Here is a 144,179-nt window from a genome sequence, read left to right as displayed (position 1 = left end):
ATACTGTAACAAAAAACAACAAAGTCACCTCAATCTCAGTGTGAAAATGGTAAGTTTTTGAGGCAAAAATATAGATTTTTGAAAACAGCAGTGGCAAAGGTGACAGGGCAGGCTTTTGTGTGGCATCGGTTTCCTTTCCACTCTGTCCGCAAAAGCATAAACATTACTATTCACAGCTGTGCTCCAGCTATTCCCTGATTAAGCCCAGGACTCATCAATAGGCCTGACTGTCTGCTGGGACCTCTGGACAAGCAGCCCTTTCACCATGCCCTCGCTCTATACACACTGTTTTAATGGCTGCAACGCCTTGGAGAAGAGTTAATTATTGTGTAGCACATGGTTGGCATACATGCCTTTATCCACCAGTTCAAGGAGAGTGAGTGTGTCACAAGACCCCCATTGAGTTCAGCGTGTGTGTGTGTGTGTTTTATGGCATCCTGAAGGACATGTGGTATTGGGGGATCTTCAGCGTTGAAGCTTGTCCATTAGCTTTACGTTACTGTAATAGATTAAGTTGTATGATAACATTATACCATACACTAACGTGTAAACTAATGCCTTCCACAAACATAAAACAACACATTGGTCTGTATAGATAATCACTCATGCTGGTTTTTGATTCTGGTACAATGACTGATGAGAACATGATAGTGTGGTGTAACTAGATGGTAACTTTACCAGTAAAGTTGTGGGGTTATCTTTAGCTATTTAAAATTATTTTTTGTGGTAATGAAAGAAGTTTATAAAGTTTTACTTTACTATTTAAAGCAAAGCAGTTAATTCTAGTCAAGGTAAAATAATTGGTCTGAATACTTTGATAGACTATTGTTGTTGCTTATGAAAACTGAAAGAAGAAAGACATAGGACAAAGTGATCTTCTGTTGGAAGAGGGGAATAAAAGACAGGATAACGTGAACAAAGCAAAGCAACTCTGAATCATTCATGCTGTGGGTTTCAGATAATTAGATGCACAATTTACTAAAATGTTTAATGTAAATTAAGTTTGGTTTTAGTTGAATGATGATGTAATGATTATAGCATTTTAGGCTATTATTTTGGGAGAGAATTATGATTGTGCATCTAGTAATATACCCTGATGAAGACAGCTTGGCTGTCGAAACGTTGGTAATTACATTTTTGCATCTGAGCTCCTAGAGTGTGTGGCTCTCTTTTATTTTCAAGTGCATCTAGTAATGACAGCTCTGTAAAGGTATTTTTGTGGTAGTTGAAGAACTATGTAGAATAGGTTCATATGTAGATCTACTGATAGCTAGCTGTAGTTATATCTAAGAAATAACCTCTTTAGGCTAACAATGATCACTGCAAAGTACATTTCCTGAAAAAAATGGGGTGTGGTTGCTAGTTTTAAAGTATGTATGGTTTTGAAATAAGTTATAGTAGTGGTGGTAGTGTCTGTAGTAGTAATGGTGTTGACTGGTTATAGTTGAAAACGTAGTGATGAAAAAAATGATTGATTGGTTGTTTGATTGAATAGGAAAGCCTGAACATGTGAAAATTGGCTTGGTGTCTCTCTAGTTTGAACAGTTCAAGAGTTACAGTTATTGTTGGTGGGTATTATATACAAATCTTCTCGAACATGGAAACTTCCATGTGCCTTAATAACAAATGTTTATGCCATCTGTAAATACAAATAAAATTGTTAAATGATGGGCCTAGTTGGTTAAAACACAGAAAAGGCCAGCAACCTTCCCGCTAGCCATGATTGGCTGAGATAATGAGTGGGCTGGACATGCCAAGAAATGAATTTGGATTGGTTGGCCATATAGTTTGAGTCTGTCTATTTGATCTGGTCAGTATGTGTAGGTAATCCTGTCTAACACTGCTTTTTTTTATGTATCGCGTAGTAAAACTTCACTATGCAAGTATCCATTTCAATAGAATATCACTGCAACAACTGTTTCAGAGCACTCTCGTCTGAATGTGCCAGAGCGCAGAATAACTGATGAATTTATGAATGCTCAACACCAGTTGAATATTAGTAAACGTAGGCAAAAAATAGTAATGCAACTGTTGCCAGGTGCACAGTTACAGTCACCAAGGCTCAAGATAACATGAAAATAGCCTGTCTCTGCTAGGGGGAGTAAAATGGTCAGAGTTCGGGTGGAGGCTAAAGCTTAAGATGATTCTTATGGCTTTGCACACGGTCAGTGTGAACCAGAGTGACTTGACACAATGGGTCAAGCAAGCTGTACAAACAAAACGGAAACAACACAGGATGTCTTATTTAATGAAAGGGGTTGCAGTCTGCCGTGAAGCATTCATCCATGTATTCGGGTAAGAGTCTAGCTACAGTTTGATATTATACGTTTCTAATTTTGTCAGAAAGTTGTTTTCATTGCAAGTTAAAGCATACTGTTAGCTAGCTAGCTGATGTTAGATGGCTGGCTCGCTAGCTAACATTACGTTTATGATCTGTGTGTAGTAATGTTCTCAGAATGCCATTTCACATTGCTAGTTATAGCCTAATGTTAGCTAGCTAACTAGCTAACATTGAACCTATTTGGTTAACTTTAGCTAGCTATGACAATCGGTTTGTATTGCTAGTACTCTATGGATTGGGATTATGGTTAATTGGTTAATTGTTTAGCATTGGGCCGTTTCCGTCAACCGAAATTCAGCCAACCTTGCTGGCATCTGACCAGAATTCCCCCAGAAGCGGTCCGATGCAAATGTATTAAATGTATACAAAATGACCTGATTTAGTCACTTTAAATATTACTATTATACATTTTAGCCGTACAATTATACCCATCCACCCCCCCAAAAATTTTCAGAGAAAACACTTGGACAACGCTGGGCCAATTAATGGGTCTCACGGTGTCAGATCTCCCCAAGGAGATGTGGGTGTGGAGTCAGGCGCAGGAGAAACAAGTTCCAAGAAAAGGGTGTTTTATTAAACTAGCTCAAAAAACAACAGGACACAGTCCAGGGAAAAACACCTGTAAAACATGAGCTAATAAAACGAAACCCAAACTCACTGATAGTTCAAACGAAAACAATCCTGCACAAAAAAAACCCTAGGGAAATGTCTATGAAGTATCCCCCCTAATTAACCAAAATGAAACCAGGTGAAACACAAAACAGACATAACCAAAAGAAAAGGAAAAAATAATCGGTTGCAGCTAGTAGACCGGCGATGACGACCGCCGAGCGAACAGGGAGAAGAGCCACCTTCGATGGAAGTCGTGACACACGGTCGCTGCTGGCATGGGTATCGAACCAGCATCTGAAGTAACGCAGTGCGATTTAGTGTCTTGGACCGCAGCGCCACTCCACAAAGTGTTTAATGCTTATCAATTGCCTTGCACAAAGTATCAAAATACTACACTACTTAATCAGGTTAAAGAATTTAATTTAAATGTTAATTGTATTTTTTGATCACAGAAACATTGAGAAAATATGGAATAATAAATAAATAATGAAATGTTAATTATATAAAGCAGCCCGTGTAATCATCTGCCAGAAAGTAGCTTTAATCGGCCCGAGCCCCAAGTAAAACAGTTGGGACAGATAACTCACACCGGAATAGGCCCGAGCCCCAAGTAATACATTTGGGCCAGATAACTCTCACCGGAATCAGCCCGAGCTCAATCCCTGCATTTTAGCCATAAGTAATACTGCCTAAGACTTGGGCCACATGACATCAGCCGAATCTAACTCTCAGCCGAGTGCCCCAACTCTCAGCCGGAATCAGCCCAGATCCACTGTGCTAGCTGGAATGTCTAAACAATAGACCCCAAGTAAAGCTTACTGTTGGCTAACGAGCTGAAGTTAGATGGTTGGCTCGCTAGCTAACATTACGTTTATGATCTGTGTGTAGTAATGTCATCCTGCAATTTCACATTGCTAGTTATAGCCTAATGTTAGCTAGCTAACTTTGGTTAACTAACTATGACAATCGGTTTGTATTGCTAGTACTCTATGGATTGGGATTATGGTTCATTTTTTAGCTAGCTAGCTAGCTACATGTCTAAACAAAAGACCCCAAGTTAAAGCTTACTATTAGCTAGCTAGCTGACAACCCATCAAGTTAGCCAAGTGTGTCTGACGGTGATTACGGCTATCTTTTGTATAATAATGCTGAAATATTTGTGTCTGGAATTTGTCTTTCAGCATCAGCAGAACACACCTGACTCTCCTACACCAGTCATTCAAGGAGAATGGTCTAATGCCTCCCATCAAAAAGAGAGCTGGCCCAAGCAAGCACAGGTTACTCCTAAAGCATGAGGACCAGCAGAGAGTGGTGAACTTCATCAACAACTATGCAGAGGATAATGCAATAGTATTACCAGGACGCCACTCAGGACACAAACACTTTGGTGGAAAGCTGCTGTCATCCCATGTGACAAAAGCAGCAGTGTGGCGTCTCTACAAGGAATCGATGACAACACTTAGTATGTGGAGCATAAACAACACGTTTTGATTATTTCATTGACTTCCAACATGATTGTCACTTTGTCTGAGATTGCTGGTTTTGTGATGGACAGCACTGTAACAGGGGTCAACATCCCACAGCTGGTTGGACTGGAGGATGGTACGGTGCTGGTGGAAAGCTATGGCTGGCAACAACACCTGACTCCGTACTTCAGGCCGCTGCCACAGATCAACCAGTACCAGCACTTCAGGTGAATATCATCTTCATTGCATTGTATGAGATTTGTATTTATTTTTTAAACTTGGGGTGTGAATTGATGTTGTGCAAGGTTGTAACCTCTTCTCAATTTGTTTTTGTTATTTCCTGTTTTACAGCTTTGATGTTTTGGAGCCTGGTGTTGTTGTCGTCAAGGACCTGTCGGACTCAGTCGGGACCAGGTTTCAGCTGCTGCACAACGGTGACATCCTTCCTCCCATAGATGGTCTGCCTGTACAAGCACCACCTGGACTGGACACAGACAAACTTAACCTTTTGAGAAGATCAGGGAGTTTTGCGACAGAGGCTATGGACAAGCCACTGCTTAGCCACTTGACCCCTGATTGTATGCATAGAACTACCTCATCTATCACTGATATTGATATTGTTCTTGTACATACTGTATATTATTTTATTCATATTGACACTATCTATTTCTAATATTTCTACTGTGCAAGTAACCATTTCACTGTACTGTTCACACCTTCTGTAGAGACCATCCACTTAGCAAGATGTGGCGGGGGATTATAGCACTTCTTTCACATTACCTATCTATTTCTAATATTTCTACTATGCAAGTAACCATTTCACTGTACCGTTTACACCTTCTGTAGAGACCCATCCACTTAGCAAGATGTGGCTGGGGGTTATAGCATTTCTTTCACATGACTCATCAATTTAGTGTCTGGATAAGCGTCTAATATTTATGAAATGTATTTTTCTGGACATGTTCTGTTAACCTGGATTTTTTCCCTTATTGCAGGGTATTACTTTTACCACTTTTAGTCTTCATCTTTACTACACTACTCATTGTTTAGCACATGACCTCACATGTGAATCCTTAAAGAGATGGGTGTGGCTGGCTTAAGAGGGTGAGATCTCTCCTTTGGTACTACCAAAACATTCAAAGGACATTTTCTCAAAATTGAGGTTAGAAGTTCATCAACTTTCAAAGAAGAATTACTTTCCCATTTTCAAAAAAATGCGGTGTATGATATACCAGTGTATGATATACCAGTGTATGATATACCATTTTGTAGCTCTGTGTCTCAGCTTTAATCCACTGGGCGGTCACAAATGCAATGCAGACACATAATTATAATGATGTAGAACAACTTACATGCAGTTGTGGTCAGCAAAAGCCGAAAGGGAGATCCTCTGCCTCTGAAAGTCCTGGGTTACTGCCAGACTGCGCAAAACATAGACAGTGTTTAGACAGTCATAGACAGTCATGTAATGATTAACTAAGCTATTGAATCACCAAGACTTATTATACATAATTTATTATAAATCATTTATACATATAGTGAGCTCCAAAATTATTGGGACAGTGACAAATGTTTTCTGTTTTGGCTCGGTACTCCAGCTTTGGATTTCAAATGATACGATGTTGACTATGAGGTTAAAGTGTAGACTGTCAGCATTCATTTGAGGGTACTTTCAATCATTTCAAGTGAACCGTTTAGAAATTACAGAACTTTTTGTACATAGTCCCCGCATTTTAGGTGACCAAAAGTATTGGGACAAATTCACTTAGATGTGTATTAAAGTAGTAAAAGGTTAATTATTTGGTCCCATATTAATAGCACACAATGACTACATCAAGCTTGTGACTACACATTTGTTGAATGCATTTGCATGGTAATGGTAAATAATGAGAGGCTCAGATCTGAATGGTAAATAATGTAGTGTGTCATTTTGGAGTAAATTTTATTGTAAATAACAATACAATACATTTCTAAACACTTATACATTGTGGACGCTACCATGATTATGGATATCCTGAATGAATTGTGAATAATAATATCACATAGCATACTCCCAACACATGCTAACCTCTCACCATTACAATAACAGTGGAGGTTGGCAGTTTTGGGGGCGTATGATATTTGTGCTTCTGTAACTTTCTCACTCATCATTATTCACGATTCATTCAGGATTATCCGTAATCATGGTAGCATCCACATTCATGTATAATTTTTTAAAAAACATGATATTTTTATTTACAATAAAAGGTGACTCCAAATGACTAAACTAACCGTAAAACAGCTCTGCACATTTACATTTTTGAATGCCGTTTCTAGCTTTAACGGTGTAAGAGGATTTCAAGATTTAATGCTTCACAAGCCCCAATAATGAGTAACTTATAAGGGAAAAAATTATTGCAAGCCAATTATTGTCAGCCAACATCTTTTTAAGTGGGAGAACTTGCACAGTTGGTGGCTGAATAAATACTTTTTTTCCCCACAGTACCTAGCATCAAATCAAATCAAATCTAACATGGTTAGCAGATGTTAATGCGAGTGTAGCAAAATGCTTGTGCTTCTAGTTCCAACATTGCAGTAATATCTAACAAGTAATATAACAATTCCCCAACAACTACCTAACACACAAATCTAACAAGGTGCAGTATATGGTATAAAATATAGTATATACATGTGGAGCTTGGTGGAGACCCTAGGAACCTCATTCCTGTGAACGGGTTAGGCAACTCGGGTATCTAAACTTCAACACCAAAGTTAGATAAGACAGAAGTTTATGAAGTAGGGCCTTGTAAACAAAAAGTATCGAGATCTACAGGTCTTTAGTGAAGTCCAGCCAACTATTTGATACATGATGCAGTAATGTATCAAAACTGTCAGCTGTAACAAAATGAAGGGCACTGTGGTGGATGGAATCCAAAGGTTTAGGAGTAGCAGCAGCTGCACTTTGATAAATAATTTCAACATAATCAAGAACATTTTAAAAGGTTGACTGAATAATCTGGTACATACTGTTTAGGGAAAGGCACCATCTGTTTCTGTAGAAAAAGCCAACTTTACATCTTAGCTTCTTAACCAGCTCATTTATGTGTTTTAAACGTCAAATCCATATCAATCCAAATGCCTAAGTTTTTTTTATGTGGGCACACATTCGATTGGATAACTATCTAAAGAGTTAACGTGTAGTTCATCTGAAACATTCTTACGACAGTTTGAAAACATGTTTTGTCTGTATTAAACACAAGTTTTAAAATAGCAAGTGATTTCTGCATAGCCATAAATTCGGACTTTAGTTTTGACACAGGCAGATCAACAGTCATGGCAATAGCATACATAATAGTATCTTCTGCATACAGATGAAGATTACAATTTATAACAGACTGACCAATGTTGTTTCTATAAATAGGTTAGAGAATAGGTCCCAAAATCAGCCTTATGTACATCAACAAATGCAGACTTAACCCCATCAATCACGGTGGCCTAAGTTCTGTCAGTAAGATAATCATGAAACTATGAACAGGCGTCAGAGCTAAGGCCTATCCAGGACAACGTATTCAATAAAGTAGCATGATCAACTGTATCAAAAGCTTTTGACAGGTCCATAAACAAAGCGGTACTGTCATGGCCGTTGCTGGAAGAAGACCAAGGTGCAGCGTGGTGAGTGTACATTTCTTTATTTTTTATAAATGACACCAACAAACGAAAAACAACTTACAGTGAAGCTTACAGGGCATTAGTGCCACAAACAAAGTTAACTACCCACAAAGACGGGTGGGAAAAAGGGCTGCCTCAGTATGGTTCCCAATCAGAGACAACGATAGACAGCTGTCCCTGATTGAGAACCATACCCGGCCAAAACAAAGAAATACAAAACATAGAAAATAGAACATAGAATGCCCACCCCACATCACACCATGACCTAACCAAATAGAGAAATAAAACGGCTCTCTAAGGTCAGGGCGTGATAGGTACATTTAATTGTGGTGTCCAAAGCACTGACAAGATCATTAAAAACTAAAGTGATTGCTATAATAGTGCTTTGCCCAAGCCTAAACTGGTTTACATTCTAAATATATTTCTCAGATAAAAAATAGCAAAGTTGTACATTTACCAAGGATTCAAGATTTTTAGCTAGACAAGGAAGCCTTGAAATGGGGTAATAATTGAGCCAACACTTAAGGCCAGGGTCCAAAAGAGGCTCAGATCTGAATACATGTTTTATTTACCTTACAATAAAATAGTTGTTTTTCTGCACCTTGTAATTTTTTTTTAGAAAAAGTCCAACAAAGTGCACAATCAATCTATTTTACCTTATTTTTACCAGGTTAGTCTCATTGTGATATAATTGATATTTTACAAGAGTGGCCTGACTGAAAATAACAGCACACCCAGTGACCGACATAAAAACATCAAAATGTGGCAATGCTAAGGAAGGCCTGTTGTGGTTGTTTGGTGTTATCTGTCTTTGTGGTGTTATCTCTTAGGCCCTTTCATGACTAAGGGTGAGAGAGGCAATCCTCAAGGTTTTTACTGTTAACAGGGGACTTGGGAAACACAGACAGACAGACACAGACAGACACAGACAGACAGACACAGACAGACAGACACAGACAGACAGACACAGACAGACAGACAGACAGACAGACAGACAGACAGACAGACAGACAGACAGACAGACAGACAGACAGACAGACAGAAAACACTCTCTTGTCTGTCTCTCTCTTTCCCTCTTTCTCTCTATTACGCTAAGAGGGCTTGTCAGGACAAAGCCTACCCACCCTCACTGCCCTCTCTTTCCTCTTCTCTCTCTCCCTGTCTTTCTCTCTCTTCTCTCCTCTATCTCTATGTGTGTGTTTGCACACGTGTTGTGCGGATGGGGTCTGGGCTGGTGAATAGGCCCCTCTGTTCGACCTCTCCTTATCGTGTGAACTTTGCCTTGTTTGACTCTGTCAATCACCACATTCTTATCGGCAGACTCAACAGCCTTGGTTTCTCAAATGACTGCCATGCCAGGTTCAACAACTACTTCTCAGACAGAGTTGAGTGTGTCAAATCGGAGGGCCTGTTGTCCGGACCCCTGGCAGTCTCTATGGGGGTGCCACAGGGTTCAATTCTCGGGCCGACTCTTTTCTCTGTATACATCAATGATGTCGCTCTTGCTGCTGGTGATTCTCTGATCCACCTCTATGCAGACGACACCATTCTGTACACTTCTGGCCCTTCTTTGGACACTGTGTTAACTAACGTCCAGACGAGCTTCAATACCATACAACTCTCCTTATGTGGCCTCCAACTGCTCTTAAATACAAGTAAAACTAAATGCATGCTCTTCAACCAATCGCTACCAGCACCTGCCTGCCCGTCCAGCATCACTACTCTGGACTGTTCTGACTCAAAATATGTGGACATCTACAAATACCTAGGTGTCTGGTAAGGCTGTGAACTCTGCTTCCAGACTCACATTAAGCATCTCCAATTCAAAATTAAATCTAGAATGGGCTTCCTATTTCGCAACAAAGCATCCTTCACTCATGCTGCCAAACAAACCTTCGTAAAACGGACTATCCTACCGATCCTTGACATCGACGATGTCATCTACTCAGCAAATTGGATGCAGTCTATCACAGTGCCATCCGTTTTGTCACCAAAGCCCCATATACTACACTACCCACCACTGCGACCTGTATGCTCTCTTTGGCTGGCCCTCTCTTCATATTCGCCGCCAAACCCACTGGCTCCAGGTCATCTATAAGTCTTTGCTAGGTAAAGCCCCGCCTTATCTCAGCTCACTGGTCACCATAGCAGCACCCACCCGTAGCACGCGCTCCAGCAAGTATATTTCACTGGTCACTGGTGTAGTATCGACAGTTTTGAATTTATAACATGTTGTCTTAACATTTATCAATTAAATCAGATTATTAATGTTATTTTTGATTTTAAAAAATATGTTTTACGATAAAGGATGATAGGATGACTCATCAATTTAACAGATAGTCGCCAATGCAATGACAAAATCAAAACTCTACTTTCAACGGATTCCTTATATTAGCCAACAGGCAAAAAGATCCATTGTCTTTAGAATAGAGCTGTCATAGCTGATGACCAGGTCAGGACTTTCTCCTCTGCTCCCTATAGAGCAGCTTCAGTGAGAAACCAGCCGCAGAGAGACTCAAACTTAACCAGCCTACTTTTTTATTCATGTTATTTATTCACAAAACATGTTGTATCAGGTTATCTTTCAGCAATAAGGCCCGAGGGGGTGTGGTATATGGCCACATGTCACAAACCCCGTGGTACCTTAATTGCTATTATAAACTGGTTGCCAAAATAATTTGAGCAATGAAAAGGTATACATGGTATACAGTCTGATATACCACAACTTTCAGCCAATCACCATTCAGGGCTTGAACCACCCAGTTTATAATCTTACATAAAGTACAGTACATAAAGAGTTGGATGAGATAAAAATGAGACCAGCCGTGCAGTTCTCTTCTTGTCCTGCAGAGGGCTTGGGCGCTATTAAAGTAGCTAAGAACTTGAGCGAAGTTCATCTGTGTCCTCACAAGGCTGAACAGGTTGACATGCATCAATTTCTTGACCATGAAAGAAAAGTATTTTAGAGGCTGCTCTCTACACATCTTCTACTTTTAAAAAAGTGTCTCAGGCCCACATCAAACTAATCGTACATATTTTCATCACCAATGGAACAGTCCTGTCTTGCAACGTCCACAAAAATTACAAGTACCCCTGCCATCATCAAAATCCTGCCATGGTTGCCGTTGTCACGTGATGCATTCAGCTGCCCAGTTGTGGTGACTTGTGACTCGAGGGTAGACTGGTGAACGTGGCTGAAAAGGCAGGCTGCGCTGGGGCATTTGGGTTATCATCTGGCGTCTGAACAAAAGCCTTGGCTAGCAGGGGAGTAGGCCAGGAGATGGAGAGAGAGGGAGGGAGAAGGGCATAGAAGACAGAGCGGAGCGGAAGAGGGGTGAGAAAGAGAGAGAGTCCTTTTCTTCTTCCCTCTTCAGAAAGGGAGGGCCATTGACACTGTGCATCTCATTAGTGTGTGTGTGTGTGTGTGTGTGTCTCTCTCTCTCTCTCCTTCGTAAGGCAGCTGCCAGACCCTCTCTGTCCATTCACAAGCTTAATAAGTGTAGTCCAGAGGGCTGGAGAGAGAGAGGAAAAGGACAGGGTCACTGGACAAGTCACACGAATAGAAGGGATGTTGGATACTGTGTGTTGGGCCAATATTTTAATTGTAAAAATAAAAATTCAAGAGTACTCACCTACAGTATTTGTTAGGCTAACTGCTATTAGGGTGGCAGGTAGCCTAGCGGTTTGAGCGTTGGGACAGTAACCGAAAGGTTTCCTGTTTGAACCCCAAGGTGGATAAATCTGTCGTTCTGCCCTGGAACAAGGCAGTTAAACCCCACAACAACTGTTCCCTGGGCTCCGATGACTTGGCCGTAGATTATGGCTGTTCTCATTCAAAGGGGTTGGGTTAAATGCGGAAGACAGATTTCAAATCAAATCAAATTTTACTAGTCACATGCGCTGAATACAACAGGTGTAGTAGACCTTACAGTGAAATGCTTACATACGAGCCCCTAACCAACAGTGCAGTTTAAAAAAATACAGATAAGATTTTTTGTTTCTTTGTTTGATAGTGTTCAGTTTAAATAAATAACATGAACAAGTACCACGCTGCGCTTTGTTCCTCACCTTCTTCCACCGACGACCGTTACAGAATCTCCCACCAAGAAAGGACCAAGCAGCATGGTGACGAGAGGCAGCGATACCTGGAGAACTGGACTTGGGAGCAGATATTAGACGGCAAGAGACCTTGGGCACAGGCTGGGGAATATCGCCGCCCCAAGGCAGAGCTGGAGGCAGCGAAATAAAAATGTATTGGGGGGTGGGCACACGGGGAGTGTGGCTAAGTCAGGTAGGAGACCTGAGCCAACTCCCCGTGCTTACCGTTGAGAGAGGCAGGTACCGTGTTAGGCCGTGAGGCGCACGGTGTCCCCGGTGCTCAGGCATAGCCCGGTGCGTTACATCGCAGCGCCTCGTATCGGCCAGGCTAGAGAGGGCATCGAGCCAGGTGCCATGAAGCCGGCTCAGCGCATCTGGTCTCCAGTGAGACTCCTTGGGCCGGGGTACATGGCACCAGCCCTACGCACAGTGTCCCCGGTTCGCCATCACAGCCCAGTGCGGTCTGTTCCACCTCGCCGCACTGGCCTGGCGATGGGGAGTATCCAGCCAGGTAGGGTTGTGCAGGCTTGGTGCTCGAGACCTCCAGTGCGCCTCCACGGTCCGGTCTATCCGGTGCCTCCTCCACGCACCAGGCCTTCGGTGGCAGCCCCACGCACCAGGCTGTCTCTCCGTCTCCTTCCTCCAGGTGCTCCCTCCTGTCCTGAGCTGCCAGGGTCTCCCGTCTGTCCTGAGCTGCCAGGGTCTCCCGTCTGTCCTGAGCTGCCAGAGTCTCCCGTCTGTCCTGAGCTGCCAGAGTCTCCCGTCTGTCCTGAGCTGCCAGAGTCTCCCGTCTGTCCTGAGCTGCCAGAGTCTCCCGTCTGTGCTGAGCTGCCAGAGTCTCCCGTCTGTCCTGAGCTGCCAGAGTCTCCAGTCTGTCCTGAGCTGCCAGAGTCTCCCGTCTGTGCTGAGCTGCCAGAGTCTCCCATCTGCCGGAGTCTCCCGTCTGTCCTCCCGTCTGTCCTGAGCTACCAGAGTCTCCCATCTCCCGCCCGCCTGCCAGAGCTGCCCACCAGTCAGGAGCTGCCGGAGGGTCGCCGCTCTAAAGTCGCCACGGAGGCGGGTAAGGAAGCGGGCAAAGACTATGGTGGAGTGGGGTCCACGTCCCGCGCCAGGTCGGCCACCGCGGACAGACGCCCACCAGACCCTCCCCTATAGGTTCAGGTTTTGTGGCCGGAGTCCGCACCTTTGGGGGGGTTACTGTCAAGTTCTGACCTTAGTTCCTTTGTGATGTCTTTGTTTTAGTATGGTCAGGGCGTGAGTTGGGTGGGCAGTCTATGTTCTTGTTTCTATGATTTGGTATTTCTGTGTTTGGCCTGGTATGGTTCTCAATCAGAGGCAGCTGTCAATCGTTGTCCCTGATTGAGAACCATACTTAGGCAGCCTGTTTTCACCCTTGACTTGTGGTTGATTATTTTCTGTTTAGTGTGTTTTGCACCTGACGGAGCTGTTTCGGTTGTGCTTTATGTTTCTTTGTTTGATAGTGTTCAGTTGAAATAAATAACATGAACAAGTAGCACGCTGCGCTTTGGTCCTCACAATCCACCGACGCCGTTACACTGAGAAGTTGTCGATTGAGCTAATTTGACATACCGGTACGACCTAAAATGACCACCGATATGGGCGATATACAGTACCAGTCAAATGTTTGGACACACCTACTCATTCAAGGGTATTTCTTTATTTTTACTATTTTCTACATTGTAGAATAACAGTGAAGACATCAAAACTATGTTTCCCTAATGCTAGCAACCTTCAGGAACAACCACACAACCGTGATATAGGAAAGAAAGGTAAACTTATGATGTAATGGAAAAAATGCAAAAATATAAGGAAACTAACACTAAAGTCAGTGACAGTTATAAATGTGTGTGGGTATAACTGACGGCAGCTACCGATAGTGGCTAATATTTAACACAATACAAATTGTAAAAAATACAGTGCAAAGGCCGGGCTTATAATTAAAACATTCCAGAAATCATAAATCTACTTGGTAGGTTTGGTGCTATACTGTGTTTTGTTGATATGCTTTGTTGATATGCTTCAGCCATTTGGGGCTGCAGGTAGCCCAGTGGTTAGAGCATTGGGCCAGGAACCAAAAGGTTGCTAGATTGTATCCCTGAGCTGACAAGATAAAATCTGTTGTTCTGCCCCTGATCAAGGCAGTTAACCCAGTTAACGTAGGCCATCATTGTAAATAAGAATCTGTTCTTAACTGACTTGCCTAAAAAAGAAATATGACTGGTTTCACATTTGTGACTGACTGCCTCGATTCAGTCTTATGTAGCAACATTTTTAAGTGTGTTTTTAACATTGGATAAAAGTAGAGACTCAGAGCTATAGAATTGTGTGTTGTACACTGCAATTGAAAGTAATTCTGATTTGAAAGTTGATAAACCCACTTTTGAGAAATGGCCCTTGACAGTTTTGGGACACCTACTGGAGAGCTCTTTTTCTACACCCATTCTTGCATCGCTCACACGCTCTTAAGCCTTAGCCTCTTTAAGAATTCACATTTGAGGCCATGTGGTAAACACACACTATATCAAATAAAATGTATGTTTATTTGTCACATGCACAGAAGATGCAAAGAGAACACTGAAATGGTTACTTGCATAGTAGCTAGCTATATGTCTGAACAAAATCCTATTACATGACCCATCAAATTAGCCAGGTGTGTCTGGGAGTGATTATGACCAAATGTAAAAATATCAAAAGCAGGAAGTGTCCAGATAAAACTATTTTATAAATATTTATCATTTTTAGATGACGCTTACCTGACACTTGTCTAAATTGATGGGTCATGTGAAGGAAATTCCATAACCACCCCCAGACACATATAGCTAAGTGGATGGGTCATGTAGTAATCCGGCCGAAGTGGAATCTTTTGTTTAGACATCTAGCTAGCTAAACAATGAACCAGCATAATCCAAACTCATACTACCACCAAAACTTACATTGTCATAGCTGTAGTACAAATCTGCAGGTAGCTAAAAGCGAACAAACTAAACAAAAGCTAGCTAACATTAGGCTATAACTAGCAATGCAAATTGGATTTCTGATTCTAATAATATTACTACACAGATCATACATGTAATGTTAGCTAGCGAGCCAGCAAGTTAACATTCGCTAGCTAACTAACAGTACCCTTTAGCTTGTAATAAAAACAACTTTCTAACTAAATTTGAAACTTATATCTGAAAATGTAGCTAGACTCTTACTGTACACATGGATGAACGATTCACGGCAGACTGGACCCATTTAACTCTGTTTTGTTTGTAGCCAGCGTTGTGTCAAGTCACTCCGGTTAACACTGACCGTGGCGTGTGCAGAAAGTAGCCCACCATGTTGTTGAGAACAGTAGCAAATATTTTTTTGTTATTTTTACCCCCAATTTTCAATCTTGTCTCATTGCTGCAACTCCCCAACAGGCTCGGGAGAGGTGAAGGTGGAGTCATGTGTACTCCGAAACAAAAACCACACTCCTTCACACCCACCAGCTTAACCAATGTGTCAGAGGAAACAACGTACAACTGGCGACTGGGATCAGCCTGCAGGCACCTGGCCCACCACAAGGAGTTGCTAGAGCACGGTAAGCCAAGTAATGCCCCACCGGCCAAACCCTCCCCTAACCCGGATGACGCTGTGCCAATTGTGTGCAGTCATATTGGAATCCAGGCCATGGTTGCTGGGCCACTCGGGAGGCCCACTTTTGTAGTTCTCGAAGGCTAACGTTATATCTTTCAAAAACAGCACAGTATAAAAGGCAATGAACACATACTGAACAGCTCAAGTTACAGACAGAAGCATGCTACATGGCATACCAATACAAACTCATCTCCCTGCCATGTCCAGTCCATCCATTATCTCAGCCAATCATGGCTAGTGGGAAGGTTCCTTTATTTTTTCTGTAGCTAAACCAACTAGACTCATAATTTAACAATTTTATTCATATTTATGGATGGAATACAAGTTTGTTATTAAGGCACATGAAAGTTCACATGTTCCAGAAGGCATTTCTGCCCAAAAAATGCATTTTGATAAAAAAATAAATGTTTACGTTCAAATGCTTCTCCTGTAACGTAGTGACGTGAGACATACGCCTAGTTTCCTGAAACAATATAAATTCAACATGTAAAGTGCTGGTACCATGTTCCATGAACTGAAATAAAAGATCTCAGAAATGTTCCATACACACAAAAAGCTTATTTCCTTCAAATGATGTGCACAAATGTGTTTTCATCACTGTGAGCATACTGTGAGCATGCTGGGTGCTGAGGAGAATTTCTGTCAGTAATAAAACCTTTTTATGGGGAAAAACTCCTTCTGATTGGCTTGGCCTTGCTCCCCAGTGGGTGGGCCTGGCTCCCAAGTGGGTGGGCCTATGCCCTCCCATGGCTGCACCCCCTGAATTTATTTCAATTGACTGATTTCCCTATATGAACTGTAACTCAGCAAAATCTTTGAAATTGTTGCATGTTCGATTTATATTTCTGTTCAGTATACAACAATTGTAATTTATATTTACAATCCCCCTCATCCAAATGGCTTACTCATTTACCTAGCTCTTAACAATAGCTCTTATCAATTTGTAAATTACAGTGGAGAATGGTGATATTTCTACCAGAAAAATACAGTTTGTTCCAATTGGAACCAACGGGTTGCTTGACCTTATTAGACACACCTCCGCCATACCTTGATTTAAAAAAAATCTCCAACCCAAACGAAGAGCTTGTGAATATTCTTAAACTATTCTCATTCTTAAATTCATGGTCAGAATACACGTAGAGAGGAAAGTGCATAAATGAACTAAATGAATACATTTCTCTAACAAGGCTGATTTAGCATGATGCTATTCATTTAAAGGGTTGGAAGCTGGAATCAGTCAAAATAGGTGGTTCAGCGCTGATCAATGTCACAGGAGGATGGTGGCACCTTAATTGGGGAGGATGGGCTCGTGGTCATGGCTGGAGTAGAATGAGTGGGATGGTATCAAATACATCATTCCATTCGCTCCGTTCGAGCCATTATTATGAGCTAGAATGTGTTCCCCTCAGCAGCCTCCACTGATCGATGTCTGCAGCGAACAGTTTCCTATATTTTCAATTTCACTTTTTTAATACTTGCGCAAATAAAACAGTTGTGTAAATGGCGTTTACGTGCGTTGACCCTTTCCTACACACAACTCAACTTCACCAAAACCATATGATAAGCACATGGATAGTGTGTTTGTTTGCATGATTATTTATGTATGTCTATGCGCGTGTGTGGGGGGTGTTGATCTCTATGATGTCACAGAGGCTCCAGACACTCACCCGTCCCTGTATAGACAGGCAGCAGGATAAAACATGCTAACAGCTGCCGTGGTGGCAACACACATATGCACACACAACAAACAATACCACAACCCCACACTCCCTCCCTCAACACCCTTCTGTCCCCTTCAAATCATGCTGGTGCTGAGAATAGGGCTCTGTGTACATGTGTACATATGTGGACGTGTGTGGACATGTGTGTGAAAATTAGAGTCGTTGTCGGGACACAGCAGGACTCCTGTCACAACATAGAAAATCTGCAATGGGGGAGAGGGGTTGGAGGGGAGGAGAGGAGTAACAGGAGGGAATGGAGGTTGAAGGCATTACCGGTGGGGGGGGGGGGAGTGCATCCTAATCCAACTTGACATTGATTAATATCCACACACTCGTACACTCGTACACAAACATTCCCCCCATTACCCAACCCAAACACACCAACCATAACTAGATCCACTACTCTTTATTCCCAGAATCTAGCATACATAAAGACACATGAACAATACGAAGCCTATTAGTCTATGGGAATTACAGTATTTTTATGTATTAGAATTATTGTAGTTTAACTTAATCATTATTACAATAATTGAATGATTCCAAAACTCAAGGGTTTTGACACAAACCCCCAGATTGGCCCCTTCCCCTCTCTCTCTGTCATCTCTGTTGATGAATGTGTCCTCGCGTGTAGATTTTAATTACTGTTTGGTTGAGGGATCTTGTCAAAAATAGTGCACTACTTAGGGAATAGTGTGCCATTTGCCACGCAGATGCGTTCATCCTCTTGTCCTCTATCCTCCTCTCGATATCTTTACCCCTCCTCCTCTTGTTATCTTTACCCCCTTCTCTCTCCCTCTCTATTCTCTCTCCCTCTCTCTATTCTATTCTCTCTCTATTCTCTCTCCCTCTCTCTATTCTCTCTCCCTCTCTCTATTCTCTCTCCCTCTCTCTATTCTCTCTCCCTCTCTCTATTCTCTCTCCCTCTCTCTATTCTCTCTCCCTCTCTTTATTCTCTCTCCCTCTCTCTATTCTCCCTCTCTCTATTCTCTCTCCCTCTCTCTATTCTCCCTCTCTCTATTCTCTCTCCCTCTCTCTATTCTCTCTCTCTCCTTCTTCTTCTTCTTTATTCCTCTGTGTGAATGTGCTTTGTTTACCACACGCTGCACTATGAAATGATCTTAACAATCATACCTTTATTTTAATATCTAAAAAGTGAATAGTCACTCTATACTCCCTCCCATCCCAGTACTCCCCCCCCCCCATCACTCTCTCTCTTTCCCCACTCCCCTCCTCTCTGTTGGTATTTTAATGGAGTGTTGGCAGGGGGCCAGGGCTAGCCTTGCTCTTGGTCTCCTTGGCAGAGCTCCCAGAGCTCACACACACACAGTCATAAAAACAGAAGCATAGGCTACTGGACAATCCTCAAAAAAGGCTTTTGTTTTTGATATACCCTTACCCGAGGTATAACAAAGCACAAGAATGTTTTTCCATATCTCCAAGGTCTCCCATCTATGAAATGGATGGTTGTATCCAAATATTTTACAGCAAAAGTGGTTAAATTGAAAGATATTGTGACACACAAAATCACAATGAGCTCATGTAACCCAAAATGCCATTTTTTTTTTTTACAAGTAGTCAGTTGTCTGCCCTACGTACACAAACAAACATTAGGATATCTTAATGCATATTGGAAATACAGAACTATAAGCATACAGATACAATAGTTGGAAATATCAACTAGGAATATTTATAATGCATGTAAACTTTGGTAGCTGTTCAATAGACAACTTTCCAAGTCAAATTTCCTCTCATTCAGTACTGTAATAAAAAAAAATATATAATATATTTAACCTTTATTTAACAAGGCAAGTCAGTTAAGAACAAATTCTTATTTACAATGGCGGCCTACACAGGCCAAACCCGGACGACGCTGTGGGACCCGACACTGTGGGACCCTACGGGACTCCTAATCACGGCTTGTTGTCATGCAACCTGGATTCAAAACAGGGTGTCTGTAGTGACATCTCTAGCACTGAGATGCAGTGCGCCACTAAGGAGCCCCATGGCCCCATGGTCCTGCCTGACAAGTGCATACAGTTACACAAGCTTTCTTAATGTTTCTTTATTTTAATCGGCTATAAGGCAAGTGGGCTCAGACACTGAACTGGTTAGCAGTGGAGGCTCCTCAGAGGAGGAAGGGCAGGACCATCCTCCTCAGTGAATTCCATTTGTTTTTAAATAGTGAAACATTAAAAGAGCTATCCTTTTCATATAAAACTATACTAAAAATATTCACGTCACCAAATAATTGACTAAAACACAATGTTTTGCAATGAAGGTCAACAGTAGCCTCAGCAGCACTCTGTAGGGTAGCACCACAGTTTAGCCAGAGGACAGCTAGCTTCAATACAAAACCTAGGAGACTCACCCCCTTCCATAGACGTTAAACAGTAATTAAGACAACTTCTGGAAGACGTCCTCCAACCTATCAGAGCTCTTGCAGCATGAACTGACATGTTGTCCACAATATCAAAGGATCAGAGAATGAATATAGTACTGAAAGCATAAGCTACAGCTAGCTAGCACTGCAGTGCATAAAACATGGTGAGTAGTTGACTCAAAGAGAGAGAGACAATAGTTTAACAGTTTTGAACAAATTAATTTCTTCCAAATGAAAGAGATGCGAGAGAGAGAGAGAGAGAGCAATATTTGCAAATAAAAATGAAATATTACATTTAGCAGCGATTACAGCATCATACCCAACTCTTCTTGGGTATGACGATGCAAGCTTGGCACACCTGTATTTGGGGAGTTTCTCCCATTCTTCTCTGCAGATCCTCTCAAGCTCTGTCAGGTTGGAAGGAGAGCGTCGCTGCACAGCAATTTTCAGGTCTCTCCAGAGATGTTTGATTGGGTTCAAGTCCGGACTCTGGCTGGGACACTCAAGGACATTCAGAGACATGTCCCAAAGCCACTCTTGCATTGTCTTGGCTGTGTGCTTAGAGTCATTGTCCTTTCGGAAAGTGAACCTGAGTGCTCTGGAGCAGGTTTTCATCAAGTATCTCTGGGTACTTTGCTTAATTCATCTTTCACTTGGTCCTGACTAGCCTCCCAGTCCCTGCAGCTGAAAACATCTCCACAGCATGATGCTGACATAAGCATGCTTCCCTGTAGGTATTGGCCAGGTGATGAGCGGTGCCTGGTTTCCTCCAGACGAGACGCTTGGCATTCAGGCAAAAGAGTTCAATCTTGGTTTCAGCAGACCAGAGAATCTTGTTTGTCTCTTGTTCTTTAGGTCCCTTTTGGTAAGCTCCAAGCGGGATGTCATGTGCCATGTGGCCAATCTACCATAAAGGCCTGATTGGTGGACTGCTGCAAAGACAGTTGTCCTTCTGGAAGGCTCTCCCATCTCCACAAAAAAACTCTGGAGCTCTGTCAGAGTGACAATCGGGTTCTTGGTCACCACCCTGACCAAGGCCCTTCTCCCCCGATTACTCAGTTTGGCCAGGCAGCCAGCTCTGGGAAGAGTCTTGGTGCATCCAAACGTCTTCCATTTAAGAATGATGGAGGCCACTGTGTTCTTGAGGACCTTCAATGCTGCAGATCTTTTTTGGTACCCTTCCCCAGATCTGTGACTTAAAACAATCCTGTCTCAGAGCTCTATGACAATTATTTTGCCCTCATGGCTTGGTTTTTGCTCTGACATGCACTGTCAACTGTGGGACCTTATATTAACAGGTGTGTGCCTTTCCAAATCATGTCAAATCAATTGAATTTACCACAAGTGGACTCCAATCAAGTTGTAGAAACATCTCAAGGATGATCAATGGAAACAGGATGCAACAGCTCAATTTCGAGTTTCATAGCAAAGGTCTGAATACTTATGTAAATAAGGTATTTCTGTTTTTGCTTTATCATTATGGGGTATTGTGTGTATATTGATGAGGAAAACATTTTACTTAATCCATTTTAGAATAAATGTGGAACAAGTGAAGGGGTCTGTATTGCCACCGGGGCTCGCCGGTGTAACTGCTAAACTGCTTTCTGGCAGTACACTGTACTGCATCATTGTAGCGGGTTTACTAATGCGTTAGTTGTAGTATGTTGACTATGACGTGACAAGGATGTAGGCTGTGTCTAGTGGTTAGCGGTCATGATATGAAGGTTTGGCTTGGAAAGATTTTATCACCTGGTCACAGACAGCTGATGTGTTGTGCACTGAAGTCCCACAAGCAAAGGGAAAAGGAGAAAGCAGGAGAGCTCGTAGATAGATAGTTGCGAGACGGAATTATACATACAACGAGCACAGTGATTCTGGTGTTTTTATGTGGCTGCTATGACAGTGAACTGTGTTTGTATTTATTCCCCCAATTCTGTTGAAAAAAAATTCTTAAATGGAAGAAAAAGGAACAAAAAGGGGATAAACATACCTGAATTTGTCAAATAAAAACTCTCTTTTGCAAATGTTGGACTAATGACTACATCCTAGACCAGCTAGACGCAGGCAAGAGTGTGCAGGGCGGTATTGAATGTGTCACTGTCTGTCACCTTGATTAGTCAAAATTCGCTGGACCTGTGCTCTCATGCTGTAAACTTTCATTCATAGGCTAGGTTGTAGCAACGTCATGAGGGAATATGTGATTATCATGAAGTAGCCTGAACCTATTGATGATACATTGAAATATGAATGACAGTCATCTAAAATACTGTAACAGAAACAATGCCATCCTCATAAAAAAATGATCCTCCCTCATCTTAAACGGCACCGATCACCACTGTTGGTTAGGAATCCAATATGCCAACAATATACACTCAAACACCTTTGTCTAGCAGCGGTCTAAGGCACTGCATCTCAGTGCTTGAGGCGTCACTGCAGACCCGGGTTCGATCCCAGGCTGTGTCACAGTCGGCCGCGTCCGGGAGACCCATGAGGCGCCGCACAATTTGCCCAGCCAGGATTAGGGGAAAGTTTGGCCGGGGTGGTCTTTACTTAGCTCATTGCACTCTCGTGACTCCTTGTGGCGGAACGGGCGCCTGCAAACTGATTTCAGTCGCCAGGCCTACGGTTTTTCCTCTGACATATTGGTGAGACTGGCTTCCAGGTAAAGTGAGCAGTGTGTCAAGAAGCGGGAAGGGTTTTGACAAGTGATGGGTAGCAATGGGACAAGACTGTAACTACCAATTGCTTATGAAATTAGGGGTAAAAAAAAACAACACTGGTCTGGATATTTAAAAAGGCAGCAGGCAGCAGGCCTTAAGTATTCCAAGTCACAAGCCTCTATGAAGAACGATGGAAGAGAATCCAACCCTGTGCCCTGTCCCTAGCTCTACAACTTGCACCCACTGCTTTTTCTTTTGTTGATATTCTACACATACAGTGCCTTGCGAAAGTCGGCCCCCTTGAACTTTGCAACCTTTTGCCACATTTCAGGCCTCAAACATAAAGATATAAAACTGTTTTTTTTTGTGAAGAATCAACAACAAGTGGGACACAATCATGAAGTGGAACGACATTTATTGGATATTTCAAACTTTTTTAACAAATCAAAAACTGAAAAATTGGGCGTGCAAAATTAGTCAATTAGTATATTTGAATTTAGCCATATTATTTGTGGTGATATTTGTCTTTTCTGGAGTATGAAACTGGAATTGCAACGAGCTTTGTATGGCTTGTTTTAGAAACGCTGATATTTTGAACAGGCTTATATTTTCAATTAACTGAAAGTGAAAGGTTGTAATCTGGATGAATGGAAAAATACATTTTTTTTAACAAAGGATGATGAGCCATTCTTACTAATCTACTCGAGAACCAGTTCGGGTTTAAGTATAACTTGTATGAAATATGCTTTTATAGTGAGAGGTTCATTTTTGCCCCCGGAACTCACATTCCTTATATAAATTAGCACATTTATTTTGTCTGGCTTGCCATTCCAGAAAAGCTTTGCTGCATGAGGGACTGGTGCACTTCACAAAATAGTTGGCATCATGAGGAAGAAAAATGATTTGGATATATTGAAGCAACATCTCAAGACATCAGTCAATCGCTTGGTCGCAAATGGGTCTTCCAAATGGACATTGACCCCCAAGCATACTTCCAAAGTTGTGGCAAAATGGCTTAAGGACAAAGAAGTCAAGGTATTGGAGTGGCCTACACAAGCCCTGACCTCAATCCTATAGAAAATGTGTGTGCAGAACTGAAAAGGAGTGTGCGAGCAAGGAGGTCTACAAACCTGACTCAGTTACAGCAGCTCTGTCAGAAGGAATGGGCCAAAATACACCCAACTTATTGTGGGAAGCTTGTGGAATTCTTCTCGAAATGTTTGACACAAGTTAAACAATTTAAAGGCAAGTACTAACTGAGTGTATGTAAAATTCTGACCCACTGGGAATGTGATGAAAGAAATAAAAGCTGAAATAAAAAATGCTCTCTACTATTATTCTGACATTTCACATTCTTAAAATAAGGTGGTGATCCTAACTGACCTAAGACAGGACATTTTTACTATGATTGAATGTCAGGAATTGTGAAAAACTGAGTTTAAATGTATTTGGCTAAGATGTATGTAAACATCCAACTTCAACTGTAAGTGTGTATTGCAGGATTACTAAAAAGGCAAGGTGGAACTGTAGCATGTTCATCATATCCTCTCTCTCACACACACTCACAAACACACACACACAAACACTTACGATTCCTCTGCCCCATTTTCTCTCACCTGCATAAATACTTCACTGGACTGTCATGGCAACGGGCCAACCAGCTCTGCATGTTAAAGAGAGCGGAGGGAGAGAGGGAAAGAGTGGAATTAAAGCAAAGTAAATTGAGAGAAGGTTAGAGAGTAGCAGTTAGATGTCCCTGTCAAGAATATGCATAGTCGAGCATCTTTTCGTGACAAAATATCGCGCTTAAAACGGGAACGTTTTTTATCCAAAAATGAAATGGCGCCCCTAGAGATCTAACAGGTTAACAGTTTTCGAAACTTCAGAGTGTTTTCCATCCAATGTTACCAATTATATGCATGTCCTAGCACATGGGCCTGAGTAACAGGCAGTTTTCTTTGGGCACGTCATTTATCCGAACTTCCAAACACTGCCCCCTAGCCCTAAGAGGTTTTAAAAGGGCAGCTTCTGCCTCCAGACAGTTTAGGCTCTGTCCACTGTTACACAGGAGCATTGACCCTTTACACACGTTACCTACCACCGTAAGGATGCATTGTATAGTCCTCAAATTCCACAGTCCTTGAGATTATTCTCATTGGCTGACGAGAGTGCACACACCTGGTAAAAATCTGTCCCCAGCTAAAAGACAAAGATGAAAATCATCAGCACTGAACTATACACCCCTGCCTTAAATCCAATCTACCCAGTGCATGAAATGTGCAGTGCTAACTCTAGAAGGAGATAAAGAGAATTAGACAGAGATAATGTCAATAAACGTGACCAGGAACTACACACGGCCCACTGGGCTCCCAGTACAATCCCAGACACACTCTCTCAAGAATCTGGAGATGTGTGATGAGGCTTGTTTGTGCTGGGTTGGAATAAAGGTCTGCCCTCCCTGTATCGCTCCAGGAGCAGGGCTGGCAACCACCCCTCTCACACACACTAGCCTTCTGCTCCAATCTCATTGACTTCCATTTGATAATGTGCGATTCATGGAGAAACCCTGACGGTTTGTCCAAAATGCTGAACTGATCAGTCAGTTGATCACATCTGGTTACCTAGGTGATCAATTAATCAGTATCTGATTAGAAGACAAGGAAAACTAGCGAACATTGATTCCTTGAGAACCGGAGTTGGTCCACTGTGTTAGCACTGGGCTGGAGTTAAAGCCTACCCACCCTGTACTGTACCTCTCAGGGACTAGTGTTGTTGACCACTGCTGTAATCCCTCTTCATCTTATCCCAGGTCTAACCCAGCTCATGATTCGTCCCTGTGGTGGCGTAACCCAATCAATAGCAATATGCTTAAACCAACTGGGTCACTTGCAACTAACATGGAAACAACATCATCTACAAGTGATCCTAGTCTTCAGGCTTAGGAGTGACAATCCGCCACACTTTTGCTTCTCTTGTCTTCCTGTCTCCCACTTTCTCATTCACCACAAGCATATTTCCTCTCTTCTTTCCACGTCCTCCATCTCCTTCTATAACATCTACATTATATGCCTTTTCTCTTTTCCTCCTGCTCTCCCTATATCCCCAAAATCCCTACTCACCATTACGTCTCTCCCCTATTAATTGAAATAAATATACTCTGCAAATTTGCTCTTTCCCTCTTTTGTTTTCTATGCAGGACGGTAAATCACTCTTCTGTGAATGTACTGGCCTTAGGGCTACCTGGGTAACCTGCAGCCCTAACCCCCGAGTCCATGCCCCGACGAACTGAGGTTGTTCTGAGCACACCACACATGCACACACAACCACACACACTCACCCACCCCAGTACCCAAGCACTTGATCCTGATTATCAGTGATTATCCCCTTGGTATGTACAGAGGGCAACAGCACACGTACACATGCTGTACAGTGCCGTAAGAAAAGTATTCACACCCCTTAACTGTTTCCACATTGTATTTTTTTTGTCAATGATCTACACAAAATACTTTCATGTCAAAGTGTGATAAAAAATCTAACATTTGTATTAAAAAAAAAACATTTAAAAAAAACAATACTATATTTTGATTATATAAGTATTCAACTACCTGAGTTAATACATGTTAGAATCAACTTCGGCAGCGATTACAGCTGTGAGTCTTTCTGGGTAAGTCTCTACGAGCTTTACACACCTGGAGTGTACAATATTTACACATTATTCTTTTTAGAATTCTTCAAGCTTTGTCAAGTTGGTTGTTGATCATTTTCAAGTCTTGCCATAGATTATCAAGCCGATTTAAGTCATAATTGTAACTAGGCCACACAAGAACATTCAATGTCATCTTAGTAAGCAACTACAGTGTATATTCGGCCTTGTGTTTTAGGTTATTGTCCTGCTGAAAGGTGAATGTCTCCCAGTGTGTGTTGGAAAGCAGACTGAAATAGACTTTCCTATATAATTTTGCCTGTGCTCATTGGCCTCATGGTGAAATCCCTGAGCGGTTTCCTTCCTCTCTGGCCTGTATCATTGTAGTGACTGGGTGTATTGAAACACCATCCAAAGTGTAATTATAACTTCACCATGCTCAAAGGAATATTCAATGTCTGCTTTCTTTTTTACCCATCTGTCAATAGGTGCCCTTCTTTGAGAGGCGTTGGAAAGCCTCCCTGGTCTTTGTGGTTGAATCTGTGTTTGAATTTCACTGCTCGACTCAGGGACCTTACAGATATTTCTATATGTGGGGTACAGAGATGAGGTAGTCATTAAAAAATCATGTTAAACACTTGTATTGCACACAGTTTGTCCATGTAACTAATTATGTGACTTGTTAAGCACATATTTTCTCCTGAACTTATTTAGGTTTGCAAAGGGGTTCAAAACTTATTGACCCAAGACATTTCAGCTTCAATTTGTTTGTAAAAATGTCTAAAACATAATTCCACTTTGACATCATGGCCAGTGACACAAAATCTAAATGTAATCAATTTTAAATTCAGGCTGTAACAAAGCAAAATGTGGAAAAAGCTTCTCTAGGGTAGGGGGCACTATTCTCACCTCCGGATGAAAAGCGTTACCAAAGTAAACTGCCTGCTACTCAGGCCCAGAAGCTAAGATATGCATATAATGTGGATATATTTGGATAGAAAACACTCTAAAGTTTCCAGAACTGTTAAAATAATGTCTGTGAGTATAACAGAACTGATTTGGCAGGCGAAAACCTGAGAAAGATCCATCCAGGAAGTAGGATTTGTTTTATTTTTGTAGTTTTCTATTCAATGCCATTACAGTAACCATTGACTTAGGACTCAAATTGCAGTCCCTATGCCTTCCACTAGATGTCAACAGTCTTTAGAAATTGCATCAGGCTTGTATTCTGAAAAATTAGGGAGTAAGACCAGTCTGAATGACTGGACCCTGCCGTGTCACAAAGCTTTTTCATGTGCAAACCCGAGAGCGCACCTTTCTTGTTTACCTTTTATATTGACGACGTTATTGTCCGGTTGAAATATTATTGGTTATTTTTAGGCTAAAAACAACCTGAGGATTGAATATAAACATCGTTTGACATGTTTCTTTGAACTTTACCGATAAAATTTGGATTGTTTTGTCTGCCTGTTGTGACTGCATTTGAGCCTGTGGATTATTGAAGAAACCACGCAAACAAAATGGAGGTTTTTAGATATAATGAGAGACTTTATCGAACAAAACAAACATTTATTGAGTAAATTAATGTCTTCTGAGTGCAACCATATGAAGATCATCAAAGGTAAGTGATTCATTATATCTCTATTTCTGACTTGTGTAACTCTTCTACTTGGCTGGTTACTGTTTGTAATGATTTGACTGCTGGGCGATGTTCTCAAATAAACACATTGTATGCTTTCACCGTAAAGCCTTTTTGAAATCTGACATCGTGGTTGGATTCACAAGAAGTTAATCTTTAAACCTATGTATAACACTTGTATGTTTTCTGAATTTTTGTAATCAGTATTTCTGTTTTTGAATTTGGCGCTCTGCAATTTCACTGGATGTTAGTCAGGTGGGACGCTATCGTCCCACGTACCCTAGAGAGGTTTTAAAGGGGTGTGAATACTTTCTGAAGGCACTGTATGTACAGCCCTATGCATACTATAACAGCTAGACTATGGACTCTGTTCAATCTGTATCGTGTAAATTCAGCATTACAGCGTGATTGAAATTTAAAGGCAATGTTCCTGCGTTAGCGAAGACTACATTCACGGTAAAAGCTGCATGTGTGAATTGGAAAATACCTTAACATTTCTAGTGTGCAAACTAACACTTAAACACCCTTAAAAAACATGTATGCATTTTTCTTACTGAAACTGTGTGTTGGCATAAGATAGTAGTATATATTCAAATGTATATGTTTACATATGAATGTATGTATCCACTGATGTCGGTAAAAGTTATTTAACAGGAGAATCATTGTCAAAAACTTCCCCCGGGCCATTATTTCCTCAAAGCCCCCGCAATGGCCCATTTGTATCATCATAATATCTGTATCATCATCATAAATATAATCCTGCTCAAAACCTGGGATAAACCTGCATTTTAGAATGGCCCACTGAGCTAAAGTTGGACCAGCCAGAACTCCCCTATGGCCAGTCCATTTCTGCCTTCCAGTAGTGCAATGTGTCAGGTATGAATAAATCTAGTTGGGTTTAGAATGTAACGGCTAATGGCCCAATCATTTCTGGGTAACATTAAGCACCTTACAGTGATTGTTTTCAATGAAAATGGTCAAAAAAAGAAAAAAGAAAAGGTTCTTAGCAAATCATTTTTCTGTCCGGGAGTGGTCTGAGCCAGTGGCCTAATTGGACAAACCTAATGGGAGAAATATGTAACCTCAAAACTAGCTGATATTGGCAGATACATTTGAAACTCTATTTGTTATTGGTCTATTAATTTAGGGCTCTATATTCAATCAGATTCGCTTGACATCCGCATAGTGGTTGTTTTGGCGGTGTCGGGGTGGAACTGCGTTAGAGCTGTCAAATCCACAAATACCTAAAGTAGCCATTGCCATTGGCTGTACGGAGTCACATTAAGAGAAATCCCATGCAGCCTTGTTTGAACACTGGAATATGAGATGTAATCTGCACCTCAATTAAGCTGATAGATTCTACATTTGAGCATCATTATTTCTAAATAGCCTCCACTTTCTCATTCTGAACTCCTAACATGAGTGGGTGTGGCTTTGGGACAATGATCAAGAGCAGCTGCTCACTGATTTGACAGCTCCAGCGCAGTTACCACTCCGACACCATCAAAACATCAGCTATGCGAGTGTTGGCTATCGCCGGTTAACACTTCTGATTGAATCTAGGCCTTATGTTACCAGGCAGGCCAAAACTCCATCCCGTCAAAGACAGGCTAAAATGTCAGTCTTTTCAAACAGCTCATACACTGAAACAGCATTATCATAATTTTTTACAATTTCACAGTATTATTCCAACCAATATGTGGAAAGATATACATCACAGGAAAATCTAGTTTTGGACTTTGCTGGGCCTTTAGGTCCTGTTGCATTCTGTGCATCTAAAGCGGTGAGGTTTGTTATGACAACAGCTGCTTTTCACACACACACACACACACACACACACACACACACACACGCACACGGTGCATTTTCAAAACGTAGTACAAAACTCTAAGCTTGTATTACTTGCAATGCAGCAAGTCTTATATTCAAAACATTTTAACCTTTCAAAGATATTGGTTCCCATTTGGGACTCTACCCTCCCACGTTCAGCTGGAACGGTGGCGCATGGAACGCAAAAATGTTCTTAGAAATATTTAACCTCCACACATTAACAAGTCCAATAGCTCAAATGAAAGATAAACATCTTGTTCATCTAGCCAGCAAGTCAGATTTCTAAAATGTTTTACGGCGAAAACATAGCACATATATATGTCAAACCACCACCAGACACAGCTCATTTGAATAGCCAAAACATGCAATCAACAAACGCAGGATTAAAAAATAAATCGTTCACTAACCTTTTGAAAATCTTCATCAGATGACAGTAATAGGACATGTTACACAGTACATTTTTTGTTTTCAATAATATGCCATTTATATCCATAAATGTCCATTTACATTGAGTTCACGTTCAGAAATTACTCAAAAATGTCCGCAGGAAATCTAGGTAGCGCGGCAAGATAACGTAAATAGACATCATAAACTTTGACTAAATATACATGTTCTATATATAGTTAGAAAGATACACTGCTTCTTTATGCAACCGCTTTGTTAGATTTATTTTTAACGTTACAGAAATCGCACACTATTCAATATGCTGAGACGGCGCTCAGATACAAGCTACATTTCTCCGTAATGTTGGAGTCAACAGAAACACAGATTTCAGCATAAATATTCCCTTACCTTCGATGGTCTTCGTTTAGAATGTTCTGGAAGGCTTCATACTTACCCAATACATCGTTTGGTTTCAAGTCTTGCGTCTTTGTATTAGCTACTGCTAATAACATCAGCTGAAATGCACCCAAAATGTCCTCTGGTCCGGAAAAGTTGCGCATCAAAACTTCAAAATTACATATTATATGTCGACTAAACAGGTCAAACTAAGTGCAGAAGCAAGCTTTATGATGTTTTAATCACACAAAACAAACTTCAATTCAATCGGTCATCGTCTGTCCTTCTCTTGAGTGCTGGAACAAAGGAATGGCTGGGACCAATTCGCGCCACAACGCACAACATATTTTCTCATGGCACGCACTAATTTCACTCCCATAGGGCCAATTCTCGCGGGATTTGAACGATTGAAAGCTCTACTGAATGAGGACATCTAGTGGAAGACATAGAAAGTCTCCCCAGAATCATAACTGCTTGGGAAGGGTGGGGGCGATGACGTCAAAGTTGCTCCAACTTTCATGACCACAAAAACTAGTTTGGAAGAATGCCTGCCCTGTGAGTTCTGCTATACTTACAGACATAATTCCAACGGTTTTAGAAGCTTTAGAGTGTTTTCTATCCAATAATAATTATTATATGCATATATTAGCAATTTTGGACAGATTTTTTTTTCAGTTTACTAGGGGTACCCAATCTCTCCAAAGGGGGCATATGTCTGCCATATCCTTAACAGGTTTTAATGTGCATTCATTTTGTTTGGAGACATCTTTCACCACACAACCATTGATCCACGTTTGATGTGAAATACCATAAGAACATAGATTTAATCACCACAAAGAATAATACAGTTGAAGTCGAACGTTTTTACATACACTTTAGCCAAATACATTTAAACTCAGTTTTTCACAATTCCTGACATTTAATCCTAGTAAAAATTCCCTGTCTTAAGTCAGTTAGGATCACCACTTTATTTTAAGAATGTGAAATGTCAGAATAATAGTAGAGAGAATTATTTATTTCAGCTTGTATTTCTTTCATCACATTCCCAGTGGGTCAGAAGTTAACATACACTCAATTAGTATTTGGTAGCATTGCCTTTAAATTGTTTAACTTGTGTCAAACGTTTTGGGTAGCCTTCCACAAGCTTCCCACAATGAGTTGGGAGAATTTTGGCCCATTCCTGATGGCCACTCCAATACCTTGACTTTGTTGACCTTAAAACCTCTAGTGACACCCCATCCCGGATCCGGGAGCGTAATCATCGACTGACACTAATTAGCATAACGCAACGGACATAAATATTACTAGAAAATATTCCTATTCATGCAAATCACAAGTGAAATATATTGAGACGCAGCTTAGCCTTTTGTTAATCACCCTGTCATCTCAGATTTTCAAAATATGCTTTACAGCCAAAGCAAGACAAGCATTTGTGTAAGTTTATCGATAGCCTAGCATAGCATTATGTCCAGCTAGCAGCAGGTAACTTGGTCACGAAAATCAGAAAAGCAATCAATTTAAATTGTTTACCTTTGATGAGCTTCGGATGTTTTCTCTCACGAGACTCCCAGTTAGATAGCCAATGTTCCTTTTTTCCAAAAATATTATTTTTGTAAGCGAAATAGCTCCGTTTGTTCTTCACGTTTGGCTGAGAAATCGACAGGAAATTGTGGTCACGACAACGCCGAAAAATATTCCAAATTAGCTCCATAATATCGACAGAAACATGGCAAACGTTGTTTATAATCAATCCTCAAGGTGTTTTTCAAATATCTATTCGATAATATATCCACCGGGACAATTGGTTTTTCAGTAGGACCGATTGGAAAAATGGCTACCTCTGTATTTTACGCAAGAATCACTCTGAGAGCCATTAGGTGACCACTTACACAATGTAGCTGCTACGGGTATTCTTCAACATAAAGGCGTAAAACTACGTCACAATTCTGTAGACACCTTGGGGAATACGTAGAAAAAGTAATCTGGTTGATAGCCCATTCACTGCTCAATAGGGACGCATTGGAACGTAGAGCTTTCAAAACATGAGTCACTTCCGGATTGGATTTTTCTCAGGCTTTCGCCTGCAATATCAGTTCTGTTATAGTCACAGACAATATTTTTTCAGTTTTGGAAACTTTAGAGTGTTTTCTATCCTAAGCTAATTATATGCATATTCTAGCATCTTGTCCTGACAAAATATCCCATTTACTTGAAACAAATTTAAATGAAAAAAACTGCCCCCTAGTCACAACAGGTTTTAAGCCATTTTGCCACAACTTTGGAAGTATGCTTGGGGTCATTGTCCATTTGGAAGAGCCATTTGCGACGAAGCTTTAAGTTCCTGACTGATGTCTTGAGATGTTGCTTCAATATATCCAAATCACTTTTCTTTCCATGATGCCATCTATTTTGTGAAGTGCACCAGTCCCTCATGCAGAAAAGCACCCCACGACATGATGCTGCCACCCCCGTGCTTCGGAGTTGGGATGGTGTTCTTCGGCTTGCAAGCCTCCCCCTTTTTCCTCCAAACAAAACAATGGTCATTATGGCCAAACAGTTCTATTTTTGTTCCATCAGACCAGACAATATTTCTCCAAAAAGTACGATCTTTGTCCCCATGTGCAGTTGCAAACCGTAGTCTTGCTTTTTTATGGCGGTTTTGGAGCAGTGGCTTCTTCCTTGCTGAGCGGCCTTCCATGTTATGTTGATATAGGACTCCATTTTACTGTGGATACAGATACTTTTGCACCTGTTTCCTCCAGTTTCCTCCAGCATCGTCACACACTTTGCTGTTGTTCTGGGATTGATGTGTACTTTTCGCAACAAAGTACGTTCATCTCTAGGAGACAGAACGCGTCTCCTTCCTGAGCGGTATGATGGCTGCATGCTCCCATGGTGTTATACTTGTGTACTATTGTTTGTACAGATGAACGTGATACCTTTAGGAGTTTGGAAATTGTTCTCAAGGATGAACCAGACTTGTGGAGGTAATGAAAAAAAATGGTGAGGTCATGGCTGATTTCTTTAGATTTTCCCATGATGTCAAGCAGAGGCATTGAGTTTGAAGGTAGGCCTTGAAATACATGCACAGGTACACCTCCAATTGACTCAACTTATGTCAATTAGCCTTTTAGAAGCTTCTAAAGCCATGACATAATTTTCTGGAATTTTCCAAGCTGTTAGTCAACTTAGTGTATGTACACTTCTGACCCACTGGAATTGTGATACAGTGAATTATAAGATAAATAATCTTTCTGTAAACAATTGTTGTAAATAATACTTTCGTCATGCACAAAGTAGATCTCCTAACCGACTTACCAAAACTATAGTTTGTTAACAAGAAACTCATGGAGTGGTTTAAAAACAAGTTTTAATGACTCCAACCTAAGTGTATGTAAACTTCCTACTTCAACTGTATATTGTTACGATGTATTTACAACATACATGTTGGTGTACAGTAATCAAATTAAAGAAGTTAAATTATTGAAAGAAACATACATTTTAGCAGGCACTAGTTTGCATCAAGCCTGTCTTGAGTATTTGGCCATAGATTCTTATAGGCATCGCAGTCAATGACATCATTGTTATGCACCTGGGGAAAAACCTTTTGGCATTGCTAATACAATCCTGACATAGGCATCCATGCAATGACATACACCTTCCACCTGTATTGCAATCATGTATTGTACTTTAAGGTATTGTATTGTGACTATGTATTATAGTGGTCATGTGTGGCTAAGTTAGTAATAGCATGGCACTAGCATCACCAGAGTGGTGGATTCAATTCCAACTGGGGTCACATACAAAAATGTGTGGACTCACCAGCCCCGTTTACACCTGGTTCTAACTTCCGTCCTTTTTCCTGATCGTGTCCACATTCTGATTGTGCCCACATTTTTAGACAGGTGTAGACAACCAAAATACCTGTTTTTGCTTGGAAATGTTGATACTGGAGGCTGTTTTCAGAAGAAACTGTGTAACCATAGCATTTACAGCAGCTAAGAAATGCATTGGCGTTAATTGAGAGGTTGTTTATCATCCCACAATGTCACAATGGATGGCAGAAATGTCAAGTTATGTATCACTAGATGTGATTTATTACAATATGAAGGGTATACTGTGCAACTTTCATAAGGTCTGGGTGCCTTATATGGAATACTATATGACAAAAGGAGTCTGTATTGAAAATATTTTTTTATTTTTTATTCCGTTAATCCACATAATTTCTAATCTGCAATGTTTATTTGGTTACGGGACTTTCTGTTAATGCATTCAATTATTATTATTACATTAATTTACTGTTCTCATTGTCAGAGTGAACATGTGTTTTACAGAACCCCTAACCTATGCTACACTTGTGAGTAACACGTTTTTTTGTTTATTTCATTTCATTTACGAGTTCTGTCAATTTATCCATCGTCTTTTGTTTGAAATGCTCCTATCAATGTTGAGTAAGGGTGCACACCTGATTACACATATAGAAGTAGGACTAGTCTACCTGGCCTGAACGCAAATGTTGGCATATAAATGTGCCCATTTGGGGATGTCTGATACTATATCTGATTGTCTTAACTCACCACAACTAATGAGCTGTGGAGCTTCTCAAAGTATTCTTTCTTCACTTCAAACAGCAAGTGAACAAAGTCTGTTTTTAGAATATATTCAGAGTGATAATAGATAATTGGAAAGTTCTCCTTCAACAGGGTGATCAAATTAAGATCCTCTATTAATACACACACATGCAAACATACAGGGGCCACTTTCAGTCAAAAGGCCTGTGGTCCCTCAGGGCCAGTAGTGGTCTCACGGTCCCGATGGTGCTGTGCTGGTGGTAGGGAGGTAATCTATATTCATTGGTCAGATTTGGAGGGGGCCTGCTGTCATGACCTCCCCACCCCCATGACAGGCCAGACCAGGGGACCACTGTGAGTGTGTCTGTGCACGTGTGTGTGCGGACTGGTGCATGTGTGCGCACGTGTGTGTGTGTGTGTGTGTGCACCAGTGGTAATGCCAGCTGACAAAGATTAATGGTTGTGGGCCGCTAGGCTACAGAGACCATGGCTCACAGTGCAACGACAGGAGGAGGGTGGTCATCTCCATTATAGAGGGGGGAGAGATGGAAGAGAGAGAGAGAGGACAGGGGAGAGAGGACAGGGGAGAGAGAGAGAGAGAGAGAGAGAGAGAGGGGATGGGAAAAGAGAGAGATGGAGAAAGAGGGGGGTGGAGAGAGGATGGAGAGATACTAGGATAAATCAATGAAGGTTCACGCTGAAGGAACCAGAGCCCATGAAGGACAGATGGGAAGGATGCACACTGGGGAAGAGAGAGAAGAATAGTGGGGTATTGGGGGAAATTATAGATAAAGAAAGGGGGTTAGAGATATGAAAGTGGGAGAAAGGGGGAGGGTTATAAAGACGGGTGAGCGAGCATGGAGAGAGCTGGAGAGAGATAGTGGGAGCGAGGGAACCAGAGGAGGGATGGATAGAGAAAGGGGGAAGGTACCATTAATATTAATCAAACATTGGTGACAGGTTCTAATGAAAGTTTCATCTGGAGGGTTCGTCATGGTTATTCATGACTGAAAGCTGCCAGAGTGCGTGGGGACATTGCTTACATCCGCTATGACAGGCTCATTGTCCAGCCTCCCTCCCAAAAGCCAAGCCTATGGGTTCGTAGCGTCAACCCCACAACACACACACACACACACACACACACACACACACACACACACACACACACACACACACACACCAACTGATTAATGGACTGCTGAATTATAATATATTTCCTGCTTTGTTTGTTCTTTTCCATGTTATGTCTATCTCTGAGAAGCTACCCAGAAAATGTTCGAGAATAGCCCATATTAATATATGTAGCAGGTAAAAAAAATATTTTATATATATTTTTTTTTAATCCAAAACATTGTCAAACCTGAAAATACACATCTAAATGTGTTGATAACGCCAGAAATAACATTCATGAAATCAATAACTTGCTAATATCAGATAACACTCATATGTTAGCCATCTCTGAGACTCACTAAGCTACTGTAATTCCTTTGATGATACAGCAGTAGCAATGCACGGATAAAGCATTTATAGAAGAGACAGGAAAGTTCATGGGGAAGGCGTTATCCCTGTAATGCATAGAAAAGATCTCATGTCAAGTGTTATTGAAGTGCTGTGGTTGCAGGTTCACCTTCCAGATTATAAAAGCCCATAATTTTGGGTTGTTTCCAAATGCCACCAAGTGCTAGTAGTCAGAATCTAAATAATTCCTGTGAAATGTTTGATGGTGTATGTGATGTAAACAGAGAGGTCTACTTTCTCGGGGGCCTGAATATTGACTGGTTTTCATCAAGCTGTCCACTCTAGAGTAAGCTTTTCACTGTAACGAGTGCCTGTAATCTGGTTTCGGTTATTAATCAACCTACCAGGGTGTTTACAACTACAACAGTCACAAGATCATGTATTGATCGCATTTTTACTAATACTATAGAACTCTGTTCTAAAGCTGTATCCGTATCCATTGGATACAGTGAACATAATATAGTGGCCATTTCCAGGAAAGCCGAAGTTCCAAAAGCTGTGCCTAAAACAGTGTATAAGAGATCATACAAAATATTTTGTTGTGACTCTGATGTGATTAAAAAGGAGATTCTGACGCTGCACTTGATGAATTTATAAAATGTTTTTTTCCAATTATTGATACACATGCACCGTTTGAGAAACAGACCGTTAGAACTGTTAAAGGCTCCATGGAATGACGAGGAATTGAAAATCTGTACGGTTGAAAGTGACGGAGCAAAAGGAGTGGCTAATAAGTCTGGATGCCTGACTTGCTGCAAATTGAGAAATGATGTGACTAAACTCAACAAGAAGAAGAAACTGTATTATGAAGCCAAGATAAATGGCATAAAGAATGATGGCATATGTTGGGGGGGTACTTTAAATGAAATGATGGCCAGAAAAACAAATTCAACTCCATCGTTCATCGAATCAGATGGCTTATTCATCACAATACCATTTGATGTTGTCAATTATTTTAATGATTACTTACTTCATTTGCAAACGTAGGCAGGAAATGCCAACAATGAACAGTTAGTAATCTTTTTCATGCATAAAAAAATACAAATATTGAAAGAAAAGCATTGTAAATTAGAAGTTTGTAAAGTTAGAGGTGGGAAAATGATTGTTATCGATCAATAATGACAAACCTCCTGGCATTGACAACTTAGATCGAAAGCTACTGAGGATTGTTGGTGAATATAAGGCCAATTGAATCTGTCATATCTTTAATCTGAGTCTAGAGGAAGATGTTTGTCCTCAGGCCTGGAGGGTAAGTAATTCTGCTACCCAAGAGTGGAAAAGCAACCTTTACTGGTGCTAACAGCAGACTTCTCAGCTTGTTGCTAGTGCTTAGCAAACATGTTGGGAAAAAAATGATTTGTCCAAAATAAAGAGATGCTCTGCTGTTTTGACACCACACTCCAAAAAGCCTGCAGGTCTTCATCAGACCAGATGATATTGTTTATCATGGTCTGAGAATCTTTACGTGCTTTTTGGCAAACTCCAAGCATTTGTCATGTGCCTTTTACTGAGGAGTGGCTTTTATCTGGCCATTCTACGTTAAAAGGCCTGATTGGTGGAGTCCTGCAGAGATGGTTGTCCTTCTGGAAGGTTCTCCCATCTCCACAGCAGAACTCTAGAGCTCTGTTAGTGATCATCGGGGCCTCCTCCCTGACCAAGGCCCTTCTCCCCCGATTGCTCAGTTTGGCCAGGCGGCCACTCTAGGAAGAGTGATTATGCTTCCAAACTTCTTCCATTTAAGAATGATGGAGGACACTGTGTTCTTGGGAACCTTCAATGCTGCAGACATTTTTTGGTACCCTTCCCCAGATCTGTACCTTGACACAAACCTGTCTTGGAGCTCTACAGACAATTCCTTCAACCTCATGGCTTGGTTTTTGCTCTGACATGCACTGTCAACTGTGTGACCTTACATAGACAGGTGTGTGCCTTTTCCAAATCATGTCCAATCAATTGAATCTACCACAGGTGGACTCCAATCAAGCTGTAGAAACATCTCAAGGATGATCAATGGAAACAGGATGCACCTGAGCTCAATTTGGAGTCTCATAGCAAAAAGTCTGAATACTTATGTAAATAATGGATTTGTTTTTTAACCCAACCACTACCACCCTTAAACTACTTCCATTACCATTACCTCTACTACCCTTATGACAACCATTTCAAATAATAATCACGGCAATAACAACAACAACAACAATAATAATAGTAGCAAGTGTTACTGCTTATTGATATTTCATTAGTTACTCAATGACCCTCAGGCTATTGCAGGCAAATACAGTATACAAATACATAGTTGCTCCTTCACCTCTGGGTTTAATAATTTAAAATGTTTAATAAATGTAGCAATTTCTTCGAAGAAAGACTCTCTTGCTGAATAATATTTTTGCAAAGGAGGAGGAAGTGCATCTCTGTCGTGCAGTGACCACACACACACTCTTCTTTGTGTAGCAATGTCTTTTTTAAAGTCTCCCTTTTCTATAGCCAATTGGTGGTCACAGAGCCTGTATTTGGGCAGGATCAGTCTCTGTTTTGTATCTCTGACAGAGTAGAAGAGTTTTGTTTATTTTGTGTTTTTTTTCTTAATTTTCCCAATTTGTCAAATAGGAGGTTTTAATTGTAATCTCTCTCTCTCAGCCAACGCCACCACACACATACACACACTAACATCCACATGGTAGCTCTGGCGGTGGTTCTAGTGTGTTCATGCAGCATATGCACCATGCTGTTTCCCATTACAGCCATGCGGTTCCCTCTGTCTCCTCCAGTCATCGCGATTACCACTAACATGTCACACTAATGGACAGGGACAGATAGAGAGGAAAGGGATGGAAAGTGGGAGAGAAGGGAGAGAAGGGAGGAAAGAGAGAGGGAGAAAGAAGGAGAGAGAGGGAGAGACGGGAGAGAAAGGAAAGACAGAGGGGTAGCGAAGGAACGAGAGAGAGAAGAGAGAGCGAGGGTTACGGGAGAGGCAGAGAGAGAGAGAGTGAAGGAGAGAAGGAGGTAAAGAGATAGGGCTTTTATGGAGGCTGGAGGTGTGTCAGGGTTCAGTTAGTTCCCCTGGTCTCCCAGTTGGTAGCGGTTACGATAGTGGCAGGGGGGGCTCACCCCTGTGTTGTGAGGAGCATCCATGTTTCCAAACCTGCATGTCAAAAGGCCAGGGGGGGACAGGGAGGGAAGAGAGGAGAACCATACTGTATATACAGTAGATAACAAATATAAATATCCTCCATGGTTGGTTACAAATTCCACAACAATGACATTACACAAGAATGTGATTTAGAATTAAATCTACTGTACACATTTTGATACATACACTGCAAGCATTTTGCTACACCTGCAATAAAATCTGATAAACACATGTATGTGACCAATACAATTTGATTTGCATGCTAAGATTCTAAATGGAATTCCGTGTTCTTCGATGAAAGATAGAAACCCATCACTTGAAATATGCCTGTGTGTTTAAACAGCAAATTAATGCATGTACAATGTCAAATTTGACCACATCATGCATTTATGTTTGTGAATGATGATCAGTAATAATTCCATCAGCCATTTATAAATAATTTACTCCCGCTCATCGCTCTCCAGCCAAGATTACTAGATTCAATTGGTGAGATGGGGGCAGGGGGGATGGCAAATGATCACCATGGTAACACTAGCCGTGGCACTCAGTAAGACAGTATATCATTGCAGTGGGGCTGCCTAGGTTAGCTGTGCCAACATTTATACATTATTTTACCCCAAGAAATTAGGCGGTGTGTGTGTGATGCACACTTGAATAATGACAATGACTATCAAGCATATAGAAGTAGAACACTGACTTTTCTTTTCTGAAATCACAAGACAAACACGGGACATCAGACATGCTGTCTATCACTAGTCCTCGTTCTGCTGACGGTAAATCATCTCTATTTCACAAATATGGACATTCTCACAAATGAAATAAACTTGTACAAAACACTTCCCTTACATGAACAAACACTTATTTTAGCTGTTCCAGACACATGTGCAGTGATTTCTCATTCACCCCATCTTGGCACTGTTCCAGCTCCATACTCTGTGTGCATGCTCCCCCTCTTCCTGCGGAGATCACACGACCGCTGTCAATCAAGATCTGGTTACATTTGTAGCTGCTACTGGCTAGCTAACACATTTTTTTACACACTTGAATAACACTTTTACCTGTATTTTCTGAAATCACAAGACATACACACAGGAGTGAAAGTAAGCTGGTCCAATACGGAGTACTGCAGAATAATTAGTGAGGGTACACTTTACCAGTATTACATGAATTAAAACATAGATTACCATTAAACGTTTTATCATTACCGCATGTCGGTCACATACAAATGTGTGAATAGACTTGAAAACTTGTTGGATACTCTGCAAAATGGGGTGGTGTTCAATGATAACACGGAGATGAGTGTTGGAAACAGAAAAGCATGTGGACAGCAGTTTACGCATCAATTCAGGATGCAAGACTTGTGAGGCCTAATGAATGACAATCACTGAATGTCATTCATAACACTTGTTGGTGTTCTGTAAGTGATGTCTCTTTAAATGTATTAAATGGCACTGTATGGATGCTGGAATTATTTTAGAGGGGAGTAGCCTAAGAGTTGGAATAGTAACTGAAGTCTGGACACTGACTGTAGGTCTCACGTGTAGCCCATTATAATATTAACTCCTGCATAATTAAGTGTTCCTCACTGTAAAATGATAGACCAATTGTTATTTTTGTCTCTGGAACAGGAGTGGAAAAAGAGAAAGAAATCCTATCAGCATCTTGACAGAATGCGGACCCGAGTTTAGGGACTGTATTGTAGCCTAAATGTGCAATTTCTTTCAGGGACATGAAAGCTGACAGTACTTAATTTTCAGCCACATAAAATATGCATCAAAGACTAACTAAAATACTATCAGAAACATGGACCTCTTTCACAGCTTTTAATTTCCTTAAAACTGGTGCAACTGCATGGAAAATCTCCCTGGTACAAAAACTTCAACTCTCTGTGAGAGACGCAGAAATGAAAGAGAGATCTCTACTGATGTAAACTAGATTGTTGATGATGCATCATTTCATCGATTTTTTACATTATTCTGGTGAGCAAGGCTTTATTTTGTATACTACAGTATACTACACAGTGGCGAACTGTGTACAGTTGAAGTTGGAAGTTTTTCAACAACTCAACAACTCAAATTTCTTGTTAACAACAATAGTTTTGGCAAGTCGGTTAGGACATCTACTTTGTGCATGACACAAGACATTATTCCAACAATTATTTACAGACAGATTATTTCACTTATAATTCACAATTCCAGTAGGTCAGAAGTTTACATACACTAAGTTGACTGTGCCTTTAAACAGCTTGGAAAAAAACAGAAAATGATGTCATGGCTTTAGAAGCTTCTAAAAGGCTAATTGACATCATTTGAGTCAATTGGAGGTGTACCTGTTGATGTATTTCAAGGCCTAACTTCAAATGCAGTGCCTCTACTTGACATCATGGGAAAATTAAAAGAAATCAGCCATGACCTCAAAAAAATGTATACCTCCACAAGTCTGGTTCATCCTTGGGAGCATTTTCCAAACTCCTGAAGGTATCACTTTCATCTGTACAAACAATAGTGCGCAAGTATAAACACCATGGGACCACGCAGCCATCATACCGCTTAGGAAGGAGACGTGTTCTGTCTGCTAGAGATGAATGTACTTTGTTGCGAAAAGTACAAATCAATCCCAGAACAACAGCAAAGGACCTCGTGAAGATGCTGGAGGAAACAGGTACAAAAGTATCTATATCCACAGTAAAACGAGACCTATATCAACATAACCTGAAAGGTCGCTCAGCAAGGAAGAAGCCACTGCTCCAAACCCGCCATAAAAAATACAGACCACGGTTTGCAACTGCAAATGGGGACAAAGATCATACTTTTTGGAGAACAATTGTCTGGTCTGATGGAACAAAAATCAAACTGTTTGGCCATAATGACCATCGTTATGTTTGGAGGAAAAAGTGGGAGGCTTGCAAGCCGAAAAACACCACCCCAACCGCGAAGCACGGGGGTGGCAGCATCATGTCGTGGGGGTGCTTTGCTGAATGAGGGACTAGTGCACTTCACAAAATAGATGGCATCATGAGGAAATAAAATTATGTGGATATACTGAAGCAACATCTCAAGATATCAGTCAGGAAGATAAAGCTTGGTCGCAAATGGGTCTTCCAAATGGACAATGACCCCAAGCATACAGTGGGGCAAAAAAGTATTTAGTCAGCCACCAATTGTGCAAGTTCTCCCACTTAAAAAGATGAGAGAGGCCTGTAATTTTCATCATAGGTACACTTTAACCATGACAGACAAAATGAGAAAAAAAATCCAGAAAATCACATTGTAGGATTTTTTATCAATTTATTTGCAAATTATGGTGGAAAATAAGTATTTGGTCACCTACAAACAAGCAAGAATTCTGGCTCTCACAGACCTGTAACTCCTTCTTTAAGAGAGGCTCCTCTGTCCTCCACTCGTTACCTGTATTAATGGCACCTGTTAGAACTTGTTATCAGTATAAAATACACCTGTCCACAACCTCAAACAGTCACACTCCAAACTCCACTATGGCCAAGCTCAAAGAGCTGTCAAAGGACACCAGAAACAAAATTGTAGACCTGCACCAGGCTGAAAAGACTGAATCTGCAATAGGTAAGCAGCTTGGTTTGAAGAAATCAACTGTGGGAGCAATTATTAGGAAATGGAAGATGAGACCACTGATAATCTCCCTCGATCTGGGGCTCCACGCAAGATCTCACCCCGTGGGGTCAAAATGATCACAAGAACGGTGAGCAAAAATCCCAGAACCACACGGGGGGACCTAGTGAACGACCTGCAGAGAGCTGGGACCAAAGTAACAAAGCCTACCATCAGTAACACACTACACCGCCAGGGACTCAAATCCTGCAGTGCCAGACGTGTCCCCCTGCTTAAGCCAGTACATGTCCAGGCCCGTCTGAAGTCTGCTAGAGAGCATTTGGATGATCCAGAAGAAGATTGGGAGAATGTGATATGGTCAGATGAAACCAAAATATAACTTTTTGGTAAAAACTCATCTGGTCTTGTTTGGAGGACAAAGAATGCTGAGTTGCATCCAAAGAACACCATACCTACTGTGAAGCATGGGGGTGGAAACATCATGCTTTGGGGCTGTTTTTCTGCAAAGGGACCAGGATGACTGATCCGTTTATAATGAATGAATGAATGAATGGGGCCATGTATCGTGAGATTTTGAGTGAAAACCTACCATCAGCAAGGGCATTGAAGATGAAACGTGACTGGATCTTTCAGCATGACAATGATCCCAAACACACCGCCCGGGCAACGAAGGAGTGGCTTCGTAAGAAGCATTTCACAGTCCTGGAGTGGCCTAGCCAGTCTCCAGATCTCAACCCCATAGAAAATCTTTGGAGGGAGTTGAAAGTCTGTGTTGCCCAGCAACAGCCCCAAAACATTACTGCTCTAGAGGAGATCTGCATGGAGGAATGGGCCAAAATACCAGCAACAGTGTGTGAAAACCTTGTGAAGACTTACAGAAAACATTTGACCTCTGTCATTGCCAACAAAGGGTATATAACAAAGTATTGAGATACCAAACACCAAATACTTATTTTCCACCATAATTTGCAAATAAATTCATTAAACGTCCTACAATGTGATTTTCTGGATTTTTATTCTCATTTTGTCTGTCATAGTTGAAGTGTACCTCTGATGAAAATTACAGGCCTCTCTCATCTTTTTAAGTGGGAGAACTTGCACAATTGGTGGCTGACTAAATACTTTTTTGCCCCACTGTACTTCCGAAGTTGTGGCAAAATGTCTTAAGAACAAATGATTATTTTCACTGACGGCCTAGGAACAGTGGGTTAACTGCCTTGTTCTGGGGCAGAACGACAGATTCTTACCTTGTCAGCTCGGGGATTTGATCTTGCAATGGTTCGGTTACTAGTCCAACACTCGTGATATACACTCAAACCACTAGGCTACCTGCCGCCCCAGTTGGCTGACGAAAAGTAATTGTGGAAAGTTCTTCCAACATTATCTTAAATATGCACCTCGAAATTGGATAAGGACATGTGCAGTTGTGTCCGAGATGTGTCTGTATTCACTTGTAGCCTGTGAGAAAGACCAGTTCATGTGATGGAGCATGTAGCACTCAGTGAGAAGGACTGGCTGCAAAAGGCAAGGATTTTTTTGGTTAATTGTTGTGTGTTTAGAATCGTATGAGTTATGTAATCTCCCACTTCCAGCCACTACTGCCTTAAGTTATGTAAGTATGATAGCCGGCAATGCTATGGTAGCCGGCAATGCTGATTACTAATCAACCCCTTGTCCCTAAACCCTAGCCACCTCAACAACCACCTTGCCTTTGGATAAACTGGGACGACCTTTTACCCTATTACTTTAAACGGATCCTTTCAAATCTACTGAAATCATGTGTCAGTGCCACTAAGAAGCAAAAGGCTAAAACGCCCCAAGTGGCTTGCAGTGAGGAGGACACTTCACGACATAACCTAACCCGTTATTCTCATTCTTGATTGATGTATATAGGTAAGGTATTATAATTGTACCAATAATTGCTGTGATGTTGTCCATTGTATGCTGTAGCGCAAAGATTTCTCTTCACTGGAACGGGCCTAGCCCGAACCATGAAAAACAGCCCCAGACCATTATTCCTCCTCCACCAAACTTTACATGCGGCAGGTAGCATTCTCCTGGCATCCGCCAAACCTAGATTATTCCGTCAGACTGCCAGATGGTGAAGAATGAGTCCAATGGCGGCAAGCTTTACACCACTGTAGACAACGACGCTTGGCATCACGCATGGTGATCTTAGGCTTGTGTGCAGCTGCTCGGCCATGGAAACCCATTTCATGAAGCTTCTGACTAACAGTTACTGTGCTGACTTTGCTTGCAGAGGTAGTTTGGAACTCGGTTGTGAGAGTTGCAACCGAGGGACAGATGATTTTTACGTGCTACACTCTTCAGCACTTGACAGTCAATTTCTGTGAGTCATTGTTGCTCCTAGATGTTTCCACTTCACAATAACAGAACGTACAGTTGACCGGTTTAACTCTAGCAGGATAACTAACTTGTTGGAATGGTGGCATTTATATGACGTTGCCATGCTGAAAGTCACTGAGCTCTTCAGTAAGGACATTCTACTGCCAATGTTTGTCTATCGAGATTGCATGGCTGTGTGCTCAGTTTGATACAACTGTCAGAAAATGGATGTGGCTGAAACAGCCGAATCCACAAATTTGAAGGCGTGTCCACATACTTGTGTATATATAGTGTTTATCCGCTCCCGTGGGTTTTTCCCATGACTTGTTTGAGTTTTTGCTAGAAGCTAATAAATCAGTTGGTTGCCCCAGGCAAACCACAGGGTAAGGCTCCAGCTAAGAAAACTGGGTGTTCCAATGCCGACAAGCAGGCGAAGAAAGTAAAAAATTCTGAGCCTCAGGCAGCACCTGGGCCCAGTCAACCTTCCGACCCGGTTCTTTCAGCTGTCTTAGACATTAAAATGTATATTGGGTGCATGAATGATAGGATTACAACACTGGAGAAATACACAGCTTCTGGTTCTGGTCAGTCTGTCGGCGCATCGGCTTCCCACAGCGCAGCTCTGCACGTGCCAGTACCTGACGTCATGAGCTGGCATACCCTGGGAAGTGCAGTCCCCACTGTGCTTAATGGTGTCCCGTTAATCTCCCTTGCAGCGGCTATCCACGAGCACCTTTGGAATCAGATCATAGCAGGTAATATAGTATTATGTAGCTACATGCATGCCTTGCGGCATATTATCAGTTCTGCCCACATTATATGATGGCTTAGTAGCCTAATTAAGTTCATTTCGTGAGCTTCATTTCCAATCTCTCCAAAAGAATGTGGTGATCGATAGTATCAAAAGCAGCACAAAGGTCTAGGAGCACGAGGACAGATGCAGAGCCTCGGTCTGACGCCATTAAAAGGTAATTTACCACCTACACAAGTGCAGTCTCAGTGCTATGATGGGGTCTAAAACCAGACTGAAGCATTTCATATACATTGTTTGTCTTCAGGAAGGCAGTAAGTTACTGCGCAAATTCTAAGACACTGTGTTGCTGCAGGTGCTGGTTTGCTGGCTGTGACCAGTAGAACCATGAGGTAACGGTAAGCTTTTGGTTTCTCTCCCTCTAGAAACAGATATAAATCATTCTAAAAAACAAACTGGCTTTATTTACAATTTAGTGACAATTTCTCACCCATGTTCAAGCAAGGCCATTTTCTCCAAAAGGCAGAGTTGCAAAGAAAAAGCCATATCTCAGACTGGCCAGTAAAAAAAAGATTAAGATGGACAAAATAACAGACACAGGACAGAGGAACTCTGCCTAGAAGGCCAGCATCCCAGAGTTGCCACTTCACGGGTGACATTGAGGATGGTGTTTTGTGGGTACTATTTTTAATGAAGCTGCCAGTTGTGGACTTGTGAGGTGTCTGTTTCTCAAACTAGACACTAATGTACTTGTCCTCTTGTTCAGTTGTGCACCGGAGCCTCCCACTCCTCTTTCTATTCTGGTCAGACACAGTTTGCCCTAATATGTGAAGGGAGTAGTACACACCATTGTACCAGATCTTCAGTTTCTTGGCAATTTCTCACAAGGAATAGCCTTCATTTCTCAGAACAAGAATAGACTGACGAGTTTCAGAAGAAAGTACTTTGTTTCTGGCCATTTTGAGCCTGTAATCGAACCCACAGGCTCCAGATACTCAACTAGTCTAAAGAAGGACTTAATAAGAACAGTTTTCAGCTGTGCTAACCTAATTGCAAAAGGGTTTTCTAATGATCAATTAGCCTTTTAAAATGATAAACTTGGATTAGCTAACAACGTGCCATTGGAACACAGGAGTGACGGTTGGCGATAACGGGTCTCTGTATGCCTATGTGCAGTTGAAGTCAGTGGTTTACAATACACCTTAGCCAAATACATTTAAACTCAGGTTTTCACAATTCCTGACATTTAATCCAAGTAAAAATGCCCTGTCTTAGGTCAGTTAGGTTTCACCACTTGATTTTAAGAATGTGAAATGTCAGAATAATAGAGAGAATGATTTATTTCAACTTTTATTTCTTTCATCACATTCCCAGCATTGCCTTTAAATTGTTTAACTTGGGTCAATCATTTCGAGTAGCCTTCCACAAGCTTCCCACAATAAATTGGGTGAATTTTGGCCCATTCATCCTGACAGAGCTGGTGTATCTGAGTCAGGTTTGTAGGCCTCCTTGCTCACACACACGCGTTTTCAGTTCTGCCCACAAATTTTCTATAGGATTGAGGTCAGGGCTTTGTGATGGCCACTCCAATACCTTGACTTTGTTGACCTTAAGCCATTTTGCCACAACTCTGGAAGTATGCTTGGGGTCATTGTCCATTTGGAAGACCCATTTGCGACCAAACTTTATCTTCCTGACTGATGTCTTGAGATGTTGCTTCAATATAACCACATAATTTTCCTTCCTCACAATGCTATCTATTTTGTAAAGTGCACCAGTCCCTCATACAGCAAAACACCCCACGACATGATGCTGCCACCCCCGTGCTTCACAGTTGGGATTGTGTTCTTTGGCTTGCAAGCCTCCCCCTTTTTCCTCCAAACAAAACAATGGTCATTATGGCCAAACAGTTCTATTTTTGTTCCATCAGACCAGACAATATTTCTAAAAAAAATACGATCTTTGTCCCCGTGTGCAATTGCAAACCATAGTCTAGCGTTTTATGGCGGTTTTGGAGCAGTGGCTTCTTCCTTGCTGAGCAAGGACTAGATCAGGTTATGTTGATATAGGACTCGTTTTACTGTGGATATAGATACTTTTGTACCGGTTTCCTCCAGCATCTTCACAAGGTCCTTTGATCTTGTTCTGGGATTGATTTGTACTTTTCGCAACAAAGTACGTTCATCTCTAGGAGACAGAACGCGTCTCCTTCCTGAGCGGTGCGACGGCTGCTTGGACCCATGGTGTTTATACTTGCGTACTATTGTTTGTACAGATGGAACGTGGTACCTTCAGGCGTTTGGAAATTGCTTCCAAGGATGAACCAGACTTGTGGAGGTCTACAATTTTTTTCTGAGGTCTTGGCTGATTTCTTTTGATTTTACCATGTCATGTCAAGCAGAGGCACTGAGTTTGAATGTAGGCCTTGAAATACATCCACAGGTACACCTCCAATTGACTCAAATTATGTCAATTAGCCTATCAGAAGCTTCTAAAGCCATGACATCATTTTCTGGAATTTTCTTAAGCTGTATAAAAGCTCAGTCAACCTAGTGTATATAAACTTCCGACCCACTGGAATTGTGCTACAGTGAATTATAAGTGAAATAATCTGTCTGTAAACAATTCTTGGAAAAATGTCTTGTCATGCACAAAGTAGATGTCCTAACCGACTTGCCAAAACTATAATTTATTAACAAGAAATTTGTGGAGTGGTTTAAAAACTAGTTTTAATGACTCCACTTTAAGTGTATGTTAACTTCCAACTTCAACTGTATGTAAAGGCAAGATTAAATTAAGAAACTGATGGGTTACAATATTAGCTTATCACATGTGAATTATATATTATCACTTGCCCAGTTTAAGGCAAGAAACAAGGACTTTAATAAAAACCTTTTTCTAATCATAGTTGCACACCTCATGTAGCCTCGACCATAGGCCTTTTGATAAGGGTGTTCCCACTAATGGAACATTCGCATTTATAGCCTACTGCCATGTGCGCATTACTGCGCTTATAATGTGAAGAAATAGCCTAGTTTATCAACATTTTAAATGAAACATTCTGATCCGTTGCAACAGCCTCAATGGGTAAACATTTTTGGGGGGATGCTAGTGGTTGTATTCATTTGCAATCTATTGCATTCCAAAACTGTCCCAAACCAAGTTTGGAATATGTATTTATTTGACAGAATATAGTAGGTCAACTTTCGAATTATGAGAAATAGTAGATTGACGTAGGCTAGTGCTTTTGCTGTTCGTTAGGCCTACTCATCTTGATGGCTGATGAAAAGTAAATGTGGACAGTTCTTCCAATATTTTCAATAAGTACACGGTGCAGTTGCACCCCCGGTGTGTCCGTCTTCACCTGTGAGAAATACCTAATGACCTGATAGAGAGCTGTATGAGTGAGAAGTGCTGCAAAAGGCATTATCTTTTTTGGGGAGGCGGGGGAGTGCATTATAGCCACAATAAAAAGGTGATGCTGCCAGGAAATCCAAAGCATTATCAAGTGCTTCTCAAATTGGGAATGAGAGACTGACAAAGTGTGTATAGCCGGCGCAAAATAAAAACATGCCTTTCAAGTGACCTTTTTTCAAATTGTCATTAGAGTCGCATCATGCAGCCTTACAATTTATTAGAAATAAAAACATATAGCCCATTGTTTGTAGAACAACTAAAGTTACATTAATAATATAGGACTACCCATTTCTTTGTTAAACACTCAACACAGAATAGCCTCATGTGCTTTCGATTTTATTCAGCTTTGTGCTCTTTGTATTCTTCATACTATAAAATAATGCCACAGAATTTTAAGCAAATGTTGTCTGCTAAATGAACTAGCGTAGCCCACAGCCATAAGGCATACCAGATCGGGAACAAACATAAGGACAACTCAGAGGATGCTATTCTGTTCTTCTGAAATAGACTACATGTTCTTACTATGATGTTTCTTTAGACCTGTCTAAAATAAATAATGGATGTATTGTACTTTTTAAAATGTAGATGTTCCAAAGGTCTGCATTAGTGGCTTGTAGGCTATGTGTGGAAGCCAGGAGATGCTAAATGTGTTTATGTTAATTAACAGTCAATTAGAGTGAGACCAACAGTTACTTGCTTGAGAATCACCAGCAGATGAAATTTCCTGACTGCCACAGCCCTAATCTGGTGTAACCACAATTAGCCTCATGCAGTGAGACACACCTCCTTTGCATAGAGTTGATCAGGCTGTTAATTGTGGAATGTTGTCCCACTCTCCTTCAATGGCTGTGTGAAGTTGCTGGATATTGGCAGGAATTGGAGCACGTTGTCAAACACGTTGTTTGAGAGCATCCCAACATACTCAGTGGGTGACATGTCTGATGAGTATGCAGGCCATGGAAGAACTGGGACATTTTCAGCTTCTAGGAATTGTGTACAGATCCATGCAACATGAGGCCGTGCAGTATCATGCTAAAACATGAGGTGATGGTGGTGGATGAATGGCACAACAACGGGCCTCAGGATCTCGTCACGGTATCTCTGTACATTCAAATTGACATCAATAAAATGCAATTGTGTTCATTGTCAGTAGCCTATGCCTGCCTTTACCATAACTACTGACTACAAAACTACTGACCACAACCACACAACTATTGACCACTCAACTACTAACCACAACTGCTGACCACAACTGCACAACTATTGACCACAACCACACAACTACTGACCACTCAATTACTGACTGTAACAACTAACCACACAACGTGTTACCTCAACCACACGACCAATGACCACACAATTAGTGACCACAACTACTGAACCACAACTACCGACCACAAAACTACTGATCGCTACAGATCACAAAAACACAACTACTGACCAAAATGACTGACCACAACCACAGAACTTCTGTCCATAACCACACATCTACTGGCCAAAACCACAACTTTTGACTACACTACTGACCACTCAACTTCTGACCAGAACCACACAACTGTTGACCACATCTAGTGACCACAACCACTGACCACAACCACACAAGATCTGACCACACAACTACTGGCCACACTTCTAATCACCTTATCTATTGACCACCAAAACTACTGACCACAACCACCTGGCCACAACTACTGATCACAATTACAAACCACAAACAAATATTGGTCACACAACAACTGAACCACACAACTACAGACCACAACCACACAACGTCTGACTACAACCACACAACTGCTGACAACATCTAGTAACAGCTACTGACCACAACCACACAACTTCTGACCATAACCACACAGCTACAGGCCACACATATAATTACCATAACTACTGACCACAACCACCTGGCCACAACTACTGACCACAATTACTGACCACAACCACAAAATGACTGACCACAACTACACAAATACTGACCACAACCACACAACTACTGACCACAATTACTGACCACAACCACAAAACGACTGACCACAACTACACAACTACTGACCATAACCAGACAACTACTGACCACAATTATTGACCACAACCACTGCACCACAACTACCGACTACAAAACAACTGACCACAACCACACAACTACTGACCACAACTACTGAATCACCAGCCCACTTACCAAAACTACTGACCACTACTAAGCAACTACTGACCACAACCACTAAACCATGCAACTACGGATCGCAACCACACCACTACTGACCATAAGCTTAAAACTACTCACCACAACTACAGTGTCTTGCAAAAGTATTCGGCCCCCTATAACTTTGCGACCTTTTGCCACATTTCAGGCTTCAAAAATAAAGATATAAAACTGTATTTTTTTGTGAAGAATCAACAACAAGTGGGACACAATCATGAAGTGGAACGACATTTATTGGATATTTCAAACTTTTTTAACAAATCAAAAACTGAAAAATTGGGCGTGCAAAATTATTCAGCCCCCTTAAGTTAATACTTTGTAGCGCCACCTTTTGCTGCGATTACAGCTGTAAGTCACTTGGGGTATGTCTCTATCAGTTTTGCACATCGAGAGACTGAATTTTTTTCCCATTCCTCCTTGCAAAACAGCTCAAGCTCAGTGAGGTTGGATGGAGAGCGTTTGTGAACAGCAGTTTTCAGTTCTTTCCACAGATTCTCGATTGGATTCAGGTCTGGACTTTGACTTGGCCATTCTAACACCTGGATATGATTATTTTTGAACCATTCCATTGTAGATTTTGCTTTATGTTTTGGATCATTGTCTTGTTGGAAGACAAATCTCTGTCCCAGTCTCAGGTCTTTTGCAGACTCCATCAGGTTTTCTTCCAGAATGGTCGTGTATTTGGCTCCATCCATCTTCCCATCAATTTTAACCATCTTCCCTGTCCCTGCTGAAGAAAAGCAGGCCCAAACCATGATGCTGCCACCACCATGTTTGACAGTGGGGATGGTGTGTTCAGGGTGATGAGCTGTGTTGCTTTTACGCCAAACATAATGTTTTGCATTGTTGCCAAAAAGTTCAATTTTGGTTTCATCTGACCAGAGCACCTTCTTCCACATGTTTGGTGTGTCTCCCAGGTGGCTTGTGGCAAACTTTAAACAACACTTTTTATGGATATCTTTAAGAAATGGCTTTCTTCTTGCCACTCTTATATAAAGGCCCGATTTGTGCAATATACGACTGATTGTTGTCCTATGGACAGAGTCTCCCACCTCAGCTGTAGATCTCTGCAGTTCATCCAGAGTGATCATGGGCCTCTTGGCTGCATCTCTGATCAGTCTTCTCCTTGTATGAGCTGAAAGTTTAGAGGGACGGCCAGGTCTTGGTAGATTTGCAGTGGTCTGATACTCCTTCCATTTCAATATTATCGCTTTCACAGTGCTCCTTGGGATGTTTAAAGCTTGGGAAATCTTTTTGTATCCAAATCCGGCTTTAAACTTCTTCACAACAGTATCTCGGACCTGCCTGGTGTGTTCCTTGTTCTTCATGATGCTCTCTGCGCTTTTAACGGACCTCTGAGACTATCACAGTGCAGGTGCATTTATACGGAGACTTGATTACACACAGGTGGATTGTATTTATCATCATTAGTCATTTCGGTCAACATTGGATCATTCAGAGATCCTCACTGAACTTCTGGAGAGAGTTTGCTGCACTGAAAGTAAAGGGGCTGAATAATTTTGCACGCCCAATTCTTCAGTTTTTGATTTGTTAAAAAAGTTTGAAATATCCAATAAATGTCGTTCCACTTCATGATTGTGTCCCACTTGTTGTTAATTCTTCACAAAAAAATACAGTTTTATATCTTTATGTTTGAAGCCTGAAATGTGGCAAAAGGTCGCAAAGTTCAAGGGGGCCGAATACTTTCGCAAGGCACTGTATATAATACCATATGGGTGTGAATTTTGTCAAGGGTAGTACAAGCCAAATTAAGCAAGGTAAAGCCTGGCCATTTTTGTTTTTTTCCAAATGGTTTACCACACACACACACCAGCACACACACACACACACAATTTATGCGATAGCGGTGGTGACACTGGAGTGTGGGATTTATTTTGGATGGGGTTTTTTCAATTCAGTTTTATATTGGGTATGCAGAAGTATGGAAATGCTTTGATAGGTATTTAAATGGTTTCCAAAGGTCAGGGAACGGAAGGGGAGAGGAAATATTTGAATGGTGTCGAATGCCATGTATACTGCCTTTTTCAGTGAGGCCTGATCAATCTCACTGGAAATGACAGTAAGAGGTGGGATTTAATTATAAAATGACTGAGAAACACCAGTCTCTATTCAAAGTGTACCATTACTTTGAAATTCTATTATTTCCTTAGGAAATTATAAATAGTTGTAATCTAAGTTGATTAGTTATTAGAATTGCTGAATTTTTTTTAACACGATTTTTTTTAAATCACGTGTTCTAAGGGAAAATGACAAGTTCCCTGGGGGTCATGGTCTTTGGGTAAATATACAGAGGTACTTTGTCCAATCTGCATTTAGATGGGAAAATATATGTTATTGAGGGATGACAGTTACTTTGAATGGATTGTGGTATATGTATTGATGATTTCATTTTCTGTTTTTGTTTCAATACAAAATTCACCAGATTGGGATACTGGAGGGGTTAGGGTGACAACTTCCTGTTCTGGTAACTCATTTGATAGGTCGCCAGTACTGTAGACTACGGAAGTTATCATGGAAGGTGACGTCAGCTCGTGTTTTAATGCATGGTAGGGATAATTTCACCACAAACAGTGTGTGTGAACCTCAAACCCTCCCTAATCGGCTGAAGAGAGAGGGACAAATGTGTGTGAACCTCAAACCCTCCCTAATCGGCTGAAGAGAGAGGTACAAATGTGTGTGAACCTCAAACCCTCCCTAATCGGCTGAAGAGAGAGGGACAAATGTGTGTGAACCTCAAACCCTCCCTAATCGGCTGAAGAGAGAGGGACAAATGTGTGTGAACCTCAAACCCTCCCTAATCGGCTGAAGAGAGAGGGACAAATGTGTGTGAACCTCAAACCCTCTGATCTTTCATTACTAGGCCACTTGTGACAGGAAGCCAGGGACTAAGGGAGGTTGTAATGTGAAGAGTTATTAACGACAATAGAAGGTTCCGTTTACAAATGTACATTCTAACCGGGATGATGTGCTAAGTTTAAGAAGCAGGAATTTGAGTCATAGTCTCAAATGGGTGGGATCATTGCTAATATGTTGTGGTTATGATTCAGATACAATGAGAGAGAGTTGCTTTTGAACGGGAGCAACTCAAATAGATCAGGCTGGGGGAGGCTCTAGAAACATGATTTCTAAGTGTCCTCCGACTAGGAGGTTGTTAGAGTCACTGGATGATAGTTCTGGTTAACCATGAGGTTGTTTCTTCTCCTTCTGCTTTACAATGTATTCAGACTTTCAACGTTGGTCACATCCATGGGTGATGTGCAGCTATTGACATTTTTGTTTTCTCTCTTTCTTATTTAGTCAATTTGTTTTTAGTTTTGTCAGTGTGATCATTGTTCCAGAGGAGGGACTGATGTATATTGACTAAATTGATTTGAGAATGTTTGAGAATCTTTTAGTATGTTTCTAACTGTGGTTGTAAATTAGGAGCAATGACTAATGTGTTATGGGTTAGATGGAAAGTGACTGCATTGGAGATCTGAGGGGGGCTCTTAAATTAAGGTCGTGGTGATAGAGACTATGTATATTGTTACAGGAGATTGTCACACACCGATCTGTTTCACCTGTCCTTGTTATTGTCTCCACCCCCTCCAGGTGTTGCTTGTTTTCCCCAGTGTATTTATCCCTGCGTTTCCTGGCTATCTGTGCCAGTTCGTCTTGTATGTTTCCAAGTCAACCAGCGTTTTTCCCCGTTCTCCTGCGTTTTGCATTCTCCTTTTTCTAGTCCTCCTGGTTTTGACCCTTGACTGTTTCTGGACTTTGTACCCGCCTGCCTGACCATTCTGCCTGCCTTGACCACGAGCCTGTCTGCCACTCTGTACCTCCTGGACTCTGATCTGGTTTTGACCTTTTTGCCTGTCCACGACCATTCTCTTGCCTGCCCCTTTGGATTAATAACAATCCTGAGTCTGCATCTAGGTCTTGCCTTGTGTATTGATAAGGATAGCTCATAGGAGAGGGAGGACAGCTAGCTGTGTAAAATATAGGGACAAATCTAAGTAAATTGAACATGACACATACCTAGATTATGGTGAGAATAAAAGTGATAGTGGTGGCATTTTAGACACTATGGTAAACGTTTAACATTTTGGGATAGGGGGCAGCATTTCACTTTTGGATGAATAGCGTGCCCAGAGTGAACTCCTATTCTGTCGCGGATGCTAATATATGCATATTATTATTAGTATTGGATAGGAAACACTCTGAAGTTTCTAAAACTGTTTGAATGATGTCTGTGAGTATAACATAACTAATATGGCAGGCGAAAACCTGAGACAAAACCAACCAGGAAGTAGGACATCTGAGGTTTGTAGTTTTTCAAAGCTTGGCCTACCGGGAATACACATTGAGATATGGATAAAGTTGCACTTCCTACGGCTTCCACTAGATGTCAACCGTCTTTAAAAACGTGAATGAGGATTCTACTGTAAAGGAGGGGCTCATGAGACCTCTTTGAGTCAGTGGTCTGGCATAGTGCCTTGGTCTCATGATGTGCGCTCCCGACAGAGTTACCTCTCGTTCCAGTGCTTTACTGAAGACAAAGGAATTCTCCGGTTGGAACATTATTAATGTTTTATGTTAAAAACATCCTAAAGATTGATTCCAGACATCGTTTGTCATGTTTCTAAAGGACTGTAACGGAACTTTTCGAGTTTCTGTCTGGATGAAGTGCCTGCGCCTCATGAAGATGGATTACTGGGCTGAACACGCTAACAGTAAGTGGCTATTTGGACATAAATGCTGGAACTTTATGGAACAAATCAGTCATTTATTGTCGAACTGGGATTCCTGGGAGTGCCTTCTGATGAAGATCATCAAAGGTAAGTGAATATTTATGGTGTTGTTTCTAACTTTGTTGATTCCAAAATGGCAGATATTCCTCTGGCTGTTTTGGGTTCTGAGCGCCGTTCTCAGATTATGCTTTTTCCGTAAAGTGTTTTTGAAGTCTGACACAGCGGTTGCATTAAGAGGAGTTACTAATGGGTGTGGTGTAAGGAGGAAACATGTATAAGAAGTCTGTGCCTAGATTGGAAAGTTAGTTATATTAATGAACCAGCTCGACTTTTATTATGTTGTAATTAAAGTCTATTTGAACTCACAGGCTCCGGTATTTGTGAAATATGATTGACCGAATATTTCCACGACTGGGGCTGCCCTTAATCAACATCCACGTTTCGGAACAGTGGGTTAATTGCCTTGCTCAGGGGCAGAACGACATATTTCTTGTCAGCTTGTCAGCTCGGGGATTCGATCCAGCATCCTTCCGGTTACTGGCCCAATGCTCTAACCACATGTAGACACACCTTGTCAGCTCGGGGATTCGATCCAGCATCCTTCCGGTTACTGGCCCAATGCTCTAACCACATGTAGACACTGGTTTGGTGCTGGAGATAATGAATATGATGTTGAAAAGTGGTGGAGTTGCCCTTCAAGTAAAACATTTTAATCTTCTTCCACTGCCACAAAAATACTTTTAAAGAGTTAAAGCAAGTCGAACAATTTAATGGACAATACCATCTAGTTTTTATATTTGTATTTATCCTTTATTTATCCAGGTAAGTCACTTAGGTATTGCAGTTTTTCTCATATGCTAAAACACTAAAACCCATTGGCTGAACAAAGTTCTCAGTTGCCTGGACTCATGTAGCTAATTATGCAGTCTGTTGTCAATACCTTAAACCATTTCACATGATAAAACACAATTTGCAGATCTCACTTAGACTTTTCAGCAAAACTCTAAACACATTCTCATTCTCAAAACACATTCTGCACTCTAATGCACATGTCATCCATACTGGTAAACACAAGTGGCAACAATCAAATACAAATAGAGAACATATGTCATTGATTGAACACAACCACTCAAAATTGATTTAACCTGTTTCAAATGATGCGACACAACCAATATAAGCCAGTTCTAAGAGCAAACAGGTTGTTGAAGGTGGGAAGGAGAAAGTCTCAGAATGGATACTGTAGTACAGTGCATTGTAGGCTGTATACTGTACAATGGATGAATTGTATGGCCCTGAACATTGTGCTTTCCATTTATTAACAGTACTGACTGCTCAATAGATTTTGACTGGTTGCAGGTTCATATCAACAAAGAACAAGAATTACAGTATCACAGAGACAAAGGACAAGTTTGTGAGATGCAGGGTACAGTACTGTAAAAAATAGGGGTACAAGGAGGAGGAAGAACAAAATTGCAAAGAGCAAAGCAGAGTAGTAATTTCTGATCAATTTTGAGCTACTATGATAGAACCTGTTTTCGTTCATAAAAAGACAATGACGGAAAAATATGAATATTTTTTTAGATTAAAAATGTACTTCTCCCTGAGAATTGTATGTTTTGAACAATGTGTTTTCTATTTTTCGGTGTATTGTTTACTGACTGCTTGAGAGTGTATATCATTTTGATCAATTTGTTTATGATTTGAGAGCAGTGTTTGATTTTGAACACAGGTAAAACTGTTTTGAGGCAAATGTTTCATTTGCAAAAGGAGTCAGAGGATATGTAAATAGGGCTTGAAGATGAGGTTTTGTGTTTAATTTTTTCTGGAAATGGAGCAAGGTTTCAGAAATTGTGTTTTAGCAATTGAGAAAAACTGTAACATCTCTTTCTCAAGTGAGCCCTGGAGACCTGAAGCAAACAATAAGGTGCCTTTTCAATTGAGTGAAAGAAACACTGTGTCCCAAATGGCATCCTATCCCCTATATAGTGCATTAGGTCCTGGTCAAAAGTAGTGCACTATATAGAGAATAAGGTGCTATTTGGGACAGTCAACCAGCTGAAAGACTTCTGTAGCCAGCATCCAAATAGGTTAATGATGATAACCACAACAATTACTGAGATGGATGACGAACTATAGCCTCCACTGTCTTTCACTAAGAGCAGAAGGTCTTCTGTGCAATTTCATTTAGTGTGTGTGTGTGTGTGTGTGTGTGTGTGTGTGTGTGTGTGTATGAGAGAGAGAGAGAGAGAGAGAGAGCATATGTCATACAGTACCTTTTGGTAAATTAGCTGGCATTAGCATCCTCTGAAAGACACAGATAGCTGGGGAGAAGGAGAGCAGGTGAAAAAGCTCCCTTTGAATCATTTTGCCTCCATTGTTGCCGTTTTCACCCCCGGCAGCAGAGAGAGAGAAAAGATCCCATTATCCCAGCCCAAGCCTGTTCCCTCCGTTTAGCGTTTAAAGAAGGGGGAAATGAAGGGGTAATATTCTGATGGAAAGCAGGGCCTCTCTGTGGCAGCCTAGCGGTTTTGTGCCCACTGAAAGGAGTCTGCAGGCTGAAGATTCGTGGCGGTGCCCACCACCTGCTGAGCCTTTTCTCTCCCTCCTCTCTTTCTCTCCCTTTCACCGTCAAGCGCCGTGAGTCAGCAGACTATGGGTTCAATTCAGCCAGAGTCCTCAGGCAACAACAGAAAACAAGTGTATGACAAAAGAAGAAAGAGGAGAGAGGGAGAGAGAGAGAGATGGAGACATAGGTACTGTATTTTATTTTGCATTGAATGAAAGGGGCTACCGGGGGGGGGGGGGGGGGGGGGTAAGCTGCACCTGGTTGTGTCTTAGAGGGGGTGCTTTGGGGGTTCAGTAAACATATACCCCGTCGACAGTGTTGTGTAAAGTGTCACATTTCATCTAACTTCTATGTGTAACACAATGCCTTATTCGTGCGTTGTGTAAAGCCAGGAGAGGCATGTTGATAATTAATGTGTGTGCCTGTGTGTGTAAAATATGTGTATTTAAATATGTGTTGTGTAGAGGGAGTATGTTTTGACCTTGTTTGTGGTGTATAGAGAGAAAAGTTGGCCAACACGGGTATGTGTGTGTATCGGCCTTGTAGCCCCCTCTGCCTGAAGAAAGACCTTGAGCCATCATCCGCCCTCAGCTCCGGACTGAGAACCCAGTGAATTTTTGTGACCGCCCATCCTTACCTCTGGTTTATTGATGAGGGACTCAACTTTTATATAATAATCTCTCAGGATCAGGCCTGTATGAGGAGACTCAACTGCTACATAATTAACACTGTGCAATGCCACAACAGACACACAGACACAATCAATGAAATATCATCCAGCTAGAGATAAACACACTGCCTGCAGTGCTTCATCTTTGTGCCCAGGAAAGTGCCTCCCTGGGGCATGCTCCACTCTCCCTCTAGGAGCACCAAGAGGGGAGAGAGAGATAGTTGGATGGATGTAGAGCAGTGTTTCCCAACTGCGGTCCTTGAGTACCCCCAACAGCACACATGTTTGTTGTAGCCCTGGATAAAAACACCTGACTCAACTTGTCCAATATAATCATGTGTGCTTGTCCGGGGCCACAACAAAAATATGTACTGTTGTAGAGGGATGATTGCATTGATAGAGCAGAGCATGTGTCAGAAGGAATGGCCCCAAGAGCTCCATGCAGGAGAGCTGAGGGATGGAGGGAAGGAGGGAGGAAGAGAGGAGAGATGAGCTACAGCTGGGTCTACATTTCTACTTCAGTCTGCCCTACCAGGGGTGGGATCTGACTCACACCATCACGGAGAAAGCTGCTTCAGGTCTTATGCATTAATTAAACACCGCAATCAATAATTCATGGAGAGTACAACATAAAATATGTACTCTATACACAAGAGCAGAATATCAAACATCTACTTGCGAATGATTGGTGCTGTCAAGCAGTTATCCTTCAGTTATAAAGGCAACTGGCTCAAACTGACTCAGCCTGTGTTGACCAATAGTGAACCATCTTACTGACAGCTCAGTCTGTTAACCAATAGTGAACCATCTTACTGACCACTCAGCCTGTGTTGACCATAGAGATGTACAGAGGACTCTAGTGCCCGAAAGACCATTTCAGCATGGGCAGCGCCATTGAGGACCTTCACCATTTTGAAGTAGTCATCCGGGTGGGACTTCCTATGGGTTAAGGAATGATCACATAACTCCATCCAGGTCATCAGGAGGGATCAGCCAATGAATGATAGCCTACTCGTGAGCAAACATTCCATAACTGCAAGTGGCAGTTAACAACCTTGGCTTTTTACCTGTACAAACAACATACTACAGGTGGCAGTATGCACCCTTTTAGTTGGTTTACCAACTCGTAGAAGAAGAACTACTTCAAAATGGAAATGTCCTCAATGGCGCTGTCCGTGTGGTCACAGACGCCATAATGGGACAGATAAAACTTTGCGATCTCTATACACTGAGTGTACAAAACATTATATGCTCTTTGCATGATTTAGATTAATCCAGATGAAAGCCATGGTCCCTTATTGATGTCACTTGTTAAATCCACTTCAATCAGTGTAGATGAAGGGGAGGAGACTGGTTAAAGAAGGATTTTTAAGCCTTGAGACAATTGAGACATGGATTGTGTATGTGTGCCATTCAGTGGGTGAATGGGCAAGACATACGATTTTAAGTGCACTTGAACAGCGTATGGTAGTAGGTGCCAGGCGCACCGGTTTGTGTCAAGAACTGTGTCAAGAACCTGCTGGGTTTTTCACGCTCAATAGTTTCCTGTGTGTATCAAGAATGGTTCAGAATGGGCCAGCATCCTGTGGAACACTTTCAGCACCTTGTAGAGTCCATGTCCCAACGAATTGAGGCTGTTCTTGTCCACAAAAACAAACTGTACTTGGGAAAATGTAAGGGATTTAAATATTATCAGACACTTCTATACAAAGCCTACAGTTCCACTACCCTACATACGTATATATAGTACCAGTCAAAAGTTTGGACACACCTACTCATTCAAGAGTGTTTCTTTATTTTTACTATTTTCTACATTGTAGAATAATAGTGAAGACATCAAAACTATAAAATAACACCTAACACCTGTAGTAACCAAAAAAGTGCTTAACAATTCAAAATGTATTTTATATTTGAGATTCTTCAAAGTAGCCACCCTTTGCCTTGATGACAGCTTTGCACATTCTTGGCACCAGATGGGATGGCGTATCTCTGCAGAATGCTGTGGTAGCCATGCTGGTTAAGTGTGCCTTGAATTCTAAATAAATCACAGACAGTGTCACCAGCAATGCACACCATCACAAATCATCCTCCTGGGAACCACACACGTGGAGATGATCCATTCACCTACTCTGCATCTCACAAAGACACGAGGGATGGAACCAGAAATCTCAAATTTGGACTCATCAGACCAAAGGACAGATTTTCACTGGTTTAATATCCATTGCTTGTGTTTCTTGACCAAAGCAAGTGTCTTTTTCTTATTGGTGTCCTTTAGTAGTGGTTTCTTTGCAGCAATTTGACCATGAAGGCCTTATTAATGCAGTCTCCTCTGAACAGTTGATGTTGAGATGTGTCTGTTACTTGAACTCTGTGAAGAATGAATTTGGACTGCAATTTCTTAGGCTGGTAACTCGAATGAACTTGTCCTCTGCAGCAGAGTTAACTCTGGGTCTTCCATTCCTGTGGCGATTTCATCATAGCGCTTGGTGGTCTTTGCGACTGCACTTGAAAAAAATATCAAAGTTCTTGAAATTTTCCGGATTGACTGACCTTCATGTCTTAAAGTAATGATGGAATGTCATTTCTCTTTGCTTATTTGAGCTGTTCTTGCCATTATATGGACTTGGTCTTTAACCAAATAGGGCCATCTTCTGTATGCCACCCCTACCTTGTCACAACACAACTGATTGGCTCAAACGCCTCAAGAAGGAAATTAAATTTTAATGCATTCTAGGTGGCTCATGAAGCTGGTTGAGAGAATGCCAAGAAGGTGATACCGCCCCACAGTATGCTTTCAACGGTGCATCTGTAAAAATGTTGGAGGGTCTTAGGGGCCAAGCCAAATTTCTTCGCCCTCCCGAGGTTGAAGAGGCATTGTTGCACCTTCTTCACCACACTGTGGATGAGGGTGTGCCCCCTCTGCTGTCTCCTGAAGTCCACAATCAGCTCCTTCGTTTTGTTGACTTTCAGGGAGAGGTTATTTTCCTGGCACCACTCTGCCAGGGCCCTCACCTCCTCCCTATAGGCTGTCTCGTCCTTGTTGATAGTCAGGCTGTTGTGCCATCCGCAAACTTGATGATTGAGTTGTAGGGGTGCGTGGCCATGTAGTCATGGGTGAGCAGGGAGTACAGGAGGGGGCTTGTCCGGGAACAAGATATCGGTGTGACTGGTTTTCCCTTTGAAATCCGTTATTGTCTGGAGTCCCTGTCACCTGAGCCATTGAATTGTGACTCCACTTCCTCTCTGTACTGATGTTTTGCCTGTTTGATTGCCTTACAGAGGGCATAAATTGACTGTTTGTATGCAGCCATATTCTCAGTCACCTTACTGTGGTAAATGCCGTGGCTGAATTGAGGCTGTTCTGATGCAGGGACATCACCTGAGTTTCATAACATTTGAGTCTCAGCCCTGAAGACCTGAAATGCCTTTTGTAACATAATTTCCTGCAATTGTAAGTCATTTTACATGACTGGAGACATTACAAGAATTTCATTAGGCCCATTATCCAAGATGGCGTTGCAGTAGGATGTGTGTATTTGTCTTTGTCTTATTCTGTGTCTTATCCCGTGTAATAGCCAGTCTTTTTCATAAATATCTTAATCTCACTTTCTATCTATGAACTAAATATTCTTTCCTACAACCAGCCTCACCCAATGTGGTACAGATCTGCTATTTTTATTCCTTAAAACTGGAACTTCCATCAGTAGATAGCCAGCTAGCTAGCTACTAGTCTTTTTTAACCACGGCTAGCGGTCTTCGCCTTTTTCCCGGTCATCAGCCAGTCTTAGCTCGGACAACACCTGCCAGTCTGCACAGCACGATATCAACCCAGAGCATATCGGACTGCTTCTCTCTACCACATCACCGGATTCCTGCCTCTCTGGATCATTACACCGGATCATCACAGCTAGCTAGCTGCGAACGAGTGGCTACTGTTAGCTAACGCATCTGTCCCGAAGCAAGCACCAGCTAACCTTGAGCTAGCCTCGAGCTAGGCCCATATACCAGCTAATTCTAGGGCTACAATACCTCCTTTGCCAATTGGCCTGGACCCTTCATTGTCGACATGGAGCCTAGCCGATCCATCACAACTGGACTGCCGACGTGATCGCCCGATGTGGTCTCAACAAGCTATTCTGTTACAATGTCAACAAAGAACCATCAACTAGCCCCGGCCAGCTAGCTTTTCTGAACGATGTGTCCCCTGCTCGTCTAGCAGTAACTACCGAACGGCACCCTGACTCATCTATTACTGCTTTTCTGACCCTATGATCACTCGGCTACACAGCTGATGCCCCTGGACAGTTTCAATAACATGGTACATCATTTTGTTTACAGTGCCTTGCGAAAGTACTCGGCCCCCTTGAACTTTGCGACCTTTTGCCACATTTCAGGCTTCAAACATAAAGATATAAAACTGTATTTTTTTGTGAAGAATCAACAACAAGTGGGACACAATCGTGAAGTGGAACGACATTTATTAGATATTTCAAACTTTTTTAACAAATCAAAAACTGAAAAATTGGGCGTGCAAAATTATTCAGCCCCCTTAAGTTAATACTTTGTAGCGCCACCTTTTGCTGCGATTACAGCTGTAAGTCGCTTGGGGTATGTCTCTATCAGTTTTGCACATCGAGAGACTGAATTTTTTTCCCATTCCTCCTTGCAAAACAGCTCGAGCTCAGTGAGGTTGGATGGAGGGCATTTGTGAACAGCAGTTTTCAGTTCTTTCCACAGATTCTCAATTGGATTCAGGTCTGGACTTTGACTTGGCCATTCTAACACCTGGTTATGTTTATTTTTGAACCATTCCATTGTAGATTTTGCTTTATGTTTTGGATCATTGTCTTGTTGGAAGACAAATCTCCGTCCCAGTCTCAGGTCTTTTGCAGAATCCATCAGGTTTTCTTCCAGAATGGTCCTGTATTTGTCTCCATCCATCTTCCCATCAATTTTAACCATCTTCCCTGTCCCTGCTGAAGAAAAGCAGGCCCAAACCATGATGCTGCCACCACCATGTTTGACAGTGGGGATGGTGAGTTCAGGGTGATGAGCTGTGTTGCTTTTACGCCAAACATAACGTTTTGCATTGTTGCCAAAAAGTTCAATTTTGGTTTCATCTGACCAGATCACCTTCTTCCACATGTTTGGTGTGTCTCCCAGGTGGCTTGTGGCAAACTTTAAACAACACTTTTTATGGATATCTTTAAGAAATGGCTTTCTTCTTGCCACTCTTCCATAAAGGCCAGATTTGTGCAATATACGACTGATTGTTGTCCTATGGACAGAGTCTCCCACCTCAGCTGTAGATCTCTGCAGTTCATCCAGAGTGATCATGGGCCTCTTGGCTGCATCTCTGATCAGTCTTCTCCTTGTATGAGCTAAAAGTTTAGAGGGACAGCCAGGTCTTGGTAGATTTGCAGTGGTCTGATACTCCTTCCATTTCAATATTATCGCTTGCACAGTGCTCCTTGGGATGTTTAAAGCTTGGGAAATCTTTTTGTATCCAAATCCGGCTTTAAACTTCTTCACAACAGTATCTCGGACCTGCCTGGTGTGTTCCTTGTTCTTCATGATGCTCTCTGCGCTTTTAACGGACCTCTGAGACTATCACAGTGCAGGTGCATTTATACGGAGACTTGATTACACACAGGTGGATTGTATTTATCATCATTAGTCATTTAGGTCAACATTGGATCATTCAGAGATCCTCACTGAACTTCTGGAGAGAGTTTGCTGCACTGAAAGTAAAGGGGCTGAATAATTTTGCACGCCCAATTTTTCAGTTTTTGATTTGTTAAAAAAGTTTGAAATATCCAATAAATGTCGTTCCACTTCATGATTGTGTCCCACTTGTTGTTGATTCTTTACAAAAAATACAGTTTTATATCTTTATGTTTGAAGCCTGAAATGTGGCAAAAGGTCGCAAAGTTCAAAGGGGCCGAATACTTTCGCAAGGCACTGTACCTGTCGGCCCCAGCCTCGAACTCAGGTCATGTATGTACCTAACTGACCCGCTCTGCCCATTAATCTCAATTTACCGGTTGTTGTCTTAGCTCGCCTGATCAACACCTGTGATTGCTTAAGCATCAGCTGTCAGAGCAGCTTACCGATCAATGCATCTGTACACAGCCCATCTGTAAATAGCCAACCCAACTACCTCCTCCCCATATTGTTATTTATTTTTTGCTCCTTTGCACCCCAGTATCGCTACTTCACATTCATCTTCTTCACATCTATCACTCCGGTGTTTAATTGCTAAATTGTAATCATTGCGCAACTATGGCCTATTTATTGCCTTACCTCCCTAATCTTACTACATTTGCACACACTGTATTCAGACTTTTCCAATGTGTTATTTACTGTATGTTTGTTTATCCCATGTGTAACTCTGTGTTGTTTGTGTCGCACTGCTTTGCTTTATCTTGGCCAGGTCGCAGTTGTAAATGAGAAATTGTTCTCAACTGGCCTACCTGGTTAAATAAAGGTGATTTTTTAAAATCTATCGATTTCACATGGTCTGGGAGGGAGCCAGGCCCAGCCAATCAGTATGAGTTTTCCCCCACAAAGGGCTTTATCACAGACGGAAATACTTCTCAGCACGCCACTTTCCTGCTCCTGAGACGATCCCGCAGGTGAAGAAGCCGGATGTGGACTGGGCTGGAGTGGCTACACGTGGTCTGCAGTTGTGAGGCCCATTGGATGTACTGCCAAATTCTCTAAAACAACGTTGGAGGTGGCTTATGGTAGAGAAATTAACATTCAATTATCTGGCAACAGCTCTGTTGGTCATTACTGCAGTCAGCATGCTAACTGCACGCTCCCTCAAAACTTCAGACATCTGTGGCATTGTGTTGTGTGACAACAGCTAATTTTAGACTGGCCTTTTTTAGGTGCACCTGTGTAATGATCATGCTGTTTAATCAGCGTATTGATATGTCACACCTGTCAGATGGATGGATTATCTTGGCAAATGAGAAATAATCACTAACAGGGATGTAAACAAATTTGTGCCCCCCAAAAAATGAGAAATATGCATTTTGTGCATATGGAACATTTATGGGATCTTTTACTTCAGGAAGTCCGCAGATGCAGGTTGCATACAAAATACACCTATTGACTAACTGGAATGTTATTGCAGTCTGAATTATGCTTGGGATGCTCCAGTAGTGGAATGGTTGTTTTTCTGGTCGTGAAGGAGTCTGTGAAAGGGCTATCACAAACAGACCTGCCTTTAGATCTTTCCAATACCTCATTGGACTGTGGGCAGAGTTTCTTATGTTGAATGTGTCAAAAAGTAATGCAGGTCACACACCACATACTTCTTTTTATTCCTTTGTAAATCAAGTAGGATGATAATTTGGCCAATGCCCAGCAAGAGATGTGGATAATGATCTCAGGTTACAGTAGAGGTTATTTAGAGTGTAGCTAGGTCATAGACTATGACTAAGAAGTGTTGGTTGTGAGGGACATAGCACAGCTCCACACACATATACATTTGAAGATGATCCCTAGGCTTTGATGGACAGTAAAAGGGTTGCAGAGACCACTATCAAAGACCACTTGCAAAGACCACTATCTCACAATCAATCCCCAACCACCACAAACAATTGCGTACAGCAAGTTGTACCATCCTAAGGTGCCTCTTGTTTGCCATAAATGGCATATGTCCATATATGGATGTTGGGATTACTGCGTAGACGAATGCATGAGTCACCCCAGCATGAAAGCTCATTCCTCACATGCAAGTCCTTTTTAGGTGTCACATATGCTGGCCAGCCAATAGGTATATATGAGGGCAATGCACACAAGCAACTTCCAGACTGCATTTTGGATGTTAATTGGCCTCCTGACATGTGGCAGTCCAGTTCTATGGTGTCTCTGTCTCTAGTAACTGCCCGAGGGAAGGACTGACGGCTTAGTGAGTTTATCAAGGACAGTTCTGGGAGATTCCGGATGGCATTGACATTGGAGAGGTACAATTCCTCTGACATGTGAAGGCCCACTAAGTTGATGGCATTTATTGTCAATGAGTGTCAAGTTGCCTTGGTTCATTGTAGTGAACACCTGCCTTATGCACTTGTCATGTGTGGTTGCATCCTACTCATACACCATAACTGTCTCCAAGTCAACATATACAGCAACTTCAGGGCAGATAGCCAGGATAGTGGACATTATTGTCTGGAAGAAGCAATGTGCCAGCTCAACCCAAGCAGGATAAGAATGTTCATCCCAAATGAAGGTCATGTTGGATTCAGGCAGACATATTGTACTAGCAATGAATCAAAGCTCACTTCTAAATGATAAGGAGGTTACTTAAGAGCTCAACCCTGGAGAGGCAAGTTGTAGAGCTAGTGAGAGGGTGTCAGAGCCGAGGATTGGATTCTCTTTCCATTCTTTTGAGCCTCCCAGTTGCCTCATTGATCCTCAAGCAGTATGCTGAGTTTTTATACGGGCTATTCAAAGGTGTTTGAGTGTATATGGTAGGCATATTGGATTCCAAAAATCTGAGAAAAAAAATGTCTAAGTTAAAACATGTACATATACAGGTGAATAAACCACCATTTAATGGTAATGTGGCAGACATATTGGATTTGGAGTCAAACCTGAGGGAGGACCTAACATAATTGCAAGGGGGGCTAAACATATAAAATCCACTGGAGAAAATAAGTTTTAGTGCCGATTTCAACAACAAAACAAGTGTAACTGTATGCCGGACCAATGAGAGCTTATTTGACTTGCGAAGTTGCCTATTGAACAGCTACCGAAAAGTGACGTTTGCATAACAGTGAACTTTAACACTTTTTCTCAAAGCAACTGTTTTGATTATGCAAAGGTTGTTGCTTCTGCTCTCTACATGTCCTCAATATCAGCCCTAGCTATGGAAACACAATTACCCTAGTATAACACAAGGGTGAAAACACTAGTGTAGCACTGGTGCTATAGTCGAAAAGCAGCATAAGTGTAGTGTTGAACAGCCATCCATCTCCTTACCCACCCAGGGCAGCCATCTCTCTCACATTCCCCAGTCTGGCAGCTCCTCTGTAGGCCTTCCCAGACGAGCACAGGCAAGCCCTGACCCACCTGGGCAGGACATGGAAATTCCACTAATTCCCACAGCTTCCTCCTAATGGGAACACTGGTGAGACACGTTGAAAATTAGGTTGCCCCCAAACACTGATACTGAGTCAGTTATACTGAGTCAGTTATACTGATACTGAGTCTCCAAAGCCAAGAGAGGAAGGCATGGAAGTCAGGAGGGGACAGAAAGAGTAGAAGCGAAGAGAGTTTGATTTCAGTGAATGGCCTGAGATACATACGTGGACACATAATTACACATTTCTTTCAACATGCAGGCAGCCAAGAGCATGTGCCACACCTTTTCCATCAACCTACCACTGGCTTTATCTGATAGACCAGCCAATAGCCCTCAGCTATGACAGCCACACCCTGCCTGGGAAGTATAATGTGTGTGTGTGTGTGTACGGAGATAGGCCAGGTATACATACTGCAGCAGCTTCCATTGGAAGCTAAAGATCTAGCTTCCATCTAGGTTTTTATGTGCCACTTCTTCTTAGCTGACATGGAGAGGTCATAACTGTCATAGATGTAGGCCATTTCAACATTCTCTCCATGTCAGATAGACAAAAGCTATAATGGGGCTTTCAGAAATGGCTCCTAGTGAACACACACAGGTCCTTGGACTGCACACAAACCTCAAACCCTGAGGCAACGATAATTTTCAAGGTAGACAGAAAGACTTACATATACTCTAAAGGACATATCCATCACTTGTTGAGTCCATATGCATAAGTACATACTTCCCAGACATGTGCGTGCATACACACGCACAAAAACACACAGACACACACACTTTTAAATAGACAAGCCCACAGACAACAACAGTTAAAGACAGACGACAACAACAGGGTTGGCTTTTCGATCAAGCTTTTAATGAAAAGATCATAAAATAACAGTTTATTTTTCTCACCACTGTATATTAAGACTGCAAGGTTGTGAGTGCTGAGGTCAGCTGTATTACACTTTTATGACACTGAGTTAGCGAGCCCCATCACCGTAGCGACAGCTCTGACCTGAATACGAGCTCTCAGAGGAGTGGAGAGAAGGGCTCAGCCTGGGTGCTGCCGCTAGCAAGAGGTGATCATGGCATTAGGCCGTGTGTGTGTGTGTGTGTGTGTGTGTGTGTGTAAGGGGGGAGGGAATGTTAGCCCTCAATTATTCATAGTCAAAGACCCTACATGTCCATTCCAGAACCTCTGAGCCCCTGGATCCTGATACATTATTGAACAGCGGCTGTTCATGGATCCGAGAGAAGCTTGATATACCTGCTTCACGGACAACTTCTTTAATCAAGTTTTCAAGTACTAGTTTAGCAGCTAATAACGTCTTTCCATCAACATGGAGTCATTTGACAAGACTAACAAACACTATTTCAAAAATAAGTGATATTTTGGTTACAACTGGACGGTAAAAAATAAAAAATAAACGAGTAAAAAATTCATTTGCATCTGCAAAAATGCTGAGATGTAAATCGCAAGTAAACACAGAGTTGAGGTAATCATTTTTTTGTCCCTGGAGGTAAATACTGATGTCGAATATGTGGAACACACTGAAGTCACAGATATATGGGGAGAAATCACGATCACTAGCTTCGTTAGCCGCAGAGTCACGGAAGCTAAGGATGGGGTCAAAGGGCGGTTGGTGTAGGGTTAGCTACATTGTGGGTATAGCGAGTGGTAGTAAAGCTTAGCGGTTAAAGATACACCTTGGCTTTAGAACACACTGTGGTGTGCCAGACGCCATTTTCAAAACTAGCTTTGGTTTAGTTTGATTAGGTAAATTGGAGCTACTCCGTAGACACAGCGCAGACTGGACCTGGTGAATTGACAGGGGACAACAACAACAGGGAGAAAAAAGGTGAAACTAGACAATCGCATGGGTGAAACTACAGTAATACAAAGAGAGGTAACTCAGACAAGCTTTGAGTAGGGAAAACATCATGGTTTGAATTCCCAGAACTTTGTATAGTGTTTCTTAAAGCTTTGTAACACTGCATAATGATACTATATTTTTGAAACGCACAGAAACACTACAATGATGAGGTAAGAGAAACAGTAAACTGCAATTAATGTGAACTGATATGAGCGCGCCTGGACCTTCCGAGAGGCTAAAAAAAAAACACTCTATAGACACAAACAAATCAAAAAGTCCAAGAGAAATGATAAGCGGTGAGTGGTTTAAGACAAAAAAAATGTACATCATAGAGACGACTCTATCGTTTGGAGAAAGAAAGGGGTGAGGTTGGTGAGGAGGAATAGGTTTTCTAAATGGCAGTGGCTTGGCAACACCCAGGCAGAGGATGTTTGTGAAGAGATACAATATATGGCCCACAGATGAGCCACGATGCCCGATAGACATCGACAGAGGTACACAGGGGGTTAAAGTTAATTGTTTAAACCCCTATGTCCAACCAAACAGTGAGTAACTCCTCTTGACACCCAAAACATGTTGTTTGTTTTAGCTGAGAGAGAAGATACAAAAATGCCATAAAACGTTGTCGTCATTTTGACATAAAAATGAATCTGTTCACCCCAAAAAAAGTCTACAACTTCACAGATTGTGGTTGATGGCTATGTTTTGTGTCTCATTTTTGTTTCTCCGCTTGAAATCCTCAAAATAAAATACAACCAAAAAGGGTCCTGCCTGAACCTCAGTCTCACACACTGAGAAAAGTCTTAGCGGAGGCAAGTGCAGGACCAGAGAAATAAATACATTCATCACTGACAACAATAGACATTTGATTAAAAAAAGAACACTGTCAATAAGTGTTTGCACCAACTTTGTATGAGGCAAGGCCAGCCATAAGATTGTGTCGCTTTTACAAATAGGCAGAACACAGGCAGCTAAGAAATCATCATCATCCTTTCCAAACATCAAATAAGCAGAAACATCAAGAACATTCACAGTTAAAGGAAAGATTCACTCATTCTGAATGTTATATCGTATATGTGCATCTCTGAGAAATGTTCTATGTCATTTAATATGTATTGGACCTATTCGCCGTTCCAGTTTTGCGTCATATGATGAAAAACTATCCATACCGGGCAGGATTTCTGCCTGCTTGAACAGTGAATAGCTCAGATACACATTAAATGACCTCGGGAATCCATAGAATATCGGTCAGAGATACACAAATACGATATAACATTCAAAATGGATTCATCTTTCCTTTAAGACCCTAGCAAATAGACCTGCTCACATGCAATTAACAAATCCCAGTCACTATAGTTTTCAATAATGTTTTTAAAGTCCCGAGGTACAGTAAGGCTGCATTTACACAGGCACCCCAATTCTGATAATTTTCCCACTAATTTGTCTTTTGACCAATCAGATCAGCTCTTTTGCCAATAATTGGGCAAAAAAACCTGAATTGTGCTCCCTGTGTAAACGCAGCCTAAGTGAGTTCTAACGTCATCCCAGCCCTTCGCGCAAAAGCAACACCACCCCACCCCCCTAACCCCCGTCCCATCCCCCCCAATCCCATCTTCTGAAGACGGTTCATAGGGCAGAGGGACAAGGTCACCCCAAAGCCAGCTGGCAGAGGGGGGCGATGCACCCCTAAAACTGCAACCCCCTCCCCAATTTAAATATGAAGTAGTCTGCCGCAGGGTTGACGCTGACGCTGAAGCTTTTGTTTTGGCAGCAAAACCTCTGTGGAAAAAGCAAAAAACACATACAACCACACCTCTGACTGGCCGAGCCTCAACTGAGGTCTGTAAAACTGTAAAAGTTTATGTAAACAATGAGATAAATACATATGTATCATTTTTTTTTGCCACACACTGTTCCATAATCATTCAAATGTGCTTTGGTTTAAAAAATAGTTTGTGGATTTGGGTATGAGCTTTTTTTTTAGGTCTTAGTTCTTTGTACAACTTTGCGACTATTTCGGAACATATTATGATACTAACTAAAACGTCGACTTTTGTATTGAGCTGCCCCGCCTTTTGTTAAGGCTCTTTGTGTTAGTTGAAAAAGTACCCCCCATATTTTAAAATCTTTTAAATATGAAACTAGTGTTTTGGTTTTCCCATGAGTAAAATACAGAGAAATTGATACAATACTATGTCTTACAAATGTAGCTGAGAGTCCTACATTCATAGACGCAGAACAATCCCTGAAGTATTTGAGTATTAGTAGTAGTAGTAGTAGTAGTAGTAGTAGTAGTATTATCGCAGTTTTAGTTCATATTTTTTTTGTTTTCGCCAAACTAATAAACGCTAGTTCGGCTGCAGCTGCAAAGACTTTGCAGAGATGGCTAGAGATCTTGCTGTACAAAAAGACCTTTTGAGCGTCACAGACATTACGCTGTACTGCTTAAGTGCTGACAAGAACAATAGCGTCTGAAGGCAATGCATCGTGGACTCCCGAATAAGTAAGAAGAGGTCACAGGAAAACAATTAATTACATGATGGATTTCAGGTTGGAGGGTGGGTGGTGGTGGTGAGGGGGTGGGCGTTACAAATACACACGTACCATGCAATCACTCAGCAGTAACTGCTTTTACCTCGGCGAGAACAGCAAAACATTTTTTTTTTTAAAGTAACATCTCAGAGTCCAAGACGCAGTTACCTTGAAACGATAACGATGCTTGTATGACTGCAGCTGCATCCCTATATGATGACATAACATTTCACAGACCAACCATGAGGATGAAGGAGGAATAGAAATGTAAAAAAAGATAGGTAAAACCAAAATAATGGAGGAATGCCTATACCAAAAACTTGCACTGAATGTTTCTCTCCCCCATAGTTTACCATAAGAGTCGGGACACACCGGACAAGCTAAGACAGACAGCTTGGGTTTCAGTGGAGAATGATTACAGTAGAGTTTGTAATTTGTAGTACTATGCTAATAAATAAATATTCAATAAGAATGGCCCATATGGGAGGCAACTGGGAGTACAAAAAAAGTACTAAAATGTATGCACTCACTACTGTAATTGGCTCTGGATAAGAATTGAGCTGTCCAGTGCATCCTTACCTCTCCCTTTCCAATACAAGATTTCATAAGTCTGGCTCAATAAACTAACAAGCAAACTTAGAACTTCACATAAAAAATGTCATTATCATTTTTTCTTCTTTTTTTTTGGTCTGAACAGAACACATAAAATGTAATCAAGTCCTGCTTTTAGGTCAGGGAATATAAAGTGATGAGAAGGACCCTTGTTACAAATAAAAATAAAGTTCAGGGAACATTGTAAACTCTACAGTTACTTTACATGTAAAGTTGATGTTAACACCAGCCCACCAATCAGCACAGGCTTTCCTCGCAAACCACACAGAAACTCAAGAGTCTCAAGAGTCATTGGTCAATAGTCCAACACAACTGTGGGTTTCAATTGTCTGGACCTAGAATACAATTCTTAAATTGTTTTTTCATACAGTAAAAAGACAAATCAAAGGTGAAATAATTAAGTATGCTATATATCTTATATCTTTTTTTTTTTTTTTTTTACTTTGGTTATGAACTTGTCGAGCAAAATGTGTTAGTCAGCTCCGTTCGCCTTAACATTCATTAGATCTTTGGAACACTGTGCATCTAAACTCACTAACCACTATTTGCAAGAAAATACAGTACATTGTGAGGTGGGGGCCTGTTCATTGAGAAGAGCACCCGGAAAGCTATCTTTATGACAAGAAGTAAAAAAAAAGACAGAGTTGTTAACATAATGTTATGTTAACATGTACAAATCTAAAAAGCATGAAAAACCTGTGTTGAGAGATGGGCAGGTTAAAGCAGGTTAAAGCATTAGGGGAAAAGTTACTATCTACACACTTTATACAATTAATTACATTTAGTAACTTTCAACTAATCAACGTAGAGTTCATAAGAGTAATCAGAGGTAGCGAGTTCACAAGCCTATCGAAATAAGCTTTTCTTTTTTGTAAGGGGAGGAAAGCTATACTGACAAAAAATAAACGTACCCACCAAACGAGAAGTTCAGCCTACACCGACCCCCCCCCCCCTCCCCCCGTCTCTTCCCTGTTCAACTAACTGCCCCACCCTCACCCCATTTCCCCCTCCCCCAAGAAGACACATCCGAAGACCTTCCAGTTTAAACATTCACAGAAACATTACAGGTTCTTTGAGTAAAACAAGTACCTCCATTTTGTTTTTTTGTTATGCCAGGATGAGCTTTCATGGGCAAAATGACTAACCCCACCTCCCCTCTTTCTCTTACTCAGAGACCAGCTGTAGAGTGGAGACTTTAAGGTGAGTGTGTGTCTGGAGTAAATTAAATTGAGCCCCTCATCTGGAAACTCAGACATCAAACTTTTAGGTAAAGCATGGATATGACCAACAACATCCCTCCACCCGAATGCAGACATCCCCACTATCTTCAGGTTCACTCACATTAGCATTGGACATATACAGTAGCTTACAACAAAAACACATTCTTTGAAATTATTGCCTGTAGTGTACATCATTGACAGAGTGAATAATATTAGACCTGTCTAAATTAAAAGGAGGAATGGCGTAGTTGTTTGACTAATGAGGTTGGAGTATAGAGGGAACCCTGAATACCCCCAGAAGGGATCAGTTTGAAAAAGTCAAAGGCCTAAATACTCCCAAGTAAAGGTGTTGAGGGTGTATGAGAGGCATGAGGTGGGCCTGAGGTTACAACAGTACCCCATTCACATTTACAAGATATAAGAGAGACAACCACCGGTCCATGCCCTCACATCCACCATAGGTAACTTCAGAGAGAGGGAGGGAAGGGGAGGTACACTGCCCGTCTAGACTTCCAGAGGTGGTGGACATGCTGTGGTTGTTTTCCATGACCATCCTGCCACATGCTGACTCTGGACAACCACTACACACACTAAGCCAGGTGGTTGTGTATAGAAATCTATGTTTACGTGTGTGTGTGTGTGAGAGAGAGAGTGTGTACCTGTGTTTCTGCATGAGTGTACATGTGCATTTGTTTAGTTGTGAGGTGGGGAAAAAAATGAAAAAGCATTCTTTGGCTTGATGTTGTGTTTTAGGAGGGTGAGGTGTGCATTCTGAGGTGGCTGATGAGGTTGCGTTGCTGGGTGAACTTTCCACCGCACAACTGGCATTCGTACGGCTTCTCTCCCGAGTGGACGCGCATGTGCTCCGTCAGGCGGTACTGGCGTGTGAAGCGCATGCCACACTCATCGCAAGCAAACGGTTTCAGGCCCAGGTGGCTCCGCATGTGGCGCGTCATAGTGCCTCTCTGGGTGAACATCTTCCCGCAGATGTTACATGGGAAGGGTCGGGTCAGCCAGTGGCTCTTCTCGTGCTGTCTCAGGGTCGCCGGGTCTTTATAGCTCTTACTGCATACGGTGCACTTGAAGGGCCGTGGCTCGGAGATGCCGAATGTGGTGGGAGCCACGGGGGTCGAGAGGTCCTCAGCCTCTTCCTCTTTCACAAAGGCCCCTCCCTCCTCTTTGATGTAGAGCTCGTCCTCTGTGTGCGTCTCCACATGGGCGTTAAGCTGCTCCGAGCTGGGAAAGCCCTTCCCACAGGGGATGCACACATACAAGTTGTCCCCAAACGCTGGCTCAAACCCTTCCTGCCGGTACACATAGTTGGCGCTGTGGTGCCCTCCTCCTCCACTCTCTCCATCACTATGCCCGCTCTGGTCACTGTGCTCCTGCCCATTCTCCCCTCCTTCCTCCTCCTCTTTACACTGGAAGGACTGGTCTGAGGGAAAGCTGCACCTGCTGTCCCCGCCTACACCCCTGGATGAACGGCCCTCTTTAGGTCCCACGATCACACCATTGACCAGGGGCGGGTCACGATCCTCAGCCTTCAGGCCAGAGGCCTCTCTCTTGGGCCACTCCTTTTTGCGGGCTACCTGGCGGGAGCTCTTGCGAGGCAGGGGAGCGTCTGGATGGGCCTGACTGTCTTCAGGGGCTTTGGGGGTGGGTATGAGCTCCATGGGCTCTGGGCCGGTGGTGTCCAGACCGGGCAGAGTGATGGTGGAATCATCCAGTGAGGCACTGTTGGTTGTGGATACTGAGGCAGATTGAGGGGAACCCTGTGAGTTGCTGTGAGGGCTGAGTGCGTCTGATGTGGTACACGCCGATGGAGGGCTCTTCTTGGACAGGTCCAGCCCCAGATCTGTCTCCCTGCCGCTCAAACCGTTACTGAGGTTTCCATTACTACCACTCCCGCAGGTCCCATTCTTCCCGGCGGTGCTCCCGATGAACATCTCATCATCCGAGAGCTTGTCCTGGAGGCCGTCATCGGGCTGTGGCTGGTCTGCTTCAGAGGGGGCGAGGACGTAGTGGTTGTGGGAGGCGGTGAGGGCGGAGGACGAGAGGCGCTCGTTGTTGTGGCGCAGTCGGCTGAGCGGACCCGAGGAGGAGAGTTTACCCGGCAAAGGCTTGCCGCCGCTTCGCTTGAGCTTCTTCCTGCACAGCGCGGCGAGGTCATGGAGCTGGAGGTAGCTGGCTGCGGTCAAGAGGGCACTGTAGTTCTGCTCATTACTCTGGTCCAATGAGGACAGGAGCTTCCCTGTGTAGATGAAGTCCAGGACTTGTCGGAAAACAGAGGGATTCACCATCTCTGTGTCCAGGTTGATGAGGTTGTCGTGGAGAACCAGGGACTTGAAGTAGATACTGCTGGCTGCTAGGATGTTCTTGTGGGCTCGGAACAGAGCGTTCTCCACCACGATGATGACGTCACACAGGAAGCCCTTAGCCCTCTGCTGGTTGAGTTGCAGTAGTATTTGTTTGGCATGATTTGGCAGTTCCATTTCCCTTCCTTTTCTCTCTCTTCCTACACAAGCAACACCTGAAGGTGAGAGAGAGAAAGAGAGAGAGAGGCGTGTTAGTGTTTTCAAAAAAAGGCCTAAGACCAGGGAGGTTTTCCAATGCCAAAAAAACAGAACAAAAGAAGCACACATGGAATATCCGTTTGAGCATGGTAAAGTTATCAATTACACTTTGGATGGTGTATAAATAGACCCAGTCACTACAAAGATACAGGCGTCCTTCATAACTCAGTTGCCGGAGAAGAATGGTGACTTTAAAATAGTTAAGAGTTTAATGGCGGTAATAGGAGATGGATCAACAACATTGTAGTTACTCAACAATAATAGCCTAAATGACAGAGTGAAAAGAAGGAAGCCTGTACAGAATAAAACAATTCCAAAACGCATCCTGTTTGCAACAAGGCACTAAATACTGAAAAAAATGTGGCAAATGAATTAACTTTTTATCCTGAATACAAAGTGTTATGTTTAGGGCAAATCTAATACAACACATCACTGAGTACCACTCAATATTTTCATAGTGGTGGATGCATCATGTTATGGGTATGCTTGTAATCTTTAAGGACTGGGGATTTTTTCATGATAAAAAATAAAAGGAATGAAGCTAAGCACAGGCAAAATCCTAGAGGAAAACCTGGTTGAGTTTGCTTTCCACCAGACACTGGGAGATGAATTTGCCTTTCAGCAGGACTATAACCATAAAGACAAGGCCAAATCTACACTGGAGTTACTTACCAAGAATACTGTGAATGTCCCTGTAAGTTTTGACTTAAATCTACTTGAAAATTGCAAGACCTGAAAATGATGGTCAAACAACCAGTTTGACAGAGCTGGAAGAATGTTTTAAAGAATATCGTGTAAATGTTGCACAATCCAGGTGTGGAAAGCTCTTATAGACTTAACCAGAAAAGGCGCTTCTAAGCATGTTCTGATTTAACCGTTTGAAGCGTACAAGAACATGAGTGTGATCATTCCACAGTGGTCCCTGCAGCGTCTACTCAAATGGCTGTGATTAGATTACTTTATTACACCAATAGAAAATACACTTAGCAACAGAATTTGGAGAATGAACAGAGTGCATTTTCTGGACCCAAAATGTATTAAATACGTAAATGAAACAATAAAAACCTTTACCATTACAAATGTAGACAGAGGACAGAAAAAAAGCTGACACCTGATATAATTTCGGATGCCATTAAGGCGTACATTATAAAAATATACTACATTATAAAATCCATGTACACTAACAACAAAATGGCAGTGCAGAATGCCTCGTGAAAAAGGGTAGACATTTATGTCCCTAAAACATGACCAAATAATAGCACATTTACGCTGATCTGCTCACTCGTGGGCAACAACATTCAAACTGGATAATAACTAATTTTATAGATAACCACTACCAATGCAGTAAAAAAACATGGCAGAGAATAAACACAGAAAGAATGAAGAACCAAACTCTAAAAGAAAACTAAGACTTTTTGACTGACACGGATTACCTATTCTCTCCACCCTGTACAGTAAGCGTGGAAACCAAACTGCTAAAATCTATAAATTATAAATGAGGCGTGCTTGAGTTAGACCTTAAAGATAAAATGAAGGCAAGCCTTGCAATGAGTGATGAGAAAGCTGCGACACAGGAAAAATCAACTGTAAAAGCTGAAGAGTACAGTCAATATAACAGATGTTAATGAACATAAAAGAGAGAACCAGTTGTTAAGAGAATACATACTTGATATACAAACTGGAACAATGCGAAAAAAAATCTGGTGCATTCCGGAATTAAATAGGACGAAGATTCAGAGAGTGTGGTGAAAGAATTCATGGTTAAAGCATTACATATTCCAGGCGACACTGTCGACCAAATTAAACTCGAATGCGTACATCGTTTTGGATAGAGAGGACAGCGATACGAGCACCCAATCATTGCCAAATTTGCATCCTTTAAAGATGAAATAATGGTTAAAAGCCTGGGCAAAAGACTCTTAAAATAGGCATGAACGATCAGTTCCCAAAGGAAATCGCAGAGCGACGCAAAGTACTGTATCCATTATTCAAATACAATAGACTGAAAGGGAGACGTGTAGCTCTCGTTATTGACAAGCTATACATTGATAACCAACTGTTTTGAAACACCAAAACCACTCCATTGCTATTCTAAATAAAATGGAACATTCAATACTATTAATGGCAGGGATTGTAATAAAAAAAACATAATATTAATAAATAATAAAGAAACTATAAATACACTATATTATTCAAGTTAGGGAATGTTGTAAAATAATTAGTATTATATGTTTTATGTATAGTACTTATAAATAGATAAACGATAGGACAATTCATGAAATAATAAATCCCCAAATACAAGGAACTGCAACACAAAATATCCCAAAGCCCAAAATTAGGCAGGAATCAACAAGGTAGAAATAAAAACACAACAAACAGAGGACATAAAAGACACAGTATGTGGGTATGTACTTTGGGCTTCGGGTACTTTTGTGTTCCAGTTCCTTGTATATGTGAGGGAGTAAGGGGTGTAGTAAGATGGGGTACCTGTGTGTTTTGTATGACTGGAAAAGTGTGATGAGTTGAGTGAGTAGGTAAGGAAAATGGTTGCAAATGCCAGAGCCCATGTGTGTCTGCGAGCAGGAGTTGTGACAGACTGAGAGTCTTCATATTTGTGCAGATAAGGGACATACATTTTCAAATTAAAATACAAATATATAGTTTGTTTACTTTTGTCCTATCATGATGGAACGGTGCCAACCCCATATCCTAGATACCGATCTGAGCGACCTACCTATTAAGGAGAAGTCCTTATCCATTTTATAGGTCTACTGCAAGTAGCCTACGCAGCCATGACAGAAAGGTGAACGTGGTCAGGACTCACAAAGCAGCACCGCCCCCTCAAGAGTCTGAGCCTGCCTGGCAAGGTTGGTCCAAAAGCCAAAGCCCCCGGATGGTTGAGCATAATGTACAAGGGTTTTCTCAAAGCTGCTAATGAGAACCTCGATGACCTCGTACCTAGCCGGTGGGAATTCCAGTGGAGTACTCCACCCAGGTCGTGGCAGTGCTGGTAACACTGGCTGCAGTAACCCATGGGGAGGGAGTGACACTCTGACAATCAGAGAGGGGGCATATCTTATTGTGGCCCTGGCGGCAAAGAATAATCAAACGGTCTGACTGCACAGAGGTGCTTGGGAAGATGGGTCTCAACGGGGGACCAGCGTGTGTGGGTGAAGAGGGTTATCTGAGCTCCATCAGCTAGCACTAGACATTGGTTAATCAAATCTTCACATTCCTGCTCAATTTGGTAATTTGGCATGCCTTCTTAAACAGACCGACTATAGAGCATTCACACAACAAGTATTTTCTTGAGTTGGGCTCGGGGACGGAACAACTGTTGAACATTTAAGCTTGTGCTTGTGCGCGCATGTGTGTGTGTCAGGGGAGGGGTGAGTGAGTGTATGCATCCCACATATGTTGACAAAAATGTAGAATTCCTACTACCGGCCGTTGTTATGGGTAACAATCCTTCGTAGAAGTGCATATATTATTACGCATATTATCTGTCAATTCTAGGAGTAAATTAAGATATGCAAGAGTTTTTATGTATATACAGTGTCTTTGTTACTTTACAGCCTTATTTTGAAATACATATATTTTTTTAAAATCCTCAATCAATCTACACACAATAACCCATAATGAAAAAGCAAAAACAGCTTTTAGATATTTTTGCTAGTTTATTCAAACTTAAACTGAAAAATCACATTTACATACAGTACCAGTCAAAAGTTTGGACATACCAACTCATTCAAGGGTTTTACTTTATTTTTACTATCTTCTACAATACAGTGCCTTGCAAAAGTATTCGGCCCCCTTGAACTTTGCGACCTTTTGCCACATTTCAGGCTTCAAACATAAAGATATAAAACTGTATTTTTTTGTGAAGAATCAACAACAAGTGGGACACAATCATGAAGTGGAACGACATTTATTGGATATTTCAAACTTTTTTAACAAATCAAAAACTGAAAAATTGGGCGTGCAAAATTATTCAGCCCCCTTAAGTTAATACTTTGTAGCACCACCTTTTGCTGCGATTACAGCTGTAAGTCGCTTGGGGTATGTCTCTATCCGTTTTGCACATCGAGAGACTGACATTTTTTCCCATTCCTCCTTGCAAAACAGCTCGAGCTCAGTGAGGTTGGATGGAGAGCATTTGTGAACAGCAGTTTTCAGTTCTTTCCACAGATTCTCGATTGGATTCAGGTCTGGACTTTGACTTGGCCATTCTAACACCTGGATATGTTTATTTTTGAACCATTTCATTGTAGATTTTGCTTTATGTTTTGGATCATTGTCTTGTTGGAAGACAAATCTCCGTCCCAGTCTCAGGTCTTTTGCAGACTCCATCAGGTTTTCTTCCAGAATTGTCCTGTATTTGGCTCCATCCATCTTCCCATCAATTTTAACCATCTTCCCTGTCCCTGCTGAAGAAAACCAGGCCCAAACCATGATGCTGCCACCACCATGTTTGACAGTGGGCATGGTGTGTTCAGGGTGATGAGCTGTGTTGCTTTTACGCCAAACATAATGTTTTGCATTGTTGCCAAAAAGTTCAATTTTGGTTTCATCTGACCAGAGCACCTTCTTCCACATGTTTGGTGTGTCTCCCAGGTGGCTTGTGGCAAACTTTAAACAACACTTTTAATGGATATCTTTAAGAAATGGCTTTCTTCTTACCACTCTTCCATAAAGGCCAGATTTGTGCAATATACGACTGATTGTTGTCCTATGGACAGAGTCTCCCACCTCAGCTGTAGATCTCTGCAGTTCATCCAGAGTGATCATGGGCCTCTTGGCTGCATCTCTGATCAGTCTTCTCCTTGTATGAGCTGAAAGTTTAGAGGGACGGCCAGGTCTTGGTAGATTTGCAGTGGTCTGATACTCCTTCCATTTCAATATTATCGCTTGCACAGTGCTCCTTGGGATGTTTAAAGCTTGGGAAATCTTTTTGTATCCAAATCTGGCTTTAAACTTCTTCACAACAGTATCTCGGACCTGCCTGGTGTGTTCCTTGTTCTTCATGATGCTCTCTGCGCTTTTGACGGACCTCTGAGACTATCACAGTGCAGGTGCATTTATACGGAGACTTGATTACACACAAGTGGATTGTATTTATCATCATTAGTCATTTAGGTCAACATTGGATCATTCAGAGATCCTCACTGAACTTCTGGAGAGAGTTTGCTGCACTGAAAGTAAAGGGGCTGAATAATTTTGCACGCCCAATTTTTCAGTTTTTGATTTGTTAAAAAAGTTTGTAATATCCAATAAATGTTGTTCCACTTCATGATTGTGTCCCACTTGTTGTTGATTCTTCACAAAAAAATACAGTTTTATATCTTTATGTTTGAAGCCTGAAATGTGGCAAAAGGTCGCAAAGTTCAAGGGGGCCGAATACTTTCGCAAGGCACTGTAATTGTGAAGACATCAAAACTATGAAATAACACACATGGAATCATGTAGTAACCAAAAAAGTGTTAAACAAATCAAAATATATTTTACATTTGAGATTCTATAAATTAGCCACCCTTTGCCTTGATGACAGCTGTTCAAAATGTTGTATCAAGACTGCCCCAATGTGCCTTATTGGTTTATTAATACATTTTCAAGTTCATAATTGTGCACTCTTCTCAAACAATAGCATGGTATTTTTTCACTGTAATAGCTACTGTAAACTGGACAGTGCATTTAGATTAATAAAAATGTAAGCTTTCTGCCCATATCAGATATGTCTATGTCCTGGGAAATGTTCTTGTTACTTACAACCTCATGCTTGTCACATTAGCCAACATTAGATTAATCGCTCCGTGGGCGGGAGACCGATTCTGTAGAGTTTAAAGTAATGATGGACTGCCGTTTCTCTTTGCTTATTTGAGCTGTTCTTGCCATAGTATGGACTTGGTCACAACACAACTGATTGGCTCAAATGCATTAAGAAGGACATCTGTTAATGGAAATGCATTCCAGGTGACTATCTCATGCTTGTTGAGAGAATGCCAAGTGTGTGCAAAGCTGTCATCAAAGCTGTGGTTACTTTGAAGAATCTCAATGATAAAATAAAATGTATATTTGTTTAACACTGTTTTGGTTACTACATGATTCCATATGTGTTATTTCATTGTGTTCATGTCTTCCCTATTATTCTACAATGAGGAAAATAGTAAAAAATTAAGAAAAAACCTGGAATGAGTAGGTGTGTCCAAACATTTGACTGGTACTGTATGTAGATAGTGGACATGCAGAAAAATCTGGAGATTTTTGTCAATTCTGAATGAGTCTCAATAAGAAAGTGAGGAATCCGATTCTGAAAGTGACAGTGTGGAGCTGCCCCTTGCCCACCGACGAAGTCCCAGGACCCTCTGAAGATGCTGGTGGGGGCAGTGGATAAGGCGGACATGATTAACAGCTTTATGGTACAGTTGAAGTCGGAAGTTTACCAACAATTAGGTTGGAGTCATTAAAACTCATTTTTCAACCACTCCACAAATTTCTTGTTAACAAACTATAATTTTGGCAAGTCGGTTAGGACATCTACTTTGTGCATGACACATGTCATTTTTCTAACAATTGTTTACAGACAGATTATTTCACTTATAATTCACTGTACCACTATTCCAGTGGGTCAGAAGTTTACATACACTTAGTTGACTGTGGAGAAGAAACAGCTTGGAAAAATGGCTTTAGAAGCTTCTGATAGGCTAACTGACATCATTTGAGTCAATTGGAGGTGTACCTGTGGATGTATTTCAAGGCCTACCTTCAAACTCAGTGCCTCTTTGCTTGACATCATGGGAAAATCAAAAGAAATAAGCCAAGACCTCAGATTTTTTTTTTAGACCTCCACAAGTCTGGTTCATCCTTGGGAGTAATTTCCAAACCCTGAAGGTACCAAGTTCATCTGTACAAACAATAGTACGCATGTATAAACACCATGGGACCACGCAGCTGTCATTCTGCTCAGGAAGGAGACACGTTCTGTCTCCTAGACCAAACGTACTTTGGTGCGAACGTACTTTGGTGTGAAAAATGCAAATCACTCCCAGAAAAACAACAAACGTATCCATATCCACAGTAAAATGAGTCCTATATCGACATAACCTGAAAGGCCGCTCAGCAAGGAAGAAGCCACTGCTCCAAAATCTCCATAAAAAAGACAGACTACGGCTTGCAATTGCACATGGGGATGATGAAACAAAAATAGAACTGTTTGGTCATAATGACCATCATTATGTTTGGAGGAAAAAGGGGGAGGCTTGCAAGCTGAAGAACACCATCCCAACCGTGAAGCACAGGGGTGGCAGCATCATGTTGTGGGAGTGCTTTGCTGCAGGAGGGACTGGTGCACTTCACAAAATAGATGGCATCATGAGGGAGGAAAATGATGTGGATATATTGAAGCAACATCTCAAGACATCAGTCAGGAAGATAAAGCTTGATCGCAAATGGGTCTTTCAAATGGACATGACCCCAAGCATACTACCAAAGTTGTGGCAAAATGGCTTAATGGCAACAAAGTGAAGGTATTGGAGTGGCTGTACTTGTGGGCAGAATTGAAAAGGCGTGTGCAAGCAAGGAGGCCTACAAACCTGACTCAGTTACACCAGCTCTGTCAGGAGGAATGGGCCAAAATTCACCCAACTTATTGTGGGAAGCTTGTGGAATGCTACCCAAAACGTTTGACCCAAGTGAAACAATTTAAAGGCAATGCTACCAAATACTTATTGAGTGTATGTAAACTTCTGACCCACTGGTAATGTGAACAAGCTGAAATAAATCATTCTCTCTACTATTATTCTGACATTTCACATTCTTAGGATCACCACTTTATTTTAACTGGATTAAATGTCAGGAATTGTGAAAAACTGAGTTTAAATGTATTTGGATAAGGTGTATGTAAACTTCTTACTTCAACTGTATGTGCTCGGAAAACCACCAAGTGGTATAAGAAAATATTTGTCTATCTGATCAATGCTGCTACCCTCAATGGCCACATAGTTCACCACCAGCTAACAAGTGAGACGATTACTGAACTAGTTTTTTTGCAATTGGACATACAGTTCACATACAAATCAAATACAGCTCCAATTTGCAATTATATTGACAATATCACCCACCTCCGCACTGCCTCATCCTCCCCAATCCCTCATCCTCCCCAATACCTCTCCAAACAGTATGTTGCTAGCATACAAAACATGGCTTCAATCTTCGGCAAGAAAGGTGTCCAGTTCCAATTCTGATATGGTTAAGTTACATATTGTTTGTGTATGTGGTATCTGAAAGTACAGAATTAAAAGGAACTATTAGTAATTCAAATACAATCAGTATACAGCAATAAAACAATAGTATAAGGAAGTAACATAAAATGTATACAAATAATACGTTGCATTGACAATATGACACTTATGAATGATAATTGAAGAGCTCCACAAGGGGGCAGAAGTATGCTAAACAGGCCAAATGATTACACAGGCTAATGCAATGATAACGATAAGGCCAGGGCAGCTTCAAAAGATATAACACAAGCTAACACCATTAGCATTGTTTTACAGAACTAATAGAAGAATGTAGCTACATAAGAACAATTGTGTATAACAACACAAAGGTTATTAAATTAGTACCTACGTGTCCGTGGTTGTAAAGGCATCCACACAAAATACATTAGGCTCCATAAATACGGTGTGCTACAGTAGAAATTACATTACACGATATACAGAAACTGTATTATGATAAGGTAATAAAGCACTTACTTCGATAGGAACGCACACATGTACAAAGTAATTGTTAGTCATCTGTTCTGTTCTGACTGGAGATGGGCAAATGTCTCCATACTTGACCTTGGGAAACACTCGGGGAGTGCTTGGGCTCTCATCTAATATTTTCCTGCTCATCTAGCTAATCGACGCCATACTGGCTGGCTAGTAAGCTAGTAGTTTGACCCAGTGTAACAGAGTTCCCCATAGCATGCCTCAAACGTAAATTGTCCGCCACAGTGATATGGACTACTTCGATGTGAATTAAGGAGCCAGAAACGCACATCATTTCAAACTGTTCTATGAAAAAAATTATAATAATAAATAAAGGTGGAACATAGCCTATAGATAATTAGAATGGTTTGATAAGGTAAGATAACAATGTATACAGTAAGTCTAATGTCTGAACATCTAATGTTTGTTGTACATTTACATGTTTTGCACTCCATCTGAATGTACAGAGCTAGCTAGCTAACTTTTGGCTAGCTACTGATTTATTTAACGTTAGCTAATATCAGCTAACCAGCAGGGATGAATAAAAGGTATTTATAGCTAGCAGGAGTTTAGGGTTGTTGCTAGCTAGTTAACTAGTGTTTGTCTGGGAGTTCCATTTGTTGATGAAGCTAGCTAGCTAGATGGCTGGCTAGTAAGCTAGTAGTTACCAACCCCAGCTAGCTAGCTAGCTAGTAATGAATAACCCCAGCCAGCTAGCTAGTTAACTAGCTATCTAGCTAACTAGTTAACTAGCTAGCTAACATTCATCAGGCAACTGTGTCGTAGACAACTAGGAGTAGGCAAACTCATAGGCAATCCACTACCAGCAGAAAGGAGCCCTTATTTCCACAGCCAATATCGGTTGCTACCAAGCTACATTAATCACATTTCTCTACTCCACTTATTTGGTACAGGGCTCCTGTCTTTTGACCCATTGTAACAGAGTTCCCCAAGGTGGATTTCATAGCTACATAGCTAGCTATTGAAATTATGTATTGCACCCCTTGACAGTATTGCACCCCTTGACTTTTCTCCTCAGACTGTTTTATGTTGCTGGAGACAATGTGAGGAGTGAGAAAATCCTTCAAGTCAACTAACACTACTGCTATGTTATGTGCTCATCACCCACCGAATAAAACAAATTGAATAAGCTACATCATCACGTGCTTTCTTTCCTGTTGCCTTCAGAGGGAAAAACTAGGCAGTTACAACGTTTTTACCATTTTAAATGTTACCTTTAATTTAACTGGGCAAGTCAGTTAAGAAAAGAGTATTATTTACAATGACGGCCTACCGGGGAACAGTGGGTTAACTGCCTTGTTCAGGGGCAGAACGACAGATTCTTTTTACCTTGTCAGCCTGGCCCAACGCTCTAACCACTAGGCTACCTGCCGCCAGCAGAAATCTAATTAGCATAATAATACAACAATCCCCACAAAAAGATGCTAGTTTAGCTACTGTAGCAGATACCGTATCTGTTTAGTTTTTTGCATTGGATGTGTCTCAATCCACCGCATAAACTTATGTCGCCCTTCCGCATCTGCAGTGAAAGGTGACAGAGCTAGAGCAGAGTTTGTCAGACCATGAGACATCCCGAAAATTGGTCTTCTCACAAAATCGTCTGTAGAGACCGAACGATTTTGCCTACAAACTATTATGAACAACCCCTCTATGGAAAGATGAGATGCTCACAAACACGGTCGTTTTTCTCTACGACGCTAGACGCGTCTTGGGACTCTTCTGACGTCGGTACAGCCGATCTGCCAACTACTGTCTTGTAGCGTCCGAACAGTTTGGGCTATACACTAATATGACCCCTCCGTGTACAGGTGAGACTCTCACAAACATCTAAATTCTTATTAACCAATGCCAGTCACGTGATTGGGTCCTTCTCACAGGCCTCACAATGCCAAGTACAAGTGAAGACAGACACATTGTAGATGCAACGCCGACATTGTAGATGCTACTAGCTTATGTCAATCTACTACCCCCCAAAGTAGAAACGTTGACCTATTCTATTACCTTATTGAATTCCGAGGCGCTCTTCAAAGATGTGGGGCTCCTGAGTGGCGCAGTGCATCTCAGTGCTCGAGGCATCACTACAGTTGAGACTCTAAAGGTCTCACCTGTAGTGATGTAACCAGTGCCTGCAACCTGGCTCAGGTTATCAGTCAACCTAACAGGGTAGTTACAAACAGCACAGGAATGAAATCATCGGAGCTGACAAGGTATATATCTGTCGTTCTGCCCCTGACCCACTGTTCCTAGGCCGTCATTGAAAATAAGAATTTGTTCTTAACTGACTTGCCTAGTAAAATAAAGGTAAAATTAAACATTTTAAAAAATCAACACATTTTTACTAACGCTGCAGATATTTGCTTTAAAGCAGTATCCAAATCCATAGGATGTAGTGATCACAATATATTAGCCATATCTAGGAAAACCAAAGTTCCAAAGGCTGGGCCTATGACAAGAGGTCATACAATAAGATTTGTAGTGATTCATATGTTGACGATATAAAGAATATTTGCTGGTCTGTGGTGCGTAATGAGAAGCAACCAGACGCTGCACTTGACACATTTATGAAACTACTTATTCCAGTTACTAATAAAAATGTAAGGTGCCCCAAAGCTTTGGTGAAATGGTGTGAAATGGTGAAATGGCTATAAAAAAGGTTAAATCCCCTTGGATTGATGAGGAATTGAAAAAGGGTATGGTTGAGAGGGATGTGGCAAAGGGTATGGCAATTAAGTCTGGCAGCCCAACTGATTGCAACCCTAACCCTAACCCTAACCCCGCAAATTAAGAAACCACGTGACTTAACTAAATACAAATTAAAATAAACTACACTATGAAACAAAGATAAATTGTATAAAGAATGATAGTAAAAAGCTTTGGGGCACCTTACATTTTTGGGGAAAAAAGCCGACTCGGTTCCTTCATTCATTGAATCAGATGGCTAATTCATCACAAAGCCCACTGATATTGCAAACTACCTTAATGACATTTTCATTGGCAAGATAAGCAAACTTAGGGTTAACATGCCAACAACAAACGCTGACACTACACATCAAAGTATATCGGACCAAATTATGAAAGACAAGAATTGTACTTTTGAATTTCGCAAAGTCGGTGTGGAAGAGGGGAAAAAAATTATCTATCAACAATGACAAGCCACCGGGGTCTGACAATCTAGATGGAAAATGACTGAGGATAATAGCAGAAGATATTGCCACTCCTATTTGCCACATCTTCAATTTAAGCCTACTAGAGAGTGAGTGCCCTCAGGCCTGGAGGGAAGCTAAAGTCATTCCGCTCCCCAAGAATAGTAAAGCCCCCTTTACTGGCTCAAATAGCCGACCAATCAGCCTGTTACCAACGCTTAGTCAACTTCTGGAAAAAAATGTGTGACCAGATACAATGCTATTTTACAGTAAACAAATTGACAACAGAATTTCAGTATGCTTATAGGGAAGGACACTCAACAAGCACTTACACAAATGACTGATGATTGGCTAAGATAAATTGATGATAAATGATTGTGGGGGCTGTCTTGTTAGACTTCAGTGCAGCTCTTGACATTATTGATCATAGTCTGCTACTGGAGGAAAAAACATATGTGTTATGGCTTTAATGCTATAATGTGGATAAAGTTACTTGTCTAACAGAACACAGAGGGTGATCTTTACTGGAAGCCTTTCAAATATAATCCAGTTAGAATGAGGAATTCCCCAGCGTAGCTGTTTAGGCTAGAGGTCGACCGATTAAGCGGAATGGCCGATTAATTAGGGCCGATTTCAAGTTTTCGTAACAATCGGAAATTGGTATTTTTGGACACCTCCAGTTTAGGCCCCTTGCTTTTTCAATTTCTACAAACGACACGTCACTGACTTTGAGTAAAGCCAGAGTTTCTATGTATGCGGATGACTCAACACTATACACGCCAGGTACTACATCGACTGAAATAACTGCAACACTCAACAAAGAGCTGCACTTAGTTTCAGAGTGGGTGGCAAGGAATACGTTTGCCTTAAATATTTCTAAAACTAAACGCACTGTATATTTTAAATTTTTAAAATGTTTATTTCACCTTTATTTAACCAGGTAGGCTAGTTGAGAACAAGTTCTCATTTGCAACGACCTGGCCAAGATAAAGCAAAGCAGTGTGACGCAGACAACAAAACAGAGTTACACATGGAGTAAACAATAAACAAGCCAATAACACAATAAACAAATCAATGACACAGTAGAAAAAATAAAGTCCATATACAGTGTGTGCAAAAGGCATGAGGAGGTAGGCAATAAATAGGCCATAGGAGCGAATACTTACAATTTAGCAGATTAACACTGGAGATATACATGAGCAGATGATGATGTGCAAGTAGAGATACTGGTGTGCAAAAGACCAGAAAAGTAAATTAAATAAAAACAGAATGGGGAGTATGAGGTAGATAGATTGGGTGGGCTATTTACAGATGGACTATGTACAGCTGCAGCGATCGGTAAGCAGACAGTTGATGTTTAAAGTTGTTGAGGGAAATAAAAGTCTCCAACTTCATCGATTTTTGCAAATCGTTCCAGTCACTTGCAGCAGAGAACTGGAAGGAAAGGCGGCCAAATGAGGTGTTGGCTTTGGGGATGATCAGTGAGATTTACCTGCTGGAACGTGTGCTACGGGTGGGTGTTGTTATCGTGACTAGTGAACTGAGATAAGGCGGAGCTTTACCTTGCATAGACTTATAGATGACCTGGAGCCATTCGTCTGGCGACGAATATGTAGCGAGGGCCAGCCGACTAGAGCATACAGGTCGCAGTGGTGGGTGGTATAAGGTGATTTGGTAACAAAACGGATGGCACTGTGATAGACCGCATCCAGTTTGCTGAGTAGAGTGTTGGAAGCTATTTTGTAGATGACATCGCCGTAGTCCAGGATCGGTAGGATAGTCAGTTTTACTAGGGTAAGTTTGGTGGCGAGAGTGAAGGAGGTTTTGTTGTGAAATAGAAAGCCGATTCTAAATTTGATTTTTGATTGGAGATGTTTAATATGATTCTGGGAGGAGAGTTTATAGTCTAGCCAGACACCAAGGTATTTATAGTGGTCCACATATTCTAGGTCGGAACCGTCCAGGGTGGTGATGTTAGTCGGGCGGGCTGGTGCGGGCAGCGAACGGTTGAAAAGCATGCATTTGCTTTTACTAGCGTTTAAGAGCAGTTGGAGGCCACGGAAGGGGTGTTGTATGGCATTGAAGCTCGTTTGGAGGTTAGTTAGCACAGTGTCCAAGGAAGGGCCAGAAGTATACAGAATGGTGTCTGTGTAGAGGTGGATCAGGGAATCGCCTGCAGCAAGAGCGACATCATTGATATATACAGAGAAAAGAGTCGGCCCGAGAATTGAACCCTGTGGCACCCCCATGGAGACTGACAGATATCCGGACACAGGCCCTCCGATTTGACACACTGAACTCTGTCTGCAAAGTAGTTGGTGAACCAGGTGAGGCAGTCATTAGAAAAACCAAGGCTATTGAGTCTGTCAATAAGAATACAGTGATTGACAGAGTCGAAAGCATTGGCCAGGTCGATGAAGACGGCTGCACAGTACTGTCTTTTATCGATGGCGGTTATGATATCGTTTAGTACCTTGAGTGTGGCTGAGGTGCACCCGTGACCGGCTCGGAAGCCGGATTGCACAGCGGAGAAGGTACGGTGGGGATTTGAAATGGTCGGTGATCTGTTTATTAACTTGGCTTTCAAAGACTTTAGATAGGCAGGGCAGGATGGATTTAGGTCTGTAACAGTTTGGGTCTAGGGTGTCACCCCCTTTGAAGAGGGGGATGACTGCGGCAGCTTTCCAATCTTTAGGGATCTCGGACGATACGAAAGAGAGGTTGAACAGGCTGGTAATAGGGGTTGCAACAATGGCGGCAAATAGTTTTAGAAAGAGATGGTCCAGATTGTCTAGCCCAGCTGATTTGTAAGGGTCCAGGTTTTGCAGCTCTTTCAGAACATCTGCTGTCTGGATTTGGGTGAAGGAGAAGCTGGGGAGGCTTGGGCGAGTAGCTGCGGGGGGGATTGAGGGGGGCGGAGCTGTTGGCCGGGGTTGGAGTAGCCAGGAGGAAGGCATGGCCAGCCATTGAGAAATGCTTATTGAAATGTTCGATTATCATGGATTATCAGTGGTGACCGTGTTACCTAGCCTCAGTGCAGTGGGCAGCTGGGAGGAGGTGCTCTTGATCTCCATGGACTTTACAGTGTCCCAAAACTTTTTGGAGTTAGAGCTACAGGATGCGAATTTCTGCTTGAAAAGGCTAGCCTTTGCTGACTGTGTGTATTGGTTCCTGTCTTCCCTGAACAGTTGGATATCGTGGGGACAATTCGATGCTATTGCAGTCCGCCACAGGATGTTTTTGTGCTGTTCAAGGGCAGTCAGGTCTGGAGTGAACCAACTGCTATATCTGTTCTTAGTTCTGCATTTTTTGAACGGGGCATGCTTATCTAAGATGGTGAGGAAATTACTTTTAAAGAATGACCAGGCATCCTCGACTGACGGGATGAGGTCAATATGCTTACAGGATACCCGGGCAAGGTCGATTATAAAGGCCTGCTCGCAGAAGTGTTTTAGGGAGTGTTTGACAGTGATGAGGGGTGGTCGTTTGACCACGGACCCATAGCGGATATAGGCAATGAGGCAGTGATCGCTGAGATCCTGATTGAAAACAGTGGCGGTGTATTTGGAGGGCAAGTTGGTCAGGATAATGTCAATGAGGGTGTCCATGTTAACGGATTTAGGGTTGTACCTGGTGGGTTCCTTGATGATTTGTGTGAGATTGAGGGCATCTAGCTTAGATTGTAGGACTGCCCGGGGTGTTAAGCATATCCCAGTTTAGGTCACCTAAATCAATTCAATTCACAAATGGTGTCCAGGGCACAGCTGGGAGCGGAGGGGGATCACGGGTAACTGTTGCTAGCTTCGGGGCAGGGGCGTCAGCCACTATAGCCACTCGGTAGCAGCGGTGATCCGGTGCCAAGGTCCAGAGCTTACGGCAAGGATCCGGTGGAGTAGCGTGTTCTAGCCGTGTTTGAGTGGAGTCCGGGTGAACAACTGAGTTCACCGGGAGGTGGGCCTTAGGGATAGCTTCGGTACTGGGTAACTTGGTGGGTGCTAGCTAGCTGTGAAGATCAGGAGAATGGTCCAGGGATTATGGCAGGAATCCGGCGTTGTAGTGGAGAGACAGTCCGTTACTGGTAAGCTGGCGAATATTATCCAAGCTAAAAAAAGGGTTGGTACCTGTGCAGAAGGTAAAGGCCGCTAGCAGTGGCTAAATAGTTTGTAGCTAATTGGCTGGTTAGCTTCTGATGGCTAGGAGGTTCTTGCTATAAGGTTTAACATTTTAAAATAATAGCGGTTCCTTATCACATTGGGTGAGGCAGGTTACCGGAAGATATAATTGGAGAAGAGATTGAAAATAAAATTGAAATATATACAAAAAAAGACAAAAAAGAACTCAAGTACACGAGAGGACGAACAATACACATCTGCACTGCTACGTCATCTTGGAAAAAAACAAGATGTGGAACAAAACACTCACTAAACCTCAACTAAATCTCGTTATAAATAATGTGGAAATTGAGCAAGGTGAGATGACTAAACTGCTTGGACTAACACTAGATTGTAAACTGTCATGGTCAAAACATATTGATGCAGTAGTAGCTAAGATGGGGAAAAGTCTGTCTATAATAAAGTGATGTCCTGTCTTCTTAACAACACTATCAACAAGGCAGGTCCTACTGGCCCTTGTTTTGTCGCACCTTTACTACTGTTCAGTTGTGTTGTCAGGTGCCACAAAAAAAGAACTTAGGCAAATTGCAATTGACTCAGAACAAGGCAGCACGGCTGGCCCTTGGATGTACACAGAGGGCTAATATTAATAATATGCATGTCAATCTCTCCTGGCTGAAAGTGGAGGAGAGATTGACTTCATCACTACTTTTATTTATGAAAGGTATGAGAGGTACATGTTGAATGCACCGAGGTGTCTGTCTAAACTGCTGGAACACAGCTCGGACACCCATGCATACCCCACAAGACATGCCACAAGAGGTCTCTTCACAGTCCCCAAGTCCAGAACAGGGGGTCAATAATAAATACAAACACTACAGACCCTGGTTTGATTCCAGGCTGTATCACAACCGGCCATGATAAGGAGTCCCATAGGGCGGTGCACAATTGGCCCAGCGTCGCCAGGGTAGGCTGTCATTGTAAATAATAATTTGTTCTTAACTGACTTGCCTAGTTAAATAAAATGTTCAATAAAACATTTTTAAATGTAAGAAATGTCCACAATTACTTTTTCTCAGCCAACAAAACAAGTAGCCTGACAAACAGCAAAATCACTAGCTTATGTCAATCTACTACCCCCCAAAGTAGAAAAGTTTAGCTATTCTATTGGTCAGTTTGTTGTTCTGTGCGAAAAAGAAATATTCCAAAACATACAGCAAACAGGCTTACATAAAAAAACACTTTAAAAAGCAATGAAGCTGATGCAACAGATAAGAATAATTTAGCTTAGAATGATAATAAAATACTATGCTATACGCAAAGCAATGCACACACGACAATAGGCTATACGTGTGAATGTTCCAAAATGCAATTAGAGGGAAAACGCTGTTCTCAAAAGTGTACCACACATGCAAGTGGTTTAATGTGACAGAGATGAAAATATCTATTAGAAATATAGAAAGAGGGGAGATCTAAAGATGCAACAACTAGCATGGGTTGCTAATATGACTATTGTGCCTTTGGCTACTGGACAATGATAGAAAGCTTGTTTGAAACCCAATAGAACATGAGATAAATTATGGTTTCAATGACATAAGGAAGTGTTTATAAAACTTTTCCTTCAACATATTTTGAAGTTTTGAAAACTCCATCACAAATGCACTACAGAAACACTGAATTAAAGGGTAACTACACAAAAAAATCTACATTTCTCAGATTTTTCCAAGACCTCAAAAATGGTTAAGCGCTAAATATAAGTATTGATATTATTTGGCAGAGGTCTTTACTTCAACATGATCGTGTTTTCCCACATCCCAAAAATACTACAGTTTACTATAGAATTATTTAACTGTAGTACACTGTCGAATACTATACACACACTGTAGTATCCCTCGATCATGTGTAGTACTTACTATATAATGTTGTAGTATACTGTAGACAGTATTATCCACAAAAAAACACTGTAGTAAATACTGCTGTAATGTCCACAAAAACACTACAGTCCGCAAAAACACTACAATTTTAAAACTATAGCACATACTACAATATTTAATTTGCCCATCTCCCTTGCCCATGTCCCAAGTTGTGCCAATCATAAGTGAGAAACATCCATGCCAAGAATAAACCATATATTGTGTTCCCTACAGGTTATTGAAATGAGCAGATGCTTTGAACTACTCTGAACTATCTGTTCAGACCCCAGTTCTATTTACCCACAGGTTATGGAAAATTTGCTCTTGTAGTATTTCTCCAGTATTTCCCCAGTAGATTTACTCAAACCTCCACTACTAAGTCAAAGAGAATAAAACCAAAACACCATTGTAAATACTACAGTTATTTCTGCAAAAACACTACAGTAAATACTACCATATACTACAGCCCGCAAAAACACTACGGTAAATAATACAATGTACTACACTCTGCAAAACACTAGATGAATTACTACATTATATACTAGTTATTTTACTACAGTATTTATACTATAGTTACCTGTAAATAATACACTATATTACAGTAAATACTACAGTATTCACTGTAGTTTTTTGCTGACTTTAGTCCGCAAAAACACTACTGTGAATACTACAGTAAAGTGTGCAAAAACAGTACTTTGAATACTACAGTAAAGTGTGCAAAAACAGTACTTTGAATACTACAGTAAAGTGTGCAAAAACACTACTGTGAATACTACAGTAAAGTGTGCAAAAACACTTCTGTGAATACTACAGTAAAGTGTGCAAAAACACTACTGTGAATACTACAGTAAAGTGTGCAAAAACACTACTGTGAATACTACAGTAAAGTGTGCAAAAACACTACTGTGAATACTACAGTAAAGTGTGCAAAAACACTGCAGTGAATACTATGGTATTTATTTAATGTGGGTTGATGTATTCCTAATACGTGGGTTGATGTATTCTTCAGACTTTTTCTGGTATATGTTGTCTAAGACCTCTTTTCCATTAGTTTCACCACAAATCAAAGCCTTGAAAATGTGTATATGCCTTAATAAAAAAATTGACACACAATTTGACATGCTCCTATGAACTTTGCATGTTGGTGTTCATGGGTCCTTTTACATGGAAATGCCCATCTGCTTTCACACTGCTTTCTCTGGATCCCCTCCTCCTTCTCTCACTCTCTCGGTCCCTATGATTGTCGCCTCGGAGTTGGCCAATGCGTCAGTTACCCTCTGCCCCTAATGACTGAGCTAGGATCAGTTAACCCTACCCTACCCTAACATTAGGTATAATTGAACTATTCGAATAGTATCATGATTCATGATTTTTGTTGGTTATCCGGATATTTGAAAAACAACCGGAGCACTGCTGCACGAGGGAAAGAGGCTGGAACTCTATTGCTGTGTGTGCAGTGAGCAGATGGAGGGAGAGAGAGAGACACCAAGCCAACTTGGCTACAGCCAAGACTAACTAACTTGTTGCAGCCACCATGCTATTTATCATGCCATATAACAGTGCCTGTCTTGACTGGAATAGCATAGAGAAGCTAGCAAGGCTAACACATACTGAGCTTTCTCCCCAGATAAAACAACAATCTACCTGTTGGTTGCTCGTTGTAGCCTACTTCCTTCTCATTTGACAATTTTTAATTCCATAATTTTCCTCAATCTTGCATTGCATCGGTGAACTTTCGCTACACCTGTTACACTTGTTGTAGTATTTAAAATTATGTCCAGTACTCAACTCACTGACAGGGTGAAGCAGAGAAAGAAATAGGGCTCTGCATTGATGCCAGCCAGGTCTCACTCACACGCAAACATGCACACACACCTCTGCAGGTTTTATGGGGGAATTCAAGAGGATATACTATGTAAAAGGAGCTGGGCTCATAGTGCAGAAACCAGCTCTGGAGAAAAAAAAGAGCCCTCCGCCACCCCCCTCTCATTTTTTTCCCCTCCCTACTGCCTCTCCCCCTGGTCCCCCCCTTGCTGGATTCCAGGGAGCTGGTAATGGGATTACGGCTGATCTATATGCAGCCAGGGTGGGACATGTGTAGACCCAGCTCCCCCTCTCTCTGGAGCTGCCCAGGGAAACATGGTTTATTCCTACCACTGGGGACTGAGGGGAGCGGTAGTAGGCCAGCACCAGAGCAGCTACCATCTGTGAACACAATGCATATACACTACCGTTCAAAAGTTTGGGGTCTCAACGTCAACAGTGAAGAGGCGACTCCGGGATGCTGGCCTTCTAGGCAGTTGCAAAGAAAAAGCCATTCCTCAGACTGGCCAATAAAAAATAAAAGATTGTGTGTGCTGGCCTACAAGGCCAGCATTCCAGAGTTGCCTCTTCACTGTTGATGTTGAGACTGGTGTTTTTTTGGGTACTTTTTAATGAAGCTGCCAGTTGGGGACTTGTGGGGTGGGGTGTCTGTTTCTCAAACTAGACACTTAATGTACTTGTCCTCTTGCTTAGTTGTGCACCAGGGCCTCCCACTCCTCTTTCTATTCTGGTTAGAGACAATTTGCTCTGTTCTGTGAAGGGAGTAGTACACAGTGTTGTACGAGATCTTCAGTTTCTTGGTAATTTCTCGCATGGAAATAGCCTTAATTTCTCAGAACAAGAATAGACTGACGAGTTTCAGAAGAAAGTCCTTTGTTTCTGGCCATTTTGAGCCTGAAATCGAGCCCACAAATGCTGATGCTCCAGATACTCAACTAGTATAATGAAGGCCAGTTTTATTGCTTCTTTAATCAACACAACAGTTTTCAGCTGTGCTAACATAATTGCAAAGGGGTTTTCTAATGATCAATTAGCCTTTTAAAATGATAACCTTGGATTAGCTAATACAACGTGCCATTGGAACACAGGAGTGATGGTTGCTGATAATGGGCCTCTGTACGCCTATGTAGATATTCCATTAAAAATCAGCCAGTTCCAGTTACAATAGTAATTTACAACATTAACAATGTCTATCTACACTGTATTTCTGATTGATTTGGTGTTATTTTAATGGACAAAAAAGTGACCCCAAACTTTGAACAGTAATTTATATACAGTTGAAGTCGGAAGTTTACATACACTTAGGTTGGAGTCATTAAAACTCGTTTTTCAACCACTACACAAATTTCTTGTTAACAAACTATAGTTTTAGCAAGTCAGTTAGGATATCTACTTTGTGAATGACACAAGTCATTTTTCTAACAATTGTTTACAGACAGACTATTTCACTTATAATTCACTGTATCACAATTCGAGTGGTCAGAAGTTTACATACACTAAGTTGACTGTGCCTTTAAACAGCTTGGAAAAATCCAGAAAATGATTTCATGACTTTAGAAGCTTCTGATAGGTTAACTGACATCATTTGAGTCAATTGAAGGTGTACCTGTGGATGTATTTCAAGGCCTTCAAACTCAGTGCCTCTTGGCTTGACATCAAAAGAAAATCAAAAGAAATCAAGTCTAGTTCATCCTTGGGAGCAATTTCCAAACGCCTGAAGGTACCACGTTCATCTGTACAAACAATAGTATGCAAGTATAAACACCATGGGACCACGCAGCTGTGTGTCTCCTAGAGATGAACGTACTTTGGTGTGAAAAGTGCAAATCAATCCCAGAACAACAGGAAAGGACCTTGTGAAGACGCTGGAGGAAACAGGTACAAAAGTATCTATATCCACAGTAAAACGAGTCCTATATCGACATAACCTGATCTAGTCCTTGCTCAGCAAGGAAGAAACCACTGCTCCAAAACCTCCATAAAAAAGACAAGACTACGGTTTGCAACTGCACATGGGGACAAAGATCGTACTTTTTGGAGAAATGTCCTCTTGTATGATGAAACAAAAATAGAACAGTTTGGCCATAATGACCATCGTTATGTTTGGAGGAAAAAGGTGGAGGCTTGCAAGCCGAAGAATACCATGGTGGCAGCATCATGTTGTGGGGGTGCGTTGCTGCAGGAGGGACTGGTGCACTTCACAAAATAGATGGCGACATGAGGGAGAAAAACTATGGGGATATATTGAAGCAACATCTCAAGACATCAGTCAGTAAGTTAAAGCTTGGTCACAAATGGGTCTTCCAAATGGACAATGACCCCAAGCATTCTACCAAAGTTGTGGCAAAATGGCTTAAGGACAACAAAGTCAAGGTATTGGAGTGGCCATCACAAAGCCCTGACCTCAATCCTATAGAAAATTTGTGGGTAGAACTGAAAAAGCGTGTGCGAGCAAGGAGGCCTGCAAACCTGACTAAGGTACACCAGCTCTGTCAGGAGGAATGGGCCAACATTCACCCAACTTATTGTGGGAAGCTTGTGGAAGGCTACCCAAAATGTTTTACCCAAGTTAAACAATTTAAAGGCAATGCTACCAAATACTAACCGAGTGTATGTAAACTTCTGACCTACTGGGAATGTGATGAAATAAATAAAAGCTGAAATAAAGTGGTGATCCTTACTGACCTAAGACAGGGAATTTTTAATTGGATTAAATGTCAGGAATTGTGAAAAACTGAGTTTAAATTTATTTGGCTAAGATGTATGTAAACTTCCGACTTCAACTGTAAACACCTAATAATTTATTGGGTTTCGACATTTCGACATCATTGCGTCTTCTTCACGATAATGTCATGAATGCTTGAACCAAGTTATGTAGATAAACAGTGCAATTAGTGCAACCAATGGCAATAGTTAGGGGTGTGTCATAATTATTAGGTTGATTTGAATGAATTGAGTGAAACTGTTAAAAGACAATAGTTTACAGCATATTTAATATATTAGGCTATTGTTATCATTGGTATTAGCATAAGATTAGCATCAACATACACTATTGTTTAATTTAATTTTACATATATATTTAATTGTTTCCAATCTCATAAATGTTTTGTTACATGTAATCTTTTGGTTCAACCATAATGAATAATAAGCTTCATCAACAGGGGGAACATATTGGGTGTACGCTGATAATGTCACGACTTCCGCCGAAGTTGGCTCCTCTCCTTGTTCGGGCAGCGTTCGGCGGTCGACGTCACCGGTCTTCTAGCCATCGCCGCTCCATTTTTCATTGTTCCATTTGTTTTGTCTTGTTCCCCGCACACCTGGTTTACATTCCCTAATCACACTGCATATACAGGTCCTTGCGAAAGTATTCGGACCCCTTGAACTTTGCGACCTTTTGCCACATTTCAGGCTTCAAACATAAAGATATAAAACTGTATTTTTTTGTGAAGAATCAACAACAAGTGGGACACAATCATGAAGTGGAACGACATTTATTGGATATTTCAAACTTTTTTAACAAATCAAAAACTGAAAAATTGGGTGTGCAAAATTATTCAGCCCCCTTAAATTAATACTTTGTAGCGCCACCTTTTGCTGCGATTACAGCTGTAAGTCGCTTGGGGTATGTCTCTATCAGTTTTGCACATCGAGAGACTGACATTTTTTCCCATTCCTCCTTGCAAAACAGCTCGAGCTCAGTGAGGTTGGATGGAGAGCATTTGTGAACAGCAGTTTTCAGTTCTTTCCACAGATTCTCGATTGGATTCAGGTCTGGACTTTGACTTGGCCATTCTAACACCTGGATATGTTTATTTTTGAACCATTCCATTGTAGATTTTGCTTTATGTTTTGGATCATTGTCTTGTTGGAAGACAAATCTCCGTCCCAGTCTCAGGTCTTTTGCAGACTCCATCAGGTTTTCTTCCAGAATGGTCCTGTATTTGGCTCCATCCATCTTCCCATCAATTTTAACCATCTTCCCTGTCCCTGCTGAAGAAAAGCAGGCCCAAACCATGATGCTGCCACCACCATGTTTGACATTGGGGATGGTGTGTTCAGCTGTGTTGCTTTTACGCCAAACATAACGTTTTGCATTGTTGCCAAAAAGTTCAATTTTGGTTTCATCTGACCAGAGCACCTTCTTCCACATGTTTGGTGTGTCTCCCAGGTGGCTTGTGGCAAACTTTAAACAACACTTTTTATGGATATCTTTAAGAAATGGCTTTCTTCTTGCCACTCTTCCATAAAGGCCAGATTTGTGCAATATACGACTGATTGTTGTCCTATGGACAGAGTCTCCCACCTCAGCTGTAGATCTCTGTAGTTCATCCAGAGCAATCATGGGCCTCTTGGCTGCATCTCTGATCAGTCTTCTCCTTGTATGAGCTGAAAGTTTAGAGGGACGGCCAGGTCTTGGTAGATTTGCAGTGATCTGATACTCCTTCCATTTCAATATTATCGCTTGCACAGTGCTCCTTGGGATGTTTAAAGCTTGGGAAATATTTTTGTATCCAAATCCGGCTTTAAACTTCTTCACAACAATATCTCGGACCTGCCTGGTGTGTTCCTTGTTCTTCATGATGCTCTCTGCGCTTTTGACGGACCTCTGAGACTATCACAGTGCAGGTGCATTTATACGGAGACTTGATTACACACAGGTGGATTGTATTTATCATCATTAGTCATTTAGGCCAACATTGGATCATTCAGAGATCCTCACTGAACTTCTGGAGAGAGTTTGCTGCACTGAAAGTAAAGGGGCTGAATAATTTTGCACGCACAATTTTTCAGTTTTTGATTTGTTAAAAAAGTTTGAAATATCCAATAAATGTCGTTCCACTTCATGATTGTGTCCCACTTGTTGTTGATTCTTCACAAAAAAATACAGTTTTATATATTTATGTTTGAAGCCTGAAATGTGGCAAAAGGTCGCAAAGTTCAAGGGGGCCGAATACTTTCGCAAGGCACTGTATATTCCTCTGTTCCCCCGATGTCTTTGTGTGGAATTGTTTTTGTTTTGTGTTTATTGTATCGCGCAAGTCTGGTTTTTTCACCCTGTGCATTGCCTGTACCCTATTGGGGAAATTTTGGTGAAACTTATGGTTGTATTTCTTGACGGTATTTTGCGCTTGTCACTTTTGCCGGCTGGCTTGAGTTGTAGCTGTTTGCGCCCGTCTGTTATTGCTCTTGGCAAACAAAGTCACCTGATCACCTATCTCTACTCTCCTGCACTTGACTTGAATGACCAGCAGCGAAAACCCTGACAGATAAGCTGTAGAAAGAATATATTAATTTATAAGACTTGATCTAAAAAATATTTGTTCATAAGAAAGGCCTGAGCTCAAAGTCAATATTCAGACCAAAGTTTGTAAATAGCATATCCAGTAGGCCTCCCTCTGTAGGCCTCCCTCTAGGATCTCGATGTTACCTCCTCTCCTTGGTAGAGCAACATGATCAATGGGAGGATGGATGGTTAGCTTCAACAAAATGAGCTGCTACTTGATATTCAGTGTTCTTTTTATTTGTTTTTTCTCCCCAATATCATGGTATCCAATTGGTAGTTACAGTCTTGTCCCATCGCTGCAACTCGCCTACGAACTGGGGAGAGGCGAAGGTCGAGAGCTGTGCATCTTCAGAAACACAACACAACCCAGCTTCTTGACACAATACCCACTTAACCCGGAAGCCAGCCGCACCAATGTGTCAGAGGAAACACTGTACACCTGGCGATCGTGTCAGCGTGCATTGCACCCGGCCCGCCACAGAAATTCCTAGACCACGATGGGACAAGAAGATCCCTGCCGGCCAAACCCTCCCCTAACCCAGACGATGCTGGGCCAATTGTGCACCGCACCATGGATCTCCCGGTCAAAACTGGCTGTGACAGAGCCTGGACTCAAACCAGTCTGTCTAGTGGAACAGCTAGCACTGTGCCACTCAGGAGGTGCTGGACAGTCAGTGTTCTTACACCTGATTGAGCTGCGTTTTTTAATTTATTTTTATTTTACCTTTATTTAACTAGGCAGGTCAGTTAAGAACAAATTATTATTTTCAATGACGGCCAAGGAACAGTGGGTTAACTGCCTGTTCAGGGGCAGAACGACAGATTTGTACCTTGTCAGCTCAGGGATTCAATCTTGCAACCTTTCGGTTACTAGTCCAATGTTCTAACCACTAGGCTACGCGTTGAGTCTACTACTATAGAGGGAGGCCTACTGGATATGCTATTTAAAAACATTGAAGTTGTCCTGATATTTCTTATACCTATCCATGCCTTACACAATCAATAAATTGGCAGCCTTTCAACATTAATAAACTACAATCTTTTCTGCAGATAATCCAGTCTTTTCTGCAGATAATCCAGTCTACCGCACACGGACAGACACACACACATGAGCAGATAAACTAGCCTAAATAAACTAGTAAATTGAATATATAAAACCATTAAATGAAATAGCTCAGGTCTTGAAAATATGGGCAACCTTTTTCCCCTTATTATCCACAATGTGCATTAATGAGGTGAATACAGACGATTTGACTGTCGGTTTTTCCTACCTGTACTCTCTTTCATTCAGTCTATTTTCACATGAGCAAAGAATGACTCAATGTTTCAGAAACTCACTTTATATAGAGTAAGGGCCATCACCCTTCCCGATGCATCCTCCTCTCCCACAAGTAGCCTATTGTACCCCGTGGCATGTGCAGTGTGGCTCGTTTTCAGAAAGGGAATATGTATGCCCTTTTGTCACAAAATTATATTGGAACATTTGGTTTGATGAAAAGGGACCCCCCTGACAGCCATTTAAGATACAAAAATGTAAATGTATGACATTTTCATTTATGTTGGTCAGGAACTAAACCCTTCAAATATTCACAGAACAAAAAGTATAAACACAACATGCAACAATTTCAAATATTTTACTGAGTTACAGTTCATATAACGAACGATATCTGTAAATTGAAATAAATAAATTAGCTCATAATCTGTAGATTTCACATGACTGGGAAAACAGATTCTGTTGGTCACATATACCTTAAAAAATGTAGGGGTGTGGATCCAAAAACCAAGTCAGTATCTGGTGTGACCACCATTTGCCTCATGCAGCGCTACACATTTCCTTCGCATAGAGTTGATCAGAATGTTTATTGTGGCCTATGGAATGTTGTCTCACTCCTCTTCAATGGCTGTGCGAAGTTGCTGGATATTTGTGGGAACTGGAAAACTCTTGTACACGTCCGTCCTGAGCATCCCAAACTTGCTCAAAGGGTGACATGTCTGGTGAGTGTGCAGGCCATGGAAGAACTGGGACATTTTCAGCTTCCAGGAATTGTGTACAGATCCTTGTGACATGGGCCCGTGCGTTATCATGCTGAAACATGATGTGACGGGGGCGAATTAATGACACGACAATGAGCCTCAGGATCTCGTCATGGTATCTCTGTGCATTCAAATTACCATCGATAAAATGCAATTGTGTTCGCTGTCCATAGCTTAAGCTTGCCCATACAACGCCATACACGTGGATCTGCGGTTGTGAGCACGGTTGTACGTACTGACAAATCCTCTAAAAAGACATTGGAGATGGCTTATAGTAGAGAAATTAACAATTATCTGGAAACATGTCTGGTGGACAATCATGCAGTCAGCATACCAATTGCACGCTCTCTCAAAACTTTAAGACATTGGTAGCATTGTGTTGTGTGTGACAAAACTGCATATTTTAGAGTGGCCTTTTATTGTCCCCAGCACAAGGTGCATCTGTGTAATGATCATGCTGTTTAATCAGCTTCTTCATATCCCACACCTGTATTATCTTGGCAAAGAAGAAATGCTCACTAACAGGGATGTAAACAAATTTGTGCACAACATTTGAGAGAAATAAGCTTTTTGTGCAAATGGAACATTTCTGGGATCTTTTATTTCAGCTCATGAAACATGGGACCAACACTTTACATGTTGCACTTATATTTTTGTTCAGTGTATATATGGAGGCTGTTTATTATAAAAAATTAAGGGGTTAACCTGTTAGAGCTCTAGGGGCGCTATTTCATTTTTGGATAAAAAACGTTCCCGTTTTAAGCGCGATATTTTGTCACGAAAAGATGCTCGACTATGCATATTCTTGACAGTTTTGGAAAGAAAACACTCTGAAGTTTCAGAATCTGCAAAGATTTTGTCTGTAAGTGCCCCAGAACTCATTCTACAGGCGAAACCAAGATGATGCATCAACCAGGAATTAGCAGAATTTCTGAAGCTCTGTTTTCCATTGTCTCCTTATATGGCTGTGATTGCGCAAGGAATGAGCCTACACTTTCTGTCGTTCGCCCAAGGTCTTAGCAGCATTGTGACGTATTTGTAGGCATATCATTGGAAGATTGACCATAAGAGACTACATTTTCCAAGTGTCCGCCTGGTGTCCTGCGTCGAATTCGGTGCGCAATTGCCAGCTGCTTCTACTTTACCATTTGATTCAGGGGAGAAAGCATGTGTCCAAGAACGATGTATCAATGAAGAGATATGTGAAAAACACCTTGATGATTGATTCTAAACAACGTTTGCCATGTTTTCAGTCGATATTATGGAGTTAATTTGGAAAAAAGTTCGCGTTTTGAGGACTGAATTTTCGGATTTTTTTTGGTAGCCAAATGTGATGTATAAAACGGAGCTATTTCTAATACACAAGGAATCTTTTTGGAAAAACTGAGCATCTGCTATCTAACTGAGAGTATCCTCATTGAAAACATCAGAAGTTCTTCAAAGGTAAATGATTTTATTTGAAGGCTTTTATGTTTTTGTTAATGTTGCGTGCTGGATGCTAACGCTAATGCTAATGCTAAATGCTAACGCTAAATGCTAACGCTAGCTAGCTACTTTTACACAAATGATTGTTTTCCTATGGTTGAGAAGCATATTTTGAAAATCTGAGATGACAGTGTTGTTTACAAAAGGCTAAGCTTGAGAGATGGCATATTTATTTCATTTCATTTGCGATTTTCATAAATAGTTAACGTTGTGTTATGCTAATGAGCTTGCTGATAGATTTACACAATCCTGGATACAGGGGTTTTTTCATAGCTAAACGTGACGCAGAAAACGGAGCGATTTGTCCTAAACAAATAATCTTTCAGGAAAAACTGAACATTTGCTATCTGAGAGTCTCCTCATTGAAAACATCTGAAGTTCTTCAAAGGTAAAGGATTTTATTTGAATGCTTTTCTGTTTTTTTGTGTAAATGTTGCCAGCTGAATGCTAATGCTAAATGCTACGTTAGCCATCAATACTGTTACACAAATGCTTGTTTTGCAATGGTTGAGAAGCATATTTTGAAAATCTGAGATGACAGTGTTGTTAACAAAAGGCTAAGCTTGAGAGCTAGCATATTTATTTAATTTCATTTGCGATTTTCATGAATAGTTAACGTTGCGTTATGGTAATGAGCTTGAGTCTGTATTCACGATCCCGGATCCGGGATGGGGAGATCAGAAAGGTTAAGCACATTTTTACTCCTGAACTTATTTAGGCATGCCATAAATACTTATTACCTCAAGGCATTTCAGCTTTTAATTGAAATCACTTGAAAAAATGTCCAAAAACATAATTACACTTTGACATTATTGTGAGTGGGCCAGTGACACACAATCTCAATTTAATCCATTTTAATTTGTCTGTAACACAACAAAATATGGAAAACGTCAAGGGGTGTGGATACTTTTTGAAGGCATTTGACACAGGTTTTTCATTTGCAACATAGAGTGTCATTGACTAGAACAAAATATAATTGTATGAGCTATACATCTATGTACCTACTAGCTAGCTAGATAGGGCTGTCCAGTCCCAGAGAGGCAGTCCATTCTGCATGCCCTCCTGACATCGATACAATGTGTCGTCATGTATTTGTGCATGCACGCTGGTAACTGTCACAGCTATCTTGCTAGCTAACTTAGCTAGCTCATTAATTATGGATTATTTATGGATTTTTAAAATGTAAATTGTATTATATTTATGAATGAAATTATGAATAGAAACGGAGGAGTTATGTCACATAATCAGCCAGGGCTGGGCGATATGGCCAAAATCTCTTATCCCAAAATAGGTCATTTCATATCCTGATAACGATACATATCACAATATTAAGTATGTAACAAATATAAAATATTAATGCATAAAATCTAAAAAGGTAAATTGAAAACATCTCAACTATCGGCCTCCCGCGTGACACAGTGGTTAAGGGCGCTGTACTGCAGCGCCAGCTGTGCCACCAGAGACTCTGGGTTCGCGCCCAGGCTCTGTCGTAACCGGCCGCGACCGGGAGGTCCGTGGGGCGATGCACAATTGGCCTAGCGTCATCTGGGTTAGGGAGGGTTTGGCCGGTAGTGAAATCCTTGTCTCATCGCGCACCAGCGACTCCTGTGGCGGGCCGGGCGCAGTGCGCGCTAACCAAGGTTGCCAGGTGCACGGTGTTTCCTCCGACACATTGGTGCGGCTGGCTTCCGGGTTGGATGGCGCTGTGTTAAGAAGCAGTGCGGCTTGGTTGGGTTGTGTAACGGAGGACGCATGACTTTCAACCTTCGTCTCTCCCAAGTTGTAGCGATGAGACAAGATAGCTACTAAACAATTGGATACCACGAAATTGGGGAGAAAGGGGGTAAAATTAAACAAAAAATACAACAACAAAAAACATCTCAACTATAATGGAAAACAAAATAAATATAGGCCTAATATATATGCACTCTTCAAATCAAAGCAAATTTGTCACGTGCGCCAAATACAACAGTGAAATGCTTACTTACGGGCTCTAACCAATAGTGTGAAAGAAAGTGTGTGTGTGGATAAGTAAAGAAATAGTGTGTGTGTAGATAAGTAAAGAAATAAAACAAACTGTAAAAAGACATTTGAAAATAAGAGTAGCAAGGCTATATACAGACACCGGTTAGTCAGGCTTATTGAGGTAGTATGTACATGTAGGTATGGTTATGCATATATGACTATGCATATCTGATGAGCAGCGCAAAAAGAGGGGTTGTGGGGGCACACAATGCAAATAGTCCGGGTAACCATTTGGTTACCTGTTCAGGAGTCTTATGGCTTGGGGTTAAAAACTAGACTTGGCACTCCGGTACCGCTTGCCATGCGGTAGTAGAGAGAACAGTCTATGACTGGGGTGGCTGTAGTCTTTGATAATTTTCAGGGCCTTCCTCTGGCACCGCCTGGTGTAGAGGTCTTGGATGGCAGACAGCTTTGCCCCAGTGATGTACCGGGCCGTACGCACTACCCTCTGAAGTGCCTTGCGGTCGGAGGCCGAGCAATTGCCGTACCAGGCAGTGATGCCAGCGGTCAGGATGCTCTCAATGTTGCAGTTGTAGAACCTTTTGAGGATCTCAGGACCCATGCCAAATCTTTTTAGTTTCCTGAGGGGCAATAGGCTTTGTCCTGCCCTCTTCACGACTGTCTTGGTGTGTTTGGACCATTCTAGTTTGTTGTTGATGTGGACACAGAGGAACTTGAAGCTCTCAACCTGCTCCACTACAGCCCCATCAATGAGAATGGGGGCGTGCTCCTTTTCCTGTAGTCCACAATCATCTCCTTAGTCTTGGTGACGTTAAGGGAATGGTTGTTATTCTGGCACCACTCGGCCAGGTCTCTGACCTCCTCCCTATAGGCTGTCTCGTCGTTGTCGGTGATCACTGTTGTGTCGTCTGCAAACTTAATGATGGTGTTGGAGTCGTGCCTGGCCATGCCGTTGTGGGTGAACAGGGAGTACAGGACGGGACTGAGCACGCACCCCTGGGGAGCTCCAGTGTTGAGGATCAGCGTGGCAGATGTGTTGCTACCTACCCTCACCACCTGTGGGCAGCCCGTCAGGAAGTCCAGGATCCAGTTGCAGAGGGGGGTGTTTAGTCCCAGGGTCCTTAGCTTAGTGATGAGCTTTGAGGGTACTATGGTGTTGAACGCTGAGCTGTAGTCAATGAATAGCATTCTCACATAGGTGTTCCTTTTGTCCAGGTAGGAAAGGGCAGTGTGGAGTGCAATAGAGATGACATCTGTGGATCTGTTTGGGCGGTATGCAAATTGGAGTGGGTCTAGGGTTTCTGGGATAATGGTGTTGATGTGAGCCATTACCAGCCTTTCAAAGCACTTCATGGCTACAGACGTGAGTGCTATGGGTCTGTAGTCATTTAAGCAGGTAGCCTTTATGTTCTTGGGCACAGGGACTATGGTGGTCTGCTTGAAACATGTTGGTATTACAGACTCAATCAGGGACATGTTGAAAATGTCAGTGAAGACACCTGCCAGTTGGTCAGCACATGCCCGGAGCACACGTCCTGGTAATCCATCTGGCCCCGCAGCCTTGTGTATGTTGACCTGTTTAAAGGTCTTTACTCACGTTGGCTATGGAGAGCGTGATCACACAGTTGTCTGGAACAGCTGATGCTCTCATGCATGCCTCAGTGTTGCTTGCCCCGAAGTGAGCATAGAAGTGTTTTTGCTCGTCTGGTAGGCTCGTGTCACTGGGCAGCTCGTGGCTGTGCTTCCCTTTTGTAGTCTGTAAGAGTTTGCAAGCCCTGCCACATCCTATGTAAAGTCTGCCCTTATCTCAGCTCGCTGGTCACCATAGCAGCACCCACCTGTAGCACGCACTCCAGCAGGTATATCTCTCTGGTCACCCCCAAAACCAATTCTTCCTTTGGCCGCCTATCCTTCCAGTTCTCTGCTGCCAATGACTGGAACGAACGACAAAAATCTCTGAAACTGGAAACACTTATCTCCCTCACTAGCTTTAAGCACCAGCTGTCAGAGCAGCTAACAGATTACTGCACCTGTATATAGCCCATCTATAATTTAGCCCAAACAACTACCTCTCCCCCTACTGTATTTATTTATTTATTTTGCTCCTTTGCACCCCATTATTTCTATCTCTACCTTGCACATTCTTCCACTGCAAATCTACCATTCCAGTGTTTAACTTGCTATATTGTATTTTTAATATATATTTTGCCAGTCAACTTAACTACCTGGTTAAATAAAGGTGAAATTAAAAATAAATAAATAAAAAACCTCCGGCGCGTGTCGGAGCTATGATTCAAGTATGATTCAATCTTAGCCCTGTATTGACACTTTGCCTGTTTGATGGTTCGTCGCAGGGCATAGCGGGATTTCTTGTAAGCTTCCGGGTTAGCTTCCGCACCTTGAAAGCAGCAGCTTTACCCTTTAGCTCAGTGTGAATGTTGCCTGTAATCCATGGCTTCTGGTTGGGATATGTACGTACAGTCACTGTGGGGACAACGTTCTCAATGCACTTATTAATAAAGCCAGTGACTGATGTGGTGTATTCCTCAATGTCATCGGAAGAATCCCGGAACATGTTCCAGTCTGTGATAGCAAAACAGTCCTGTAGTTTAGCATCTGCTTCATCTGACCACTTTTTTTTATAGATCGAGTCACTGGTGCTTCCTGCTTTAATTTGAGCTTGTAAGCAGGAATCAGGAGGATAGAGTTGTGGTCGGATTTACTAAATGGAGAGCAAGGGAGAGCTTTGTACACGTCTCTGTGTGTGGAGTACAGGTGATCTAGAAATATTTTCCCTCTGGTTGCACATTTAACATGTTGATAGAGATATGGTAGAACTTATTTAAGTTTCCCTGCATAAAAGTCTCCGGCCACTAGGAGCGCCGCCTCTGGGTGAGTGATTTCCTGTTTGCATATTTCCTTATACAGCTGACTGAGTGCGGTGTAGTGCCAGCATCTGTCTGTGATGGTAAATAAACAGACACGAAAAGTATAGCTGAAATCTCCCAAGGAAAGTAGTGTGGCCTGCAATTTATTACAATATTACTCTACTTCAGGTGAGCAAAATCTAGAGTCTTCCTTAGATTTCGTGCACCAGCTGTTGTTTACAAATATGCACAGACCGCCCCCCTGGTCTTACCGGAGTGAGCTGTTCTATCCTGCCGGTGCAGCGTATCCGTTTCGTCATTCAGCCACGATTCCGTGAAACATAGGATATTACAGTTTTTGATGTCCCGTTGGTAGGATATTCGTGATCGTACCTCGTCTAGTTTATTTTCCAATGGTTGCACGTCGGCGAGTAATATTGACGGTAACGGCAGCTTTCCTACTCGGTTTCTGCGGGTCCGGACGAGGCATCCGGCTCTTCGTCCTCTGCGTCGCTTCCTTTTGAATAATTGGGATGTCTGCCCTCTGGGGTGTTTGGAGAATATCGTGTGAGTCCAGCTTATTGATGAAAAAATCTTTGTCTAATCCGAGGTGAGTGATCGCTGTCCTGATGTCCAGAATCTCTTTGTCTAATCCAAGGTGAGTGATCGCTATCCTGATATCCAGAATCTCTTTGTCTAATCCGAGGTGAGTGATCGCTGTCCTGATGTCCAGAATCTCTTTGTCTAATCCAAGGTGAGTGATCGCTATCCTGATATCCAGAATCTCTTTGTCTAATCCGAGGTGAGTGATCGCTGTCCTGATATCCAGAATCTATTTTCTGCTGTAAGATACGTTTGCAGAAACATTATGTACAAAATAATTTACAAATATCGCGAAAAAAAACCCACATAATAGCACAATTGGTTAGGAGACCGTAAAACGGCGGCCATCTCCTCCGGCGCCATCTTGTTTGTATATTTCAGTTTTTGTATTTGATTTGTTAATAATAATAATAATAATCATTAAAAAAGCAGTCAAGCACCCAATATAACTTGATAGCTACTAATTCCAGACACAAATGCGAACACTGAGCATTACTCACCCTAGCAGAGCTGGTAAGGCTGTCAGAGAGCGTTGGTGACTGTAACTGTGCTGTCAGATTGTCCGTTCTTAAATTCAAAGCATTTCCCTCTCGGAGCGTTCAGAGCAACACTGGTTGATCTGAAAGTTCTGACCTCACAATGGCAGTCAAACACCCAAGCTAACTGGCTAACATTGGCTAGCTTAGGGCTGGGCGGTATACCGTATTTTATGATATACCGGTATTGATGCAGGGACCAGTTTACGTTTTTACTTTACCTTCTAACATTCATTTGAATGTTTGGTTTGTTAAATGTGATACACCAGGTGTGTAATGTCAATTTTTATAGTTTACTTCACTACTTGAGTCATCTCTCTCCGCTCTTTCTCACCGTGCCACTTTCCACACAGACCTAGCCACGCCCCCTTTCACTCAAGGTGCGCATTTGATGTTCCTCAACCATCAGACACTTGCGTTCAGTCTGCATGGTCAATGCAGCACATGCAACAATGTTGATGACAACAATGCTGTTCACTTTTCTTCTTAATATAAATCCACTAGCATTCTATAATGACACTATTAGTTTGTTTCTTACATCAGCAAACAGCTAGTTTGTCTTTTCTTAGCAAGTTGCCCTAAATCTTGTGAGACACTAATTGTTAGCCGCTAATGCTAATAGCTAGCTAGCTAATAAATGTACTGAGTAAGAGCAAACGTAGCAAGCTAATACAGCCTGATAATACCAGTGTTGGTGTAGACCTAAATCAGCATGTTGTTTGTGCAACAGTACCTTCAGTATCAAAGAGGAATACGCAAAGCAAGAATATGTTACCTACATGAAATAGCTAAGAGAGAACATACAATGTAGCCAAAGCTTATAGGGTCCCCTAGGAAGCACTTATCAACACTTTAGTTCCTACCATGTGACAATTACTCCTCCCTGACATGTTAATTTGTTGTCATCTCAAACAACACTGTAATCAAAGTGCTCACTATTATATTCTAACTATAGAATTCGAATATTCATTCTATTTCCATGATTCCAACAGTTTTGCTCTAATTCGCAAGTCAAATCGCAATTGCAACATTTGTTCAAAAATAAGTCCTAGATTATTTGCCCATATCGTGCAGCCCTTACGTGGCAGTGTGGAAATGATCTCAATTGAGCAGTGGTGTAAAGTACTTAAGTAAAAATACTTTCAAGTACTACTTAAGAATAAATACTTTCAAGTATTTCTGAAGTCATTTTTTTGGTATCTGTACTTTACTATTTGTATTTTTGACAACTTTTACTTTTACTTCACTACATTCCTAAAGAAAATACTGTACTGTCCCCTGACACTTAAAAGTTACATTTTGAATGCTTAGCAGGACAGGAAAATGGTCCAATTCACGCACTTGTCAAGAGAACATCCCTGGTCATCTACTGCATCTGATCTGGTGGACTCACTAAACACAAATGCTTTGTTTATAAATTATGTCTGCATGTTGGAGTTTGCCCCTGGCTAGTTGTAAATAAAAAAAAAACAAGAAAATCGTGCCATCTGATTTGCTTAATATAAGGAATTTGTCATTATTTATACTTTTACTATTGATACTTAAGTACATTTGATCATTTAGATTTACTTTTGATACGTAAGGATATTTAAAACCAAATACTTTTAGAATTTTACTCAAGTAGTATTTTACTGGGTGACTTTCACTTTTACTTGAGTCATTTTCTATTATCTTATCTTTACTTTTACCCAAGTATAACAATTGGGTACTTTTTCCACCATTGCAATTAAGTGCAGGAAATGCAGAAATGATAAAAGTGCTGAAATTTGTTTTGGTTGAAGTTGATTTGAACAGTATAAAACAATCAGAACAGAGAAAGACTCATTGAAATCACTTAGAATGTATGTGTTGCCACCCTAGGATCACGCAGTACTCATAAAGCAAATGTAGAACTTTTATTATTCAAAAATGTAAAATACCGTCAAATACCGTCATACCGCATTTTTTTTTAAATACCGCGATATAATATTTTGGCCATATCGCCCAGCCCTAGACTAGCTTGCTAGCTACTTCCAGACACATAATGAGAGAACACCCCACTCTGACCATTTTACTCAGTCTAGCAGAGCTGTTTAGGATGTTTTCATGTTATCCAGAGCGTTGGTGACTGTAACTGTGCTAATGGCAACAATTTAATGTAGCTTTTTTGCCGACGTTTACTGACACCGGCCATATTCAACTGGTGTTGAGCGTTCGTAAATTCATCAGTTATTCTGCGCTCTGGCACACTCAGATGAGAGTGCTATGAAATCGGTGTGGATGGCCAGACTGAATTTACGAACGCACCCAAAACGGTTACTTGCATAGTGCAGTCTTTTGTTAAGACATGTAGCTAGCTAGCTAGCTAGCTAAACAATGAACCATAATCACAATTCATGACATTACTACCCTGCATGAATCGGCAGGTAGCTAACCAACGTCCACCAACAGTTGTCAAAGTGACATTCTATTGAAATGGATACTTGCAAAGTGGAGTCTTTTGTTAAGACATGTAGCTAGCAAGCTAAACAATTAACCATAATCATAACTCATGACATTACTACCCTGCATGAATCTGCAGGTAGCTAACCAACCAGGATCAATGTAAGCTAGGCAAGCAAATGGCCCTGAGATACAAATAATGAGATCAGACGCATAACGTTAGCTAGCAAGCCAGCCAGTTAACGTTAGCTAGCTAACAGAACACTTTAACTTGAAATTAAACCACTTTCTTACCCGTGTACATCATAGATCGACGTGTCTCCTGTCACGGATGCCATGGTTGCCCTTAGTTTGAAGATGTAATCTGGCGACAGGTGTTTTTCCCATGTCCTTAGCTATCATACTCAAATTCCACTGAACTCCAGAAAGTGGAGAGCAACACTTATGCAGTTACACTACGCAATACATAAAAAAATCAGCGTTAGACGGGATTACCATCACATACTGGTCAGCTCAAATTGAAAGAAGCATGTTATATGGCAGACCAATCCAAACTCATCTCTCGGCACGTCCAGCCGACTCAATATCTCAGCCAATTATGGCTAGCTGGAAGGTTGCCTGCTTTTTCTGTGGCTAAATCAAGTAGACTCGTAATTTAACCATTTTATTAATATTTACAGATTGCATACAAGTTTGTTATTAAAGTATCCTGTAGCACAAACTCAAAAAAGTTCTGGGACACTGTAAAGTCCATGGAGAATAAGAGCACCTCCTCCCAGCTTCCCACTGCACTGAGGCTAGGAAACACTGTTACCACCGATAAATCCACTATAATTGAGGATTTCAATAAGCGTTTTTCTACGGCTGGCCATGCTTTTCACCTGGCTACCTCTACCCCGGTCAACTGCCCGGCACCCCCCACAGCAACTCGCCCAAGCCTCCCTCATTTCTCCTTCACCCAAATCCAGATAGCTGATGTTCTGAAATAACTGCAAAATCTGGACCTCTACAAATCAACCGGGCTAGACAATCTGGACCCTCTCTTCCTAAAATGATCTGCCGAAATTGTTGAAACACCTATTACTAGCATGTTCAACCTCTCTTTCGTATCGTCTGAGATTCCCAAAGATTGGAAAGCTGCTGCGATCATCCCCCTCTTCAAAGGGGGAGACACTCTAGACCCAAACTGCTACAAACTGCTACCCTATCCTGCCGTTCCAAGGTCTTCGAAAGCCAAGTTAACAAAAAGAGTACAGACCATTTCGAATCCCACCGTACCTTCTCTGCTATGCAATCTGGTTTCAGAGCTGGAGGCAGTGCATTTACTTGGCCTCCTGATTGGCTCAGCGGTCTAAGGCACTGTATCACAGTGCTATAGGCATCACTACAGGCCCCTGGTTCTATCCTAGGCTGTGTGACAGCCAGCCGCAACCAGGAGACCCATGAGGTGGTGCACAATTGGCCTAGAGTTATCCGGGTTAAGGGAGGGTTTGGCCGGCCGGGATGTCCTTGTCCCATTGTGCTCTAGCGACACCTTGCGACTGGCCGCGCGCATGCATGCTGACTATTGGTGCGGCTGGCTTCCGGGTTAAGCGAGCAGTGTGACAAGAAGCAGTGCGGCTTGGCGGGGTCGTGTCGCATTGCCTCTATCAAGGCCGTACGGGAGTTGCAGCGATGGGACAAGACTGTAACTACCAATTGGATATCATGAAAAAGGGGGTAAACATACTTAATTGTTTGAAACCTGAAAGTTTTACTACATACACTATATGAACAACAGTATGTGGACACCTGCTAGTCGAACATCTAATAAATAAAATCATGGGAATTAATATGGAGTTGGTCTACCCCTATGGGGACTTGCTTCCATTCAGTCACAAGAGCATTAGTGAGGTCGGGCACTGATGTTGGGAGATTAGGCCTGGCTCACAGTCAGCATTCCAATTCATCTCAAAGGTGTTCGATGGGGTTGAGGTCAGGGCTCTGTGCAGGCCATTCAAGTTCTTCCACACTAATCTTGACAAACCATTTATGTAGGGACCTCACTTTGTGCACAGGGACATTGTCATGCTGAAACAGGAAAGGGCCTTCGCCAAACTGTTGCCACAAAGACGTAGGCACAGAATCGTCTAGAATGTCATTGTAGGCTGTAGCGTTAAGATTTCCCTTCACTGGAACTAAGGGGCTTAGCCCGAACCATGAAAAACAGCCCCAGACCATTATTCCTCCTCCACAAAACTTTACAGTTGGCACTATGCATTCGGGCAAGTAGCGTTCTCCTGGCATCCGCCAAATCCAGATTTGTTTGTCAGACAGCCAGATGGTAAAGTGTGATTCATCACTCCAGAGAACGCGTTTCCACTGCAATGGCGGTGAGCTTGACACCACTCCACCACTTGGCATTGCGCATGGCGCTTAGGCTTGTGTGTGGCTGCTCGGCCATGGAAACCCATTTCATAAAGCTCCCAACGAACAGGTATTGTGCTGACGATGCTTCCAGAGGCAGTTTGGAACTCATTAGTGAGTGTTGCAACTGAGGACAGACTATTTTACCGCACCACACGCTTCAGCACTTGCCGTTCCCGTTCTGTGATCTTTTGCGTGTATTACCACTTCGCAGCTGAGCCGTTGTTGTTTCTAGACGTTTCCACTGCGCAAAAACAGCACTTACAGTTAAGTAAGCTCTTGCAGGGCAGTAATTTGACGAACTGACTTGTTTTGAAAGGTGGCATCAATTTGATACACCTGTCAGCAACGGGTGTGGCTGAAATAGCCGAATCCACTAATTTGAAGGGGTGTCCACATACTTTTGCATATGTAGTTTATTATGAGGCATGTCTAATCTCGCTTCAAAGTCCAACCAAAGGTGCAGGCAACTATTTTATAAAGAGGTTTTCAAATCTAATTTCTTTCATTGTCCAGTAGCCATATTAGTCATATTAGTAACCCATGCTAGTTGTTGCAAATGTAGATCTCCCCTTTTTCAAAATTTCTAACTAACATTCTGTCAGATGAAATGCTAATTACATTATGCACATAGCCTACTGCCTTGTGCGCATTGCTTCACTTATAATGTGAAGAAATAATAGTTGACCAATATTTTATGCTAAACGTTCTGATCTGTTACATAAGCCTCGTTGGTTTTTAATGTTTTTTGGATATAGCCTAAGCCTAATGGTTGTATGAATCTGGGATATATTATCCCACAACTGCCCCAGAGTCCATTTGGAATAGGCTTATCCAGAACAACAAGCTGACCAATAGAATAGGGGGATAGTAGATTCAAATAGGCTAGTGATTTTGCTGTTTGTTACTCGTCTTGTTGGCTGAGGAAAAGTAAATGTGGGCAAATATTCTAACATAGTTTCCATTACCATCTACCCGTTACTTCCTCTATTTCCTTTATTTCCTTTATTCGTCTCTTTTGACCTAAACTGCTTTTGTTTTAATGAGTATTGTATTGAATGGCCTCCAGAAGCACATTTTAAAGTGTCCCATAAAATGAGGGGATCTGCTGTACCTATGTTGGGCAAAAAAAAAGTCAATAATTAATTATTTTGTCTTAGTTAAGAACAAATTGTCATCCAATAGGCTTTGATTAAATTTCCAACATCCCTGTCCATGTGGACATTCTGTAAGAGTTATATGGAGGCCAATTAGCTGTGGTTGCTAACAGGCAGTCGCATGCACCCTCCCTAACACACTCCCTAACCAGGCTCATCATTGATGACGTTATCAGAGCGCGCAACAGAACAGTGTACTGCCTTCACTCGGTTCGTTGATTTTTGGAAGTAGTTTTCATTAAATAGGTTATTGGTTTAATTGTATAGTCAGATGGAGGACTCATTGTGCTATCAACGCTGCAGGAGCTGTATATACTTTGCCTTGTTCTGGGATAAAGTCGAACACCCTGGCTTTCAGTGCGTCAATTGCCTGCTCACGGAGGGCTAAAGAGAAGAAGTCGCTATGCTGGGAATACAAATAGCTGATATGCACAGGCCACTGGGAAAACCAAGACCTGCTATTTTCTCGTTTTCCTCCACTCTTGAGGTCCGTGCTTCATGCTGGGATGATTGGAGTCTCGCCTTCGGGCAGGTTATCTTCAGTGGACTGGCCGCTGCTCGGAAGTGATCGCTCACCGACGGAAAATGGAGTCGGAGGGACCTTTGTTGCTGAATCGCGGGATGATGGACCTGGCTGGCTGGACAGGGAGATACGTTGCCGTTCATCGCGGAAGTTGAGGGAGGCGTCCTCCACTTTCTGAACCCTCTGTGGTGACGGGTTTCGTGAATAGGCTACTGACATCGAATAGCTTCGCTGTTCTGGAGCCTGATGTCCCGGACCCATCTTCTCATGTATTGTCGGAGGTTCCTTCGGTATCAGCCAACATTGTGATGGCATCGCCGGGGACTAAGGTGGGTTCTGCTTCACCAGGGTCTACAGTGGGCTCTGCTATTCCTATCATTTGTGGGGGGCGAGTTAGAGGAGCCCTTAGTGGGGCTAAGGTTGGCTGAGTGCTCTGGTACGAAATGGACAGCAGCCATCAATCATAATTAGGGGAAGCACCATGGTTAGTTCGGTGGAAGTCCGTAATACCTATACTACACATTGTTTTCCTGGAGCTAGGGTATTGGATTTATTAGAAGTCATGCCCACCATCAAGAAACAGATTCCTGCTCTGAAAACAGTTGTGTTGTTTATTAGGTCTAATGATATTATGCGTGTGAAATCTGTAAAGCTAAGAGACAATTTCTTACAACTCACAGGAGAATGCTCAGAAATTTGCAGGAGTGTTTTAGCCGTCTTTGGTCTAGACCAGTGGTTAATGTGTCTGACCAAGGACTTGGGCATGTCCTCCGTCAACAATTTGGACTCTTTCTGGAATAGGCCTGGCTACTTTGTGGAAGACTGAATTCACCTGGGTGAAAATGGCTCCTGACTGTTGTCATCAAACATTGGAAAGGTTGTTGGTCAACTAAATTGATATAAGGACAATATTAGCATTACATGTAAGCCAGTTTTTACCATCTACTCTTTGGTCACTGTGAGAGTTCCACATGTTTTATCTGAAAGTGGTGACATGCCTAGTGGTACTAAATGGAGAAATGTCATTGCTATTCCTACTTTGTTACTTTTCCTAATAGGTATAATCCAATCTTTGAGTATCCTGTTGTTCTGAAATCTCAAAGTATTGAAACTCTGTACTGTACGTGCTAACAAAAGGAGGTATTTGGACATAAATGACGGACATTATCGAACAAACAAACATTTATTGTGGAACTGGGATTCCTGGGAGTGAAGATCATCAAAGGTAAGTGAATATTTATAATGCTATCTCTGACTTCTGTTTACTCCAACATGGCGGATATCTGTTTGGGTTGTTTTGGTCTCTGAGCGCCGTACTCAGATTATTGCATGGTGTGCTTTTTCAGTAAAGTTATTTTTAAATCTGACATAGCGGTTGCATTAAGGAGAAGTGTATCTATAATTCCGTGCATAATAGTTGTATCTTTTATGAGTATTTCTGTAAATTGATGTGGCTCTCTGCAAAATCACTGGATGTTTTTGAACTACTGAACATAACGCGCCAATGTAAACTGAGATTTTTTTACATAAATATGAACTGTATTGAACAAAACATACATGTATTGTGTAACATGAAGTCCTATGAGTGTCATCTGATGAAGATCATCAAAGGTTAGTGATTAATTTGATCTATATTTCTGCTTTTTGTGACTCCTCTCTTTGGCTGGAAAAATGGCTGTGTTTTTCTGTGACTTGGCTCTGACCTAACATAATCGATTGGTTTGCTTTTGCTGTAAAGCTTTTTTGAAATCGGACACGGTGGTTGGATTGACAAGAAGTGTATCTTTAAAATGGTGTAAAATACTTCTATGTTTGAGGAATTTTAATTATGGGATTTCTGTTGTTTTGAATTTGGTGCTCTGCACTTTCACTGGCAGTTGTCATTTCGATCCCGTTAGCAGGATCTCAGCCCAAAGAGGTTAATATTCGTAGTTATTACCTAAAATTGATAACGTGCCTCTCAAGCAGACCCTGATATTGTTAATGTATCTGAGACCTGGCTAAATGATCAACCCTGGACTCTGACGTTGTTATGGATGGTTACAATGTGTTTCGCGCTGATAGGAAAGGCAAAGTTGATGGTGTTGCTATTTACACAAAGAATCCTCTTTCTGCATCTCTGTTAAAGGCTACTTCCAGTCCTAAACCATTTCAATTGTTGGCGTTAAGTCTTCAGTTGTGTTCAAACTAAAAAATAACAGTTATAGGAATCTATCGTCCACCTTCCACCAAGAAGTGTGTACTCAACGAACTCACTGATTTAATTGCCATTTTTATTACCCCAGAGGTGTTGATCGCTGGAGATTTTAAACTTGCATGGGGAACGCAGGATGCTGATTGTCTAAACTATTTTTGCAATAATCTAAATTTGACCCAGCTGATTACAAGCCCACTCGTCCAAACTTAAAGGACCCTACAAAATCGACTTTGATTGACCTCATATTTACAAATACTCCAGAGAAATATGCTGGGAGTGGGGTATTTGCTTTGGATATTAGTGACCACTGTCCCATTGCATGTGTCAGGGATATACAGATATCCAAATCTCATTTTATCACCAAGAGACATTTTTAACATTTTGATGAACAGGTCTTTTTTTGTGACCTTTATTTTGGTGACATTGATTGTATTGCATCTATACTTGACCCAGAGTTGGTTCTGAACCACTTCTCAAATGTTTTCAATTGTAATAGGCGTACTAGTCAGGCGTATTCTAGATAAACATGCTCCCCTTAAAAAATGTAGAATAAAAAAATTGGTCTTGCCCTTGGTTCAGTCCAGAGCTATCTGAAGTCATACTCAACAGAGATGCTCCCTGGGCCAAAGCTAGATTCACAGACTTGGGCCCAGACTGGCAGTCTTTTAGGCCGTTAAGAAATCTGTGTATAAAACCAGTTAAAAAAGCCAAATCAGATTATTATGTTAATACACTATCTGAATGTACAGGGAACCCAGCTACATTTTGGAAAGCTGTTAAATCACTGAAGGGTTGTATCTCCTCTTCTCTCCCACAATAAATTAATTTAGATTCTGGCCCTATTACTGACAAAATTTATATCATTAATGCATTTAATCACCATTTTATCTCTGCAGGCTTTATATTTGAATGTATTTCAAAGCCAGCTCTTGAAAAGAGTAGTTTGGATGTAGATGGTGAAAATATATTGAATGATACTGAAAATGCTAGTCAGGCGTTTTCTTTTTCGGAAATTCACTGATAAAGAAGTCCTGGATGCTTTGATAACATTAGAGAAAAGAAATCCACAGGGGCTGATCATTTGGATCCTGGTCTGCTTAAGTGTGCAGCACCCCTTATTACTGGCTCAGTAGCCCACATGTTTTATTTAACGTTGTTATCAGGAAGTATTCCAAAAGCTTGGACATCCACATATGTGCTGCCACTGCATAAGGGGGGGATACAAATGATCTGGACAACTATCGCCCCATTTCAGGACTACCTTGTTTAGCAAAAATTCTTGATTCCTTGGTTAATGTACAAATTCATTCCTTTTTATCTGATCATTGTATTCTTAATATAAACCAATCAGGGTTTAGGCCTGGGCATAGTACTACCACAGCAACCCGGCTAGTTGTTAATGATCTTGTCAATGCCTTGGATGCTAAAAAGAGCTGTGCTGCCTAGTTTATTGATCTGTCAAAGGCGTTCGACACTGTTGATCATTCTGTTTGGCTGAAGAAATTATCAAGAGTAGGCCTGGGATATACAGCCTGTTTATGGTTTCAGAATTATCTTAGCGACAGAACACAGGTCATCTTGATAGATGGGGTTAAATTAGAATTTCTTGAGATTCAAAAAAGTGTTCCTCAGGGTTCGATTTTGGGTCCATTACTGTTCACTTTATATATTAATGACATAGAAAACACTGTTAATTCTTGAAGCATTCATCTCTATGCAGATGACACTGTTTTGTATTCCTGTGTGACCTCAGCGCAGCAGGCCATTTGTGAACTTCAGCATAACTTTGATTCAATTCAGAAATCACTTACAGATCTTAAATTAGTGTTAAATACAAGTAAAACCAAGCTCATGCTGTTCTCTAGGTCACAAAATGTTGACCCTGAGGACTGGCATATTTGCACTATAAATGGAGCCCAAGTTGAGCTTGTTTCTCAATATTAAGTACCTGGGCAAGTTATCCTTCATAACGCATATACATCTGACTAAGAAGCTAAGATCCAAGATTTTATTTCGATATAAAAAACATCATGCCTTAGTATTAAAAATAGGAGAAAGATTGTTCAAGCAATGTTTCTCCCTGATTTGGATCTTGGGAAATTGTTTACATTCATGCGGCAACCTCTGTTTTAACCTCCCTGGGCTCGAACCAGCAACACAACAAAAACAGCCACCATCGAAGCAGCGTTACCCATGCAGAGCAAGGGGAACAGCCACTCCAAGGCTCAGAATGAGTGACGTTTGAAACGCTATTAGCGCACGCTAACTAGCTAGCCATTTCGCTTCGGTTACACAAGCCTCATCTCGGGAGTTGATAGGCTTGAAGTCATAAACAGCGCAATGCTTGACGCACAATGAAGAGCTGCTAGCAAAACGCACAAAAGTGCTGTTTGAATAAATGTTTACACGCCTGCTTCTGCCTACCACCGCTCAGTCAGATACTTAGATACTTGTATGCTCAGTCAGATTATATGCAACGCAGGACACGCTAGATAATATCTAGTAATATCATCAACCATGTGTAGTTAACTAGTGATTTGATTGATAGTTTTTTATAAGATAAGTTTAATGCTAGCTAGCAACTTACCTTGGCTTACCGCATTCGTATAACAGGCGAGTGCAACGAGAAAGAGGCAGGTCGTTATTGCGTTGGACTAGTTAACTGTAAGGTTGCAAGATTACATCCCCGAGCTGAGAAGGTGAAAATCTGTCGTTCTGCCCCTGAACAAGACAGTTAACCCACCGTTCCTAGGCCGTCATTGAAAATAAGAATGTGTTCTTAACTGACTTGCCTAGTTAAATAAAGGTATAAAAATATATATAAAAAAATAAAAATACATTTAAAATCGGCCAAATTGGTGTCCAAAAATACCGATTTCCGATTGTTATGAAAATCGTCCCTAATTAATTGGCCATTCCGATTAATCGGTCGACCTCTAGTATAAATCATCTCTAACTTGTTAACAATTTCTGCTAGTTAGTTTTTGCTACCATGTGAGTTTTAGCTTGCTTGAGCCTGCTAACTGATGAGTGTTAATTCACCTGTTTCCATACATGTTTCATTTTAAAACAGTTATATTACAAAGGAGGTGTTTAATCTAACTGCTTAACTATTTATCTGTACATGGAATTGTATTTGGTTTATTTTTACTAATTTTTTTCTAATCTTTACAGGAAAATGCCACGGGCACTATCTGATGTGTGGAGATATTTCACTGCAGCTAATATAGATGGAAAAGCTGTGTACATTTGAAAATACTGTGCCAAATCATATGTGAAGAATGCAACAAAGATGCAGTATCATCTGGCCAAGTGCATGAGGTTCCCTCAGTGCTCACAACAAGCAACCTCTGACAAAAGTCCCTCTACTTCTATTCGAGGTGAAAATGATGAATCAGACACCTTGTCGACAGCAACAGCTCATGGTCCTCCTGGAATCAGTAGTTTTTTTGACTCCATGGAGGAACGTAGTCAGAGAAATGCTGATGAATGTCTTGCTCGAGCTGTGTATGCAAATAGGTTCACCTCAGGCAATGTGTATTGGAATGTGTATTGTTAGGGGTTTGGACAATTCACAATATATATATCTCGATTTCTTGTTTTACTCTAAACAAATTAAAAAAGGCTACGACATCATTCTTAATTCAATTTTCTTTATTAAATAAAAAAATATACAAGGCCTCGAGGCCTATTTGTGCAACACAAATGAACACCACATACCCACACGTCTATTCTATTGTTTAGGAATGTTTGACCACTAGCTGTTGAATATTTTGATTGAAAATGTATTAATTTAGTTGATTTGTTGTTATAACTAAAACTACCTGTGGTTATTTGCTATTGGATTGGCAGAATGACTCAACTACTAACACATTAGCCAACAGCTGGCCTGAACATAACTTTTTTGAAGGCACTTTATACATCCAATGTCACACTTACCAATGGTGAGGTGAAGCTGTGCCCAAAGCACTGCAGGCGGGTCCAGTTGTTCAAGCGCAATGCTTTTATCATGTTGCTACCGCTGTCAGTTGTCATGCACACCTGTCAGTTATCGATCATCTTCCACAATGCCAGAGAGTCATTGAGACCCTGGGCTATTACTTCACCCGTATGATCATTGGGGAAGTAAGACGTCTGGAGGCAGACATTTTGCAATTCCCAGTCTTCCTTTATGTAGTGGACTGTCAAACTTAGGTCTGGCTCTGCCGTTCTGCTCAACCATAGATTGGCTGTGGTGGAAAAATAAGAAACATTTGCCAGCTTCTCTGCGACTGTTTCATGGGTAGCAGTGTATAATCGCGGCAGGGCTTCCTCCGTTAAATACTTGCGGCTTGGCAGCTGATATTTGTGGTCAACTGTACCTAGCAGCTCTTTAAAGCCTGGCTTTTCTACTGTAAAGATTGGGACCATATATTTCGCTATGTAATATGTCACTGCATCCGTTATCTCCTTCCACCTCAAACTTTTCTTGTCATAAGGGATTACCTTTTGGTAGTTAGTCTTTTAGCAGACGTTTTGGGAATCGGGTGACTGGAATCGGCATTGCGTAGTCTCACGCATTCCTCTCTTTCCACCGCGTGTTTCAGTTGCAGGTGATGGAAGAGGTTGGTTGTGCTGCTGCTTTTTGTAGCAATTGTCTTTCGACACATCTTGCACATGACATTCGTTTGCTGAACATCAGACCTCTTAAACCCGAACCACTTCCATATTACTGAAAAAACATTGCTGCCCTCTTTGTTTGTGATTTCATCCTCAAGAGAGGCTGAGCTGCAAGCATTTCGCTACACTCGCATTAACATCTGCTAACCACATGGTTAGCAGTATGTGACCAATACAATTTGATTTGAGCTGGCTTTCCCTCTTTCCATTTTGGTGAAACTCTTACTGCCGCTACACTTCTCTGTCGTGGTTACAATTTGTGAAGGGCTGTCTAGGGTTATGATTGGTGGATAACCTCTGTGCACGTGTTGGCATGCAATTGGGACATGATTTGACATTGGGCTGACAGAGAAGAGACAGTGTGATGCTGCATTTGTAAAACGTTACAACATTATAACAGAACCTTCATTCCTGCGATACAGGCATTTTAAAACATAAACTTGATATCGTAAAACTTCGATATATCGCCCAGCCCTAATTGGAAGAGATTTCTGAATGTTCTTCGCCCAGCATATACCCCTCCAACCAGACTTGCTTTATCTACTCATTTGCTGGATGCAGAGTTCAACAGAGTTCAAGTGAAGGTCAAGAAAATCCTAGAGAAAGCAGACTGTATAGCAATCATCTCTGATGGGTGGTCGAATGTTCGTGGGCAAGGAATAATTAACTACATCATCTCCATACCATATCATCAACCAGTATTCTACAAGAGCACAGACACAAGAGACAACAGACACACCAGAGCTGAAGGCAGTCATCAAAGAAGAATACCACAGAAGGTATTTTCACTAGTGATAGACAATGCTGCGAACATGAAGGCTGCTTGGTCTAAAGTGGAGGAGTCCTACCCTCACATCACACCCATTGGCTGTGCTGCTCATGCATTGAATCTCCTCCTCGAGGACATCATGGCACTGAAAACAATGGATACACTCTACAAGAGAGCCAAAGAAATGGTTAGGTATGTGAAGGGCCATCAAGTTATAGCAGCAATCTACCTCACCATGCAAGGTGAGAAGAATAAGAGCACCACATTGAAGTTGCCCAGCAACACCAGTTGGGGTGCAATTGTCATCATGTTTGACAGTCTCCTGGAGGGGAAGGAGTCTCTCCAAGAAATGTCCATATCACAGTCTGCTGATATGAACAGCCCCATCGAGAGGATCCTCCTGGATGATGTATTTTGGGAGAGAGTGGTAAGCAGCCTGAACCTCCTGAAACCTATAGCAGTAGCCATTGCATGGATTGAGGGAGACAATGCCATCCTGTCAGATGTTCAGACTCTGCTTGCAGATGTAAGAGAAGAAATCCGTACTGCTCTGCCCACTTCACTGTTGCTCCAAGCAGAGGAAACTGCAGTTCTGAAATACATCAAAAAGCGTGAAGACCTCTGCCTGAAGCCCATACACGCCGCTGCGTACATGTTGGACTCCAAGTATACTGGCAAGAGCATCCTGTCTGGTGCAGAGATCAACAAGGCCTATGGTGTCATCACCACCGTGTCTCGCTACCTTGGCCTGGATGAGGGCAAGGTTCTTGGCAGTCTAGCGAAGTACACTTCCAAGCAAGAGTTTTGGGATGGAGATGGCAGTCGTGCCAACATATCTGGAAGGGACTTTGTGGATCTGAGGCTCTTTTCTGTTTCCTCCATCATCCTCCAAATCTCACCAATATCAGCTGCCTCAGAGCGCAACTGGTCCTTGTTTGGGAACACACACCAAACCACTCAACAGGCTAACCAATACAAGAGTTGAAAAATTGGTGGACATCCGGTCAAATTTGATGCTTTTTGAGTCTAACAACAAGCCATCCTCAACAAGGTTGGAAAGTGAGAGTGAAGATGAGGCCTCAGAGTCTGATGTTCAAGAGGTGGACATTGAGGAGGTCCAGGGAGAAGACATTGAAGCCTGAGAGTAAGACAACCAAAGCTTTAGTTTCTAGACAATCATTTTACAGATGTATGTTGAAAAAGTTTTTGGGAGATGCGATGGATCATTGGGGATCAATTAATATATTTATTTTTTTTATGTTCAGTGAAATCATCCCATGTGAAGCGTCAACTCATTTAATTAAAGTTACATTTGTTACTACATTTTTTCTCTATTGGAAGGATTTAATCATTTGCAATTATGTCTACTTATGATAAAGTAAAATGTTTATGTTTCTGTCTCCATGTGATATGGTAAATATATCCAATGCAAAAAAATCTATATTTAAACGGTATTAATATTAATTTGCATTTATTTCCATAAATTCCCATATATTTCTGTTAATTCCCACAGAAAGTTTCCACTTCTGAATATTCCCCAAAACGTGCAACCCTATGTGGGAACTGTTGGAAAAGCATTCCAGGTGAAGCTGGTTGAGAGAAAGATGTCATCAGGGCAAAAGGTGGCTATTTGAAGAATCTCAAATATAAAATAGATTTTGATTTGTTTTACACTTATTTGGTTACTACATGATTCCATATGTGTTATTGTATAGTTTTGATGTCTTCACTATTATTCTAGAATATGCTAAATTTGAAAGGGGGCAAATACTTTTTCACGGGCACTGTACATTCAGTGCTGTCAGAAAGCATCCATTCCCCTTAACTTATTCCACATTGTGTTGTTCTTTTTATTTAGGCCATTATTGTGAAATCACTACAATGTTGTTTCTCCTATCACAGCCATTAAACGCTGTAGTTGTTTTAAAAATCACCAATGGCCACATGGTGACATCCCTGAGCAGTTTCCTTCTTGTCCTGAAGCTCAGTTCAGTAGAACCCCTGGTCACTTTAATAATGGAACACTGGTCACTTTAATAATGTTTACATACTGTTTTACTCATTTCATATGTATATACTGTATTCAACTGTATTGTAGTCAATGCCACTCTTGACATTGCTCATCCTAATATTTACAAATTTCTTAATTCCATTATTTTACTTTTAGATTTGTGTGTATTGTTGTTAATTATTAGACACTACTGCATTGTTGGAGCTAGAAACACAAGCATTTCGCTACACCCACAATAACATCTGCTAAATATGTGTATGCGACCAATAAAATCTGATTTGAGGGCTATTGTAAATGGGTTATAAAATCCTTCATAAAATCCAAATCCTTAAGAGGAATTGTATAGCATTTGGGAGAATAAATACTAGTGAACAGGTGCAGTGACCTCAGTGTTTTACTCCTGGGGGGGATCACTTCATTTACAGTGCCTAAGCGCTGGTCCGGGTGACACCCCTCCAATTAAGCCCCCGTTTTCAATATGGTCAGCCACGATGAACACAAATAGAGAGAAGCCCACCACAAACAGAGCCCTGCCCGGGGAGGAGCAGGCAAAGAAAAGAGCCCCATCCATTTCATCACCGCTTATTCGTAACCCCAGACAGATGTGCCACGTGGTTCAGCGAGAAAATAAAGGATATGCGTGTCCCCTCCCATTTTTCCCTCACACTCACACACACAGAGGGGTGACCCAGATCTGAGATGTGGGGGTATGTGACTGCTTGATTGACCCCAAAATCAGTTTAGAAGAAATGTTCATGCCTCAAAAAGGCTTGCGCCGATATCTAACTCGGCCAATCAGGAACATTCACTGTCTTCCTGGTAAACAACTCCAGTGTAGATTTTGCGTTGTGTTTTAGGTTATTGTCCTGCTAAAAGGTGAATTCATCTCCTAACAGACTGAAACAGATTTTACTCTAGGATTATGCCTGTGCTTAGCTCCATTCCGCTTATTTTTTATCCTGAAAAACTCCCCAGTCCTCAACGATTACAAACATACCCATAACATGATGCAGCCACCACTATGCTTGAAAATATGGAGAGTGGTACACAGCAATGTGTTTTATTGGATTTGACAATAATTGTATTGTTTTCAAACAATGTATTCAGGACAAAAAGTTAATTGCTTTCCCAAATTTTTTGCAGTATTACCTTAGAGCAGTTTTTCCCAAACTCTGTCCCCGGGACTCCAAGGGGTTTTTGCCCTAAGACTCCACAGCTGATTCAAATAATCAAAGCTTGATGATTAGCTGATTATTTGAATTAGCTGTGTAGTGCTAGGGCAAAAACAAAAATGTGCACCCCTTGGGGTCCCGAGGACAGAGTTTGGGAAACCCTGCTTTAGTGCCTTGTTGCAAACAGGATGCATGTTTTGGAATATTTTTATTCTGTACAGGCTTCCTTCTTTTCACTCTGTCAATTAGGTTAGTATTGTGGAGTAACTACAATGTTGTTGATCCATCCTCAATTTTCTCCTATCATAGCCATTAAACTCTGTAACTGTTTTAAGTCACTGTTGGTCTCATGGTGAAATCCCAGATCGGTTTTCTTCCTCTCCGGAAACTGAGTTAGGCAGGACACCTGTATCTCTGTAGTTACTGGGTGTATTGATACACCATCCAAAGTGTAATGAAGAACTTCACCATGCTCAAAGGGATATTCAACGTCTGCTTTTTTTCATTTTACCCATCTACTTTTTAAAATTGTCTTTATTTCACCTTTATTTAACCAGGTAGGCTAGTTGAGAACAAGTTCTCATTTGCAACTGCGACCTGGCCAAAATAAAGCATAGCAATTCGACACATACAACAACACAGTTACACATGGAATAAACAAAACACAGTCAATAATACAGTAGGAAAAATAAAACAAAAAGTCTATATACAGTGAGTGCAAATGAGGTATTATACGGGAGTTAAAGGCAATAAATAGGCCATGGTGGAGAAGTAATTAAAATATAGCAATTAAACACTGGAATGGTACAGTGCCTTGCGAAAGTATTCGGCCCCCTTGAACTTTGCGACCTTTTGCCACCTTTCAGGCTTCAAACATAAAGATATAAAACTGTATTTTTTGTGAAGAATCAACAACAAGTGGGACACAATCATGAAGTGGAACAACATTTATTGGATATTTCAAACTTTTTTAACAAATCAAAAACTGAACAATTGGGCGTGCAAAATTATTCAGCCCCCTTAAGTTAATACTTTGTAGCGCCACCTTTTTCTGCGATTACAGCTGTAAGTCGCTTGGGGTATGTCTATCAGTTTTGCACATCGAGAGACTGACATTTTTTCCCATTCCTCCTTGCAAAACAGCTCGAGCTCAGTGAGGTTGGATGGAGAGCATTTGTGAACAGCAGTTTTCAGTTCTTTCCACAGATTCTCGATTGGATTCAGGTCTGGACTTTGACTTGGCCATTCTAACACCTGGATATGTTTATTTTTGAACCATTCCATTGTAGATTTTGCTTTATGTTTTGGATCATTGTCTTGTCGGAAGACAAATCTCCGTCCCAGTCTCAGGTCTTTTGCAGACTCCATCAGGTTTTCTTCCAGAATGGTCCTGTATTTGGCTCCATCCATCTTCCCATCAATTTTAACCATCTTCCCTGTCCCTGCTAAAGAAAAGCAGGCCCAAACCATGATGCTGACACCACCATGTTTGACAGTGGGGATGGTGTGTTCAGGGTGATGAGCTGTGTTGCTTTTACGCCAAACATAACGTTTTGCATTGTTGCCAAAAAGTTCAATTTTGGTTTCATCTGACCAGAGCACCTTCCTCCACATGTTTGGTGTGTCTCCCAGGTGGCTTGTGGCAAACTTTAAACGACACTTTTTATGGATATCTTTAAGAAATGGCTTTCTTCTTGCCACTCTTCCATAAAGGCCAGATTTGTGCAATAGACGACTGATTGTTGTCCTATGGACAGAGTCTCCCACCTCAGCTGTAGATCTCTGCAGTTCATCCAGAGTGATCATGGGCCTCTTGGCTGCATCTCTGATCAGTCTTCTCCTTGTATGAGCTGAAAGTTTAGAGGGACGGCCAGGTCTTGGTAGATTTGCAGTGGTCTGATACTCCTTCCATTTCAATATTATCGCTTGCACAGTGCTCCTTGGGATGTTTAAAGCTTGGGAAATCGTTTTGTATCCAAATCCGGCTTTAAACTTCTTCACATCAGTATCTCGGACCTGCCTGGTGTGTTCCTTGTTCTTCATGATGTTCTCTGTGGACCTCTGAGACTATCACAGTGCAGGTGCATTTATACGGAGACTTGATTACACACAGGTGGATTGTATTTATCATCATTAGTCATTTAGGTCAACATTGGATCATTCAGAGATCCTCACTGAACTTCTGGAGAGAGTTTGCTGCACTGAAAGTAAAGGGGCTGAATAATTTTGCACGCCCAATTTTTCAGTTTTTGATTTGTTAAAAAAGTTTGAAATATCCAATAAATGTCGTTCCACTTCATGATTGTGTCCCACTTGTTGTTGATTCTTCACAAAAAAAATACAGTTTTATATCTTTGTTTAAAGCCTGAAATGTGGCAAAAGGTTGCCAAGTTCAAGGGGGCCGAATACTTTCGCAAGGCACTGTAACTACACATGGTTGATGATATTACTAGATATTATCTAGCGTGTCCTGCGTTGTATATAATCTGACTGAGCGGTGGTAGGCAGAAGCAGGCGCGTAAACATTCAACAGCACTTTCTTGCGTTTTGCCAGCAGCTCTTCGTTGTGCGTCAAGCATTGCGCTGTTTATTACTTCAAGCCTATCAACTCCCGAGATGAGGCTTGTGTAACCAAAGTTAAATGGCTAGCTAGTTAGCGTGCACTAATTGTCATTGTGTTGCTGGTTCGAGTCCAGGGAGGAGCGAGGAGAGGAACGGAAGCTATACTGTTACCCTGGCAATACTAAAGTACCTATAAGAACATCCAATAGTCAAGGTTAATGAAATACAAATGGTATAGAGGGAAATAGTCCTATAATTCCTATAATAACTACAACCTAAAACTTCTTAACTGGGAATATTGAAGACTCATGTTAAAAGGAACCACCAGCTTTCATATGTTCTCATGTTCTGAGCAAGGAACTGAAACGTTAGCTTTCTTACATAGCACATATTGCACTTTTAGGTTCTTCTCCAAAACTTAGTTTTTGCATTATTTAAACCAAATTGAACACGTTTCATTATTTACTTGAGGCTAAATTGATTTGATTGATGTATTATATTAAGTAAAAATAAGTGTTAATTCAGTATTGTTGTAATTGTCATTATTACAAATAAAAATTATTAAAAAATTGTCCGATTTAATCGGTATCGGCTTTTTTGGTCCTCCAATAATCGGTATCGGTATCGGCATTGAAAAATCATAATCAGTCGACCTCTAGTATCTACCAATAGGTTCCCTTCTTTGTGAGGCATTGGAAAATTTCTTCGTGGTTTGAAATCCACAACTCGACTGAGGGGCCTTACAGATAATTGTATAAGTGGGGCACAGAAGTGAGGTAGTCATTAAAAAATCATGTTAAACACTATTAGTCAACACAGAGTGAGTCTATGCAACTTATTATGTGACCTGTTAAGCTTATTTATACCCCTGAATGTATTTAGGCTTACCATAACAAATTGGTTGAATACTTATTGACTCAAGACATTTCATTTTTAATTAATTTGTCAAATATTTCTAAAAACATAATTCCACTTTGACATTGTGAGATGTTGTGTGTAGGCCAGTGACACAACATCTCAATTTAATACATTTAAATTCAGGCTGTAACACAACAAGATTTGGAAAAAGTCAAGAGGACTTTCTGAAGGCACTAAGGAGTTTTGTTCATGAAGAAGGATTTGTTTGTTAGGTTGACATTGATCATGTGCACCTGCTCTTTACTTTTCTAGATAGTTAATGTTAACTTGCTAACTGAGCCAGATAGTCACACGCACTTCATATGAAACGACTGCACACAACACTAAATGCTTTACCAAGCTAGCTATCTAGCAAGATGAAGAAATACTTGAATTAACTCTCCATTAGCCCATACTGCCAGTGCCAGTTAGTTAAACGTCGCCACTTTTTTACATCTTTAAAAAAAAAATTTTTTTAGGAACTCAGTCTGGGTTCCAACTGTGTGCCAGTTGCACATCTCTGATTGAAGTGAAGCAAATCGGATGTAAAACCATTGTGAACAACAAAAATGAACTGCCGACACTGGGCAGAGGTGCTAAGTACTTGTCGGCAGTCAGATTTCTCAGTGTGTCTGAATCCTTAGTTAAAACATTAATGTTTCAGAATCCAGTCTTCAGCAGAATGCCATCCCTCAGATTGAAAACCATAATGCCAGATTCAGCCCTATAGCACGTATTACAAAGCAAAGAACAGGAAATAGCACATGATGCAAAACACATAATTGAGGTGGTTTTCGCTCTATCTTGAAAACTTGACTGCTGACATACATAATTCTTAGGAATTGTATAACATATACTTTTTGTGTAGTATTCCTTTAAGTTTGTCAGAAATAATTCAGGTAGTAGAGATGCATTTAATGGACAGCTGATGTGTATCCATGCAGTGTTGCAATCAATTGACAAAGGATGATCACCTACTCACATACGTTATACCTTCAGTGTATCCGCTACACACTAGTGTGTGTGTGTGTGTGTGTGTGTGTGTGCACGCGTGTGTATTGACCCGCATGACCAGCGCTGCAATATCCACAGTAAAGGGACAGAGGGCATGTTAGGGTAAAGATTCTTATGGTCCCACTAACAGATTCCTCTACCCTTTACCTGCCTTCAAAGACTGCACACCCTGCAGGCTATCAGCACAACATTCCAAGGACTGTTTCCTCTCCTTAAACAACAACCCTTCCCTGAGGAGGTTTAGCCACTGAACAAACCACACGACCCAGGCAGGAACAAATACAGTGTTGCACGCACCAGCTAAGCACAATCCATAAGTCCCAGGCCAACATGTCAGCAGAACATATAGCCTAAGTCCCCTTCTTATAGCCCCCACACTGTAAACCATGACCACAATGTACACAGAACACACTGTCTGTCTGCGCGTGCGTGTGTGTGTGTAAGTTAAAACAGAAAGTACTAGCAGCAGTAGCAGGTCAAAAGGAGTTTGTGCACGCAACACCCACCCACCAAAGCCACTTCATGTTACTCAGGAGAGATGACCTAACTTCCTGTCCACTCACTATCAATGAAGAATCAGCCTGCAAGCCTGTAGAATAGATGCATCATCAACTACATTGTATTTTTTTGTTCAGAAAATGCAGCTTTAGATGACCACATGTATACCTCGTTGCAACTATACACCATGTATAGCCTACCTGGGACAGGCAAAATCTTAGTTTGCTTAAAATGAAAACAGCTACCAGAACACAATAGCTGACATTCCAGCTATTGATTATCTCCGTGCCCCTTGGTACTTTAACAACACAAGTCACCTGAGTAGGCAGGGCTCACACGTATTAGCCTACACAACTCAAAAATATCTCAGAAGAACTGGTAGCATAGCCTAGATACATTGGATATGATTAAACAACATTTAAAAAGTAAACAACCCGTTTTGTTTACTTATTACTTTTTTTAAAAAAAATTCAATTGACTGAAAGGGTGGTTACACATTATGCAACATAAGCCTGGCTACGGTAAAACAACGGAACCTGCTTGGCTACAATGTAAAGATATACATTCGCGGACTGCCACAAAGCTTGTCGATGTATGCAGCTGTAGAGCCGTCACATCATCATAAAAGCTTCACTAGTGTAGCCTATTTATATAGACAACACTGCGAGTAAACGTAATATGTGTTCTCGTTCATCAATTAAAGTGCAATGTTGTATCAATAAATGGGCAATAAGATAGATAAGGTAAACAATGCTGTGTTTAGCATCATGTAAGGCATGCGCCTACATAAAATGTACAATGTAAACAGGAATGAGAAAAGCTCGTCAAAATAAAAATATGCCACCAAATTCGATATTGTACGATTTAGGAAATGAACGTGACCATGAATGTGTACTGAAGCCTACCTTAATCAAATAATTGCATCCATAAAATGTGTTGTGATCAACATAGCCTCGAAGTCCAAATATGAAAAAGGCATTCCCATGAGAAATCCAATGCCTATAAAATGGCATGTACAATCGAAATAATAAATGTTTTTAAAGATGAGGGAGAATCGTAGTGCGCAAGCTAAACTAATTGCATTGAGATCCCTCCTTTCTTTCAGGTTGCCAGCTAGTTTACCCAAGCATTAAACAGAGGCAGGCTATCATCGGGTGCAACCAACATTGCGAAATAACATAAATTTAAACAATGTTATCGTATCTACAAAACAAAAAACGGTAGAAAATCCATGCTGTGATCGTCAGCGGGTTTTCAAAGATGTTCATGCAGACAAAAAGGGAGCTGACATCTTGCCAAGCTGGTAGAGCCAGTATAGGCACCATAAGCGAAGCCCTTTTTGTTGGCACGCGATAGAAAGCCACCACAGCGAAGATCATTTGCGATTCACACCCCTTTGCGCAATCAATCCGTTCACAACCGACAATAAACCTGCACTAGCATGCTATCCCACGCATCGGAGAATAATATAAATAACGCGTAGATACCTTTTTACATCGGTAGAATCGTTCTCAATGTACCATCCTCTTGCTCATCTCACAGCCTTCGGGACGCCATGTTGCAAGCTTGTGACGTTGGGCTTTCTCACCCCTGACCCAAATTTGAATAGAAGCCAAATAAGAGCGGAGGAAAGGGAGACAACATCGGGCTCTTTCCTCGTCGGTGTTACATGGCGGTTTGCGGAGTGTCAGATTTATCAACACGAAGCCCCTTCACAATGCAGCTCGGCGTAGCCTAATAATGTTTCCCATATGCAGGCGATTAGATACTGTGAACCTGGTCTAGGCGTATCACCCACCATGGTGCAGCGCTTCTTTGTATCACATCTGTCGACTTGTAGTCATATAGCTTGATTAGCAATACACGTCTTCTATTCATCACACAAAGGCCGTAGACCATTTAAATGAAGCAATGTCATACTTTTGTGTTTTGCAATAGTTTTGTAGGCCTAGTTGCAAATGAACCCTACATGCTCCAAAACTCAATCGTAACATACATGTGTAATAAGACGTTAATAGTGTTAAATTGACTGGACATGACCAGTAGGTCTATAACGTCACCAATAGATCAATGCATATTGTCATCGTGGTTGGTTTAAATTAGGTTATTTTCAATTTCAGGGGAACCGTGGCAGGCTTTGTGGGCAATTTCACACAGCAAGACAAAAGCGAATGAATGCTTGGGATTAGGAGACCGCTCTGGTGAGTGTGTGGTTTTCATTTCCTTATCACTATTGGGATATTGTAGACCTGCAGACAATAATAATATCAGGTCGTATTTTAGGCCTACATAACGATAGCCGACTAAACTCAGCTCCGTGATTTAAAATGGGGTTGAGCGTCACTAGTGTGGGCGGACTGGAGCTCCAACGTCACATGAAATTATGTTTTTATCACAAACTGTTCACAAATTTCAGCACCCAGAGAATAGCCCGCAATTATACAAAACCAAGACTAACATAACTACGGCCGAAAAAGGCCTATAATCCAATATAATTTAAATGGCCATTTAAAGTTTACGCCTACTCTAACATTGTGACACTTTGCCTTGATTTTGCATGTTTTTTTAATAGCGTGCGCATTGAGTATTTAGTCTGTAAAGGGTCCCTTACATAATATTTTAGCCACCAACGGAAAACCCTGGCACCAGATGTTCTGAACGGAAGTGATGTGTTCTATTGGCCTCACCTCATAGCACACATCAAATGGCCATCAAATGACTGTGAATGAATCTTTCTTTTTTTCCATTAATAAGACCCATGTATATGTAATATGTTATTATTCAAATTAAAACAAAACTACTGAATTAGTCGTTAATTTCTCTCTGGTAAAATGTACATACACAAAAACAAATATTTTTGATCTGTCCCCAAATGCAATAAAAAAATAAATAAATATATATATATATATATATATATATATATATATATATATATATATATATATATATTGCATTTGGGGACAGATAAAAACTATTTGTTTATATATATATATATATAATCTCTAGAATTAGTCAATAACAAAAAAATAACTGTGTATCTTACAACTCTATCATAGTTTTATACAACTGCAACCCCTGACCTGATTTTATATAATTTGAGGTACTTTAACATTTGAAACTTTAAACATTTCTTGTTTTTGTTTATTTTGTTTATTTTAATGTTATTTTATGTTTCTTTAGAGAAATATGTACATGTGTAGTGATGTCCTATGTTTTTTTGTTTGTTATTGTATTGTAATTTGAAAAGGTAATTAAAAATAATAATAAAGAAAAATAAAACATCAAATGGACACTTTAGATTTTCTGAAGCACCCTGGAAAAACATGTCTTGCGACACACTGAAACCAAAACTGACATTGCTGTTTGAAATAAGTGATTGCTTAGAATAGCTGCAGACATTTAATCCTTTTAGTCCTAGTTTATGACCTGTCAAGGTATTGTAGCCTAAATAAAAATAAAAAATTGGCTACTAATAAGGACTTTAACGTTGGAAGGTGCCGCAATAATGTCATTTTGGGAGTAGCCTAGTGAACAGGGCCTTTCAATGCAGGCCTAGCCCATTTTATGGCTCGGAGCCAATGAGCTCTCCTGACACTCTACGGTTGCCATTAAAACTGCATCCAACTATACAGTCCCACGACCGAAGCATTGACGACAGGACACAACCTCCTGTCGGAGTCGTTTCCTAAAACAACTGAGGAAGATAATGATGATGAATACTGTGAATATGTTTGCACTCACCGGGATATGGCGGCTGGACTCCTCTGGTGCCAATATGATAGGCTACTGTTTTCTCAATTGGGAGTTAAGAATTCTGGTGACTAGAAACAGATTAGAGTATTTTCTTTGTCTTCTTTTTTTATCAATAGCCATTTGCTTTCTAAACTGGTTTTTCCTACGATTGTATTTTGAAATATTGCGATAGACCTAGACTTACAGTATTTAACTGCTTTTCACTGACCACTGCAACGCAATAATAGCTACTTGTTGGGCTCAGTAGTGGAAAAACAACCCAATTGTCATACTTAAGGAAAAGTAAAGATACCTTAATAGAAATGACTCAAGTGAAAGTCACTCAGTAAAATACTACTTGAGTATAAATCTAAAGGTATTCATTTTTAAATATACTTAAGTATCAAATGTACATGTAATCGCTAAAATATAATTAAGTATCAAAAGAAGAAGTAGAAGTATTATTAATTTCAAATTCCTTATATTAAGCATACCTCAAGGCACAATATATATATTACTTACTTATGGATGGCCAGGGGCAACACAGACATCAGATCAGAGACAGTATGGATGACCAGGGATGTTCTCTTGATAAGTGTGTGAATTGGAACATTTTCCTGTCCTGCTAAGCATTCAAATGTAACGAGTACTTTTGGGTGACAGAGAAAATGTATGGATTAAAAAGTACACTATTTTACTTATTAATGTAGTGAAGTAAAAGTTGTCAAAAATATAAATAGTAAAGTAAAATACAGATACCCCCAAAAAACTACTTAAGTGGTACTTTAAACTATTTTTAAGTACCTTACACCACTGGGTAGGTTATTTGCCGCAAGCACGTCTCAAATTGCTTGCTTAAAACAATTCACTGCTCTTTTTTTTTTTTAAAGAAGCTATTGCTCCTCTCTGCCAAATCATGTTCTCTGATGTAGTATTTTGAATGATTGTATTTATTTATGCATAGGCACAAGTAATCATATAGTTCATTTTGGCAAATTTAATTACATTTACTTTAGGGGAAGCTTATCTTCCTTTAGCCTATTGGATGCTAGGTGTGAGGCTTATACAAGGCAGAGTTCAAATCCAGACATCAAATTCAAAGTAATCTGCGAACTGCCTAAATGGCTGACCTGCAAAGCAAACTGCCTGGCACTGTCTCTGCTCTCTGCTTTCTTAAAGTGAGAGAAAGGCAGGCAGGCTGACAGCTTCCCTCAGAGTGATGCTCCTCATGGTCCTACAGCAAGCCATTCAACCAATACCCTAAATACCTGTTGCATTTTAATGGGGATTGGAATGTTTTGTCAACTTTTTTTATAGCCTACTTTTACATTTTTGGTCTTGAGCGCCATACTCACATGAGGTCCCTAAGAGTGCTGATCCATGATCAGTTTAGCCTTTTAGATCACAATTTAAAAATTGTAAAGGGGAGATCAGCACTCCTACTCTGAGAAGATGATATGCCTAAAACATGCAGACACAAAGAGGATTAAAATCACGGTCTCAATATTATCAATAGGCCTATCTTCATTTTTAGATAGCCTATGCTAAACCCATTTCACTTATAGGCTATGATAAGAGGAATTATGTTCAATAATTGCAATATTTCATCTTCAAACATGTAAAATAGATATGCACATGAAAATAGTTATAAGTGAGCCAACCATCATTCTCCAAGTCAACCATCATTCTTCCTTGCTCCTATTTTTCCCAGTCTCTGTTTGTTTCTAAGTCCTCCTGTTTTGACCCTTGCCTGTCCTGACTCCGAACCCGCCTGCCTGACCACTCTGCCTGTTCTGACTACCAGCCTGCCTATCCCCTTGTACTGTTTTTGGACTCGGATCTGGTATCTGACCCCTGCCTGGCCTGACCTCGAGACTGCCTTTCGTCTGGTACTGTTTGGACTCTGACCTGGTTTATGAACTCTCGCCTGTCCCCAACCTGCCTTTGCCTACTCCCTTTGTTATAATAAATATTGGAGCTCTACCATCTGCCTCCTGTGTCTACATTTGGGTCACGCCTTGTGTCCTTATAGGCCTATGTGTAATGGTTTGCTACTCTCATCATTAGGTCAAAACGTATTGGCATTCTTATGGAATTTTACATTGTAATGTACGCATTGTAATGTAAGTTTCTAGTTCTCTGTTATATACAATGTTATCCTATTAACTGTTAATATCATTTTAAATCAGCTCACATGAGGGGTGGCATGGTAGCCTAGTGGTTAGAGCATTGGACTAGTAACTGGAAGGTTGCAAGTTCAAACCCCCGAGCTGACAATCTGTTGTTCTGCCCCTGAACAGGCAGTTAACCCACTGTTCCTAGGCCGTCATTGAAAATAAAAATGTGTTCTTAACTGACTTGCCTAGTTAAATAAAGGTAAAATAAAACATGTTTGAAGATGAAATATGGCAATTATTGATCATATCAACTTCACAAATGAGTGATTCGGACAGCTTATTGGGAACATTCGTACCACATTTCTGTGAATAATTTAACATATCTGGCTCATTTGGTTGTGTATTCTACATTACTATGAATATTTTGAGATATTTTTAATCATAATACAATTATATTTTATACAGGTATGCTCATGTGAAATTGTCCATTAAGACCCATTGAGTTGTTTGGCGGCCATATTGGATAAAGGCTTCTGTGGGGTTGATGCTTGAGTTCTGTGATATCCCTGTATATACACATCTTTTTAAAATCCTGTGTGTGTGAAATTCTAATGTTCTAATGTCAATGGCACATGCATGATTTTTGAAATGCTTTCAAAGTTGGTTATATTAAAAATAATTTTTTACTTTTCAGAACCACTCGTCAAACAAAGTTAAAAATGTATCAGGATTTCCTTTTTAAAATGATGTATATTCTGATATGTACCCTAGAGCAGTAGTTCAAATCAAATCTTATTTTTCACATGCTCCAAATACAACCTTACAGTGAAATGCTTACTGACAAGCCCTTAACCAACAATGCAGTTTTAAGAAAAAAGTATTTACTAAATAAACTGAAGTAAATAATGAATAAATACAAATAAATTTAGAAAATAGAAAAATAACAAGTAATAACAATAAAATGACAGTAAGAAGGCTACCGGTACAGAGTCAATGTGCTGGGGCACAGGTTAAGCAGAGATAATATGTACATGTAGGTAGAGGTAAAGTGACTGACTATGCATAGATAATAAACAGAGAGAAGCAGCAGCGTAAAAATGTGAGGGGGGGTCAGTATTCTTATGTCTTGGGGGTAGAAGCTGTTAAGAAGCCTTTTGGACCGAGACTTCGCACTCCGGTACCGCTTGCCATGCGGTAGCAGAGAGAAAAGTATATTCCTAGGGTGGCTGTAGTCTTTTTAAATGTTTAGGGCCTTCCTCTGACACCGCCTGGTTAGAGGTCCTTGCTGGCATGAAACTTGGCCCCAGTGTGTCTCCGTTGTCTCGATCACGTTGAGGGAGAGGTTGTTATACTGGCACCACACTGCTAGGTCTTTGACCTTCTCGTTAAAGGCTGTCTCATCGTTGTCAGTGATGAAACACCAAACGTAATGTTGGTGTTGGAGTCTTGCTTGGCTATGCAGTCATGAGTGAACAGGGAGTACAGGAGGGGACTGAGCACACACCCCTGAGGGGCCCCCGTGTTGAGGATCAGCGTGGCAGATGTGTTGTAACATACACTTACCATCTGTGGGTGGCCCGTCAAGAAGTCCAGGATCCAGTTGCAGAGGAAGGTGTTTAGTCCCAGGGTCCTTAGCTTAGTGATGAGCTTTGAGGGCACTATAGTGTTGAACGCTTAGCTGTAGTCAATAGCATCCTCACGTAGGTATTTCTTTTGTCCAGGTGGGAAAGGGCAGTGTGGAGTGCATTAGAGATTGCGTCATCTGTGGATCTGTTGGGGCGGTATGCAAATTGGTGTGGGTCTAGGATTTATGGTATAATGGTGTTGATGTGAGCCATGACCAGCACTTCATGGCTACAGATGTGAGTGCTACTGGTCAGTAGTCATTTAGGCAGGTTACCTTAGTGTTCTTGGGCACAGGGACTATGGTGGTCTGCTTGAAACATGTTGGTATTAGAGACTCGGTCAGGGACAGGTTGAAAATATCAGTGAAAGACACTTGCCAGTTGTTCAACGCATGCTCTGAGTACACGTCCTGATAATCCGTCTGGCCCTGCGGCCTTGTGAATGTTTACATGTCTAAAGGTCTTACTCACGTCGGAGTTCGTGATCACACAGTTGTCCGGAACAGCTGGTGCTTTCATGCATGGTTCAGTGTTGCTTCCCTCGAAGCATGCATAGAAGTAATTTAGCACGTCTGGTAGGCTCGTGTCACTGGGTTGTGCTTCGAATCACTTATTGATGAAGCCGGTGACTGATGTGGTGTACTCCTCAATGCCATCGGAAGAATCCCAGAAAATATTAGTCTGTGCTAGTAAAATTATCCTGTAGCTTAGCGTCATCTGACCACTTCCATATTGAGCGAGTCACTGGTACTTCCTGCTTTAGTTTTTGCTAGTAAGCAGAATTCGAGCCTACCTGGGCTCGAACCAGGGAACCTCTGCACACATCGACACTCAGCCACCCTCGAAGCATCGTTACCCATCGCTCCACAAAAAAAACGACCCTTGCATAGCAAGGGGAACAATTACTTCAAGGTCTCAGAGCGAGTGACGTCACTGATTGAAACGCTATTAGCGCGCACCACGCTAACTAGTTAGCCATTTCACACCGGTTACACCCGACTTGAAAAAATAAAATATACACAGTGAGTTGTTTGGCGAAATAGACCGGCACACCTCTCCATAGGATGGGGGGAGCTCAGTGTCCCAAGGGCAAAAAGTATTTTGGGGCTAGCATTTAATGACAATTGAGCTAGCTTCCCAGAATGACAAAATTAGAAAGAGGAGATTCTCATGATTAAAATGGTGTCCGACTTGAAATAATCCAAATATACACATTGCGAGATATTTGGCGAAATAGACAGACATGCCTATATTTCCCCCATAGGAAACAATGGGAAGACCGCGGAGTTCCAATATAATTTGTTGTTGTTTACATTTGAACTATAAAACAACGTGAGCAGGTCTCATTGCCAACAATAGCAAAGCAGGCATTGTTATGTTGAACAATAAGCTTGGAATAGAACGTTCAGAAGGCGAGTTGGTGCCACAGTGCTCAATAGAACTAATGGCAGGGTGAAAGATGCACTTAAATAAGGCTTGTTTTTTCGTGATTATTTCAAAACGATGGCAAACAGCTGGGAAATATGGTCATATTAAACTGGGCTCCAAGGCGGATGCAATGAACTAGTTTTTATCAGAAAAGAACAGTAGCACAGTAGCCTAATAAACAAATAGCCACGTGTTAATAAAATAAAGATGAAAGGATACTCTTTCAAAATGCAGATGTTGATTCAGTTATGGATCCTTAATGAATTACTATGGGAATAAATATCACTGATTTACATAAATATTGGAGCAAAGTTGTCTAATGAAGGCAAACAAATTCAGAATCCTCCAATCCTGTAGCCTACTCCCGACAATCACGTTGTACAGCGCCAGATTTCCTATTCCATCCTAATGGAAACACCATAATATTAAACAAATTAATTAAGCCAAAGTTCTTCATATCTTCATTTCTTCATATCAATCCCATATACTATGATATTACAAAACAGGTTTTGAATTCTCTGGTTATGCCTATATGGAATACTATCAAATGCTTCTCAAAGATGGTCAAACTAGCAA

General features: G+C 41.3%; 1 protein-coding gene across 2 annotated transcripts; it reads right to left on the bottom strand.

Annotated features, from left to right (window-relative positions):
• Positions 1-69,893: 69,893 nt before the first annotated feature.
• Positions 69,894-136,428, bottom strand: LOC110526052 (hypermethylated in cancer 2 protein). Of its 2 annotated transcripts, none has more exons than XM_021606654.2 (2): positions 136,189-136,428; positions 69,894-77,814 (listed from the first exon to the last, which is right to left on the bottom strand). In XM_021606654.2, the coding sequence occupies exon 2, from the start codon at positions 77,774-77,776 to the stop codon at positions 76,034-76,036; it is 1,743 nt and encodes a 580-aa protein (XP_021462329.2). In that variant the 5' UTR covers positions 77,777-77,814; positions 136,189-136,428; the 3' UTR covers positions 69,894-76,033. The 2 variants fall into 2 exon arrangements, with proteins under 2 accessions (XP_021462329.2, XP_036836160.1); XM_036980265.1 differs by lacking the exon at positions 136,189-136,428 and adding an exon at positions 135,607-136,166.
• Positions 136,429-144,179: the final 7,751 nt, after the last annotated feature.

Source organism: Oncorhynchus mykiss, chromosome 6 (genome assembly GCF_013265735.2).
Source record: "Oncorhynchus mykiss isolate Arlee chromosome 6, USDA_OmykA_1.1, whole genome shotgun sequence".
In the NCBI taxonomy this organism is placed as follows: domain Eukaryota; kingdom Metazoa; phylum Chordata; class Actinopteri; order Salmoniformes; family Salmonidae; genus Oncorhynchus; species Oncorhynchus mykiss.
The sequence above is the reverse complement of the archived record's forward strand: the minus strand, read 5'-3'. Positions and strand labels throughout refer to the sequence as shown.

Excerpts from the sequence above, each read along its gene's own strand:
- LOC110526052 (XM_021606654.2), bottom strand. The coding sequence starts at position 77,776 with ATGGAACTGCCAAATCATGCCAAACAAATACTACTGCAACTCAACCAG.